At 38.6% G+C, this 144,179-nt stretch overlaps 2 protein-coding genes across 8 annotated transcripts in view; one reads left to right on the forward strand and one right to left on the reverse strand.

Annotated features, from left to right (window-relative positions):
- The window catches only part of LRBA (LPS responsive beige-like anchor protein), a 368,959-nt gene extending 360,096 nt beyond the window's left edge, over window positions 1-8,863 (forward strand). For both annotated transcript variants that reach the window (XM_036381985.2, XM_036381986.2), the window contains 2 exons: window positions 5,178-5,329; window positions 7,332-8,863. In XM_036381985.2, coding sequence (XP_036237878.1) covers window positions 5,178-5,329; window positions 7,332-7,422 — 243 coding nt within the window. In that variant the 3' untranslated portion in view covers window positions 7,423-8,863. The remainder of the gene's footprint in view (window positions 1-5,177; window positions 5,330-7,331) is intronic.
- Window positions 8,864-14,751: 5,888 nt separating this feature from the next.
- Window positions 14,752-94,187, reverse strand: DCLK2 (doublecortin like kinase 2). 6 transcript variants are annotated; one of them, XM_036381725.2, is made up of 18 exons: window positions 93,251-94,185; window positions 80,458-80,792; window positions 50,071-50,173; window positions 47,658-47,756; window positions 46,353-46,400; window positions 42,723-42,817; window positions 36,252-36,324; window positions 35,180-35,288; window positions 31,585-31,642; window positions 28,332-28,451; window positions 26,473-26,619; window positions 24,121-24,254; window positions 22,764-22,841; window positions 21,553-21,649; window positions 20,014-20,094; window positions 19,138-19,254; window positions 17,423-17,435; window positions 15,469-15,598 (listed from the first exon to the last, which is right to left on the reverse strand). In XM_036381725.2, the coding sequence occupies exons 1-18, from the start codon at window positions 93,663-93,665 to the stop codon at window positions 15,582-15,584; spliced, it is 2,139 nt and encodes a 712-aa protein (XP_036237618.1). In that variant the 5' UTR covers window positions 93,666-94,185; the 3' UTR covers window positions 15,469-15,581. The 6 variants fall into 6 exon arrangements, 4 of the variants coding, with proteins under 4 accessions (XP_036237616.1, XP_036237617.1, XP_036237618.1 ...); XR_004980071.2 differs by lacking the exon at window positions 17,423-17,435 and adding an exon at window positions 18,254-18,336 and having other exon boundaries at window positions 15,488-15,598; XM_036381723.2 differs by lacking the exon at window positions 17,423-17,435 and having other exon boundaries at window positions 14,752-15,598.
- Between the last annotated feature and the right edge of the window lie 49,992 nt (window positions 94,188-144,179).

Genomic DNA, 144,179 nt, shown 5'->3' on the forward strand with positions numbered 1-144,179 from the left:
CAGGGTCTAATCAATGCCTTCCACCTGTTTTTGTTTTAAATACTGTATTGCTCAGTGAAGCTTAGGCATATCACAGTACATATACCATGAAATGTTTAGATATCTTAATGAATACCTTTAACTCTAAATAGTCTGCTTGTTCTAAGAGGTAAAGTTATTTTATCCTAAACCAAGACTGTATGCTGTTTCACCCAGAGGAACCAATTTATTTTCCTTCCTGAGTCTGTTTTGAAATGTGGAAGTACCCACAAGACTTCTGCTGCTGTAAGCCAGGGCTGTCACAGTGTCAGCTCTGCCTTTTTACAAAGCACTGCCTTTCAAAAACCTGAAACGTTAAAAGGATTTCTGAAAAGTTTTGAGACTTTCCAGGGAAATACAAGTCAGAAATGCAGCTTTTAGAACATTGCTGAAATTGTGCACTTTGGGGATTATTTGAGAGTCTGAAGCTCGTGTTGTGAGAAAGATTAGTTGCAGGGTTGTTTCAGTTTCATACCTAGCAGAATTGCAGATAAACTACACTGGGGAAAAGCAGAACAGTAAAATTGATTCATGTCACCTTCCATACCAGCTGGAGTATTTGGAAGTAAAAGCATCCTTTCGTTTGTTAAATCTTGAAGGGCATATCATGAAACTGAAGTGTTGACAGGGTCACCTTTTTCTTCCATTCATTCCTTCATCCCTTCATTCATTCTTTCATTCCTTCTTATATATATAGGCAAGTGACTGAGAAATGTATTTATAAAAAATAAAAATTAAATAAATCAACATCTTGTCTTCATGACAAGCCAATGACTTAGTAAAATTGCATAGGTATTAGTAAGGGTTCAAAGCTTGTACTTTATTTAATCAAAAGATCACAAAACCGACTGCATGTTGCAGGTAGTGGAAGAGTTAAAGATTAATGGCTTTAATTTGCCTTTTAATATAGCATTTCTTCAGTAAAAGCCTCAAGTATAAAATTCAAGTGAACCATGACCGTAAGGTTAATGGATTTTCATCAGCTGAATTTTATAAGTGTAGCAAATAATTATTTGTCACGGTCTTCATTGCAATTTGGAAATACCCTTAGGAGGCTGCTATTGTTATAGAGAAGAAAACTACCCCATATTGATTTTTGCTTCTAATGAATAATCTCTTTAATACTTCTGTGGTTAGTTAGATCTTGTGATCATTCACTCAGTGCACACTAGTTCTAGATAATTTTCAGTCTTACCAGTTTATTTTCTGCCCCTTTCTTACTCTACTCTTCTAAGACAGTCTCTAAATTAGAGTTTTCAAGCTCCTTTTCAAGTGCCTGTGCTTTCAAGATGCTTAGCACAGTTCTGATAGCAACAATCACAGAAGCAATTAATGGTTGGAACATTTATTTTTGTGGGGAGGGGAAGAAGCTTCAACTCCGAATACTCAATTCTAATCTTCATTAGTGTTCTGTTTTCCATACTTAGCTGTGGTTGGAAAAACTCTACAAGTTCTGCTTTATTGTGTCTAAATTTATATGTATGTCTTGTCATCTTAGTTCAAAACGCGGCTGGAATAGGTTTATCATCTTTTCTTTTTTGCTCAGTGTTATATTTTGTTTAGAGTATATGTTTGTGTTACATTTTGTTTAGAGTATATGTTTGTGTTTCAATTACACTCCTTTTTAAGTTATTGTGCGAAATAAAATTCCAGCGATGTGATCTATTCTGACTCCTTGGGAGTTGTTGCAGTAAACACTCAAAATTTACAACATAATATAGAAGCTCTGTCTTAATCTAAGTGTCGCACATCATAGAATTCTTACAGGATGTATTTGGCATCGCAGTAATAGAGTGCAGCAATACAAAAAATACAGATGTGCAATATGTCTGACTTCAGTTACTGCTGCTCACAAAGCAGTATCTTACACACACTGTATATTTTGGTTTCTAGGCTTGTCAGCAGTCTGTATAAACACTTCAGTGTTGCATGAACGCAACATCTTTGTCTTTTAGTTTCTCTGATTTTTTCGTGGTGCGTGTACTGTAAATTCTGTATGTTAAGAAAAGTCCCAAACTGGATTTCCCTGAGGTATGTAAAAAGTTTTGCATATTTGCAAACCTGTATAAGCAGAGACTGCAAATGCCAAAATAATTACAGATTTCAGTAGAGAGATGTTTGCAAAATCCTGTCTTCAGTTCTTTCTACTGTTTTTCCTAAATTTAAATCTCTGAGCTGGAATTTTGCTTGTAGACTATTATCTTGAGGCAAAGTCCTTGCCTTGACAATGTTTTAGTCAAAAAGAATCAACTTGTTTCTAGAGAGTGTGTTTATGGAATTTATAAGCCACTGCTGCGAACATCCTCCATTCTTACATCATTCTCTTGAGAAGTTGGGCCAGCTGAAATTTATCACAAATTAATCCTGATGTGAAGGGTGTGTAGTGCATTGAAAGGCTGCCCAAATTTAGCTGATTCACAAACTGTAGGTTAAATACATTTGTAGATAATACTTAGTATCTGTATTCTGTACTGAACATCTGTAGGCCATGGATGCAGTTTTTCCCTGCAACCAGTCATCCCTCACAAAGAGGTGCATGGCAAGAAAAGATCATCCCTCACAAAAGATCCACGGCAAGAAATGTGATGGTTGTGATCCTGGGCAAGGAAAGGGAAGAACTGATAAGGAAGCAGAGGAGGAAGAAGAGCAGAATGGAGGACAGGCTGTTTCTGTGCTGAGTATTGTGGATAAATCTAAAAGCAGAGAGCAGAGAAGGAAAAACAGAAGTCAAGCTGGGGAGCAAAAATCAGAAAGAGAGTGGAGAAGAGGCATCTGAAAACAGGAAAAGAGCATAGGAAAAGGCTTGGACTTACTTGGCATTAGTAGTCATGGTACAATATGTAGTTTCAAGGGTCTTGATCTTGCTGATGACTCGTGCTGATGTCATTCCACATGACAGAACCTGTTCAACTTTCTGGTTTTGTTTCTTTGGAAAATGCTTCAGTTTTCCTGGACAGTTGGAGGATGAGGCTATAAGATCAGGGCCTGATATCCTCGACTGCTTACATTTCTTTTCTTCACAACAGCAGGGCAGGAGCCTCCTTTCAGATGAAGTTTTTATCCTCCTCAGGGTTTCTGTAGTAGTAATTACTGAGACCCATATGGAAAAAATGCTCACACGCTGTGAGAAAAGTCAGTCATGGAGTCTTCCAAAGGTTGCTGTTGGGAATCAGCTTAAGTCAATGCTTTCTGAGGTGGGGAATGCTGAAAGTTTACGGAGTGATAAAGGCAATGCCTGAGATAAATAGAGAACTCTTATTCAGGAAACTCCACAATATGAGAATGTGGTGTATTCACTGAAACTGGTAGGATCATCTCCAAACATGGAATAAACCTGTAATACTGTAATTACCTGTAATTGCTTCTGCCAATTTCTTGCCACCCTCAGAAGGCATCAGCAGGTGTAGGAGTCGTAATGAGGGATGTGGGACTCCAGACAGCTCTTCAAAATGCAGTTTATTACATCTAAGAGGTTGCAGCAGTCCAGGGTCATTGGTGACAGAGCTGTCAGCTCCAGCTGCAGGCAGGCCTGGAGACCCTTTGGTTTTGGTTACAGTGCATTATATACTTTCCTTTGCTGAGCATCTTAATGCAGTAGAACCAATCTATACCTTAACTATTATCTATAACCTATCATAACTACTATAATTACCATATTCATGTTACTATTCTCCCATCACTAAAAGTTTGTACATTACAATTTAAGCTAGAACAGCTTTCTTGCAGTGGAAAATTCTGAGACTTTTTTTCTACTTGCAACATTGTCAGACTTGTTTGCCTGTGCTTTCTGCTTGGTAAAAACATCTTGTTTGAGGTGGGTTTATTCTTTGCTCTAAGTCATAAAAATCCCTTCTAGCTAACACACCCTTTGCCTTCTTAGTTATCCAGTAAGACTGGTTCAGCAATTCTTTTCTGTATCAAAACTTGCTTCCATCTCTATTTCATTCTCAGGTTCTATATTCAAAAATCTTTCTGCCAAGCATACATATCTGTGAGACTTGTCAAACTTTCATCCTTCCCAACAAGCAGGCTCAAAAAAAGATTAAGAAAATTCATGGGCACATTTCCATAAATAGACACTAGAGGGAACTTTCTGATCTTCCTAATCCAGTGATTTTGGGTGCTGTGGTGCATGGGGGGTGAGGGCTGTGTGCTGACCAGGCTGGCAGCATTTCCTGCTGCCATTTTTGGAGATAGACCTTTGGGCTAGATGGATCATGGTCTCTCACCCCATAAATTGGCACTTGCTCTGATAAAATTTCAAGTTCAATTCTCTTAAGACCCATTTTGGCCTATTTACACTGGGAAAATCTTTCTTTTAAGAAAGATTTCTCCTGAATCCTGTCAATTTAATATCTGGTAGTATCATCTGGTATAGTCTTCAGGTAAAAAAGGAAAATTATTCTTTTCGGCATTCAGTATGTATCTTGATTTTTTCCCAATAGCACACAAAAAATACTAAAATAGATTGAAGAATCCTGTTTGAAGAAGTCTTGACTCAGTAAACCAGTGATATCCCATCTTTCATCATGATTTGGTTCCCAAATAATGATTTCAAATACAGATTTGCCATCAGTCCCCATGATGCATACAAAACAGGGTATATGACATTGAATTTTTCAGAGGCAGTTTCAGGATGGATGATAAAAGTGAGCACAATCTCTCTTAAGAGAGGTGGATCATTATTTTATTAATCCAGTGCAGGAATCTAAAGTGCAGGTCTAAATTAATTTTAGTGATTCGTATACCAGTTCAGTTCCTGTCAACATTCAGCTTCTGCTAGGCTGGTATTAAAGACCCTTGGGGGAATGTCAGGTGCTATATTTTAATGCCAGTGCTGCTGCATCTTGTAAATCTAGCTAATTAGAAGAGTAAATTTCTTTAGCTGACCTCATATTGGATCTTTGGAACATGGAATAAATCACAGGTCAGGTGAGACTTAACTAGTGACATCTAATGTATAGGAGATTTGTGCATAAGAGCATTAATTCTCTTGCTGGGTAAAATAACATAATAATGTTGCTTCCCAAAAGCTTGTGTTGACATCAAAGTCTCCCTGGACATTCAGCTATCAATAGGAAACCTTTTATTGAAAGGAAAAGTTGGGAAGTACAAGACACACACATTTATCTGACCAATCTCCCTGTGCTTTGCCCCAGGCCATTCAGCTGAGTCGGGATGGACAGTATCTGCTCACAGGTGGAGACAACGGCGTTGTCATGGTCTGGCAGGTGTGGGACCTCAAGCGGCTCTTTGCTTACCCAGGCTGCGATGCTGGAATCCGATCCATGGCCCTGTCCTATGACCAAAGGTGAGACCAAGTCTGGTCTAGAGTATTGGGGAATACATATTTACAATTAAATCGTGCTTTTGTCGTTGTTCTAATTGTGATTTTCTGTGGGTTACAGATCCCAGTGATTATCTTGAGAATTCTGTGCTGGCAAAAGTTTTTTTATTAACATGTTATATTTAGGGCAGATAATCTTTTTCAGGATTTCAGCTCTTTAGGGAGTGAAGAGAGATCCAAGAAATCTTTCTTTGGCAGACTTTCAAGATAGGCTGAGTTATTGATTTGCACCAATGTACAGTGTGGGTCACATGGAGGTGGAAGGTTACATGTGTGCTTTCATCTCTCTTCTTTCCCTTACAAGACGAATCACATTCCTCATTCCAGACTTTAGTGTTAAAAATAGAACAGTTGGAATAGGTGCACAAGAAGGTTCCCTCCACACATCCATATATTTGCCAAGGCAAAGTGTCCTTCTCAGTTCTAGAACAGTTATTTTATCTATATACAGTGTGACCCTTTCTGAACAATCCTCCTGCTGAAGGTGACCAGTTAAAATTTTTACTGCAGTTTCACACTGCACTTTCCAATGCAGCTGTACTTGACAATACTTCAGTGCTTTTATCACAAAAATATTCTTTGTTTATAAGATGGATGTTTCCCATTTCATCTGTACACCTTTAGCTTTCAGGCTAGGATTTTATTTGCTGTGGTGTATTTACTAAATGGTGTTTCTGTGTACTTTTCAAGCAGATTTGTCTCCTAAATCCCTTACGGATGTCTACATTATGCAGTAAAGCATGTTGTTGAGGCTCTTAGCCTTCCACTTACTGAAATCCATACTGAATGTTTTAAAAATTTTATCTGTGTTTCTAAAACTTACACAAAATGAACTTTAAAAAATCCAAACCAGTAAAACCTGTGAACTTCAATGAAACACTGAACAGCTTCTTGAGAAGCATAATTAGAGAATATTGGCATTTCGGATAAGGTGGCTTTCCATTAAAAAGAAGCCCTTGCTGTTCAATGTATTACATTGTTAAATGTAATCAAAAACTGTTTTTTAGTAATGTAATCAAAATGTAAATGTAAATGTAATAAAAAAATTTTAGACCTTGTAAATTTTGCATTTAGAGAAACTTTAGTTAATGACATGTTAATGAACTGAAATTTATTATGGACATAGAGAAATTTATCCATTGCCTCAAGTTAAGAACCTATGCACTGTGGGTTGGAAGACAAGGAAGAGATTTACTCAGAGTATTTTACTGAGTAATTATTGATTAATTACAGGTAATTACTCAGAGTTATTTAAAAGACATTTTAATGTAATAGAAAAACAATCAAAATTGTACTGTTGGCATGAAATAGGTGATCCTACCAAAATGCAATGTTTTGATGATCTCATACTTATTCTTCATTTTGAAGAAAAGATTTGCAGCCTTTTACTCTGAATTTTTAATTCTAAGGCTTTATTCCCCCAAAATGCCAGGATTTTATACATCCTTATAGCTCTGATTTTTGTAATACTTCAATGAGACTGTAGAGAAAATGATCCAGAGACTGATTGTGTACTGTGTGAGGGCCATGGCTTTTCAAAGACATCTAAATGATCTCCAGTAGCAGGCCAAGGGTAAGGAATTCAGAAAGAAAGAGTGTCTCAGTGGGAAAGCCTGGGATTGCTTTCAGGAGCTTCCAAAACAATCAAAGACTTCAGTTTTAGTATTTCCAACTGAAGGCTTGTGCCCACACCCAATTCCTTCATGCAGGTGTGCTGAAACTGGGGGAGTTGAAACTGAAATGAACACTACTCCTGGCCTTCCTTCCCTTTGCTGCTACACCAGGGCTTCATACCCTCTCCAATACCCCCCCAAAAACAAGCCAAGAAGTAATTCTGGGGCATCCCAAGTGGCCTTGCAGGACAGGAATGCTGGGGAGCAGTTCTGTTGTCCAGCTCTCAGGAGCAGCTTTAGGCTGACCACACGTGCATTGTGTGTTTTCTGACCAGTGAATCTGCTTCCCTCAGGTGTATAATGACTGGAATGGCGTCCGGGAGCATCGTGGTTTTTTACAATGATTTCAATCGCTGGCACCACGAGTACCAAACCAGGTACTGACCATCCCAGAGGCCGGGACAAGCACTGACAGGAGCAGCTGTGGCCAGGGGGGAGCTGCACACAGCACTGCCTCCCTCGGGGTCGGGCCGCCACACGGCTCCTTATAAATACTTCTATTACATCTGAATGTAACTTCAATTTGCTGGAAGAAGCAACCTATTTTTTAAAGTTAATTGCTATTTTTGTAGACCTCGCTTGACTTTTTTGGGGGAAGGGCAAAGAAGCAGAAAACCAGCTGCTGGGTTCTGTAGTTAAAAAAAAATCTATATTTTTAGTCACAATGAGAAGTCTATTTTGATCCCTGTATGTAAACAAAACCTAAAGTAAACATGGTTAAAACTCACATTCTAGCTATATTACGAAGAAACAAATGTTCCATCTGAAGCTTTATCTACAACCTTGAGGAAAATATGATTTTAACATAACGGAAATTAATTATGGTATTGGGGGAATTTTAATCTGTGCTATCTGTACCACACTTTGTCTCGTACTTTTCCAAATGATTGTACTACATCAGCACTGAAGTTTCTGGGAATCAAGGGGTAATATTTAAATTATGGTTAATGTAATTTTAAACTTTGCAAATCATTTCCATCAATGTTACTCTTCAAGCATGTTTCTAGGCCTAGACAATTAGTTCTTTTTTAGTTGTATGTTTAGTGCGGTTACGAGAGAAATCTGCAACGGAGTTTGTGTTACATCAAGTGTGAATCCTTTTTAGTTCCTACCTGGCATCTCCTTCAAAGCACACCAAAATGTGGATTGTTCCTCCAAATCAGAAAGGCTCGTTTTAAGGCTTCAAACCAGAAGCCCACAGAGGCAGGTGTTCTTTAGCAGGGGCAAGTTCCAAAGCACATTGCTGCTGGTTGACTGTGAAAGCAGGGAGGCAGCAGGAGCTTGCTGGTGCACAGCCCCTATACAGCAGCAGAAGCACAAGATTTGCAGGCCACTTTTTCTTTCTTTTTTGTCAGAATGTGCCCCTGCAATACTGTAGCACGTCATATTCCTTTTCTGCCTAGAGCAACAATGTCTTTCGTATTTTGCTACCACCAAATCCAGTCAGATCCTGCCTAGTCATATTAAATTACCTCTTTCTTTTAGGAAATGAAAAATAATTTATACTAAGGAACAATAAGTTATTTTGGTGTTGCATAAATCTACTTTTCTACAAGATTGCTGTGCAGAACTCTGTGAAAATATTTGTGAAAAGAACTGTTATTGTTTTGTAAGTCTGTATTGCATAAAATCTCCTTTGTATGTTGTGATCTCTGAGTTGAAATTTACATTCCATATCTGTATTGATGCATACATTTCTCTAGCTGCCTACTAGAGCAGTTCTTGGTTTTTCTAAGCATTTAACTACTCTCTCTTTCAGTAAAGATTTGGAATGAGAAAATTCAGTTTGAGTGAATAAATGAAATAAAATCACATTTGTAATTGAGACCTTCAGTGGAGTACTGGATTCTTGTGATTCAGGGTATGTTCCTAACAGAGGAAAGGGGTGCTGTGGCTGATGTATTTAATGTACTTTTGGGGTGTATGAAATGGTGTTTTCTGTGCTTTCTGCATTTTCATACCAGAGTGATTGTGGTGTATCAGTAGTTACATTTTCATGTTTTGTGTAGCACAAAGATGATGGGATTAAGGAAAGGCTGTAGTGGGTCGTGTCTGTTGGAAGTGCCTGGTATACTGAATATTTGTTATGCAAAACTGGTATCTCACATTTCCTGAAGTTCAACAACATTCACAGCCTTGCATCAGCAGAGTTTGAGGGGAAATTGGAATGGTCTTGAACTTAAATTTGAGTTTGTCTCAAGCCAGGGGTGGTTTTTCCTAGACTGGGTTGGAGGGAAAACAAATAAGAAAAAGGGTGTATTTTGCCAAATGGAAATCCTGAAAGTCTTCTCTTTATGAGGAAACATTAACTGATAGAAATAATAGCTCCTGATCTTGGAGCCAAAATATTTCACGGGGAGTTGATTTGGTAGGTTGCTTGTTTGAGAAGGGGCTCTACTGGATCAGGAATTGCTTTCCCAGACTGGAAGCACAGCTGTACCTGTGTGTGCTGTCCTGAGTTGCACCTGACCCTCCTTGGGAAGCAGCAGCAGCTGCTGCAGTGTGGTGTTTTGCCTTTGGAGTGCTGCAGCCTTTCTGTGGGAAAGGACACCTTCACCTTCTCCTCCGTGAGCAGGCCTGCCAAGACACCTCTATTCTGGACGTCTCGGGTGAGTAGGACATCCCCTCCTTCCACAGGTGAACCCAAACACCTTGGACACCACCCTGGGGCCCAGGTGTGCACCTGGGATCTCAGCTTTGGCTGAGTAGTCCCACCTCATGCTGTTTGTGATGAGATGAAAACAGGGCTAAATTTCCAACTACTCAGATACTTGTTACTCTCTTCAGGGCAGCGCCTGTGTCCCATGGATCACCTGAAAGCTGTCAGCAGGTGCCAGCAGCTGGGCCTCATTTGGCTGGTGTTGGCAGAATATTCCTCAAGAGAGGGACAGACCTCTCTCCCCCAATGCATTTATGCAGAATATTTTTTATGTGACAGTCTGGCCTTTCTTTTGCCCTGGTGGTCAAACAGAGCTGCTGCCAGCTGTGGTTATGGGAAGTGCTCTGCAGCAGTGCTGCTTGGTTGGGATGTGCAGTACTTGGCAAATGTAGCTTGAAATCCCTTGTATTTTCTATCAGTAAATTGCTGATGGAAATGCTGTAGGATCTGGCAAGAGAAGATGGGGTGGTCAGAGTGGGGGTTTCTCTGCAGGAAGTTTGTGCTGTGGTGCTACTGCAGGCAGAGCTAAATGAATGCTCAGACTTGAGAATATTTCTGCAGTTGTTGGCTCTGTTGTGCTGTCTACACCTGAAGGCAAGCTGGGTACATATCTGTTGTTTCTTGCCCTGACATCCCCTTGGTAGGCCCTCACTTCTCTGCAGCACTTTGTTCCTGTTAAACATCCCAAAGAGCTGATCTGATACCAAGGTAATGGGAAGTGAATTTTATTGCAGCTTTAGTCAGGACATAATTGTTTTTAGTTATATTGAATAAGAATGGCTAGGTAAGGTGACTATCTAGATTGTAGTTTTTCCACTCTATGTCCTAAATTTCATATTCATAGAGATTTCAGTGTGCTTATGGTATGTATGGCATACTTCTTTTTTCTTTCTCCCAGAAGTAATTCAAGGGGAATAACAGATCACTATATTGTTGTTGAGAAACTGGGTTTATCCTTATTAAATAGAACCAGAGATGGGCCATTCTGAGAGTGCTGCTCTAAGCCAGTGAGACCTCTCCCATACAGGGTTAGGATGTTTGTGTAACACTTGAAATGAGTCACTTGCATGGATTTACCATATGATACATCATTAGAAGAAATCCAAAGTAGTTTAATTTTATGCAGAACCAACCTAAGATCTTCAGTAAACTAATGCAGTTAACGATGCATCACAATTTAAAGCTGCTCTTTAAAAGCTCTGGACAAAAAAAAAAGGTAATAAATGGTTTTAGATTTTGTTTATATGTACTGAAATTCAACTATGTTTAACCTAAAGCTCCTCAATTCAAATATAGCCATTGTCAAGAAGTAAAAAAATTAAAACATACAAAGTTTGAAAGAATAAATTCTAACTTGTACGTGTACTTTCAGTTGAGACTTATTATAGAGAAGCATATTGTTAGAAAAGGAATGTAAAAAAATTCACAGCTATTTATATATTGTAGGAAATACAGCTTTTTTTTTTTAATTAATTGAGATAATAGTGGAAAGTGTAGTCTTGAAAGCAATGAGATGTGTGTATTTAGTAAAATCTGAAATTGCACACAACTTTGCCCCTGGATCAGACATTGTGGTGTGTGCTTTGGAAATGATGTTGCATTGTGTGGGAATAGACAAAAAGGGGTTCCCAAAATGTGGTACTTGCTGTTTGCTAAAAGGACACATTTGAGAAATGATAATTTATTATTTTATTTTTTTCTTCAAGTTATTCTAGTATTTTTCTTGCTGCTGTGTGAGCTCTGAGCTGCAAAATGTTGCAGGCACAGCTCAGTCTGGTTGTGTGGTGACTTTGGTGCTATCAGCAATAGCAATGTCCAGTAACAGAAATGACTTTGTACCTTGCTCTCCCATTTTGCCTTGCTTATTCTGCGTGCAAGGGATGCTTTTTTCAAGCCTCTGTAGCTACAAAAACCAAAATCTGACCATTTGAAACAAAACAAGTAGTGTAATTCAAGCAGTGTTTAAACATTCAGCATTTAAATGCTCTTGACATCAATATTTCCTCTTAATTGGCAATTATCTCACCTACTATTCTGGGAAAGAGGGAACAGTTTTTGGTACTTCTTTGAAACCTGCACTTTGCATGATTCACACTCATGGCTTCCTGTTTCCAAAGGAAACAAAGGCACTTAAAAGTCAAATTCTCTTTGAAAAAAAACGAAAAGAAAACCCACCTCAAAAACAAGAAAAGAAGTAACACCTTCCTAGTGGATAGTTGCATGGCTGCTTGCTACCACTACCTGCCCTGGAATTTCTTTTCATAATACGAATTTAATTTAAAAAGAAAACAAAAATCCTGCTAGAGTGAATTCCCCTGACAGAAAAGCTCAACTAGATACCTACTTCTGTGCTTTAGACATTGAAGCTGACTGCAAGTAGGAGGGTTTGATTTTCTTGTCTTTTTTGTCATTTTAAAACCATCAGTTTTACCTTACAAGCATTTTGGGTCGGTTGCTAGTTTTGTGCTTTTCTGCTGCTTTCCAATTGCTGTTTGGATGTAGCTTGAAAGAAAGAATGAGTAAATGAAAATATAGTTTCCCATTTAAGAGCTGATAAAGCCAAAGACGATTGAGAGATAAATACATATATTTATGTTAAAGTGAAGGATTCAGTATCAGTATAGATATCAAGCTATAGTAATTAGACCAGTGACTACTGGGAGGAAGAAAGATGTGAAAAACAGGGTTAAATGGGATTTACTGACCTGTGTAAATATTCTTGACAATTAGCTACTGAGTAAAATATTCTTGACAATTAGCTACTTGGTAAAACTAGCACCATAAAACAGCATCTTCATTAATGTATTTTGAGACTTATTTTAATTTTTTTTTTGTTTTGTTCCAGAAGGGTGTAATAGTCTGCAAGGGTAAATATTGATGGGAATCAATCAGTGGATGTACTCTTGGGCTGATTTATGGCAGGAGAGGATTCAGTCCTGGGACTTTAAATCTGCAGGAATGGCTCATTGAACTTTTGTGAACAACTACTCACTTTCAAAGGACCTAGAAAGATTAGGATATTTAAAAAGATTTTTTTTTTTTTTAATGTAGGCATGGTAGCAGTAGAGCTGTCACTATGGAGTGTTTGTAACAGTTCTTTCTAAAAAATGTGTAACTTGTTTTCAATTTCTATAATGGTTTCTTTCCCTTTATAACAGGAAAAAAATTCTGAACCAGAACTATTTTTGCCTTCTTCCAGCAGCAACTGGTGGTTCTACAACAAGAGAAGGAGTAAATTAAAGTGCAGCAGGTAAAACAAATGTGATACTTAGGGACCTTCATTAAGTGTTTTAGTGTTAACCAACACATCTTTATTTTATTTTCATGTTAAAGTGTGGTATCTCCTGCACCTATGCACAGACTGACCTTATGTGGAAGTATTTTAAGGCACGGAGTAGTGCTATAGTTTTGCTAAGGTTACACAAAGAGTTGGGGGACTTTCCCAGCTATCCTGTTTTTGTCTGATTGTTGGCCATATGATGATATTTTCCAGCTGTCATCACTATTTTTAAATAGGCATTTTGGAACCTGCCTCTGCTCTGTGAGTCAAAATACTTGTCTAAGACTGTTTAGATATTGATCAGTCATGAAGTCAGGGACATGAATTCAAGGTATGTCTCTTTACTTTCTTCTTCCGTGAGACAAGGTAGTAGTTTAGACCTGGCAGCTGTTGACCAGGCAAGTGCTGATCCCTTCTGTTACAGGTGCATAATTATTTGTGCAACACAACTCGTTGGAAATCCTTGCCAATCCATTGCAGTTTTTTTTCTTCATAGCTGAATTCATCCTCTTAGGAAAAACAGAACTTAACCCAGCATTCATTATTTGCTTGTTGCTCCCTCTCTGCTGATCTCTCTGTTCTGCTCTTTTGGAGGTTCCCTGTCTTTGCTGGGGGGGGCTCATTAGCCTGCTCCACCTGAAATTCCACATCCTTTCTTTGGCTGAGTCTGAGACTTGTTGCAGAAATCACCAACCACACAGGCAGCCAGCTACAGACTCTCACCAGAATCTGAATCAGAAGTTTCTCTTCTGATTAAGGTTGGAATGATAGCTTCATCTTTTTGCACTGTATCAAAAACCAAATTATTTTACAGAAAGACTATTCCCATACTCTTCAAGTATATTGAACTTACTCCAGGGAACCCACAAAGAAGTTAATTAGCAAGGATTGGTTGTAGCCCAACCTTTTTATCATAGTTTAAGACATGCTATGTTTCCCTACCTTTAATACCATTTTCTTGCCAGGATGTTGCACATCTTTCAGCTGCCATGGCCTTAAGTTATCACTTGGCACTTTCTGATCTTTAAGTGCTCTTCAAAAGGTAAAGCAACCATGTTTAATCAAGGCTTTCATAGGAAGCAATGAACTTTAAAACAATGAAGTTTATGGGAATCCCTCAAATTAATTCTATTAAATTGTTTTGGTAGGCATCTAATTGTTCAGTCTCTCCAGGGAGAATAAGACAAGTGTCACTGACAAAATAACTGAGCTCTCAAAGAAAGGAATGACTTTTTGTGTTCTGTTTTTTTTTTTTTAATGAAGAAAGTTTATTGCAGGTCTTTCTTTTACAATTCTAGTAGAAAGTATAGCTAAGAGAAAAAATGAACTATGACCAATTCATAAGAACGAGCAAAGGAAAAGGATTAAGCTGAATACATACTCTATTGAACTAAGCATTATGGTAAAGAGAAAACCTTGTCTATTTTGTGACTGCAGATTAAGGAGAGCTGCTTCCCAATCCTGGTTTCCAGTGCCTGCACCAGGTGAATAGGGGGATAGCACTGACAAACCTCTGATGGCTATTGATGGCAGCTCCTCTATCAGCATGTCCTAGAATTAGGAGCTGCTCAGCTCATCATAGCTTGGATAACATGCAGCAGGCTTTCCCTTCACAGGCCCAAAGTAATTTTATTTTATTTTTTTTTAATCTAACAGGTAGTCTGACCCTGGAGAAAGGTGTGGATGGGACACTTGTGGTTAGGATAGAAAATGGCAAAGCAAAAAGGCTTCCTTCACTCCAGTCTTCGTAACAAATAAACATCCACTGCTCATGTTTACATCCCAAGTTACTTTATTTAAATTCATATTATCTAAACACTACCCTGCCTGCAAGTCAGATAACAAACTTGATGGAAAACAACCATCCTTCCCTTTCTATCTTCAAATGTTTGTCTCATGATATTTTACAGTTAGTCCACTAAAAAATTCTTTGTGAAAATTTGCCTCTTCAAGTTTAGTAGAAACTTGGCTAAAAATAGAGGCATTGGAATAGAAGGCAAATAGAAATTTTCTTCCCTTGTCTGCCTCTCCCACTTTTCTGAAAATTCCCATCAGAAGAACAGAACAGGGCCTGCTGGTGGACGTGAGGCCAGGTAACTGTTCCCCACCTCACTGCTCATATAAAAATATGGTTAGCTACACCATAAGTTAGTCTATCTAGAGCCCAAGGCTGTGTGAAATGGAGTTAATTATTGACACAGAGAACTTAAAAAACCACCTAACATTCCTGGGGTCTTTCCCCTACTGCTGTTCCCAAGATGTGGTTCGTTCACCCCCTGTGAGAGAGAGGATCAGACCTGGCTGGGGCTTGCTATGAGAGGTGCTCACAAACTGAAAACAGTCATGGGAAATGAAGAAAACTGTGGCCAGGGAGTGGGGGGCTTCAGTTGGATTTGTTTTCCCCAGTGCTACGCACCAGGCTGATCCCCAGCAGGCTCGGGAGAAGGCAGCGTGGGGGACCGGAGTGGCTCAGGAGCAGCAGGGAGGAGGGGCTCAGACCCAGCCACACGAGGATCAGCAGCTGCAGCAGCAATTGCAGAAATTTTCTCCATTCCAGCTCTACCAGAGTCCTGACAGCGCTTGCTGCAGAAAATCTGACTCTCTTTATCTAGAGCTGTGTTCTACAAACAAACAGAACAAACCCAAGGCAAAACATGAAACAACACTTAAATACAGCCCTGTCTTAAGGGTTAAAACAATCTACAAGACATGAACTGCATGCAATACAGCCAGGATAAAAAAGGAGAAATAACATTAGAATAACATAACATAGAAATAACATTTTATATAATGAATTGTATAATTTTTGTGATGCTGACTTTAGGAAATGTAAGGAAAACTTCTCTTCCAGATGTATGCTTGCCATGACGTTGCAGGTTTAAAATTTTTGTCTTGCAAGTCTGATGTGGAAAAAAAGATGGCACGAGTGGTTGTGATAGAGAAGGAACTCATCACAGTAACTATTAGCAAAATTTATGTACCTGTGTTTTTGCAGACACAAGGAATCAGGTGATGCTTACTGAGGACTCAGTGCTACAATTCCTGTAACAAACCACACGGTACAGAGGGGAAGCCCCTGGGGAAGGTGACAGAACATTTTTTTCTTTTTTCAAGAAAAGGGCCTGCTTTTCTGCTTAGTGGTGAGAGTAGGAAAATGACCTCTCATGGTTGCAAAAAGGCATAATTTCTGAATTCTGTACTTAAAAATGAGTTTACAGGAGAAGGGAGCAACAGGCTGGAATGAAAACAGAATTCTGTAGTGAATAGGTCGATTATCTGGAGTATGTGGTACATCTGCTGAAGACAACAATTTCCTTACCCTCAAAGATATGTGCAAATTGTAAAGGTCAGGTGCTTTGCCTTTTCCTCAAAACTTTATTCTTTTGATTGGACTTACTTTACTAATGTGAAAATTTATGTGTTTTTAGTTGGGTTTGACTAATACACTATTCACTGAAGTATTTAATACTTAAATAATTTTCTGACACAAGTCAAATTTTGCAGGGTTCATTTTTTTTCAGATGTGGTTATTGTACCAAAGTCATCAAGGACAGCAGATACAAGGTACTTACCCTCTTTTTTTTTGTTGTTGTTTTGTTGGTTTTTTTTTTTTAACTCAAGTTACATCACTAGCCTCCCTGCATAGCGAGGTACAAGGAGAAAATTCCATAGTCCACAACTGAGTTTCTGCTACTGACAATCAACACTGCAAAGGGAGCATGCAAGAAAAGGAGCAGCTGAATTGGATCTGAGTTTTGAGGTTAGTGATGGTCTAAAGGAATTTTATCATTATCAAGACACCATTGCATTGCCTTTTTTCTTGCTGGAAAAAGTTGTAAATAGGGGTTTCAGCTATTTCAGTGGCAGGTGAAGTTATATAAAAGGGGAAGGACATGCTTTCAGTTCATGCTGACAGTGATTTTCTCCTGTGCTGTCCTCATAGCAGCAATACAGTTCTGTGTAGAGCAGTTTGGGGTTTTCTTTTTAATTTTACTGTTGCTAAGCAAGAATGTTTTTTTATTTATCTAGGACTGATTATCACTTGTCTGGCTCTAAAAGAAGTGTCAATTTTAAATAGAAACAATGTTTAGTTCAGTGGTTTAGTTCTTTGCTTCTGTCTTCAAAGGGTTCTCATCTTTTCTAGCTGTTTTTAGCGACAAGATAGATATAGACATGCACAAAATGACTGCCAGGAGAATAAACCAAGACATGTCTGAGGAAGTAAAAAATTGTTGTATTGGTGTTTGCTTAGCCTATTTCAGATATGCATCACTCAAGACAGAACTATTTTTTCCTAAGGGTTTAAAAGGTATTCCTTTGCTGGTTTGGTGTGGCTGTACCGCTTTTTCCACTTCAGACTGGCTTAGTTATTTCTCCTTTCTTGTTACAAATGGAGACCATGTACTTTTTGTGCAGCAGAACAAAGCATCGCCGTTAGTACGTACCATTGCCTTGGACCTACTCAGAGGAAAGCAATGCAGGCATTGGGAAAGGAGGAAAAAAGGAAGAAAGCAAGGGACAGAAACTAGACTTACTTTAAGCAGAACTAACACAATTGCAACAAATTTAGATTTACAGAACATTTCTTAATTGATCAAAAAAAAAATCAGTAATGAATTAAGAGCAACATGCTTTTGGGGGCAGCAGGAGCCTCCTGTGCAAGGACACTGAACTGGGGATGTGCAGTTTTACTTATCTGCCACAGGATGGTATTATCTGCATGGGCCAGGTGACAGTGTTGGAATGAGGTGATGCTAAAGGGGCTCCAGTGAATGTGCAGGTGGACTGAGAGAGCAATGCACTGCAATACACAGTGAGAGTTACAAAGTGGGCTTGTCTGAAGCTGAATGTTGGTAAGCAATGAGTGCTGGAGCAAGTGAAGAACTTCTCAACACAAAGGTAACTAAATTTCAATGCTCAAGGTAAACCAGGGCAAGAATAACAAATTGGGGGCTTAATCCTCATTAGATCACAGTGTTTTGAGCAAGATTTTACTTTTCCTTTCAGCATTAACTGGGAGCTGCATTCAGCAATTAATAATTATGCATTTACATCCTTCCATACCTGTTAGAAGGAAATAAAGCAGGAAAAGGTAAAATGAGGTGAACTTTCCTGGCTGAAGGAGTGTCAGTAGCTAACAGAAAAAACTCACACCAATAGGAAGCCAAAGCTACGCTGTGTCAGAGATCTGAGACAGGCTTAAGTGGCATGCAAGTTGGAGAGGGGCTGAGAGTTAGAATTAAAATTGCTCTTATTACATATAGTGCATTTTATACCAGTTTTCAGCTTCAGGCTTATCCATAGTCTCAACAGTATAAAGAATGAAGCTCTGAAGTCCCCCTCAAACTGTCAAGTCAAACTGTCAAATGAAATGTAGACAAGAGCATGAACCTGAAATTCATTTCCTGACTTATTTTTATGTTATCACTTTTCCTACATTTAAATTGTTTGCCTATTTAACTCACATAAATCTATTTGCAAAGACAGAGATGTAGGCAGAAACATTTTATTTAAATTTATCGGTTCTCAGACGATTAAAACAATTATTCTTGTTAACATTAGTGGTCTGGCCTTTGAAAGTAATTAATACTAATGGGAGGGTGAGGTTGGAAGTCCCTGTTATGGTATCATGATGGTTTTACTTTCTTTAAGTTACTGAAGATACATTTTGTGTGCAGTGTCCATCCTTGCATCAGACGAGGATGGGCCCTGGTAAGATCAGGAAGAAAGGAAGTTTCTGGAATGGAGCCTGGTTTCCTGGCACAGGTAGTGTTGAACAACACTATGCTCAAGATGAAGCAATACTTGGTCAGGCACAGAGGTAGACCCTACTTAACTAGGTGGGCAGTATGATAAAAAACTCTTGCTTTTTAAAATGAAATATTTCAAATTGTTAATAAACTTCATTTTAACATACACCTACTTAGTGTTCACATGGTTCTGTTGAAAGCTCATTTTTATCTCTTGGCCGCACACTGTGATAGACTTGGTTGCTCTCAAGCAATGATGAGACAATCCACATTATACAGCAATAAAGGCTAGAATTAGAGACTCTTCTAGTTTTGGGTTTGCTATTCTTGCACCACACGTGCTCATAGAGCACTGTCAGGAAATTATGCAGAGTATACTATCAATGTATAGAAATGTTCATTTCTCTTACCATGATGACAGAAACCCCAGCAGATGTGTTATTTTGCTTGGGTAGGGTGTTATTAAAGTGCTGCTTCAGTTTACCTGTTACTTCAGCTTGCATATTATTCTCCTGGGAAGCATCATCCTGCATAAGAAAGAACACAATATTCAAGTTAGGGAAAAACCAAGAAGTTTTTTATCATCAGGCACTTTCTGCTTTTTAATGAATAGTAAATATTCAGACAGGCAGTCCAAAAGTAAACACACTCTACTACATGAGAGACAATTCCAGAGGAAAGAACAGAGCAATCACTCACTGCTTTTTGAATGAACTTCCATTTCTTAAAATGACATGTGACACTTCCAGTGCATTGTTTTGTCCCACAATTATAAGCTGCAGGTTTGATTCAAGCAAGTTAAAAATAACATGCTTGAAATAATCTTAAAAATGAAAAGCATCTTTTTCACTTGGATTTCTTTCAAATCACCACTTTAAATGGCCCATCATGTCCTAAGTCTGGAGGTGTTATCAAGTATCATAAATATGCTTGAGAGGAGCTGTTATCCATTGATACACTTGTTAATAGTTGTCTTCCCTTGTGTCAGGGAACTCCACAGATTGTATTCAGTCCCTCTTTTAGAACATGTCTGAAAAAAAGCATTGACTGTCTCCATGTAAACCTAGTGCTTATTAATAATTAATTGATTTTAAATCAATAAGCAATGCACTCTGGTGTTCCCCTTTGCTGCTGCCTGAGAAGATGAAGGACCTGGCAGGCATCAGCTTAGTGTCTGTAGGTGTTATATTTGCTGATTGTACTGCTGCTTCTGAACAGTGCAGGTTAATGGTTAGATTTACAGGTTTAATGTCAAATTAGAGACAAGTGAAATGTGATTTACTCACTGACACCCAGGGATGGCTTAGGATCTGTGCTGCTGTGTACCGGGCTTCAGCATTCACATGTAGCATCAGGCTGATTAACTCCTTCATGGAAAAAGAAAAAAAAGAGAGTTTGAAGGGCATGGGGAAGGATATTAAAACTGAAAATAATGTTGCACCAAGTTCTTCTCAGTGCAATCTTCTTGATACCTGGATGGAAAAAAACCAACCCCAGCTGATACCAGAAGCAGTGATACCAGTGTGACTTAAATGGAACTTAAATTTGCCCTTTAGGATTAAGAGGCTGCAAGGCAGCGTGTTTGATATCAGCTTCTTCACTGTACTCATGTTTCACTGAGTCTATTGAAAACAAATGAAAAAGAAATGTTAAAAAAATCAGCTCTAATGTACCACTTTGTTCTCTATATATTCATGCACATGACCAGAACAAAAACAAACGTGGGAGACATGAGATCCTCTCTGGGAAGTGCACATACACTCAGTAATATTACATAAAAAAACACAAATCAGAGACAAGAATCTGCACCTGAAAGTCAAGAAACTGATGAAATTATTTGAAAATGTTCTCTTCTGTGTTGCTGCAGAAGAATAAAAGACATTGAGCTAAGTTCCTCCCTCAAAAAACCTTTTATAGCCTCCAAATTATCAGTCTTCATATTTTTATCAAGATTATTTCAAAATTATTTCAAGGGCACTGTCCATTGCTTCAGTTTTGGGAAATGGTTTCTTGAAGCAGATGATAACAACACACCTAACTGAGAGCTTTCCCAACCAGCTAAGTTCTTTAGTCTGTGGAAGTTTGAAGTGAGACATCACCTTGAATACCAAGATTGAGGACCCTGTTTGTTCAGAATGCATGTCTGGAAATGTGTGAGATGACTGGGACTTGGGAAATGTTGGTAAATGGATAGACACGCATTGGGAAATGCATAAAAAATGCAGAAAAAAATTCAACTTCTCATTGCCAGATAAAAAACCACCTCCACTTGTTACAGACATTATTCAAAACACTTTAGTGAATTAACCTGAGAAGTGGGGCTCACAACTCGAATCTTTGTCCTACAGACACAATCAATTTAAACAAAACTGCAATGATCACAGAGGAACTGCTGGCAGTGGCAATTAGCCATGGCTGCACCTCTTGAAAACTCTAATAAATGCCTCAAGTAAAAATAGGAAGAAATGCCTACTGCAACCAATCCACAGAGCAATAATTATTTTTTTTTAAAGAGTGACAAGAGGGAAAAATTCAGGGACACATTTATTTTGCAGCTGAAGCACCGAAGCTGCTGTAAAGTGCATCATGAAGTGAGCTGGGCGTCGTGTGACGTTCCCTGAATGCAGCTGGCATTCTGCCACCCTTGCTCAGGCAGAGCCTGAAACACCTGAGCTTTCACCAAGCCCTGTTCAGCCAAACCCACTGAAAAGGCACAGCTGGGGCACTGGGCTGCTCTGCATCTTCCAGGCTGCCTTCCCAGCTGAGCACAGGCTGCACAGGGGCTTGTCAGAAATGTTGTTTCAGGTGGGAAAAAATATCAGTACCTTTGCTGAATCGGTGATGTTATCCCAGTAGGGAGAGGGAAATTCCAGCTTCCCCACAAGTATCTGATCAAAGAGGTCTTCCTGAAGGTTGTTTTCACTGTAAAACAGCAGTAATGAAAAACATTATGAGAGAAAAAGCCAATTTGTCATAGGGATTTTAACTTGATTTGGGGATGGAACAGAAATTATGTTAATAACTACTAGAAATGCATATTTTACAAGTTTATACAGTAATAGCTTTTCTGAGCCAATACATTGAGGTAACTTTTCCCCTGAAATAGGGGCTGCATAGTTAACACACATTTATCAATCTCACTCATAACCTGGTTCTACTAGCATGATATGGACATTCTCCGTGCCCTGACCCAAAACTCTCATCAAAGAATACAGTTTCTTGCACAATGTATCTTTCAAAACACAGTTTCAGCTTTGAACAAGAAATAACAACATGAAAAACCCAAATACGTGAAACTAATATTTTTTCCATCAACAATATATATATAAAATAAAGAAAGATATATAAAATAAATATATATATAAAATAAATATAGATATAAATAAATATATAAAATAAAAATATATATAAAATTTATTGTTGGCAAGATATTTTTGTTCAGTGAGATGTTTTAGTTAAACCTATTTTGTTAAGTATTTTGCCGTAAAACTGAACAAACAGGCCCTGCATTGGTAATTTATATGTTAAGAGCAGAATTCCCTGTTAAAATGTGCCAACTCCTTCTCATTCTCTGTCAAAAAAAAAAAAAAAAAGGAAAAAAAAAAAGCGCCCATTTGATTTTCAGTAGAAAAACCCCTCGGCCCGTTGGACACTTCCCAAAAGGACGAGCAAGGTTAAAAAGGCGGGATGAGCACATTTTCCCCTCGCCTGTGTCGACGGCAGAGGGCAGCGCGTGGCCGCGGATGGCGGAGCCGGGATCCGCTTGGAGACAAAAGGAAAAGCGGCTCTGCCCTCGCACCCCCCCCGTAGCACTAAAACACCTGCCCCCGTAGGAAAACATATTTAAAAAATTGATCCCAGCCCTAAAATGAGGGACAAGTGAAAACCACGCAAAGAAATGAACAAATCCGTGAGGAAAACACATCAATCTGATCCACCTTTTTTCCTCCCCCAAGGATGCCTCCTTCAGGGAGAAAGGTCAGACTTGCTCTGAAAGAACTTGATTGCTTTTGCTGGTTCTCCCTTTGGCACTCACCTGCGAAAAGGTGGAAATCCACATAACAGGATGTAAGTGATCACACCTGCAGCCCAAATGTCCACCTTTAAGCCATACCTGAGAAAATAAGTCTGTGTTACTGGTGCTAAATTAACAACCACAACAAAAAAGAGTCATTCCAATCAAAAATAAATTATGCTGACAGGATTACATGAGAATCTGTTCTGAGTTATTTGCTGCCGATGGGGTGATGAATTTTAGGCTTGAGCACCTTTTTCTTCACACCTTTACAACCTTTAAGAAACCATGATTCTATGATGGGTTTTTTTTCTACCTCAGGGCTCTCCAGGGTCTTCTGAATATACTCAAATCCAAGTCAGTATCCAGGTTTTCCCCATCCAGAGCCTCTAATGGTTAAAGACAAGGATGTGCATTCTCAGTCCCCACAGTGAAGTAACTCTCTCAAAGGTTATCATGTGTTGCTAAGCAACAAGACACACCAATTCTCCAGCCTCTCCAGTGAGCAACACGGGCAAGAAGAGCTGCACTTTTCTTTTAAAGCACAGAAATTAAAACACTGGAGGTCAAAAAGAGGCCTTTTCTCCTATTCAGTAGATTCAGTTTGTCAAACCCTCAAGCAGGCAGAGGAGGTGCCCTCTGACACCGGAGCTGACTGCAGCTGTGAAATGTTTCTCAATGCAACAAATGCACTGAAACAACACAAACAAAACCTCCCTCCATCAGGAAATTCAGAGTGGTTACAGCTATGGCAAGAGTCAGCCAAAGCATGGAATGGAGATCTCGTAGGTCTAAAAGGAGAGAGGACTTGTGAAAATCTGCCATTGGTGAAAATTTACCATTTTACAAAATTTATTTCTGTATTTATGCAATGACCTGTTAAATACAGAATAATGGGGTTGCTCAGTTGTTATCAAACAGGATGTGTCACCCAAAATGGTCACTTGAATCAACATATTCTAATTAGAACCGTCCTGAGAACAGGTTTGGACTAGGTGACCTCTGCAGCCTATTCCAGTATAAATTATTCCATTTCTAATGCAAACACTGTGTTTTGCCTGTTTTTCCCCATACAGCTGCCATGGGTGGTACAGTGGGCTCTGGATGCTGAGGTGAGGCAGGGAGCACAAACAAATGGACTCCACTGCACCAGAGCTGGTCCTGGGAAGGTGGGAGAGGAGAGGCAAAGGCAAATTCTGGGAGCAGGCAGAGCAAGGACACTGGTGGCCTCTTGGAGGAACTGGGAGTGGTGCCCTTGGGTGGTTTGGTTACAAAACAATGGAAGGACAGCCTGTTGGAGCATTTGGATCTTACAAGATCTTACAACCTGCCAAAAATGAGTGGTTACCAGGCCTGTGTGGTAGGCAGTCACGCTCACCCTGTCTCTGCAATGATTTCTGGAGCCACATAGGTGGGTGTCCCACACACAGTGTACAAAGGGCCTTCCACCACCGTCGCCAGTCCAAAGTCTCCAAGCTTCAAAGACTTGGTTCCATCTGAATATTCACATACCTAAAATCAGAGAAATTAACACAGAATAAGGAGGAGAACATCTGCATTTTTATATCCTTTAATTTCTTTGGGAAAACATCATCACCGTACCAAGAAGATGGGAAAAAAGGTAATTTCCACAATCCTGTAGGGCAAGAAGAGAAAAAAAAATGATATTCCCATTGATTGCAGCTGGAGCAAATTTTCAATGGAGCTGTCTGCCAGCTATGTAGGTCAGACCATGACACAGCCTCGAGCAGCTAGAGGTGGAAAAGAAAACTCAGTCCTTGAATGTTGAGAAGTTTTAAATATATTCAGGAAAATATAATACTCTACTTTCATTTGACTGGGACCTAGAGTTTAAAATGGGACTGGCAGCTGCAATCAGATTTGTTTAACATCTTGTTATCTTAGCATAAATCTAGCCAACATTCTAGACAATTTCATCAGCAAATGTCTTCCCTGTGCTTGGTCTGGGCAAATTCAGTTTAGATTTTTGTGCAGACCCAACTGCACCTTACCAAAAGGCCCATAAACAATCTAGCACTGAGTCATTTTATTGCTGAAAGAAGCTGAATTTAATTAAAAAGTGCTATACAACAGCGATGGCAGGAAAAAACCAAACCAGACCAACACAAAGGAAACATCCCCCTAATAAATTCATCTCAGTTTTGCTCCTACAGTAAAATGTTTATATTAATATGATTTCAAAGGCATCTAGAATAGAGGGCCCCAGGATCTCCAGAATGGCTGAATTTATTTGCCTTCCTCAAACATCTGAGCACTGCAATATCTTTCTTCATTCATTCATATGTGTAATTCATATCAGTAATGGAAACACTTGTTCTCCTTTATATAACACCTTCATACCAGCTATTACTCTTAGGGTTTGCATTTTTTAAATGCATGACTAGCACAGGGAATGTAATTCCCATCCAGACAGGCTGGATGACCCTGTGCAAAAAAACTAACTATGTGCAATTACAGGTAGCCGTTAATGGGAATTATTTGCATTTATATTCAATACCAGGATGTTATCTGAACATTCTGCTGCTGTCAATCACAGTGAGTAAGATTTGCATTTGTTGAGTAATCTCTTTAGGCTTTCTAGGCAGAAAGGGCATTTGTGCCTATTTATAACTGATTCAATCTCTAATGAGAGCTTAAAATTTCTTTGGACTGTCTGTGTTTGGAGATACACTAATAGTACGTGAGACTTCTACCTTCATTTTCTCTCTCAGGTGCCATGTTGCTGTGACTACATTTTCCAGGAGAAGCTTTCCCCCATGCTTCTTTTTGCTAAACAATCTAATTTATTTGAGGGTTTATTTAAATTGCTAAACACTGTCAGTGGAATTACTGGGGAAAGAACTGACTATTAATTAGGAAATATTTTCAGTTTGTAGCCCTGTCCTTGTTATAGTTCAAAATCCAGTCTGGGATAAGCTGTGACTCCTACTCTCGGTTCGAACTCATTAAACAGGACTGACAAACACCACAAAAGACTTTCAAGAAATGTCTCAAGCAGGGGAGATTATGGCCCTGTTTGTGCAGTGCATGACACTTAATATCCAATATGTAATGCTGAAGTGTAACCTCTGTGGGTAAGTGAGACAGCACACACTGATCCCATTCTGTGGACAGAAGGGGAATGATGCCCTCTGTGGACTGGGGGATAAGGAGTTCCCTAAGCAGACTTCATGGTAATTCTTGTCAGCACAGTTATTTTATGTCTCTGCTGAAAACAAAAGTAGCCAGTTGCCCAGGAAAAGAATAAACAAATGTAAAGGGTTAATTTCCAGCCAGAATTCTGGTAAAGCATCAGAGAGATGATCCTACAATGACAATGAAAGGAAAAAAACCACTGGATTCAGCTGATAACCATAGGATTGTTCAAGAAATGAAGAAATGGCTCTCAGCCCACCTTTCTCCCACTTGCAAACTGATAAATAATTCATTGGCATAGCTTTAAAATTCACTGTTTTGTGAGACAATACTCCTGCTTATCCAAAAGGCAGCCAATCAAATTGTAAATAAAGATAGGTCTAAGGACAGGTTTGAGCACAGCTCTCCTGCATTACAGTGATTGCTACCTCATGGCAAAAGATTTACTTCATACATACTTATTCTAAATTAATATGCCTGCTGTTCTCTGCTGTGCTCCTTGACATTTCCACACAAGCATTTGCATTAATGAGAACAAAGTAAGAGAAAATACTGGAAAACAACTGGGACATACCAGAAGATTTTCTGGTTTGATGTCTCTGTGCACAATGTTGAGACCATGCAGGTATTTGAGAGCACTGGCTAAATTGTAGACCATGGCACTCCCATCTCTCTCTGTGTATTTTGTAGATGAAGTGATGGCATCAAACAGGTCTCCTCCCTATGGAAAGAAAAAATATAATTGTTTAAAAAATAATTAAGACTGTATTTGGTTTAAAAAAAACCAAATCCTAAGCATGTAAAATGTTCCCAAAAGACATGCTCAAATTCCTGTTAAACAGAAAAAAAAAAAAGTTTTGCAGAAAAATTATCTTGTCACCAAGGTACTAGACTAGGATTTCAGTCATCTACATTAAATTCTTAACTGTTCTCCAGGCTTCTAGTGTCTGAGCTTGGCTAAATCACAGATTTTTTTTTCTATTGATCTTCCTACCTTTGATCACTCATTTATATTACCTACAGGTACAGGCATACAGCATCCCTTTTCTTCATCTTATCAGTATATTGAACATATTGAAAAACAGCTCTGATTTTGAGTAAAGCCTAAAATAAATTAGCCTAATAATAATAATAAAAAACCCCTAACTAACAAATAGTCAGCAAATTCAAATTTCTGCAGATATTGCAAGAAATACCAAATAAATATAGTTGAGGAGGAAAAAAAAGATAAACACATATCAACATAAATGAATCCACGGATTGAGATACATCTAAGTGCAGAACCTCCAGGTGATTTCTGAATGTGTCAAGCTCTGTTTATGGATGCCCTATTCCTCTGGGAATACACTGCAACATGTGAGTGAGTTACTGATGGGGCATTTTCAGTCATGACAACAAATGTCATGTGGGTGTCTCCATGATGGTTTCCCTGGATACATCAGTGTAGGAGTGATCTGTCTGAGCTGTGGGTGGCATTCCAAGCATTTCAATGCACACCGAAGAGAAGCAGCAATTCAGGAAATATAGACCAAAATGGTGGTGAATTAAAACATTAAAAAAATAGTCTTGAAACCCCAAAAAGCCTATAGGGTATAAAAAGAGCTTCTAGAAAGGAGGAAAAATGAGTGGGCTACAGAAATTATGTATTCAACAACTACACACTTTAGAGGTTTCCCAGTCTGGCAACCATTCTAGAGTCCTGAATGTAACAGTGCCTCAGTCAGAAATAGTGTTCCTCAAAAAATGAGCAGTGCTCCTACTGCTTTTGCTGTATGTTATTTGTATCTGACATGCCAGTCAAGCTGATGTGCAGTGTGGCTGTGCATGTACAGAACTCAGACAAGAGAATGCATGACTGGAACCTGATGCTACTCGTGTATTTGGCTCACAAGGTGACAGCAAAAAGAATATTTGTGTTTTCTCTGTACATGTAGGAAAGCAACATCTGTTCTCTGGTGAACTTTTTGATACAAGCAAAATGGGTGAGATCTTTTGAGTTTTGGTTTTCCAGGATAAAAATCACTTGAGTTTAATCTATTTGTCTTATCTATTAAGATAAATTCATTACAGAGAGTTCATTTCTTTAAATCAATTTATTAACTAATGAGAATAGTGAAATCTGTTAGTAAATCCATTTCACTATCATCCCTGTATATTGTAGGCATGATATAAAACCCACTATCCACTTCTCTCTAGACTGCACATTGCAAAATTACCTCAAATCTGTGTTAATAGTCAAATTACAACTAAAGAGAGAGAAATCCCATTCATATAATTGTGTGACAGGTGTATTTTTATGATTTAAAAATGCAGGTTGCCACTGAAACCTTATTTGATTATGTCTCCCAAGATCTTAGCATTCCTAGATACTGCTCAGATTTCACACCAACACAGAGAATTCAAAGAAGACAAATAAAGGCCCCTGAGCCTTACCTTGACCAGCTCCATCACCAGGTAGAGCTCTGTGGGGGTGTCCATCTCCTCTATGAGCATGATGATGTTGGGGTGCTTCACTCGGCGCAGAATAGACACTTCATTTTCAATCAGGTGCTCCTGTTCGGAAGAGGATGGAAGTTTATCTGAAACATGAATTTGCCAATTCACTTGTCCTTTGATCAGGCAGTCACTTGATCAGTGAGCACCCTTTTTGCTGATTAATTTATATAGCAGATGGTTATTTTCAGTTGCTGGATCTTAGCTTGTATTTCATCACTGACCACATTTAATTAAAAATATATTTCGCACAGATAACAAATGCGGCATCTCCAAAAACGACCCCAGAACATGACAGCAATTCAGGAAGTGCAGGTTATGTTCTTATGTGGGTATTATGAGGTGAAATTAAGTTCAGAACCTTTCTGCCCCCCAGCTGGATCACTGGAAGCTGTCACCCCTCATCAACAGTTAACATGTTCTTGATCCTCTCCAGCCTTCACCTCTCATTTGGTGGAGGTTACTCAAGGACAGATTACCTAGGATTTGTATCCAAGGACTTTATTTTTTTAAAAAGTTATGGAGCATATACAAGAAAAAAAATATTCTAAGTGTTTTGGCTATGGATTTTGGTTCATTTTATATGCCTGCTTAGATTTACAATCTGCAAAATGTGTAGTAGCTCAGTTAAATTGTTGTGACTCCAACAGCTTAACAGCATACAGACTGAGTTCAATTTCCCCTTCCCTGTTCTTCTGAGGAAGTAATGGCCTTTGAGAACTAATTAGTTTCAAAAGCCTTGTTTTCTAGAACATTTTAACACTGGAGAGCAAAAAAAATTATGTGTCCCTTCCACGTGAAGAATTATTTTAGTTTTCCTTTATAGATGTTGGAATATGGATATTGTATTTAGGTTCTCTGCAAAATAAGAAACAATGCTTGCATTAGACAGGAGTATCCTTCCACCCTGGCAGGGAACAAATCATATCACTGGACTGGGAACTTATCCATGTTGAATGCACTGATAAGGAGCATGCACTTCATGCATTTGTGAGCAGAGCATCAGGAGGAGATGTGATCCACTGTGCACAGGCAGTGCCTGGAGATCTTACACCACTTCACCTTCTTTTTCTGGGGTTATTTACAGATGCATTGTGCTTTTGCCAAAGCTTTCTGTGGCTGCATAGCTCAGAAACCACATGCCACGTGTGCATCTCGATTGGTGAGAGAGCAGTGCAGCACACACAGGTTAAACACCACACCTTGGACATTCACTTTGAAAGAGCAGCAATTGTCACTCTGAACAAACATATGCCTGCTCCAAGCAAAGTGCTCTGGAGAGAAAACAAAACAGACAAACAGGAAGCAATTCTGTTAAACACAATGCTGAATCTCATCACCAGACAGATGTGAACAGCCACAGCACACTAAGCCTCAGGAATGGAAGCCTGGAAGTTCAAAACTAACATTAAGAGTCCAAGCAAAACTAGAATGTTATTACAGCTTTCTCAACCTAAAGAACAGGCAACATATTAAATTTATTACACCCACTAATTACAACTAAGGCACAAAGGCTTTATCTGTGCTTTCTTGACCAAACTGCTCAGGCATAATTAATACTTAAAATAAACAGTATTTTTTAAAAGGCTCCAGAATATTGTTGAGCTACTCTTTAAAAAACTGTCCTCAAAAAATGTTGACTAATATGTAGCTAGTTATTTTCAACCACCCCACTGTTTGCTATGTTTTGCCATGAAAAAAATAGTAATTCCAAAAGTTGTTATGGTGTTCTCCTGGATAGTGCAATATATGTTTCAGTCTACATTACTAAGATTTATTTAGAGACACTATTGTGTAATGAGCATTTGAGCCCCTTGTGGAAAACAGTCAATTGGATTCAAATTTCTGAACATCCAAGATCAAGGAACAGTGAGCAACACTTAAATCATCCAAATTTGGGCTGGATGGGATGGGTGCTTTTAAGGAAGGGCTGTGGAACTGAGCGAGGAAGGAAAAAGCTGTAGCAAAATTTAATTATTTCCTTTCTTGGAATTCTTCCAGGATGATTCTACCTAAGAGGTATAAATATCTTCCAACAGTCTCTAGCTCTACAGATATAGGTCCTTTCAAAATGGGCAGCTGTGCATCCATAGGGTTGATTTCTCTTTTTATAGATGTTTTGAAGAAAGGAGAATGATAAATAGAAAATTCCTCTCAACTGTACTGTTTAAAATAGAATATCTATCTCCAGACCATTCCAATTTATGATACCTAAGCAGCTGACTCAGACAAGTAAAAAAACCATCTAAAGTTGCAAGCTGTACACATCATCCAAAAATTTTGTTTGCAGTGGAACACAGTGGATCACCCTTTCCACAGCTAAAGAAATTGCAACATTTTAATCTCAGAAAGGCAATCCTAGCACTTTTTCTTGTGGCTGCACATTTTTATGATTCCTTTCTAAATTTTCTAAATAAACCTGGAGAATATGAGGTAAAATGAAAACCTCATCTCCTAGCATCTAAAACATGGTTTAAAACCTGCACAGATAAAATGTTTCTGTTTAAGGACCTCTCCTAATAGGAAGTCATCACAGCATCACACAGCTCCTTACCACACAAAGAGGGGAGGCAGTTTTCTTCTTTTAAAAATATCTATACTCAAGAAGTATGAAGGGAAAGAAGAGGTCTGACACTCTCAGATTTTTGCTTGCATTATATGAGATACTGTTCTCCTGAAGAAACAATTTTGGATTTTCTGTTTTAAGTCTGAATTAAAAGAAAGTTTTCAGAACACAAGAGATCTTTGTTGAAACAGGAAGGTGGCACCACATAAACAGAAAGAAAAGGTTCTGAAAATTTTTTTCAAATCCATGTTCTGCTTATAAAAGGAGCATGTTGAGCTATACAGAGAGAAAAAGAAGAGGCAGAGTGGGATGGGAATTGCATAAATAAACATATAGCTGCAAATTTCCTCTCTCATATTTCACACATTAAATAGTCCAATAAATTTTGGGTGCATATTAGCATTTTTTTTTGCCAGCTCAACAAAATAGACAACAATTAGTTTGTTTTTTCTCTATTATGTAGTAGACTAACAGTCACTGCTTTTATTATTTGGTTCTTGGATACATTATCATCTTGTTAAAGAGATGCTCTGAAAATAGTCAGAAAACCCAAACACACCCACCATTTATGACTAATGAGCAGCTGCTAGTGCTGCTTCTGTACACATGCAAATGGTTGTACACTACCTTCCCACAGCACTTGGCCTTGTCTATGATCTTCAGGGCAAACTCCTTTCCTGTGGATCTAAGCAAGAAAAACACGACAGCCAATAATTAGAAAAATTGTGGCATTTTCTGTAAATACACCATCAGAACAACATGCTGGGGCCCGTGGAGGTTGCTGGCAGGAAATTCACAGAGCAGACCTGGGTTTGGTTTTTGTTTCCTCAGCAGCATTCATGCCTGCTGTTTCCCTGACCACCACAACCCAGCTCTCTTGGTGTATGAATCCCAGGATTCAGCTGCAATTTCTCCTTTGTGACCTGGCACAACTCTGTCACTCCTTTAAGGCAGCATGCAAAATTTGCCTTCAGCCTTCCACTTAGCTTTGTTTGACTGGTAGGCTTTGAAGATAAAATCATACATGTGTGAAGATTGATACCCTAATAAAAAAATTCAGTAGGATTCTACAGAGCTAAAATGCCATAGTCCATTACAGATAGTCTAAAATCCTGTAGAATTTATTGGGCACTGATTTTGAGCTTCTGATACTGCAAATTTTTTTTAAAAAAATATTTTGTGGAATTCTGCAGCAGTCATCTAAAGTCCCATGACATTTAACAGGGTGGGTCATATACAAAGTAAAAAAGGATTACTGTTTGCAGCAAATACTCTCACAGAAAGGAGCTCTTGTTTGTCTTTCACCCCTTTAAGCAATAAAAATCTCCATTTCTCCGGATGGGGGGAAAATGAGTAGAAAAAAAAGCAATGCAATTAAATCTTTTTTTTAAAAATATGATGAAATTATAACATATATTATTGATAAATTAAAAATCATATGAAATTGCTGTAAGACCAAGTTGCTGCTATTTTGTACTGTGCCAGTGCCTACAGCCTCCAGTGTGCATCAGAACACCTCTAGAAAACAGGAGATGGTAACAAAAGCAAAAGGCATCTTTTCAAACATCCAGGGTGCTTTTCACTGCATTTGGCATTAGATATAGCTGGTCAAAATCAGCACCTTACAGGAAAAGGAACTGAATTAACACCTAACATTCCATTTATGCGTTATTGAAAAACTGCAGGCGAGAATCCCTGCCCTGGAAGTGCAGCTGTATCTGCGAGGTTGTCATAGTTACAACCTGATCTGGTCCTTAGATAGAAGCCCTTATCTAAATGGTGTCTGTGAAATGCCACCCTCTGATGTTACAGACCCGATGGAAGATCTGCTACAAGTACAGCGTGGAAATCACAATCACAATTTGTACTTTACGCCATTCTATCAGAAATCCTGGGAACAACTGATCAGCAACATCCACTTGGGGAACCTTCCCGACCATGCTGAGAGCAGGAGGAGTTAACATTCACAAAGCCAATTCATCCAACAACTTCAAATCCCTCATGCAAATATCCTCTGCTGCAGCACCCATGGAATAAAGGTGGATATAACCCACACAGTTTGTGTGCTGACATCCCTGTACATTGTGCACCAGCATTGTCTGACAGGTTTTGGGGATTCTTCTCAAGCTGTCAGTGCCCATCTGTTGACTCACGTCTTTATATACATGTATACAGACACACAGGCACAAAAGAGACCATCTTATTTTTTCTTGTTCTTTTTGTAGAACATCCCAGCTGGTAGCTGTGTACTAGGATCCTGGCTCCACAGCTAAGGCTTCTTAGCACAACACTATCAGAAATTATGTATGATTAATAGAAATTAAAAGAGAAGCATTTACAGTTGGTATTTCCCCTTTCATCATTATTATTAACAATTGGTTTTGTATACTTATTTTACATAAAATTAATTTAATAATGTTGCATTAAAGATTTGATCACATAGAAAACTAGACATTGAAGTGGAATTGTGCCTTTTTAAAATTTTTATAATTGGAGGGTTGTTTTTCTAGTCCACTTTCCTCATTCTAAAAAGCACAGATGACATTCAGAGACTTAGCAGCCCTTGTCCCATTTCCAGTGGGATTTAAGTGATTTCCAAAATGCACAGCTTATATTTCTGATAATAAATATGTTATCTTGTGCTTTAACCTGCTATCCTTCATGAAAACCTCTGGGTGAGGATAAGGGCAGTGGAAAACAAAGGAGATGGTGTCTGGGATCACCTGGTTGGGATGTAAGCACTGATGAGTTACTCTGTGGGTAATGATGAGAGATCACTGGCTCTTGCTGTTGTGGGAGATTGCAATTTTCCCAAACACTGAGTGGCAGAGAACCAGCTTGGCTGAGCAGGGAACTCCTTGTGGTGCTCAAGAGGACCTTTGGAAGCAAGGTGGAGTTTGCAGCAAGATTTCAGATCTGTGGTTGGTTCATGCAGGGAGAGGAGAGGAAATACCAAAGGCCCATTAGGGCTGAAACTGGCCAGTGTTGAGTCACTTAAGCCTTTCTTAAGTGTGTCAATAGCAAAGGGAGTTGGAAAGAAAACACTGGAACTTGCTGAAGACTGTCACCTGACTAACATTAAGATAAAGCAAAGGCATGGAATGCTTCTTTTGTTTGCCTCATTCTTTGGTGCCACTGATAGAAGTTGGGCTGCCCAGTCTCCTGAGCCAGAGGATTACAAGGGTGGGAGCAGTGACCTTCCATTTGCTGACACTGAATTTCCAAGGGCATGACAGAAGAGCCAGGGAACTACAGACCTGTTAGTCTAACCCCAGTTCTGGAATGAGATGTTTCCATTCCGAATTCTTTTTTTTTTCCAATTTAACTAAAACCAGCAGGTGAGGATCAAATAATAGGATTTTTCTCTAACATTTATGTTTCTCACAGTCATTTGCTGAGTTTTCCCAGTATTTGCGTACAAATTGGAGATTCCTCATAATATTTAAGAAACTGAGATAACTCTCAGGTTGATGAAAATAGCAGAAAGTGGTTCTAAAAAAATACACTGAGAAAGTGACAGTCAGATCATCTGCTATGTTTGCACTGGCAGCAAATGTGACACAAAGCTTGCAGAGGAAGAGCAGCAGCACTCCACAGGTCTGTAAAGGTGTCCTGCCTACCCCACAGGGAATCAGGCACAAGGATATTTCAGGAATATTGGAGGGTTCATTTGAAGTGTCTGGCTTCCCCCACACCCCCAAACACAAGGAGCAAGCCCAAGGGAGCCACCAGCACAGGCTGATAGCCAACAAGTGCACGTCTTTAAGAGTCCTCTACCCACAGAATGCTGAAAGCTGTGAAAAATCACATCAGCAGCAGGCACTGGGGACACCACAGCAGCAGAATTGCTGAGGCAGAAGGGCTGGGGGGGTCTCTCAAGCGCTGTTTAGATGCCACATAGAATTTCCTGTCATCCACAACCATCTGTAGTGTGAGAGACTTCTTGAAGAGCTGTGGGGTTTCCTGAGGAGGCACCAAGAGAAGGTGATGGCTCCTTTATTTTTGGGATAAAATCCATGGCTCTCTGCTCTCGTATCCCTTTGCTAGAAGAAAACACAGGAAGCTCTGCATGTTTTGCTATGCCTATTTCTCCTGAAGTGTGTGCATATTTTTGTAACTGCTCTTTGCTTTCATCTCATTACATTAGTCGAGGAAATTATGTTAATGCACAGGGCTTTTTCCAGTACAATAAACAGCAGGACTGAACAGTTTCCTTGCTCACCGTTCCACACACTCCTTTACAACAGCGAAATTGCCATCACCAATCACCTTCCCCACTTTATACTTCTCAAGAATGGTAGATGACCCTGAGAACTTGTTTCCATTCAAGCCTGTAAAAAAATAGAGAAGTCAATAATGCAAGCTGAAGAGAAGTGTCAGCAGGATGCAATGTATTCCCAATTGGCTCCACAGATAAAAAACAGTCACAAATGCAAAACAAAACTTAAAAGTAAGCTGTTTTCTCTGCTGCAATTCCCTTGGTTTTATCTCAAGTGTAAAGAAGAACAAGATGAACCCAAAGATATTTGACCTTTGAACACACAAATAAGCCTCTTGCTATGTTTTTGTATAGGCATATTCTAAAAGTAATGAATGCAGTTAGAAGTTCTTAATCTAAAATTTTCTGACCTAAAATTACTTTTTTGACTTCTTTTGTTTGCAAATTCAAAGCAAAAATGCAAATAAGATACAGCTACATGCATATGAAAGACCCAAAAAGTTTTGTCTGCTGAATGCCTTTAAGTTCTTTTAGGTACTCCTAAAACATCCAAAATGCAAGTAATCTTGATAGATGCTTATTTCAGTTTTTTTTAAATGAAAAACATTACTCCAACATGAAATTTAAAAATATTTTAAAATAATTAATTTTGCTGTAAAGAAATGAGGAATGAAAGGTTTAATTTAGCTAAGGTCAGTTGATTGGCCAGTGGTTCCACCTGAAGCACAATGAGCTCTTTTGAGGAGGGTTCTTCTTTCAATCCAGCCACAAACACATTTCTAGTGATAAAGTAGGTCATGTTCAAAATCAGCCAAATTCCTGACAGCAACTATTGAAGAGCAAGGTCCAGCAATATGCTACCAATGGACAAAATAAATTAACAAATTTATCTCCTTACTTTACTGCCTTGATGCATGAATTAGGCCAAAATTTTTCCAAGGTGAATCAACAAGGTAACAAACCTCTCCAAACAGAAAATTATTTGGAGTCATCAGAAACCCCCAGATAGTGCTAATGCAAGTGTCACCCACAGCCAAATTGGGGCAGGGATTGCCAGCAGTTATTGGTGTCCTACCTTCGGGACTCTGGCAACGGAGTGACTCAGATACACCATTCACATTGGAAGAAGATCCACCATGTGGGGAGATCTGTGGAAGGACCAAAGAACTTCTAATTTCTGATGGTAATCACAAAGAATAGCCGTACAAAATAGCAGCAAAGTTGAAAAAGAACCCCACTAAAAACACTGATACAGATTCAGTTTACTTTTCTACTCCCATCTTAGTTTCACTCTTGTTTTCTCACAGTTCATCATCATTGTCACTTGTACCAATTTAAGATTCAGTCACAATATTTCTATTTAGATAAGCAGTTGAAGAGATTTCAGTAAATAGCAAAGAAAAGTCCTTTCAGCAACACCTGCAGTTTTGGCCTAGGTAGCCAGGTACATCCATGATAATCAGATTTATTTAGCCACCTATCAGGCTATATTTTAGGCTATTATAAATGTGAAGATTTTGACACCTAAAAACATTTCAATTTAGATGTATCAGATATGTATCCAGACAGATCCAGTTTTAGTAGCTGTGACACTGTAAATAAACAAATATCTAAATAATTTTCATGCATGACAGCTGAAGAAAACTGATTTTCCTGCACTAACAGCTTAATTGATACTGGATTTGAATCTTCATGATTCTACTTTAAGTCATCCTGTCATACTGCCCAGGGATGTAAACGATGCTAAGTTTTTATTTTGAAAAGGGGTGGAGGCATAGGAATGAATGCCATAAATAGTAAAATATACTGGATGTGTTCTGTGCACCATTTTTATAAGCTCTCCTATTACAGTTATGTATAGGGATGCTGCATGAAATTAAAGTTTAGATCATTCCCCCTCCTCTATGCAACATTTCTTGCTGTTCTGTGAAGTTCCAGATCTTGTTTTCTTCGTGGGCCATTATGGTGGTTTTCAGCACTCACCACAGGAAGGATTAAAATGCTTCTCTGCCTTAAGCTCAGTGTCTGTTGAAATGGCTTTTCGAGACACCGGGAATGCAAATGCAGCATTTTGCCTTTTAGCTGACATTGTCTGGTTACACTGCTGAATATTTTAAATCATTAACACTATTGTCAGGGAAAGAACTGAACTGACAGATAGGGATATTGTCTAAAGGCTCATGAAATGCTAATGAATGCTTAAGTTTCTAGTGGCAGCTGAGCTGCCAAATCAGCTAAAGGTACAGTAACTAGAAGCTGTACAACTTAATTTTGCAGAGCCCCCAAAACAACAACCTTTACCAGCATTTGGCACAGAAGTAGCACCAAACAGCAAGCAGGCAGCTACTACTCTGCTCCTTGCTAATAACTTAAACCCAGGCTATGTTAAGGCTGCTGTCTTTCTGAGTTCTCTGTCTATTTAACAGGGATTAGGAACAAGGACATTTGGGTTAAATGACATTTATATAAAATCATGAGTCAGTCTCTTAACCAGTCAGCCACATTTTCTTCAAGCATGAAGCAGAGATAGCAGAACAGACCATGGCCAAGTATTAGTCATCAGCCTAGAATATTAGTACTCTATTTTGGGTTTTCAGTGAGTGACAATACATGGGAACATCTAGCCCACATTTCCAACTTCCTTCAGTCTTGTAATCAGGGCAGAGCATGACTGGGCACATTCCTTCTTACCACAAGAAGGAAGCAAACATTAACAGGAAAAAAAGCTAAAATGAATACAAAAATAAAAGAAAATTAATGCTGCCATTGTGGCTGAGGTGTTAGATGAGAATCTGAAATGGCAGGTTTAACCCTTGCTCTGCCACAACTCCACAGCTGGTAGGATTCTATTTATTGAGGATCCACAGATCCTTATAAATAAACCCATATTCTCTTGCAGTAGAATGGTACCTTGGCTGGCAAACCTCTGCAGTCAGGATTAAGAGTGCCCATGACACAAACGTTTGTGGAAACATTTGGGGATTATTTTCATATTGAAAAAAATACCTAACTCCTTGGCAGCTACATGGAATGGTGGTGAACCTAACTGTGGAGTATCAGTATTTTAGTGGGACTGTGGATTAATTTTGCAGAAGTATTCTCTGAAATCTGGGGACACTTTGGTTATGTCATTGTAATTCTTCCTGAAAGGCTGCAGTAAGAAGGGACTAAAAGATAATCTGAACATAAATAAAATGCTATTTATATAATCAGTGTTTCATAGAGATATTGTGAGTATTTACTATTATAACACTTTAATGGTAACATAATGTGTAAGACAGAAACTTAGTATTTTTTTTTTAATCCTTACACATGAATTGTAAACTCACCAAATGCATACCTGAAAGAATCCCTCTATGAACTGCTGTGGCCCCTGTGTCACTAGGCTGGATAATCACATGTAAATGATCTTTACATATAACTACACACAAAGCACATGTGTACAACACTGAGGAGATCAAAAACCTTGATGAAGATAGGCACTAATCCTTCAAATCACTTAAGCACATGTTTAACTTTAAGTACATTAACATCCTCATTGAACTAAAAGGAACTACTCAATTGCTGAAAGTTAAGCAAGTACTTAAGTTATTTGTTGGATCAGGTTCTAATGCCCTTTCACTTCAGCCGTGTGGTCCATCAATTGCAAAAGTAACACCCAAACAAATTCAAACACAAAACTATTTGGCATAATTCTGAGTCTATGAAAGGCTTCAACTGTAACACCTCTTTATTTGGATGATTTTACTTTCTTTTTAAAAAGATTGCAAGGCCTTGTGGTCCTTAATTTCAAGATGGGACAATAAGGCAATCCAAGTAAGCATAAGGAAGTTATGACACCATATTGTATTTGCAGGGTCCCCCGTGGCAGGAGGGAATGATGAATCTGACTCCATGTTCTCAGAAGGCTGATTTATTACTTTATTCTACTATATTATATTAAATACTATACTATACTAAAGAATACAGAGAGGATATTTACTGAATGCTAAAAGGATAATAATAAAAACTCGTGACTCTTTCCAGAGTCTCGACACAACTTGGCCCTGATTGGCCAAAGAGTCAAAACAACTCACATCAGAATCCAATGAAACAATCACCTGTGGGTAAACAATCTCCAAGCACATTCCATATGTGAGCACAACACAGAAGAAGCAAATGAGATAAGAATTGTTTTCCTTTTTCTCTGAGGCTTCTCAGCTTCCCAGGAGAAAAATCCTGGGCAAAGGGTACTTCTCCAGAGAACGTGAATGCCACAACACCACTTTCCAAAGTTACACCAATTTCCAAATTTAATTTAGTTTCTGGATGTTTTTTATGGTACAATGTCTGCAGAACAACAGATGGAAGAGCTAAGAGTCAAATCACCCATAACTGCTTTGCATGGAAATGTACACTTAGAACCAAAGCAAAATGTTAAACCTTCCCACTGCCTACAGAACAGCAAAAGGACTTCTCTTGGTCAGCTGTCCTGTGACACCAAATGCACCATTACCATAACCCATGCACCAGATTTTATCTCCATTACAATGGTAATGCACCATTACCATTACCATAACCCATGCACCAGATTTTATCTCCATTGGAATTCAAAAGAAAAATAAGCAACTCAGCACATTTGATCAAAAGAGAACACTGCACAGAGTAGTCATTTACTTCATACCCTGACTTGTTAACTTTTAGATCTAAATTTTCACCTTGGAACAAAGCCTCTGCTAAGTGAAATGCTGAGTTACAGAGTAATTCTGGGCTGTTAAAAATAAACAGCCTGAATAAGACTATATAGGGTATTGAGTGCATAGTATCCACATCTGTCACTTACCAGAATAAAGGCTTTTATTTGGGTTTATGGGGAAATTCAATAATGTTTACTATTATTAAGACATAGCTTTAATTCCTGACTTCAATATAACCTCAGAGTCCACTATTTAAAACACTTCTTCAAGGTTGGGATGCTGGACTTACTGTATATACTGAACAATTAATAGCACAAGGGCACTCTGCTTGGAAGAGCTAGAAAGGAGAGAGAGACAGCCCTTCCCTTTAAAGATAAACTGTTCACAAGGAGTCTTTCCTGTGAGGAATTTTCTGTGCCTGAACATACCACTCCTAACAAAAGAGTTGTGAAGCAGAAGGAATCCTTGGGGACTGAAGAGACTTCTCTTTAAAGGAGTAGTGGCATTCAGAGAATATGCTATAAGATTCAGTGTCTGAGACTGAGAAGAAATTACTGCTGCAGTCAGTATTTTTGCAAGCTGGCTGCCTTGATGACTAGCACTATCACTTATACTCTACATTGATTGTCAAACTACAAAAAGCTTAGCAAGGTTTTAATCGATAGTAAAATATCTTACTTTGCTCTGGCTTTTCAAATAAAACAGCTTTTAAAGTGCAGTTCAAGTGCAGCTGCTCTGATGTTCTGCTCTTTGCAGGAAACAGAAACATCAACCCTGATTTTTTTCCCCTTTTTTATGCTGCTTCAAGCTTGTACAAAACCATTATTCAGTCCTGCTGTTTCAGCCTTTACAAAAACAAATATATATGATTTGTGCACAATAAATCACTCAAAATATTGAACTCCCAAAGACAGAAAACTCTAAAATGCACCTTATTCTGTCAATGAAATAGTATTTATATCTAAATTTTCACTCAGCTGTAGTCATGGCACCTTCTTTATACAAGTGCAGGAAGCCAGACTGCCTGTCTGTGCAGCAGTGCAGTCTTAGAAAGAAGGAGCTATTAAACAATAGGGAAAAGCAATGATCTCCAAATAATAAAATTGTTCCCTCTTCCCCCTTTTCTCTCATCAGAGTAACCAAAAAAAGCCCCAATTTCACAAAAGGGTGTATGAATTTCTTAAAAGAATCTGGTTTTGCATAAAACTGTGCCTCAGTGTTACTGGTTTTATGCTTCCCCAAAACAAACCTTATTTCTACAACATAATTGAGAAAGAAGTGTGACTGAACAGCACACTTGATCCCTTTGGAATTCCCCTGATAACTTTCCCTATCTTTTGTCTCAGGAGCACAGCTGGGACTCTACTGCTAAACAGATCCATCCTAAAGGATAAAACAAGAGGTGCTCACTACCCCAGTAACACACCAGGTCTGAGGGGCTTAATTTGGTTTTGCTGTTGTCTTTGACTGTATGGGAGTGGATAATTTGACACAAAAACCAATTAGTACCCAGCACCAATTAAATTCCAAATTGAAAATGTACAGCAGCCTACTTGAGTGAAAGTGAATGGGAAAGGGGACATGTCCAGTTTGGTGAGAATTGCTTGCTGCTATCAGAATTATCTCTGCCTTAATGGAGCTTTAATCAGTTAAAAGCAGACAGGGCAGCAGTGGAAAAAACCAAGGCAAATGATCTCATTTCTAAACTTGTAATTTCATTAAAGAAAGACCAAAGAGCATTTGTTAAATATAGTGCAAAGCAGCTGAGAGCCTCAAGCCCAGTGATTCTGGTGTCCTCTACTATAAACTCCATAGAGGAGCTGTCCAGACAGATTTTAAGACACACAGTTCTAATCTTCCATGTCAGAACTATTATTGCTCTTGAAAATTATTGAACCAAACAGCCACCGATATAATTTAAAATTATTTTAGAAATTGAACAATTAGACAATAAATTAAACAAATAAATTAAAATAATCAAAATTCTTTGTCAGAATTATCACAAGCAGTCTGGCAAAAACCAGTGCCAATACTCCCTGCAAAACAAGACTTGATAACAATTAGCATGTCAAAACCCAAATCTGAGCACTATTCAAATCACGTCCTTTAGCCTGACTCTCAATGGAGAAAACAGTTTTCCACAGAATTATGCAGCCTCTTCACAAATGCTGTGTTCACCAATAGGAGCTATTACTTGATCAGAATAATCAGTGCAAACCATCCAGTCTGCTTCCAGAAAGGCTGCAATTTATGATTCCATAAGAAAATTCCCCTTGAAAGGACAGCTGCACAAATGCAGCAATGAGATGCTCTACTGTAACCCAGAATGTTCCTTTTATTTCACTGAGCCAAAGGCACAGAGCAGCCTCCAAGAACTGCAAATGCAGCCAGTTCTGAAGTGGGAGTGGAAGAGAAATCTCTTGGTGCAGCACAGAAAAATCTGCCAGACATCAGGCTGCTCCCAAAGGAAGCCCTCAAACCCTTTCTGGCAGGAGACTGGACTGAGGGGTGAAATTGGTGCCAGGGAGAAATAAGTCTGCTTTAGATGAAACTTGGGCAATGCTACAGACTATAAAACAATACTATATTTCTATAGGCTGAAGGGATACAAATTGCTTGGAGGATTGGATGGAAAATTGGGAGGACAAAGTGGCATATTCGAGCCAGCATCACACTCTGCCTTTCCTAAACTGAGCATTCAACCCAGACAAAACACAAAATTCTTACTTCAGATCTATTCTCCACATTAGCAAAAATCATACATGCAAGGCTACCCTCCAAAATTATAGCTTTTTATTTTTCCTTCAGCACCAGTGTCACACAGTCACAAAATAATGAAATTTAGGGGGTTTAATGGTTCTTACACTTACCTTGAGTCCGCGAAAGCTGCCTGGGCTTGTTGGTGATGAGCTGGAGGACTTTGTAGATTTTGGGGTGGATAACTGACTGCTTGGGGTTCCATTAACTGGCCAAAGCAATGAAAGTGAACAAATGAAAGAAAAGATGAATAAAATCAAAAGTTACTACTGAATACTACTGAAGCCTGCAAACATAGACCAAAACAGAGTCCTCAGTATTTAGGAATAACATATATTTGCATGTCATAAAACTGCACCCTGAAAATTCATGTGGCTGGATATGGCATCAAGGAGACATGCAAATATTGCATTGTCATTCCAGAGATTAAAAAGACCCATTCTGTCCTTTGCCAGGGAGAGAGTTTTGGGCACAGAAACAAAGGGAAAAAAAAAAAAAAGCCACAGCCTTCAAAAATTGCACAATAAATTGTGGTATCACACAATAAAATTTATAAAAAGAAAATATTTCTGAGGATATTTGACCCTCCTCCTCTTCAGTTTGGATCAAGGCCTTACTTTCTAGGTAGCATTTTTCACAGAACTGGAGTTCTAACAAGAAGAATTAACTGTTTGCATAGCAGAAAACTTCAGCAGTAGTTCAGAAAATGTTGATTTAGGGGAAAAAAAACCTCAACAAGAGAAAAGATAGTATGTTGTTTTTGAGCTTCCAGTAAGTACAAGTGTCTTTGAAAATATCCAATATCCTCCCTCTTGTATTAAAGAGTTCATTCATTTTAAGTCCAGATTTTTAGACAGACCTCATACAACATTTGTTATCTCTCCGGTGTATTGAATGTTACTTAGGTCAGTCCTTGTATTTTTCTGAAAAGGTCAAACTGACAAATTTCATTATGCAGAGAGAATAGTACACTGTCCATCAGACACAAATATGATGCAATGTTATATGATGAGACATCATTTCTTTTCAGCTGATCCTTACTTTTCATGGGAGAAAAGAATACTAGGCAGAAATGTAAGAGCTAAAAATGCTTCATAGCATGGTGATGAATTATTTTTCCAGAAAGAAAAGACAACCCTGGTAAACAGAAACTGAGCTTCAAATTAAATAACCTGCACAATTCCTTTACATATTCAGGTCTGTCATGGGTTATATATCACTTAAACTACTGGATTTATTTTACAGGACCCAGCACACTAACATTATCTGAGTATGGGAGATGCCTTGCAAGGGCTATTTTTACAACCTGGGCAGCCCATCTGCCACTAGACCAGGCTGACTGCACTGCAACTTCCACAAATCCCTGGTTTTCACAAAAATCTCCTTCTCTGGTGTATGATGTTAAGATATAATTAATTGGTGGTTAGCTATTCTATAAATCTACCTTGAAGTCTGATAACTTGGATTTATATTCCCAGTTCTTTTACAGTACCAAGACCTTAGTATTTTCTTTAAAAAGTATTCAGTGTATTTAGGACATTTTCATCTTGATTTTAACAATGTTTGCCTGTCAGAAAAATAGGTGATTTTAAGGTTTGGTTTGTTTTTTTTTTTTTTTGAGAAGTTGAAAGCATCTAAGAGTACACCACCCTCCTGCAGACTTCAACAGTTCGTTTTGGATAACCAATGCATCCTTGTTTTAGAAAGAATTTGCAAGTGGGACAATGGCAAGAGCTAGTGACTGCTATCTTACTGTTTTCTGCTTCTTGCATGACCAAAAATGAGATAATTAGATAATTCGGTAGAAACGTCTCAGAGTTTGCTTCCAAATAACAAACTAGTACCACAGGAGGAAAAATATTTTTTGTTTGTTCAAAGATTCTTTTATATAGCTCACAGAAAAGTCACTGCTTCCAGGACAGGACCACTGTAAGGCATCCTTGTCCAAGTCACTACCATCCTCTCTAAGCACTGGCAGAACCACTAGGTTGTTCCAGTGAAACTGGCTGGTTAACATAACGTGCTTCCCTCCCAAAACTGTCCAAGGAAGAAGAGCCCAGATTACACTGACAGTACTGTAGCTCTTTGCTAATATCTCAGCTATTCTTGGTGGAGAAGGGTGGTGTTCTGAGCCAGGGGTGTGACTAAATGACACCCAGAGGTGCCTTCCAACTTCTGTGCCTCTATAGAACACACAGTTCATTCTGCTGAGGATCCTGCTGGAAAGTGCTGTCTGCAGATTCCTCTCTGCCAGTGCCTCTGGAGAGCCACTGCACGTCAGCTGCTAAGCAACTGCAACAACAGGGAAAGCTGCAACTGGCCCTGGGCAGATGTAAAGATTTTGCATCTATAGGGAGTCAGCCAACTGCTTCTGCTGGTTCTGGCTGGGGTGCAGTTAATTTTCTTCCCAGCAGCTAGCACAGGGTTTGGATTTGTGCTGGGAAGTGCTGCTGATCCAGGGATGTCCCTGTGATTGCTGAGCATCCGCAGCATCAAGGTCTTTTCTGCTCCTTATGAGCTGAGGGGACACAGGTAGAAGAGCTGGCCCCAGTTAATCCAAGGAATAGTGCAGACCATACAGCATCATGCTCAGCAGTAAAATGAGAGGGAATGCTGGCAGAGGGGACACTGCTCTGGGACAAGGTGGCATCAGTCAGCTGCTCATTCACATCGCTTGTCATTCTTGGGTTTTATTTCTCTCTCTTCGTTATTTTCACTGGGGCATTATTGTTGCTAATACTATTGTTACTTCAGTTACTAAACAATCCATATCTCAACCCATGAATTTTCTCACTTTCACCCTTCCAATTCACTTCCAGAAGTCAGGAAGTGCCTAAAGTGGCTGTGTGGTGCTTAGTTGCTGGCTGAGGTTGAACCATGACACTGCTGTTTCAGGCAGCAGCATTTTTTCCTTCCCTCACTCAATAACCCAGCAATCTGCATTGGCACAAATCTGCTGCTATGGATTTGCTGGTTATTGCCTATGTATGCCAAACTTACCTTTTTAATCTATTTTCTAAGCATAAATTATATTGAGGTTTCATTCCACATGCATACCAGTGAATACACAGAAAAAAGAGAAACCAAAACTTTTCTGTCATTCTGAAGTAGTGCATGTTAGGCTGCATGTTTGGCATACTGGAATGTTTGAAACTTTAAAATCATTAATAACTTCTACATTGTTTACTTCTAGTATGACCAAAAGACTCCATTTATTTTCTAATTAATTTGTATGTTACTTGTTTCACAAATGCTTTGACTTTCAACTGAAAGTTCAGCGATTCCTCAGTTTTTTTAGAATTTAGGCTGAAGTGATACAAGAAAAATAAGAAAAATAAGAAATTGCACATAACATTGAAACATATGAGATGGCTTTGCACTGCTTTTTTCAGTAATTCTCACACCTGTCTTTTTGCTGGCTGAAATTTTCTATTTTAATATGCTTTAGAATAAACATACAAATGTATTGCTTCTTAGAATGCTCTCTACTTGTAGTCAAATTATACCTTTAAAAATTTAACTTTGACACCATTAGCGGATGTCCAACAAGTGAAAAGCATTATTTCACTGAAATTATCTACTTCAACAAAAAAAAACATCCAACACCCATTACATCTCTGTTTCATCCAATGCAAAATGTGTTTCAAACTTGAACCCATTCCCAAATACAGCACCAAAAATAAAGGTAAATGGAGAGGGAGGAGACACACTAGTGATATACAGCCATAATAGTAATGGCTCACCTGGGGATTTTGCTGAAGAATGAGCACTGGAGTGGCCACCCCTCTTTACTGTACTCATGTATTTGACACAAAGGAAAAAGACATTAAGGAAAGAAGTTATTAAACAGCTCTCAACATGCATGGAAGGAAGAAAGGTAAATAAAAGATAAGTAAAGACCACATGTAAAAAAAAAAAAAGGCAAGTAAATAGAAGGATAAATACCACACACTTTGCATACATTTTTCAAATTAACCAAACTAAAGAGGGTCTAAGTAGAAATAAGCATGGGAATGACAGCACTGATATCTAAATACTTTGCATAAAATTCACTGCTGATAGATATTCTACATCATATCTCTGGAGGTAAAAGAACTGCATGAAATGTAGATCAGTTGCAAAACTTGCCCTTCATGAGACATTTTTTTGCAATCCTCCTTTGAAGCTTTCCAGTTAAACATTCAACCTTTATAAACAGATTATTAATGTTCCACTTTGAAAAAACCCAACGATAAAATGACTTTAACCAGCACCAATTAAGCAAAACAAATGTGGAGATGAGAATATGGAACATGTCACAGTTTTGAATACACACAGAAGCTTACATTTATAGTTACATTCAAAAAAGAGCATAGTATATTTACATATTCAATAGTTTGATTTCAGGGCGAAAAGAAGTATTTAGAAATTAAATGCAGTGGTTTAATTTTTTTAAAAAAAAAGAAGTTTCTCCCTTTATTTACATAAAATTGTTGGAACATATGGTGTTCAGCCAAACTGGTGGCAAAATCACAGTGTGAACACCTCTCCCTGAAATTACAAGAAGCACAGGAAGAAAAATTCTCTTTTAATGGGCAATCACACTACAGTACATCTCCTAAAATTACTTGAACCAGCAAAGGCCTGTATTTCTGATAGTATTTGGCTTATATAGGAGAAACCTTTCTAATTCAAAATTTAAGGGTATACTCTGGTTCAATGAACATGAATTTAACCACATATATAACCCTGCAGTTAAATCGAGTGCCATGCTGAAAACATATCCCAAGAGCACAATTAGCACAAATTACTCCAATGTTCATAAACTGAAACTACATGTGCCTGTAATTAAAAAATAGAAACCATGTTTCTTCCTAGGATTTAAAAAAAATAAATTGCAAATTTCTTTTCGATTACTATCAAATCTGTGAGAGGCAAAATGAAAAAAGGGGTTTTTCCCCCTCTGGAAACACTTGTATTACAGACAGGGTCAACAGGTTTTTCACCCCATTAGAAAAATATTCATTTTTGTGTATTTGATGTGTTCAGCTCTTTGCTAGCAGTAGTACCTGAGGCAGGGGATTTGCTCCGACGTGAAGGTCCTGGACTTTTGGATGCAGTGTGCCTCATGGCAGAGGAGCGGGAGTACGACTTCATGACACGACATTCTACAAAGCAAGCAAACTCTGTCAAGGGTTTGGCAACAGCTCAATGCACAGGCTCCCTCCACACTGCACCATGGCTGTTTGTCATCCAGAAAATGACCAGCACTTTCTAAACATCTCTGCCCAGCTGAGTCAAACAGATTTGTAAGAGCATCTCACAACTCTCACCTAGTCACCATCAAAACCCAGTCTGAGCTACACAGTGTGACATTCTGCAGACAGTATTTCTTCATGTCTTGAGGCTGGATTATTTCTACAATTCAAGTTTGCACATATGCTGATGCCAAGGTTCTTGCTGTAATGGCACTTCCACACTGGGCAACTGCCCAGCCAGCACTATTTCCCTTCTTTTTCAAGAAACTGATGCTGTGACCAGTTTTTGAACAGGTGAAAAATGTCTATTGTTTCCAGAAGGCTGAAAGAACAGACTACTGTCATTTACCATCAGCTACATATCATTAAATAACCACCTCAATGGGAAAGGAATCAATGAGCACACATGCATTGCCATTTTGGTAACATTTTAATTCCTATGGTTAGTATCATTAGCAAATCACTCCAAATGGGACCATCAATTTCTCTCCTTATTTTGTCCCTGATGCCAATGCCATCATCAGGATGCCATGTCATCATGAAAAAATTAAGTTGAGCTGCATGTCCTGCCAGTCATGTACACAACCTGCTTTTATCCATAAAGACCCCTAGAGCTATTAGAGGAAGCAAGGACCACCAAAGCTGAAGAGATAAAGGAAAGAAAGAGGAAAAGGCAAGGAAATGAGATCAATTAGTCTGTGCCTTGTGTAATGGGAAAAGCAAATTTACAGCCTTAAAGTCTGCTAGGGAAATTAGGATTATGCCCAGACTGGGATTTACATTGCGATTCAATACAACCATGCTCTTCTATTCCTTCATAAGAATAAAGTAATTTTTTAGCTGTTAACTATGTTAAAAAACACCATTTTAGTCACCCCCTCACTAAGTGACTCAACATAATCAAGCAGTTCTGGAAAAGCAGCACCCTAGCAAGAACAGCAGAATGGGAGGCAGTTGAATCCTCCATCCATCCAAATGTACAGCCAGTGGGTAGATACACATCTGTACTTTCTGCTGCAACTGAGCATTTTGTAATGAAATAATGATGTGTGTAAAAATTACAGGAACAGAAGGTGCTGTTGTTTTTATTTTTAAAAAATTTAAATCCTTCATTCACAATGTGAAGCTCTTCTGGAATAATCTGACTATTCTTGCCAGGACAAGTTTTCTTTACACGAAATTAACTTTTTTTCACAAAAGAAAATCAGGGTGTTTCTACAGCTTGAACAATTAAGACAGAAAAAACTATGTCTAGTAGGACTGGTAGTGATAGAACAAGAAGAGTGGTTTTAAAGCAAAAAAACTGTAGATTCAGGCTAAATATAGGACATTTTTTATTGAGCAAGAGGTAAAACACTAGAATAAGGTCCTCAGAGAGGAGATATATGTCTCACCCTAGGAAACATTCAATGGAACTCTGAGCAACCTGAACTTCTTTTTTTTGAAGGTGTCCCTGGTCTTGCCAGGGGTTGGACTACATAGGCCCTTTAAAGGTCCTTTCCAGCTTAACCAATTCTACAGTTCCATGAACATGGGGGAAAAAGTCCCAAGATCTTTATGATTTGATATTTCAAGACAATTCCAAAACTCTCTAGTAGAGTACTGCCTTTTCCTTGAACTTACATTACAAAGTTTTTCTTTATGGAAAAACAGCTTTCATAAACAAGCTCAATTCATGATCTGCCCAAGACAGACAGGAGGGCACAAAATCCCAGATTGTCTCACCTCCTTCCCTACCCAACAACCCCTATCACCTCAAAATATACACAGGGCCAACACTTGGTCTGTAGCAGACAACACTGGAGTGTGTGAATTGTCTGGCAGGGTAATTCAAGACTGGAAATGAGCATGGCTACATATGAGGTTTTTCAAAAAAATCTCATGAAGAAAGCAGTATGGAAATTATCTTACAGTCACAGATGCCAAAAGTGAACATTGTTAACAGATTTTAGATTCATTGATCCATGACAGAACATTTTATAATTCAATTCTGCTTTCCATGTAACTTTAGGGACAGTGTCTCTTCTGGAAGAATTTGGATCAGGTTTGTTGGCACATTTTAAAAGGCCTACAGAATCCAGATGATGGTTTGAAAAAACTTTTTTATCCATTGGAAAACATCCTCCCATGTATATTTTCCTGAATCACACCATTCTTGAGGGCTGAACAGGGGAATGGGATGGAGAATTTCCTATTTGAGTGGGTTCAGGATGTGCAGTCTTACCACTGTGATCCAACACGAAGTCATCCTGAGCATAGCGGTACTTCTCCGGCCCGCACGCGATGAAGACATCGTCATCGCCAAAGAAGTCCTGCAAGCACGTTACCTGCACAGCAAAATAAACACATGCAGTACTTTCAAAACTAAATCTTGAGTTAGACAGCAGCAATTAATAAGTTTTTCTTTACCTTCTCACAGTGATACCTTAACATTCATTTGTAATGACACAAGCACTTCAGTTCCTCAGTACGTCAGATCTCTAGCAGTGCAGGAAACACCAGGGCCAGGAATGTGAACTATGACTGCCCCTTACCTCCAAAAACTCTTACATTTAGCACCTGTATTTTTGCTTATAGTTACATAAGCATGCTGATGACTTCTGCCTATAACTACACACACATTGCTTTGACAGGAAAATCTGAAAACACTATTCAAATATCAAAGATTCACGTATTAAGAATATATTAATAGCTTGTGGGAAGATCTATTGAATTAAAGTGATTGCATCTGCAAATTTTTTTTTTTTAATGTTCTGAGGCATTTAATTTCCATGTTTTAATGTCCTGCTAAAATAAAATCATGAAGTAATTCTCTTTTTATTAAAAGGATTTCATATTCAAGAAAATAAAGAAATAGAGTCCCTTCCATGCTCTTTGCAGTTGTCTGTTCTTAATTATATGGGTAATGATTCTACTTGGATAATGATGTTATCCAAGTAATGTATGTCAAGAAGGATTGGGATATCAGAAAGAAAAGATGGTTTAGACATTCTCTAAAAGCACTAAACCAAATACCTTGAAAAAATCTCCAACCTCAAAAGTCGATAAAAATCACCTTGTGAAGGAGCAAGTGTCTGCTTTCAAAACAGTTAAAACCAAAAAGCCATAACAAGAAATTCCACTCATTCTAATTCCCTTGTGAGGGAAACAAGTGTTTGCAGGAAGCAAGCTATTTTTTTAGATGTAAACAGATTAAAATTTTAATGTATAGTTGTTTCTCTTTTTTTTTAACATTGCATGCCCACATTAAATTCAGTAGTAGAAGTTAAAATCATTTGGTAAAGCCATGAAATCAAAGAACTAATACAAAAATCTGCTTTTAGAGAAACCAGCCTTTTTCTTTCCCAGATACCTGAGAAGACCATTTGCATATTTTACCCACTGTGATCATAAAGGAGAGGAAAGGCTCTCTGGTGCCTGCAATATTCCAGAGCCACTCGGAATGCCAGCGACCCCGAGCTCTCCGCAGGAACTCCACGCAGGGCATTCCCCACCAGCAGTGGGGTTGTCATGGCAGCTCCCCCAGGAGAGCAGCCAGATCCTCAGCCCAGAGCCACTCACAGCATCCAGCATTTGTGTCACTGTGTCACGCAGCCAAAGGGCCACAGCCAGCACCAAAATCCTTTTATTGCCACCTTACTGATGCAATGACACTTGCTCTCATTGATGAGAGAGATTTTCAGCTCTGCCTAGACCTGCTGCTTTTAGTTAGCCAAAGAGGCATCAACAACTGGATTCAAAAGGCTGCACAAATTTAAGAGAAGTTTTGCTAACTTGGGATTTATTCCTCTCTGCTTAATAAACAAGAGGACTCATCATCATTTCCACAGATTTCTAGAAACCAGCAACCAAGCCAACAGGAAAAGCTGTGAGAAAACTTCCAGAACACATCAGACTCACCCAGAACACAGCAGCACTGGCAGGACATGGGCAGAGGTGTTCTGTGAGTCCAAGTCCCTAAAGCTGGGAGCCATTTCCACAAGTTCTGCCTGCCCACCAATGCTCCTGATGCCCTTGCAGTGCTGTTTCGAGCAGGCTGGAGTTAAATGCTGTGGTTTAGAAGTGTCTAAAATTAATCTTTCTGTTCTGATTGAAAGCCTCACCTTACCTCACCCCTCAACCCATCCAGTCAAACATATGAACTGAGAGTAAGTGGGGAAGGAATGACAGATTTTATGTCAGAGTCTGGGAAATTCACAGGGGTATAATGCAAGCAGCAGCATCCCTTTGTTGTCTGCAGAGCAATTCTACAGAGTGAGGCTCAGATCTGTGCACAAAAGATGACAGGAACACCCTTAGAAATGCTCCAGAAAATCTGCTGAAAATGGCTACTAGGAGTGGGAATGAATAAGGAATTTTAAGAAACGTGTAATTCCCACCTATCCTTCCTCACATGTTCATGTACATAGAGCTTCCCCAGGCAAAAATACACAGGAGTAATCCTGAGTGCCAGTGATGAGATAAGCTGCTGAAGGTGGAGACACAGCACCTCTGTCCTGGAGTTCAGGCTGAGGCCAGCCTCTGCCTGCTCCCACACAGTGTGCCTGAGCCGTGTGACTCCCACCTGGCCCTCACACACCGAGACAGATTACTGTAAAAAGGGGTTAAATGCAATTATAACTGAAAGCCAGATAAACACAGCTATGAGAAAGCTTTACTCAGATGCTTGCTGTATTCCAACAGGGAATACTCAAAGTTTCCCTTCTCCCCACAAATAATCCAGACAGGCTACATCTAAAATACACAAGAATGAGAAAAGCATTGAACAAGTGTATGCAACATAGAATAAAGACCTGCTAAAATTTACCAATCCCAAATCACCCCACATTATGAGGTGAGGAAAGCATTTTCAAAATTAAATTAATGGAAATGCATTTTTCTAGAAGCACAACCTAATCGTTATTTTTCTAGGCTTTTATTGTAATAAAGTCAAGTGAGGATTTCTCCAGGTGCAAACTGATGTTAAAATGAAGTCTTCATCTCCTACAGAAATTAAATAAATGTATCACAGCAAATAAATAAAAGATTTTTGCTCAGTGTTCAAAAAATTATTAAGTTGAAATTATAAACTTGTTTGCATGTGATTTTGAATGCTGCAAGTCCACCATGGTCTAACTCACAAATCACATAATTCCATTTCAAAGAATATCTGAACTTAGGTCATAGGAGAGGGGTTTTTATTACTTAATCAGGATGCAATCAGTTTAGAAATTTATAAACAAAAAATCTTGAAAAGTTTGGGGTTTTTTTAAGTTTCATTAGCTGTGGGATCTGTGCATATGAATAGGAGGTCAGGTATTCCAGAAAGTTAGGGACCAAGATTTAGTTTATCAAACTAGTGTACGATAACGCTGCTTCTCTTTCCACTATCTATCCATAGTCTTATCCATTCTTTGTTTTGTCCCACTTAGTGCTGAAAGCACTTTTCTGTTGACTTTGCATGTTTCAATTAACATGTTTAAAATGTGTTAAACCCTATTTATTTCTAAATGCATCACCCTCTCCCAGACAAACATTGCCTGTGACCTGGTAACTCCACTGCTATCCCTTCCATTAAAACAAGAAATGACTCACTCTGACAACTGGTGCTCCTCTGACAACTCAAGGCTGCTCAGGTTGTCTTGCTGCACTGCTTTTCTTCAAAATATGTCTCTACACACAGCAGAGTGGAGAATGTGTGAGTGAGACTGCACTGGTTTTGTACTCAGTCCTTTCCCCAGAATCCTTTCACTGGCATTCTCTCCACAGCTTTCTGAGACCATGTCCAATCCATTCAGGGCATCCCCATCCTTCTTGATGGGCTCAAAAAAGACCTCAACTGAAGGAATGAAATCTTGAGACACTGGATGAAGTTTCTGACAAACACAAAGACCTCTCTTAGGCACATGTGACTAAATATGCACTATGTTACAGGAGTGTCAGGCATAACAACAGCTTGTTAAGACAATTACTGGTCAAAGCACTACAAAATCTACAGCTAAAAGCACAAAAAATGTGGCTTAAAATGTGGCAGGAAAAAACTCACAAACATGGGGTATTGAAAAAGAAGGGAGAAAAAAAACCACATCACTTTGAAAAATCAGATTCCTGATCCACTGCTGTGTACTAGTGCAGTGCTTTAATGTCACATACACCCATCATAGTTACTTTCCACAATAGGCTTATGTTTCTGACACACATTTAAAATCAAAGAAGTTTGCTCTTTTCAAAGAAATACTTCTTCAGTCAGATCAAGCCACTGGATTAGAACATACAAATTGTCATCCATATGGAAATCCCTTTCCTCTTACCAGCACACATGCCTTGAAGTGTGATTTACATCAATCCCTGCTTCCACTGCATTGAACAAACAGAAGATACATTCCCTCCAGAAAAAGCATGAATAATGATCAACTGTTTATAAATAGAATTCATCATGTATTTATTGATTGCCCTTTATGATACAATGGGAAAAAAATGAAATAAATAGATGAAGGTTTATCCAGAAAATATTCTTCCTACAATCTCCAGAAGAAAAATACTTAAAAAAAAAAAAAAGAAAAAAAAAAAAAAAAGAGAGAGACGAGAGCCAAGAAGGTTTTATAAACACTTGAAAAATTCCTGGAAATTCAAATTCCCAGAAATCTGTAGCAGTCAACAGAGTTCTGTGATCACATATCAACAGCCCCCAGGCAGGAGCTTGGTGGGTAAACTGTCTCTATTCCAGCTCCACAAATGTGCTTCATTCTAAACGTAGAAGGAAGGGCTATAAAGACAAATAGTTTGGCTTAATTTAGTATGTCTGATTCTATTGAAGTAATCAGCTACAGGACTGCACAGTTTAAGCCTGAAGAGCCACACCTTCTGTCTGGGGAAAGCTTCTCTGGATGACAAATTCTCAGCACAGCTGAAAATGGATCTCAAACATCAAAACTGGAAAAAATACAAGAGATTATTTGTATTTGTTTTAACAATGGAAGAAATACTTCTATCTACTGACTTCAAGAAAACAGGATATGGTGTAAATATTTTTAAAAGGAAGCACAGAACATACAAGGCAAAAAGAAAACTAGGAAAACTAGCATGCACAGCAACAGCTGGATTTGTGAATGTATTTTCAGCTCAGCAGCTGAGCATTTGAGGCTGAAATTCTTCAAGGACTACAGTGGGTTTTTTTTTCCCCATGAATTGCTGAAAAAAAAAATGCAAGCAATCTTTTAAACATCAGCATGACAAATCTAGATACAACCTTCCTGCTACTGCCTTAATTGTGAGGGGTCTCCACGTTTTTTGTAGGAAATGCTGTTCCTCTGACTGGGACAGATTATAACTGTGCTGCCCTGGCAGTTCTGCCCTTTGCACCAACTTTTTTTCTGAGTAAGCAAAAGTAAAATATTTGTCTGCTTTACCAGTCAGGTCATATTTGCAATCACCATTTTTATTTCCTCTTTTGAAATACTTTTAGCACTGCCACTTCCTCTTCACTGCCATTCAGACTTATTAAAATTCTTGCAGTGTTTTCTGAAGCTGCCAGCCTTATATTTCCAGGGTTTATGGTGCAAAATGCAAGGAAATCACTCCTGCATGAACAGTTCAGTTGTCTGTCTGCCATTTCAGCTCCATCACCAAAAGGAGCAGGGTTAACTTTCCAAAGGAAGTTTCCTGTGGGCAGCCTCAGGAACTCAAAAAGGAAGGTGAAAAGGGCATTCCCACCCTTCCCTACTGGGTACCGTGATTTTCACACAGGAGTTTTTACCTTGGGAATTCCCCTTGGTTCTGCTCTTTCTCAGAATAACTTGACTAAGGGAAAGGGGGGTGTGTTTAACCAATATTCTCAATTACTTACTAAGCCATCAGTGACCTTCATGATTAACCAAGAGGCACACAAGAAGTTCAGCACTAAATTATGGCAGCTATTTATCCTGAGTCATGTTTTGTGACATGTCTTCAGTGAGGAAATAGCCATATGGATAGCCAGAATACACCTAGGACGGAGAAATAGCCTGAAAAAAGTCAAACCAATGAGACCATGGCATGCCCTTTCAAAAAATACCACAATTGCCAGTATTCTTTCCTTAATTAACAACCTATTCACTTCACAGAAATGACAAAGTGTCAAAGGCAAGTATGCTAAGCAATTTGGGAGCAGGCAAAAAAAAGAAAGTTTTCAAGGGCCAGAAGCCCACACTGTACACAAGAACAGCAACAAAACCCACTGCTACATCAGATCTGTAGCAAACCTGGAAAATCAGGTCAAACTGCAAAGATTCCTGCTGGTGTAATGAAGAAGCACTTGACACTTGCAAAAGCTTCTGTTCCTCACCAGCTTATGTGTGTCCCCTGTGACAGCTCTACTAGAGAATCCCTCTGGGAATTCCCCATGTACACAAAACTACACAACACCAAGAGAAGGGTAAGCAAGCTGCTAACTTCTGACTTAAAGCTTGACAGAGCTCAAATGCTGCAGAGACTGGCCAAATCTGCCCAAAACAGCTTTAGAGTGGGCTGGGGAGCCCTGAAGTCTGAGGACATAAAACTGTGAGCCTGGTAAGACTCTAGACACCCACACCTTTCCTACTGGCTATAGCCATAAGGACTATGCAAGGCACCACAATAACTCCCCCACCAGTCAACTTCCATGAGGTCATTAGCAGACAAGAAGGGACAAAACCCCCTCCTTTGTTCTCTGGAAATAATTGGAATTAGGTCAAATGCCTCTTAATTTCGGAGGCTCAAATGCACAACTATTTTGTCTGCAAAGGAAACATGAAATACGGTAACAGATCGGATCATTCTGAAAGAATACAAAAGTATCAACTCTGCTGCAAAATTTAAAATTCATTACTTGATCTTCTGTTTTATGACTGTGCATCTTGACCTGCAAAATTAGCTCAGATATTAAAGAGCATGTTGAAGGTCCTTTTTCTCTATAGTTAATTTAAGTAATTAACTTGGTTTTTTGGTCTACTCTTACTCTAAAAGTCCCTTTTAAACCCATGCCATAGGTTAATTTTAACCTTCGCAGCAGTCCCACTGCAGTCAATGAAATTATTCACATTCATGAAGCCATGCACAACCTCAGCTTGGGAAAGGTCTGAGGGCTTCCTCAGCTCTGCTGGACACTGCAATAAACTATGAAATTAATCTGATTTCTAGGTCAGAGCTTCCACAAGACATTGTCCAATTCACCACTTGAGGTTTGGCATGCTGCATCCTTTTGTTTTGTCCTTCAAGTTTAATAAATTCAATAAGCTGTGAGAGAAAAACGAAGTTTTCTGTTTCTAATAATTTGTAAATGTTGAATTTGTCTGTCTTGGATAAAGGGAGCTCATTAACCTATTTAGGAAAATAGAAAAAAGGAAAAAAAAATTGAAGCAAAGACCATAATGAGAGCAATTCTTCTAGGTCAGCTTCTTAAATGACTATTTAATCAGTGGCTGTGTCACATAATTACAGTCACCACTAGAAAATGATCCTCTTTCCACTGATATTCCATGACAAGGAACAGCAGTGAGAAAAGGAGAAGACAAGCCCTTCCATCCCACAGGGAATCTAAGGAGTAAGAAAGGAAACAGAAATGTTAAATCTTTGCCTGCTGCCTGGTAAACAGAAAAAGTCTGGCAGCAAGCCCAGGAAACGCCTATTACAGTATGACAATGCAGAAATGCTGAATAAACAGACTAGCCAGGTCACCACAACTCACACAGCCCCACAGATGTTGGAACAGATGACAGAACAGAGCACATCTCACATTTTAGTTTTTAATCTCAATTTCAGAAAGATTTTTGCATGTATTTTTTTAACATCTCAAAAATTTAATTCTGAAAATGAACACATGTGGAAATAGAAGATTGCATTTGGGTGTGTTTCAAACACATCATCTCACTGCAATGGAAATGACAGAAAGAAAAATAAGCTGTAGGAATATGCATAAGTTAAAGTGAGTTCCTACATGTATCTATTTCTTAAGGACTTCCAGTGCAGTAGGACTTCCTGGCAAGGTCTGTTCACCAGTTTTTCCAAAGGCCAAAACTGATCTGTCTGCAAAATGGCATTTCAAATATTGAAATTGAATTGCACTGATTATGTGCAGCTATTTAGATATCAGAAAATAACAGTTGAAATGCACTAAAATTCTGGAAATCTTGAATAATTTTGAATCACTCTGTACAACTAATCTGTCTCTATAACACAAAATACTCCAGAACAACCCTTACCTCAGCCTTATCCACTACTTCAACAAGAGTCGATAATTTCAGTTTATTAAACAGTGAAACTTAATGCCATGCTTCTCAATTTCATGAGTTACACAAACAATAGCCTTACTAAATATGCAGTAAGTGAAAATTGGAAACAGAAAATTAGCAAGAGCAGCTTGTGATTGTGAACATAATCCAGTTTGTCTGAAGAGAAAAACAAACAAGAGGATTTCCAGTTACAAGACAAGGATATCTTTGCCCATAGGTGCATTAATCACACCAGTTCACCAGTCAGCATAACAGATTCTCTCCTTAAGTGGCATAACTGGGAACCCTAATACAGAGCCAAAAATAGCACCTGACTTCACACAGCTAACCTTCCATCTCACCACCAAGCAGCTACGCTAAAAATAAAAGCTACTTGTATTATGAAAGAACATTAAAAGGAAAAGGGCACATATAAGGACAGAGATCTGGTTCACCCAATTTAATCAAGTTTACTGATTTAATGACACCCTGTTCCACAATACAAACGCAGTTAAATTTTAAGTTTTACTATTTTTTTTTCCCATAAAATCACCTATCCTGCACTATTATAGAAATCATGCCTTTGGCTAATCACCCTACTTGAAAAACATGGCATCCACATACTATGGAAAACTTAAAAACCCCCAAAATTGTATGGGCAAATATTCTATGTACTTTCAGGTTTTTTGGTTCTTTAGATGAGAAGAGCTTCTGTAGCATTAATCAATAACCTATTGCAATCCTAAGTTTCCAGTGTTTATGGGCAGACAGTTTCCTGGAGACATTACAAAAGCTGCAGCTCTTTAGATTAGAACTATTTTTCCACAGACAAATAAGAAATTCAAACTTAGTTTGTGGCCAGTGCAGAAAGGATAAAAGAAAAGGCATAAATCTGGAAATGTCCTTTGATGACAGGTACAAATAATTTTTCATGAATCTTTAGGCTTTAAATGAGAGATTTATAGTTTTACACTGGAACAGGTTGTCCAGCAAGACTGTGGGTTTCCTATCCCTGGGGAAAATTCAAGGTCAAGTTGGATGTGGCTTTGAGCAACCTGATCTAGTTGAAGATATCCCTGCTTATCACAGAGGGGTTGGATTAGATGACCTTTAAGGGGCCATTCAATTGATAATTCTGTGATTCTATGTTTTTCCTATGGCTTAAACTGTTCATGCAGGAGCTGTTAAATTCAGTTTTCTACTGAAATTCTATTAAAAATTAATTAATTCTAAGGCACAAAATATTAGTTGAAATGCATGATTCACTGAAATTTAATATTGTTATGTAGAGATATAAAAAATCTATTGTTCTCTGAGTTCCTGTGTCAAGGGTTTCATCTTGCAGTCATTCAAAGCTGTTTTTCATAGCACTGCAATAGGAGGGGAAAAAACTTTCAGTACCCTATTGATTCAGGTCACTCTCTCAGTCCTGTTCCCTTCACAGATACTACTTCACATAACAACAAGCCTTGATAAAATCCATAGAGCTCCTCACAGATTGAAGGATGCTTTTCACATGTATTTTAAGTTTTGGTTATTTAACATTATTTTAGCCCTTAAGACACTTCATTTACTTAGGGTTCTATCTGGTTCAGCATAGCAACAACTGTACTTCTAACTAAATTTACAATTCTATTTTTGTAATATTACCTTGCAATGCTAACAGCTTGATAAACAGCACACACAGCTTTTAATGATACTTGATTCTTGAAGTATCCTCCTCAGTTAACTGCAAACACTGGAAGAAAATTCAGCTTATGGATGTTTTCTCTATGCACCATTTCAAACAATGACATTTCACAGATGAAAGGACTGAAATTCTGTGTAAAAATACATCCATATAAAGTGTGGAGGCATTTTGTGCTCAGCAAATTAACTTCCATGCTTACTCTGCTTTGTCTGTCATGAATTATTGAGGTCTGTTGTACTTGCAGCTTTATGCAAAAACTGGAACAGCTATGCTGGGCTAGGGGCATCAAATAAGAAAAATGAGGATATAACTGATTAATAAAAGGATGAGAGGCTCAAAAATGTGAAAAAAAATTAATGTAGCACAGGAAATAGAAACTACTTTTTATCTGGCTTTCAGAGATCCAGTTGAATCTCATTAGCTCCCAACTTCAACCAATATTACTTCTAAGTCTGCTGCTGCTGCTTCTGCATCACTTTAATAAGCTGATAAACAGATGTAAAACACATTTGAAGACATGGAAATGTGTTTGATTTCATGTTCAGACAGCAAATGTATTACAAATACACTTTAGGTACTGACAAAAGAACAGATGCATCAATACTGTCAACCAGAAGAAAAGGTGTCTCCATGAGTTTCTCCTTAAAACAAAACCCAACAAAATGTCGCACACACTTCTTCTTAATATCTGAAAATCTCAGTTCTTCCTTTTAACACACTTCCACAATTTCAGGAAGAAAAGCAAAATGGATGCCTCCCCCACCCCAGAAACACAGAACTAAACCCCTGTCCAATTCTCCAGATCATTTAAGAGCACAGATAAAAGGTGCTAAACCCCAATTATCAATCAGTTGACTTCTGTGGCATCTGCTGAGGCTCGTTTTAAATTCACACCACAATATTTTCATTGCTATTAGCAGATTGGAACTCAACTTTGGTGAGTTAGGCAGAGGATTTAGGTGACTCAGTTCTTTTTCTTTCCTGAGTTAAATGCTGACTCAGTATGGGTTTTTCTTTAGTTGAAGAGTGAGTGGATCAGAAGGTAAAGATGCTTAGAGGGCCATAATTCAGCAACAGGCTGCTAAATATTAAAAGCCTCTAAAGTAGTCTGGATGACTGTTTCTGCTGAGCCAGAACATGAGAAATGCTGCTGAACACTGGAAGCATCTGGGTAGCATCACCATGTTTTATGAACTTCTGTATCAATCACATCAAAAGTGCTTTTGAAATGCATGAGGAAGTTCATTTCATTTTGAAATGATTAGCTCAGAAATCATTAATTCTATCTGGAAATAAACTTTCAGAGACCAGGAACAAGACTTCATAGATTGTTACTGAAGATCCATTTCAAAACCTTTATTATTTTTGATTTTTTAAATAAGAAACTTCAAAAATATATTCCAGGCTTCCTCCTTCTGTAAGACACTGAACTATGAAGCATAGACTGGAGCAAACACAATCATAAAACCATAACATCAGTAACAGTGAAGCTCAACACTGAAGGCTCTGCTCAGAAAGCAATGCTGGTATCCTTAAAGAATTTTCACTTCCACTTATATCTGGCAGTACTTGAATCCATACACTCTTCCAAACTCCTAGTGCTCATTGAAGAGCAAATATTCCTTGTATTTGCACAGAATTATATATTTATTCCTTGTAATACAAACCTCTTTTGACTCATAAAGCCAATTTGCATAATGGGATGCCCAGTGCAAAATTTGGGTTTGTACAATATTGAGACTCTGGCCGACCAAACCTTTTCAGTGGTTTGGCAAAAGCTATCTTTTTCCAAAATTCTATTCAAGATAACTACTGCTAAATTGACAGTCTCCCAAGTTTCTGTTTTTCCAATAATAAAGTCAGAGTTCACTAAATGTATTTTTTGTTTGAGGGCTGCTTTTTCGATTAACTCTTTTTCCTCTATCTAAAAAGGATTTAGAAGCATTAATACATTACTGAAAGGCATTTAAATACAGTAATAAATGGAATTGGGGTGCTTTTGTTATTTCAGGGGTTTTTTTTCTTGTTAAATCACTTGTCTGCAGGATGCTAAACATCCCATGTATCAGACCTCATAATTGTCACTGTATTGATTATATTTTTTTCACAGAAACCAGAGAGAACACCAGCAAATGCAGCAGTAGGATCTCTTCCAAGTCATATTGTGTGCAAAGCTGGCTAGTCTATAAATCGGTGACCACCTATTTCTGGCTAAATAAACAAACACAAACAACAAGGAAAACCTCATCTGCTCCAAGCTAAAAACTAATACCAGGCTATGGAAGTGGAAGCATAAGTTATTCATGTGATTAATGAGAAAAAGTTATATTGCTATATCAGTAAGAGTAGTTACAAAACAGTTTTGTGCCACTGCTTCACCATTGTGGGGAGTTGTTTTCTGTTTAACTAGTTCTCTTTAACATCTTTATGTATCTATCAAATCTGTTTTCAATTTTGATGAAAGAGGATTTTCAGAAACATTACCTAAACTGCAAATATAGATAAAAATGCAAACTATGTTTCAGTTTACAACAAAACTGGGAACAGATGAGGGCTGCAATGCTGCACAGCTAGTGACAGGAGATCAATGATACAGAGGGTGCTCCTTGTGTTCCTGATCCTAAGCTGGTCTGTGGCACCTAAGAACAGCAAATGCAGCCTCAGCAACTGAACTGCATTGTTATTTTGTACAGAATTAGAAGCTACTGTAGCTGCAATGCTCTCTGGTAGCTTTAATTCTGTTTCCATCACAGCTCTCAAGACATGGAATTAATCAAGGTCCAGCTCAGTGTGCCCAAATCCAAGCTGCAGCACTGATGCTTTTGCTGCATACTGCAATTTAAAGAGAATGGTATCAGGATGTTCAATCTGGATCAAAATGCACCTATGGTTGCAGTTGATGGAAATACCCATGCAAGTAACTTGTGAATGTTTGGATTACAGGTTTTTTTCATTACCATCATCAGGATAAATTTGCAAAACACAAAAAAAAATTCCAAAGTCCTTCCTCATTCTTCTAAAAAGCAGTGTCCTCACCAAAGCTAAGCACAATAAGATCATGACATAAAGAGCCTAAAGGGGTATTTAAGTAGTTTAAAATTTATTCTGTAATAAGAATACCCCATGCAGAAGGGAGGTCTGCAGCACAGCCCCTTCCACAGCCTGCACCTGGGTTTGCAGTGGCAGAGAAAGGCACATTGTGCACCAGAGTCTGCTTGCAACAACACAATAAAAGGAATATGGGCAGCCTCTTGATAGCTCAAGAACACAACTCCATGCAGCCAGCAGCAGCAGCTTCTGTTCAGCAGCACATCAGCAGCAGACACTGAATCTGCTCACAAGTACACAGGCTTTGAAGCAAACACTGCACAAGTTGTCCTTGTCACACACTTCTGACCACAAATAACAACACAGCACCATGGCATCAAACTAAACTCCTGTTTTCTGCAGTCAGGTCAAGATTTCATTGGTTTCAGCTGCATAAAGTACACAATGTCTGGAGAAGCATCATAATTTAAGCACATACAGGGATTTGTCGCTTTTTTTTTTTCCTTCCTGCTAACTTCCATTACACATATGGCTTAATACAAAGTTAGTTGTCTGATCCTGAAGAAACTGATTTAAAAAAAATACAAACCCATTTTACTAAGATTTTGTAGATACATTGTGTCAGAAACACCTGAATTCTTGTCACTCTATTTCTCCTTAGACCACAAGAATCATTCTCTCCAAAAGCAGAAAATGCTTCCTTAGGTGTGATTTCTGATATTCTCTTCAAATGCTGGAATATCACCAGCCTTCAGATAATATAGACCATAAAAGGCTAAAACAGGTTGTTAAAGATGCCAGAATATCACCTTTGAACCAGTTATACTGAAAGATTCCCTTTGCCCTGACTGCTCTTACAAATTCTTCTTACAAATCAGGAGAATTTCTGTCCACACTGGAATCCCAGTTAGAATTTAACCATTCTTATACTTGTTTACAGCAGTATTAGCCTTAATCCATTTAGCCACCATTGCTAAAGGAGGAGTAATAGTTGTGGTGACTAGTCCCTCATTACTGAGGTTATTGTTGTCCTTATTTCTACTCTCAAGGTCTAAGGCTTTTGCAGATATTCCCCAGTGCTTAAAGAGCTTCCTAAGCAGCTTCTGGGAACATATGTTGTTTTTACTAGCTCTGGGTAGAGTTTCAGTGTGTGTGCCAAGCAGACCTCCTTGGGGCCCTGTCAGTGATCAACTGATTCACTGTTCAGAATTAGAACCCAAGCCCAGCAACTCTTGGCAGATTCACTCTGTGGGAGAACCTTGATTTTTGGGTCTGTGTTCAGCACATCCAACCATAGTTATTTGATTTATTTTACTGTGACATTCTCTCCAGTGGTTTATTAAAAAGGACTGGCATTACAGAGCACTCTGTGCAGTGCCTTGAGGTGTGCTGGCAGACACCTGCCTGACTCGCAAAGCCTTCCCCAAACAACAACCTGTCTTAGTAGCTGCCTTAAAAAAATGATTAATCATTTCTATTGCTACAAATCATCTATTTGATATTAACAATAGCCTTTTTGAATTCAGTTGCAAGTGGAAAGTCTGAGGCAAAGTAAGCAATAAGGCTCATTTTTCCCCAAAATATTGTCATAATGCTAAAAGGTTTTCTAGAAAGCATATACTGAAACAATGGAATATTTTTCCTCCTTTTCCTGAGTCTCCCTAAAAAAAAAATACTTCTAGTGGAGATACAGACCCCCAGGAAGGGAATTTTAAATTACCAGCAACTACTTTTCAATTCCTAATTAGTTTTTGGAAACCATCTGTTTTCTGTGAACACCATGTTGAAACTGCTGCTTAGAACACCATATGGAAAAGTTAACTGCAGCTCCAGGAATCTATGGTTCATCCTGCTTCTAAGTATTCTATAGATGTTTCCCTGACAGGCTTTTTTTTTGTGGAAAGAAGGCTGTAACAGTATTTTTTGTTACAGAACTCTTTACTAGTCAAAAAAACCACCAAAAACCACAACAAACTTCAGTAATTTTTACGCAAATGTTTACATTCAATAGATGACAGTCAGATAATGGTGCTTTAAAAAGAGGAAGGACTGTTAATAAACACAGAGGAACTCAAGCATCATGGAAGGACTGAATGCAGCTTTCTGCAGAGCTGCATTAAAGTCTAAAACACATTTTTGTACCTCCTTTATTGCATCTAAGATCTAGATCAAACAAAACACAGCAGCTTAGAGCCGTAAGTGAGCAATAGATTCTCTGGACTCACGCTGAGTTTCCTCAACTCACTGTTTATCTGTACAGATATTCCTGAGAGCACCTGGAGAATGCTGTAAAAGATACAGCATGAAGTGCCTGTAGTACAAAAATCAAGTTCATTCAAAGTTCCTAGTCCTCCTGGGAAGACTCATTTCTCTGATTCGGTTGACTTATTTGTAATACTTAGGATAACTCTAAAACCAGCAGGCTTAAAAAATGAAAACCATTTCCAAAGCAACCCACAACAGAAGTGCAATCTCCCCCTACACACAGTTACTCATCATATGCTTCATGTTTAATTAAGTGCTGTCAACTCAAATTTAAGTTTACACACTGCCCCAAGGAATGTTCAAGTATTGCCCTGTGCCTCAGCAAGTTACTACTGTGATAAGTCTATGTAGGAAAGCAAAAAGCAGTAAGACTCAACAAGAATAGAAAAGCACAAAAATTTAAGAGTATTAGCAGTTATGAAAATAGCACTATCTCAAACATACACATTTCATCTCCCTCCAAGCTCATATTAAAGATGGCAGGAGCGTAAGTTTAAAACATTTTTATAATGAGAAGGCATTCTATGCTTTTTAACAAGTACAGAAGTTAAAAGTAAATAATAGTACTTTTTATATGCCTCCTAGGCTATATGCAAATGTATCTACCCTCAGTCTGTAACTGTGCCACCCTCTTGGTCATGCACTTTAGAAGTTATGGCCATCCTCTGCCAACTCAGATTTCCAGTAAATAGTGACTTGTTTTCTCAAAATTGGCAAATTTTATTGATATTTTAAGAATAAAATATTCTAAAATTAAGACTTTTACTTCAGTTAAGTAGACTGAAGTAAAGGCCATATCTATTGTGTGTCATTGTAAACTCCTTATATCCAAATGAATGCAGAAATCCCCTATGGGGATTTATTGTCTGCCACATGAAGTGGCAGATGCTGCATCAGCTTTTTCTAAAACTGTCTGGTGACATTCATTTAAAGAAACACCACAAAAGTGCATATCATTTACTCCTTGATGGCCCTCCAATCTCCACCATTCTGGGGAAGCACAATTACTCATCCCTTACTACCATCAAGCTTGGGACAAATTGACCCAAAGAAAAATAAAACTTTTTTTAAAATTCACTGAACTGAGTTCAAATAGAAAAAATATTCATTTGAAAGAATTACCTTTCTGTGTAGTAAGATTATAATTACCTAACATGACTGGTCAGAAGCATCAATATTTCATCAACTGAAACCCAAGAAGTATTTTTCTCCAAGTTGCTTCTCTTGGTGAAAAACACTTACTCTTCCAATACAATATTTACTCTTCCAATACAATGTTTTAAATAACTTTTACTACAGTCACAGCCAAAAGTTCCCAGTGTCTTTCCAACAGATTTGCCATTAAAATATTTTAAAATTACTCTATACTTTGCTGCAACAACAAAGGAAACCCCAAACAATAATATTATACCACTAGCTTACAAAATACACTTTTTACTACAATTCATTCCACATTGGAGGAAAGATTGCAAGAGAGGGAGGAGAAAACATAACTGAAAATTCTCAGTGAAAATTATTTATAAAAAGCTCATAGTATTATTCTGAATAAAGTCACGCCACACATTATACTATAGAGAACATGCAGATATAGGCCTGCAGTTTTAGAATTTGTTAAATATTATACTTACCTTTCAGTAGAAACTGTATGTTAGCAGCAGGAAAACCAAAAAGAATCTACACCAAATATACCAAAAAAAAAAAAAAAAAAAAAGAAAGAAAAAGGAAGAAAAAGCTATGGACACTCAATCCTTTTAAGTGGGAAAGATGGCAAAGAGTGTTGAAGCAGGTAAGTTTATTCCTCAACTCAAATGCACAACTAACACCTTGCCCAGAGACACATGCATTTAAATACCTTGCCTAGCACACACCATCAGCACAGACAGCAGGGGAAAAGGTGGAAAGGGGGTATAAAAAAGCCTGTCATATTCAGACAGAAATCACATGGGGGATTTCCAAGGCTATCTTAATACTATAATAGTGAAATAATAATGCTGCAATAGTGGAAGCAAAGCAAGCAAGACAAATGCAAATCAAATCCCATCAAAGAGGTAATGGAAAAGGGTCACTAAATTAGAGGAAAGCAGATATCAAGTTTCTGCAAAAGAGGTGATGCACAGTATGTCATTTGCAACCAGCAATTTTGTTATCACTGTTTTGCAAAAGAAAAGCTTGTCAAGTGCTCCATGTATATCCATGAACTAGTGAAAACATGCAGGTATTTTTTGAAAATTAATTTCTCAGAACCCTAATTCTGACCTGAGAATTTAATTTTTAAAATAACTGTAAGTGTTCATAAGTTCATAAATCTGAAAAATAACCTAATACATCAAATTCTAAGAACTGTCAGCCAGATTTAACCAAAGAATATAGGCTAACACAATATTAGAAGCGAATAATCTGTTTCAAATATACTTTTTATTTTAAAAAGTTCTGTTGTTTTGAGGATACAAATTCTGAAAACAATTTTATGTATTTAACAAAATACAAACCCTCAAGCATATATATAGGTATGTATATAGATGTATGCATATATTATGTATGCATACTTTTCTCACTGAAACCTGGTGATACACTATTAGAATACGAGTTCCTTTGCTAATATTCCATTTCACAGAAAGCTTGCACTCTCTATTATAGCAAATGATAATTTAAAAAAGTAACTCTATAGAGAAAGACAAAGTTATAACTTGTTCCCTGTCATCTGGGGACAGTTTACACAAACATTCTACACAAAATTACAAAGTTATACAAAATGTCTAAAATATCTACCCTTAGCTAAAAATAAAATTTTTTTGAGTGTGCTAGTCAGACTGAAAATGACTCATGGTATGAAGGAACATGAATCATCTAAAACATTTTGAGACTAATTATATATGAATATATAAAGCACTGAGAAATAAATGAGCTCAAAAAGAGCCGCTAACTTCAGACTCATCCCTAACAAAGTCAATTTACAAAAGAAATATTAATATTCATTCCTCATATCACACCTGAAAAGATTTTTTTAGTTCACTCCCAAGTTTTGAACTTCATTTAATCCTTTTTTCTATCATGAAATGAGAAAGTGTTGTAATTCTTACCAGTCTAATAGCATGGATTCACAGTGAGGTCTGCATGGGAAATCCCAGTTTTTCCCTCAATCCTTCCCCAACATTTACAGCAGCAAATAATTTCTGTTCAGAACAATGATAATTTTTGCAATGTATTGCCAGGAATCTGTATAAATTTTCAATGGCATTGAAGAGAAGGAAGAAACACAGGCACTACAGTTATGGGGAAAGGAAAAGACTCCCTGTAAAATATAGCTTCATTTCCAACTATCAGCCAAACAAACTGGAAGACCAGGAGTATTTTGCCTCTAATGCGCATGTGAGTCCAAGAGAATTTCACCACTAAACTCAGCTACAGATGAAGAAAAAAACAAACCCAAAAAAGCACATGAAAATATTTGGAAGTACCTTCAGATACAAGCTGAAAACTTGAGAAGGGTGAAACACTGAGGATTCATATTCAGAAGGAATACTCAGAGACCTACTCTCCCAGCTTTTCCATAGTCCAGGAGAACATACCTCAGTGCATGGTGCATTTGTGTCCAACCCCTGGAGAACAGCCACAGAAGGTACACATCTAATTTTTCTTTGTTTACCAGTTGACTTTTATAACTTATTTTGTGTAATCAGAAGAGTATGTACAAACTCTTTTCTACACAACAGCAGCATTCTCCATAGGATAGTACCAGGCTCCATTTCCTCTCTTCAGGGAGGCTCTTGGTAAAGAAACAATGCCCTCCACTGCCAGCCACCAAGTGAAGACCTGCTGACAGAGCTAATGCAATGAAAGCTGCTTTTATTGCTTAGTTAAGAATCCTTATTCAAGCAATATGGATAAACTGAAGTTTTCAATTTCAGGTAGGTGTTTAGAAACTTTTGGGCTTGCATCCGCCTCCAAAGAGATAAAGAAAGGAGGTTTAAGTGTTGTGATCTGGCCTTATAAATTCCATGTGACTAATCATATTTTAATAGCCTTAAAACTAGATGTGCTTTTTGCTTAAACATCAATCAGGCTGAGTTTTCAGGCATGCCCTTCCCCCATACTTAATAACTTTTGCTAGGTATTTATATCCAAATGCTCCATGTAAATCTTATTTCTTACAAAGGACTGTGACAGAGGCTTCAGAAAGCCTCAGATAAAAATAATACCAGGTTCTAAACTACCAGTCATTTTTAGAGGTACATAGTCTCTCACTACTTCTGATGATTTGATGATTTCCTATTAATTCGTTTTTGATTTGTACTGAAACAAAATATCTGGCAAGTCCTTTCCATGTCCATTACAGTAGGTGTGGTGTCATTCATACTTTGTTATATAGACCTTAAATGAAAAAATGAAGTTCCAGAATAGAAGCTCAAGGAATAGAAACCTTCATCTCCAAGTAATGTCAAAATATGTGAGCAAGCCATGAGAATTCCTTCGGAAATTGCAGACAAATGTCTATCCATAAGAAGTAATATCAAACATTTTCATTCCCTCACTAACTTTAGTACTATTCTAAAATTTGAATATTCAGGGATATACAGATAGGAAGAAAAAGAAGTTATGGAGATAAGTATCACAAATACATTTTTTAAAGTCAAATGTTTGAGAAGTAGAAGATTGGTAAAAATAATGTGTAAAGTGTGCTGTAAGAAATCAAAATGTATTCATGTGCCAAACCCAATAAAATTTGTAAAATAATTACTAGTTCCAAGAGTATTCAAAGGCCTCTCAGTCCCTAAAAACTTCTCAGAAAACACCTTTGCACCTCGGACTGAAACTTCTCTCCTGAGCTTCTTGATGTTTTGTGACAGAAGACAATGACGAGGTTTTCACACATCCGATTACCTATGTCAGCCCAAAAGCAGAAGCAAATCCCTGCCAGGTAAAGGAAGATTAGTGCTTGAACTAGGAGTGTGCTCTTAAGGAGGTGACAGACTTCCATAGCTGCAGGTAATAACACCACTCTGGTACTAAAACTCCAGGAAATTCTATGGTTTGCGTATGAAAGCGAAGGAGGAAAAAATACAGAGCTTTGCAAATTACATTTCTTCATTTGTTCATAGTTCCCTTAGATTTTACAAGCTTAGAATAGCCATTTTACAGCATTTTTAAAGTAAAAATATAAAGTAATATATTCTAAATTTTGCAAGTATATCTTAAACAAATTTTAAAAACATGCTCTAATGCAACAGATTAGTGTGGGAAAATTATGGAATAGACCTTGCATGGGTATCTGCAAACAGATTTCCCTGCTTAACCCCCCCAGGGTCCAGGGAAGTGAAAAGAATACTTTTCCCTTCAAGGCAAAAATGTCAGCTAGAAAAAGAACTGGCCAGAATAGTTGTTTGCAGAGATGGAGGGGTTTTTTGAGTCAGATGTTCAGGGCACCAGGGTGTTCTCTTTGCAAATGAAACCAGAACACTTTCCAACTTCCAAGACTTCTCCTGATGTCTGCCTGTACAGCCACATGGGCATATTCTGTGTCAGCACTATTGGGTCCCTTGCAAAATACAGGGATAATGCTTGTCTCTCACAGTTGCTCTTCTCTTCATCAATTTTACCTTGGTTAAATCAACCAGACCCTTGATTTCTTTAAAAGAGGAACAGATTTCTATATGCAAGGAAATGGCAACTTCAGAAACCACTTACAAAGAAGATTCTGGCTCTTCTGGTACTCTTTGTGGCATAAGCATCCTTATATTTTATTTTTTTTTAGCTAAGTGGCCTATTTTCCAATAATTTTATCCATAAGTCCCTAGGTACATGGCGAGTTGAAAGTAAGAGATAAGATGGGGAAAGCCAAGAAAAGCCAAATTTACTAGCCAAAAATCCAACTTCCCATTTAGCTTACAAGTTATATTTTATCCTTTCTTGCTTTCTTCTGAAATATTTTGTTTTCTTCAAGAAGCCTTTCATAAATACAGAGATATCCTGCACCATGTATGAGTAAATAAAACACCAAATAAATATAAACAAAATAAATATTTAAGAATGTGGCATAGATTGCATATTTGCACAAGAGAAAAAAAAGAAAAGATTGTTGGCTCAGTGAACAAGTGCTATAAGAACACTGACTTTTACTGCCTACACTGTAAACACTGAGTTATCACTCCCTCCTATGCAAAGCTTTCAATCTGTAAGCCATAAACAGGGTCACTGTTCCTTTTAAGTGCTGGGAAGCTCTTTGCTTTTAGGAACTGGCTTGTGTTGCTATGACTTTAATATTGCTTTTCCATCTGAGTCTTCAGGTTTCTCTGTTTAAAGGTTCACTGCAAATTAATCAGTGAGCAATATTTTAAACATTAAAGACAAATATTCCTTTCCTCTCTCCAACAAACTGTTTCATGTTTCCTGCCATTAATTTAGTATGAAACAGAACGTCATTTTTCTTAGCAACTGGTACAAATATAAAAGTTCATATTTTAAGATTTCAGGCATGCTTCAGTAAACTTAAGAAACACTAGCTGATTACAGCCAACCAAGAAGCAGCAGATCTATTAACCTGACAACCTGAAGGCCAAATCCAAAAACTAGAAATTCTGCTTATTCTAAACAGGGATGGAGAAAATTCAGCCTTGAAACCCTTTCGTACATGGTTGGTAAACAGCTTTACACTGTAAGATGTAGCAAGATTCTTAAAGAAAATTTGCATGTTAAAATGTTATAATGTAAGAACTGTTTCCTGAAGGAACACAGGGTAATTTGATTACAGGAAAAAAAATTCCAAGATCTCAAAGTAATGAGGAACCTGTGACACAAATCCTAATCTGGCATATGACAGCTGCAGAATAAATTCAAAAGATTTTTACCAGACTAATTATCTGTTAATGGGCAGGCTCAGCGGGACATAACAAATTCCCAAGGTTTAGTTTCCAAGTCATGTGACCCAATCTTTAGCATGGCAGATGGCAGACAATGACTGCATACCGCTCTTTTATTCCAAGAGCTCCACACACCATTTCTGTAACCCATCACTAAAATTATTGTAATCATACATCAACAAAGATACAACGCTACCGCTGGTGCCACCACTACTTCTGCAGTGATTGTTTCCCACACTGTGCAGCATGTCATTTTTATTAAGTGCTGTCAGCTCTGGGTGTGTGCAGACAAAAATTGAAATCCCAGTAGGATTTATCTTCTCTATAGATCCACAAAGACTTCAGCAAGTTGGATGTCACTTTTAGCAGGACACACATGCTTACTGTTAGCTAAAATATCAGCAAATTTTTCAGTTGCCACACTGTAATTTAAAAGTGCTGACTTCACACCAGGTTCTGATTTTATGTTCATTTTTAGAAATAATCTATTATTTTAACATCACACTTCACCAAGCTGCTAGTCCGATGGCAATGGATATTACTGATCACATCTCTAAACTGCACCTTGCTGAAAAAGACTAAATTCACACCCAGTGTCCCCAGCAGCCATAACACTCCCAGTAACATTACAGCACAGCCCCACAGCCAGAATTGTGCATCCCTGTGGGAAGGAAAGAGATACGTTCTCTATTCTATCTGTACTGTATTCTGGGTTATTGATCTCCAGAAAGCAAGAATAGGACACAGGGGCTCCCCTGCTGTGACAAATTCTAAAGACCTTTGTTCCAGAGAGCCAAGTTTTCCAGTGCTAGACTGTGGCTGTTTCACACAGCATGACCTTTATTTTTTGCATATGCAACAAAGATGAAGAGCTTCCTCAGCATTATTGCTCACTTCAAGTTTAACACACTCTTCTGAGACGACTCCCTAGATGTTCAAGGCTCTGTTTCTTTTTTAATCCTTTTTCTGCAGCACCTTCAGCATCACAATTTTGCTGCTTTGAAATAAAATCCTTACCATTTTCCTTTTTTTTTTCTTAAAATTATAATTGCACTAGTAATGTGATCCTCTGGCAACTGTAGATACTCTCCAGGCTAAATCATGAATCTCACATTATCTGTCTGTGTATTTTGCACCACTGCATGTAAGGAAAATGCTTTGTAAAGTGTTCCATGATGAACAAGTACAGAAAAGACATCTGTATATTTAATAAATAAAAATATTTAGAGTATTTTTCAGATTGCTGCAACTATGACAGGGCAGGGTTAATTTCAGCTTGGTTTCAGACAAACACTTCCTTCCACATATAACTAGAGATAGGAATATTTCTATGTCCATGAGCAGAGGCCAAAATTATCTCCTCTGCTCGAGTTTGCTACTTCCTCCTTCCTTCTAGCAATAAACAACCCTGGCTCCCAGCTCTGAGCACACTGATTGGAAGTCTGACCAAAAATACCATGTAGTGTGTCCATGGATGAATTCATTTCCTGCCATACAGACTTCCTGAAGATTACGGCCACTTTAATTCTTTTGTTTTCAGTAAGACTTGCAAGGTTTGTATCCCACACTGACTAGACATAGGCATCTGTCCAGAGCTGCTCTCTGAAACAATTCCAGCCTCCAGCACAAGCCCAACTTCCCTTATATCACGTTTCACATCAAACATTAGAAGAGGTTTGCTAGCATTAGGATAAAATTTACTTCTACTGTAACCTCTGCTGTTTGAATTCTGTGGGTTGCAGGTGTGTACACATGCACACTCTAATATTAACAGATATTCTAACTTTTATTTTATCTCCTGCTTAACAGCTCTTCCAAAGTGGTAGATCACCTTTAGTTACTGAAAACACTCAAACCCAATCAGTTTTCAGAAACCTTAGAGACTGCTGGACTCCAGTTATCTGCTGAAAATAGTAATAAAAAAATCACCCTTTCATTATTCTTATTTTTACAGTGACTATCTACCATCAAGTTCCACAGACCTGATCTTGACTGTAAGCCTATTATTTCTTTTTCTATACATAGAGAAGACACAGAAGTAATTTTGTTTTGCTGCTAGGTTTTTTTTGTTCATCACCCCAAAAAAACTTGATTATATTTCTGTCATCTCAGCGATCCATTTCCTTTAATCTTTCCTCAGAGAACATGTTTCCTTACATCTTTTTACTCCTTTCTGGATTTCCATAATAAAGCTGTCTCTAGCTGGCATCATTGCATTGAATAGGACAGAGCACCTGACAGATATATCAGAAACAAGATGATTGACTGTAACTTCCACATGGATGTTGGTTTTCCCCTCCCATGCACAACCAGTGACACCATGAATTCATCTTCACATCTTCAGCTGTGATCCTTTACCACTTCAGCCAGAACACTTGGCATTTCCTATCTGCATTGTTAATAACCAGCGAGGGCAAGATTACTCAACCTGCTTTGTCCTAAGCTCTTTTTGCAGTTTGTCAAGATTCTAATCTTCTGTTGTCCAGGCTTCCTGTAGCTCATCTGTATTTATTAAGCATATCCTCCATTCTATCTTCCAGGTCTTTTCCAGAGACTTGTGCAGACACACGTTCATTGACCCCTACTCGATATGAAATTCCGGTTTGGCAGTGAGTCATCAATAACCACTGGGAACAGCAATATTCCAACAGTGCATTCGGTAAGTAGTGCATTTTTTCTGGACCATGCTTCCCTAGCTGACTGATGAGAAAAGACAGCACGAAAAAAAAACTTATTTCAGATACAAAGAAGTAGCCACTATTGTTTTCTTCCCCTTGTCTTTCTCCCCAGTCAAGTAATTGATTCCTAACTATGTATTCTTAAAAAAAAAACCCAACAAACAACAAAAAAGCCTCCAAATTTCCCAAAATCCCACCTCATGCTCTCAATCGAAGCATCCTGTGTTGAGAGCTCAACCCAAACTGGCAGGCTCCCTGAACAGACAGGTGCTGTGTCAGTGCCCTTCTGGTCTGTAACACACATAAAAGTGACTGTACAAATGTGAGTTTTACCAAACTACAATTTTTCGACTTCCATGTGGTACAGGTATTCCACTGCTACGTATTAACTCAAACAAAGGGTGATAATCCAGCCAACCACAAGAAAGTGATTCATAGTACAGCTCTGTGAATTTTTTGACCTGAGAGTTAAATTTGTTTAGCTCAGCCTCAGGGACCAGCATCATATCTAATGAATATCAGCTGTAAGATCATTAGACTCATGCAGAAGTCCTCTATAATGATTTTCAGGGTTTTCCTATGCCCTGGAAAGTAATCTTCAGCTCTTCCATGTTGGTTTTGTCTCAAGTTGATCCAGTGAATGAGAAGAATGACTCTTGACATCTAGTATGAGTTTTCCTCCACTGTACTGTGTGTATATTTTCTGATTTAACTTCACAGGCCGCTTAGTTCCTACTCTCTTGGAAGATCTCTCTCTAGAAGTTCCATTCTTTTTCTCTAAAGACAATCTAAATGTATTTCCTGGGTTCATCTCCACAAAGTGTTTAACTATTTCTCACACATTATTAATTTGCGGACTTATGTCAGCTACAAAACCTCTAAACAAGCAAACAAACAAACAAACTCCAAAACAGCAATAGAAATGCCTCTTTCCACAAAATAGGCAGGTTCACTTCTTTTTTGTGTAGATATGAACCATGAATTCTAAAAAGCTTTTCTATCCAACATATCTACTCTTTGCATAGTTGTATTGGCAATCATATCCACAGTGTCAAATCCCCAGTCACTCTGCTGCAGCTTGGCAAATTGTAAATCCCTTTCTATAAACTGACTCCACTACTTGTGACCCTCAGCCTTTAGGATGGATTCAGGGACTATCATTACTATTCAAAATCTTGAAGTTAGCTGAGGAAGGACTCCTTGCCCACAAATTCTTCTGTGGGATCTGCAATGCAGAGAATCACTCTCTGCAGCTGCCACTAACATTCCACAGTAACAATATATAAGCCTTATAAAGAGTTGTGAGCTATGTGAGGGCTTAAGGATTTCTTCCCCTCATACTTGCAGATTAATGCAACATTTCAGCTTAAAATAATATTTTACATTTCAGCAGAACTAGAACTGAAAAAAAAAAAAGCTGGAGATTTCTTTTCTTGCAAAATTGCTTGTAGCAAAAATTCAAACCTGTGCCATTTCCACTACATTTGTACAGTGTCTGTATTAGGTTAGAGTCTGAGATGCAAGATAAAAACTTGATTTACTTTGGTAGCTTTCAAATAGAAATTATGCCTGTTAACTCTGAAGCAAGTTTCTATTACAGTGGTTTCTTAGCCTGCAATCAGTGATGTAGCAGCAAAATTAAATGACAAAAACACAAAAAGTACATGTCTAGAGCCTGGTTGCTTAAGGAACATCCTCCTTTAGTAGGAGAGAATTGAACTAAAGGGAAATATTTGCCAAAAAGTACTTAACTGCAATAAAATTATTTTTTTAAAAAATCATCTCATACAAGTAGGACTTTGCCAACAAAACAGAAAAACAACAGAAAAATGAAATTCATATGTTCTAAAACTTCTCTCAGCATTAAACAATAAGATCTCTACTGAGATAAAGATTGTAGCAAGAATACTGTATTAATGGAAATTTTCGAGATCTGAATGACAAAAGCCTACCAAGAATATTGGGAAAATCTGTTACGCTAATAAACAAAATCTCTCCTGCTCATCCCTTATTTTGGTTTCTGCCCTCTGTGATGGGTATGTTAACAGCAAAGCAAATACAAAATTCAGTTTTCAAAAGCTATCTTTTCTACTAAGAGTTTTCGAGTCTGTCAGTAGAGAATAAAAAAATCACTGGGAGAGAGCACAAGGAGTGATTAATACATCCACATGTAGTAACTGTTTTCTTCAATTACCAATTTACTTTTAAGGAGAAATTTATTAAAAAACTTCAATAACAGAAAATTGGAGAACTTTTGGTTCCAGAGACAGCCCCCAATACACCCATCAAAAAAGACTTTCAAAATAAGGCTAATTTTTGGTGCATTCTCACTGTTTTGACAACAAAGTATAGAAAAGGTGTCTCATCCACCTTTTCAATCCTGTTATGGACATTAATCCATGAAACTGCAACACACTGCAGGCTTAAAAAGTGTGAAGGTTTAGTTTTCTTTTGTGTGTCAAATAACACAAGCTCCAGAGTTGTGTATGGTTTTTTGTGAGTTTCTTACAGGGAATCTCTCCCCCCAACTTACCACACAGTCTCCACCCCACACTTCACAATTACTGAAGCTCAAAGCTTGTTTAGCAAGAAAGAAACCCTCCATTCTCTTCAGAGATAACAAAGGGTTAACTTCCCAACTGGAGAAGCTTCAGTCTGACTGTCCTTGCTTCACAGTAGGATAGTGACAGATTCCAGGAGAATGCAGCCAAGTAAGGAAAACACTTTGGTCAAGCAAATATATTAGGCAAACCTCAATGTCAGAAGCACAAAGACTGGAACAGCAGAAGCCTTCACTGCAAAGTTAAAGCCTAGTTACTTTTACAGAAATATTTCTCTCACTTAAAGTCTTCTCAACAATCTTGAGAGGTTAAAAAAATGGTTGCTCATAGCTTAAAAGTTAGAATTAAGGCCAGCACCAAAATAGTTCAAAAATAGATCTGTACTTCAGGCTACAAAGCACTAATATGTTAAGTTACAGCATTCATTTTGAAACTGAAGATAAAAGGAAACCTTGCAATATTATAAAATCTTACAATTAAAAACCAGATACTTGTCTGTTTTCACAAAGAATATTCAAGGAAAATATATGCAACTGAGGTATTATTCTCTGTTTTACTATTATCATCAAGATTTTGCAACAGTCAAGATTAATGAAGTCAGGAGAGCAAATAAACTCTTTTGAAAACATTCTTCTCTCTCTATTGGTCAGAAAGGTCACTGGTTTTATCACCATTTCTTCCTACACATTAAATGGTTCTACTGGAATAAAAAAAATCACACCACAGGTTAACAGAACAATGCATTCCCTAATCAAAGGATGCAAGTTTTATACATGCATGTTTTAATCATCTGAATTTCACCCCCATTCTTATATTAAACAAAATACAACCTAAGCCTATTCTCTCAGGAAAAAAAATAAAAGTATTTCCACAGAGATAAAAATATGAAGGAGCAAGGAAAAAAAATTAGAACCATGAGAAACACAAGGGCTACATTTATAGGAACATAGCCATTTACAAAATGCCTTTTTTTTAATGGTTGCCTTTCAAGCTGTGCCAACACCACAACAAACATAAAAGATCTGCCTCCCTAGCAGATTTAGAAGAATAAGCAATTACTACATTAGAGAAAATAGGCTCAGAAATTTCCACCAATTGGTAGTTGGCAGCAAAGCAACTCTTCATGTGCCAAACCCCAAAAAGCCCTTCGGCACCAACCTCTACATATACCGGCAGTGAACAAACAAATGAAAAAAACCCTACTGCCTCAAACTGGGGTCAGCCCTTCACTTTGGGGAAAGAGAGGTAAACAAAAAATAAAACAAAACAAGAACTCTCCATCCTCCTATGTAAGTAGTAGAAGGCTTTTATTTTTTGTCAGGGTGTTTGAAGTGCTAGGTCTTCTCTTTGGGGCACTCCATCTCACAAGCTCCTAAACACAGTTACACTGTGGCTGTGCAACAAAGGCTCCCTCCCAAAGTCTGTGGAAAAGCACAAGGCCTGTCTTCCTAATGGGAGGGAGGTCTCCACATTTACACACTGCTGCTGCTGCTGGAACAGTTTACACAGAGGCAGCTGCATGCAGCAACTCTCTGCAGACTGCTCACAGTCAGCATTAGGGATTTCTCAATCCCGCCTGAGAACACTCCTACAGCTGCAGTCCAAGTTCACTGACTGCCTTTACCACAGAAGGGGAGGAGGAGGTCCTGCAGAAAAAAAAAAAAATATAAAAATCCTATTTTGGAGCATTACCAATAATTGGTCATCCGTACCACAGACCGAAGACAGTCATCATCCATCATGAGTGATGGCAACATGCAAGCAATGCATATGATATTTAATGTTAACTACTTTTATTGATCCCTGATGCACTATTGCATCTTCCATATCAGTGCAGATGAGTGGGTTTCTGCTGTTTTGATAATGCAAGAAGAGGTGAACGTGAACTGACAATCCGAGCTCTTGCAGTTTCCCTTACTGACTCCCTACTTGCTTGAGAGGACCAAAATCCTGAGACAGTGTCGAAACACTCCATGGGCTAAAGAGACTCATTACTGCATAATAAATATTTTATTATGCTATTTTATTATGAATTAAATTAAACATGACAAACACTGTTTGGATGTTCCTAGGAAGGATTCTCTGTTAAGAAGCAGCATTAACAAATCTCATTTAAAATCAAACCTATTAGAAGAACTAAGGAGCACATCATTGTGCTGCCACCAAACACTGAAAATCAAGAGTTTCAGTGAAGCCTTTGCCTTGCTACATTTTCATCAAAACACAGAAGTTGCTCTTTTCACATATTTCCGTACAAGAAGTGTATCCAAGCACACAGAACATAACCAGAGACAGAGCTCATGCTGAGGCAATCTAAGTGCACTTGTTCTGTGATACATTTGCTAGAAGTTTGCACCTCAAAAAAAGGTTTTCTGGCATTAAACATTATAAAAATAGTGAAAATAAAAATGCCCACATCTCTGAACACAACTGAAACTTTTACAGCTACTTCATGCAGATGTATAGGTATGCAGGTGTATATAAATGCCTGCTGAATGAGCAAGGATATCAATGTTTAGTCAACAGTACAAGAGTTCGGGTACCTGACACCAATGTGATCTACTCTGCGCCTGTGTTGCTCTATTACTAAAGTCACAATTCTGTCAGAGTTCCACAGCAGTGTCAAATAAAAGTATCAGGTATCAAAGTCCTGCTCTATGAAGGGCTGAGTCATTAATGTGACTGATCAACACCAAGTGTGTTCCTGACACTTTAAACTGGTGCAGCAGAACATCCTGTGGGCCACTCCTTTGTATTTCTGTGCAAGAATACACACCTACCACATCAATAACCCTAGCTTTGTTTTTGCAGAGATAAAACTAAAAGCAAAAAAGCAAGTTGCAAAGATATGACCACGCTCCCAGAATAATTCATTTCAGATACAATTCTTGACCTCAGCTCATGTCAGTTACTACCTCTGGAAACAGCAATCTGTGGAAGTGCAATGGAAGGAGGCATTGATATTTTTCTTATACCACTCAGCCACTATGTGGTAGTCTGAAAACACATATTTATCTTAAGTTCAAATGTTTCAAATAAACTGTATTACTCAATAAACTTTTTTGAGCAAAGCAAAAACACTGGCATAAAAATAATTTGTTTTACTTGAATGTAAAGATCCACTTATTTTACATTATATACAATTCTAATTTTGTGTGTATTAATATTTTAATAAAGCTTTTAAAAGTTGATTTTTTTAACTGTCATTATTCAGAAGCAGATTAAAGCAAACACAGTAACAAGAATTAAACTTATGAAAACTGAGCATCTCAGATTATTAGATGGCCACAGCAGTTTATTCTCCTACCTGCTTCCCATCCAGTGTACAAAGTCTCTTGACTACACCCGAGTCTAACTTAATGGCTTCGGTGATGTCATTCAAGACCTGTTCAAAGGAGTGAGCAGTCTTCTTGTTCAGCAGAATCCTCACAGCTTTCCGTGGCTTTACCCCACTCCTGATAACAGTCACCAGTTTGGGTTTAATGAAATCTTTACTCTCCTTCACTTCGCTCCTCGTGGATGTCAAAGACGTCAAGGACCGGCTGGAGCCAGTCCTTATGTTCACGCACCAGTTCGGGTTGACGTTCTTGGTGTAATCAACTTTGCGGTACGGTTCATTGGATGCACACACATAGCTCTCACCTGAAAAGGACATGTTCACAGTTTAAGGGGGTTTGCAGCTACTTTGTCAACTTAAAAATTAGAAAAACCAAAAAAGACAATATTTCGGGAGTGATTTTCCTGTATTTTGACAAGGAGGACTGTGAATTATCAGAGCTTTCCACCCAAACGACACTCCCATGGTGCTCTCAACAGGTTTCAAAAGACCCCTGGTACAAAAAATAGTGGGTAATGAGGAGGTTCAAGATATTTCACATGTCCTTTGGATGGAGTCATTTTGCAAGTGCTTAAATTACTTGAGCTCAACACAACATTAAGAGCTTTCTCCTACAGCAAATATCCAGGTCCTCTCCTATATACCCTTCAGCCATGTATCTCAAGATATGTACACCCGTGTCAGTGCTTATTTTACAACAGCAAGTTTTAACAGAATAAATTTAAGCACCTCAAGACCCTTACCCTGAAAGGCACTTTAATCTACCAGGAGTTACTGCCTTTCTACCAAGGACACATATTTGAAATGCATCCACTTCGATATTTTTTAGACCAACGAACACCTCCTGAGGCCACAAATGAGTATTTGAGAGTATGGGAGGATAACAATACATCTACACTTCCCCATTTTTAATTTATATCCTAACTCAAAGCTGGTTTGCAGGGATCTTCTTTTGGTTTGGTTTTTTTTTTTTTTTGTTCTTTTTTGTTTTGGGGTTTTTTTTTTTTTTTTTTGGTTGTGTGGTATGGGGTTTTTTTGGGGTTTGTTTGTTTGTGTTTTTTTGATAGTTTTTGTTGGTTTGCTTGTTTGTTTTGTTTGGGTTTTTTTGTTCCTTTGTTTTGTTTTTAAGGAAAAAAAAGAGGAGGACTACTTGCAGCTTATGGCAACACTTTTGACACCTGACAGCAATATGCAAGATGTAATCCATGACAAGGAAATCTTTAACTCTGGGTTATTTGTGTAACCCACATCCCTGAGGTGTCACAAAATGACATCCCAAGACATTCTTAAAAGGGCAGAGTATTGCCAGAAGGATGAATGGTAAAGCATTCAAAACTGACAGAATACACCATTGCTCCAGACAGAAGAGCTACCTATATCTTAGAAGGCTTGACCTGTTCTAAAATTAAAGCTACACAGTCAAAGTCACTGGTGAAAGAAACCAAACTCACTTCTAACATGCACAGCAAGAGGAGTAAAGAGTAAACATGCATCTAGAGGACAGAATTGTAAGAGTTACAAAATGCATGCCTACATTTAGATGCATACTAGAAAACTTTTAAACAATACTTTTGCATTCTGAACTCCAGTTTGGAGAGCTGTTTTATCTTAGAAGTTGCAGAGCTTATTCTAAAAGCAAGATACTAAACTACTTTCATAGCCCTGAAGAATTACCGTGAGCTGAAAGATTTTGTTGTTACTTTTCAATACTAATTACACTGCTTTGTAATTTATCTTGTACTTAGACCTTCTTGAAAGTCTACTTGCTGTATTTGAAAGAACACAGATTATAATTAAGCCAAGTTAACAATGATTTTGTTTGGGAAATTCTGGCAGTCAGTTCTGCCTCCACAAACATCACTGGGGACTGTATTCCACTCAGGTACTGGGAAACTGGGGTGAAGTTCTGTGGATGCCACTGCCTTTCCTGTACTCTCTCTCTTCACTCATCCCCATCACTCCTCCTCATATTCACAGATCGAGTGGTGCAAAAACCAAAGTGATGCAGACAAAACTAGACTCCTCCTCCTTCCCCCAAAAAATTAGCTAAGAGAAAGGAGGTGTTTTCAGCACACAAACTCCTTGACAAAGAGCTGCATGCTGCACATTAGCTGCACCAACTTACAGGTAGGAGGAAAAGAACCCCAAACTCCACTCAGCTTTGTAAGGACTGTAGCATTTAGAAGCTTATGCTCCCCCAGAACTATATGCTAAATTGTAAGAAATCTCCAAGCAATCTGGTTTTATCAAACCTGAGCAAGATATTGGATGAGATGACTTCAGAAAGTCCCTTTCAGACTAAGAGATCCTATGATTTTAAAGATGTGCACAGTTCTCTTCCAACAGCTGTTTTCATCATCTATCCTGTTGTCGCAAAACAGCCTGAGATATTCAAGTTTTGTGGCAGCAGCTCAGCTACAATAGAAAGCATAGGTTTCCCCCTGCACATCCTCTAACACTAGATTCAAAGGATTATGCTTGTTGTCTGGACAATTGCCAGTAAGTCTGTCTCCAAACTCAGTGCTGCCAAAGGAGAGGCACCTCAAGAAGCTGGTAGTAGCCCTGCTCAGTGGGACAGAAGAGGCAAAATCAGAAGGGTAAAATAAAACTCATGGACTGAGATAGAGACAGTTTAATAGGGAAAGCAAAAGCCATAGGGGCAAGCCAAGATAAACAAGGAACTCATTCACCATTTCTCAAGGACAGGCAGGTGCTCAGCCTCCTCCAGGAAAGCCAGGCTCCAGCATGGTAATGGTGGCTTGGGAAGCCACATGCTTTAACTCTGAACTTTCCTCCTCTTCTTCCTTCTTCCCCCAGATTTATAAGCTGAGTATGATGTCATATGGTCTGGAATATCACTTGGGCCAGTTGGGGTCAGCTGTCTCAGCTGTGTCACCTCCCAGTGTCATTTTCCCCCAGCCCACTCACTGGTGGGATGGTGTGAGCAGCCAAAAAGGCCTTGGCTCTGTGCAAGCCCTGCTCAGCAGGAACAAAAACATACCCCTGTTATCAACAGTGTTTCAAAAACAAATACAAAACATAGCCCACACCAGCTACCATGAAGAAAATTAACTCTATCCCAGCCAAAGCTCTGGGAACCATCTATCCAGCTTTGTGCAAAAGAGCTTTAAATAATTTCTACAAAGTACCTCAAAATTCATCATCATTGAGAATGTTCAAAATTATCCCTTCTGACTCAAAACCAATGTACTTCCTAGACCATTAAAACAAACAAACAAACCCCAACAAATGCACAAAAATCAAGATAATTCAAAGTTAAATCTCGGCTTAAATTTAAATTTATAAAGTTTTTAAGAAATAAATAAAAATTAAAGCTACTCAGAAACAGTCTCAAACTTGAAGTGAATTAATTGCTTTACATAAAGTAAAGGTAGAGGACAAAAGGTCCCTTTGCTTAAGGATTTATCATAGCAAAGTTTCAACAGGCAGGCTGGCTTTGTCTTTTACAGACTCATAATCATAAATAGAGCATCTTCTTTGTACTATCATGGAATGTGATCTATTATCTGTCACAGCTGTCCTACAGTACTCTATAGGGCAGCAGAAATTGTACTTCTACAAAATTTTCAGTCAATATTAATCTAAAAGGATCTATATTTCTTTAAAATTGCAGTGTAAAACTTTCTGTCTCCTACTGCTTCCCTTGCTTGATGCATGAATAAAACAATTGCTTGATTATCTCAGAGTGTTGTGATGCAGACTTCTTCTTGTAACTTCTTCTCCTTTAAGCAGAGGCCATAGTAACAAATGTCAGGAAGTGCTTTCAAGTTCAAACAATGTAATAACTTAAAAGAAAGAATTTCAATTTATTTGTTTCAGCTGAATTTAGCCAAGCCTCAAGTTGAAGCACAAACTATTTTACCTTAAAAAAAAGAAGATAAAACCTGCCAAAATGAATTGCAAATTTCCTATAGTTGGCAGATACAAGAAAGTCTAATCACTTGAGAATATAGTATATTATAGATTGTTTAGTAAGTGCTTTAAAGTCCATGCCTGCTTTTATATACCAGACATATAAATAAAGTTAAGTAACACAAGTTTTGCATGGAAAACAGATTTTACTTCTACACCTGCAAGGCAGGCACATATGGCAAGACTAGAGCAAGGGCTGCAAGTGAGAAAACACATTCACTGAGTGATTTTCTTGTTTCATGACTTAAAGCATAAAGTTTTGAAATTATTACTTAAATCTCTAATTATTTTACCACAGCCAGGACTTCACCCACAGTTTCTAAGTTCTATTTAAAATACAAAAAACCCAAGAAGCAGTATCATTAGGAAGCCAGTTGCTTCTCTCTGGATAAAGAACGGTTTTCTAGGAACGAGTTAAACATTTATTTGTTTGACAGGGGTATACAATTCAATACTTACCAAATGAAAATATGTAAGGAAAAAAATGTCAGGGGTTACTTAAATCACACCTATAAAGTTAACTGCAGGAAACTTTCCTACAGAATGGTGTGTTAAAACAAGCAAGCATTAATAAAGGTGTGCTATTGTTTAAATTATTGTAGTTATCCTCCAAAGTAAAAAATGCCCTTATGTATATCAGTTTGGAAGAAATATCATGTCATTTGTAGAAGTATTACCTGCTTTTTACATTAATTTTTTGTAGGTAAGAACCTGAAAATATACATACCATATATATATATACACCATATTTGCTCACAGCTTTCATATATGACCTGATTTTAAATCTGTTTGGGATTAATTAATGTATAAGTACACACTTCTGATAATCTCCACAATCTTTCAGAAAACTAATATATGTAAAATATAACACACAATACTTGATTTTTGAGGGAGTCTATAAGAGTTGACCCAATCAAATTGTTTTCAAACATTGTTGAAACTAACAGATACCTTTATAGTTAAAAATCACAAACATAAATAAATTTGACAGTCCGTTTCACTGACTGTCTCGAATGAGCTTTTCCATGTGAATAACCTAAATGCATATCATCCCAAATAAAAAGGAAATACCTTATGAGACTTTAGCAGCATTTTGATCAGGCTGTAACTTTTTTCTTTTTGCATTTTTACATCTACCAGCCCAAGAAAGCTGACACATCTCCAAAACCAGGCATAAACAATAATTCAAATATTTACACTGCTGACTTCAATATGGTCAATTTTATGGTTTGAAGGCCCACTTTCCATTTATACTTTTGAAAGACTTTAAAGCTAAAGCATACTACCTTCAATTAGCACAGAGTAATAGCAATTACATTATGGAAAGTAAATACCATGTCTCTAGCTCACAACATTGGCATTACCATGAATCAGCTCCCCAGGTTTCAGACCAGAGCATGAGTTTAGTCTCTAATATTACACTGAGATTTGCAGGTAAAGAAGCACAATAAAGAGTAATGAAGCAGGAAGATCTATTTAGCAATGTTTTCTTTTTTTCCTTTAGAAGCAGAATAAAATGCAACACTTCTAGACGTAGGTGACGTCTGGGTCTCAAGCCCAGCCAAACTATTCCACAGCAGAAAGCTCAACCAGGCTGCAGAGCAGTTTTGGCAGAAGTCTGAAACCTCCTTATAAGTTCACAGCATAATTTCAACAGAGTGTATGTACAATCCATCCCATGATTCAGGACAGCACCCAGAGCAAGCTAAAAGTGCCAGCTCTTCCATGAAGAAATCCTGCTGCCATCAAAACCTCCTCAATTTGGGCATATGCTTGCTTAAAAAGAGAAATATCTCCTGATATTTTGGGTCACAATATAATCAGCAAATGGCATAAGTCTACTTCTGGTTTTCCAAGTCTTATTAACAGTAGAAAATCAGCTAGAACAGTGGAACAGTGCCTATTTACAAGGAAACACTACCTGCCTCTCAATAATTTAGCTGGACTGAATTAATAACCAGATGCACTATCCATGAACAAGCTGCTGTGTAAGTGGTTTAAGAACAATGTAAAAGGACTCCAGCTTCAGACAGCCAACAGTCTAAACACAACGCTTGCCATTCCCTCAGAGGAGGAAAATACAGATGATAAACACAGAAAATGGAAAAAGAGAAAACAAGACTACACTGGTCAATCTGACTGAAAAATAGCCATAGGTCATCAGCTGCCTAAATACTGGTTTGCTTTCTTAGAAACTCATCCACAAAGTTTTTTATTTGTCATTTATTTCTTCAACACCAATCCTCAGGAATGTGCCTAGCGCACCTTTCACAATAAAAACACATGGATTAAGGAGAATAGCGTGTACACTTAGTAGATGAGGGGAAGGCTGTGGATGTGTCTGTCCAGGGTCTATCTAGACTTCAGTAAACTGTTTGACATCATCTGCCACAGCATCCTCCTAGAAAAACTGAGTGCTTGCGGCTTGGGTGGGTGGACTCTTCAATGGGTAAAAATCTGGCTGGATGGCTGGGCCCAGAGTGCTGTGGTGGATGGAGATAAATCCATTTGGCAGTTGGTCACTAGAGGTGCTCCCCAGGGCTCCACCCAGGGCTGGTCCTGTTTAACATCTTCGTGGATGATCTGGACACAGGGATCAAGTGCACCCTCAGTAATTGTGCAGAAGACACTGAGTTGATGTGCTCAGGGCATGGAAGGCTCTGCTGGAGACCTGGACAGACTCCATCAGTGGGCTGAGGACACAGCTGCAGGAAGCTCAAGAAGGTGAAGTGTCAGGTTCTGCACCTGAGCCATGCAATGAGACAGGCTGGGTGAGGAATGGCTTGGGACAGAAAGGGACACCTGGGGTGCTGGTTGACAGCAGCTGAACCTGAGCCAGTGTGCCCATGTGGCCAGGAGGGCTGATGGCACCCTGGCCTGGATCAGCCAGCAGGACAGAGAAGTGGCTGTTCCCCTGTACTGGGCACTGGTGAGGCCACACCTCGAGTGCTGTGTCCAGTTCTGGGCCTCTCACTTTAAAAAGGACATTGAGGAGCTGCAGTGTGTCCAAAGAAGAGAAACAAGGCTCATGAAGGGTCTGTAAAACATGTCTTATGGGGAATGGCTGAGGGAGCTGGGTTTGTTTAGTCAGGAGAAGAGCAGGCTCAGGCCTCATGGCTGTCTGCAACTCCCTGAAAGAAGGTTGGATGGAGGTGGGGTCAGTCTCTTCTGCCATGCCCCCAGTAAGAAGAATACAGGAAATGGCCTCAGGCTGAGACAGGAGAAATTCAGATGAGATGTTAGAAAAAAATCTTCTCACTATCAGGGTGATGAGGCATTGGAATAGGTTCCTCAGGCAGGTGGGGCAGTCACCATCCTGCAGGTGTTTAAGAGGCATTTGGATCTGGTGATATGGTGAAATGGTTTAGGGGTTACACTGGCAGGGCTGGGTGTACGGTTGGACTGGATGATGTCAAAAGTCTCTTTCAACCCTGATTATTTCATACCCCTACATGAACTATTCTAAATTCAGCTATGCAATATTAGATGCTAACAAAAAAAGTAGGATGCATCCTGCCCTTTTTTCATCACAAGTGTGATACATGCAGTTTTGAGGGAACAAAGCTGCCTCACCATTTGGGGTTCTTCACAGCACAAGTTTTGTGAGCCAAACCTCACTGCTAAGCATTTAACAAATAGCCTAGAAATATTCAGACCTTTTGTCCTTAACAAATAGAAACTACTAAAGAAATATTTACAGATATTAACTTTTCCCTAGCAGGAGGTTAGAAACCAACTGTTTCTAACCTAATGAATGTGACATATGCACATGTTGCAAGCAACAAAAGGAATTAGTTAAGTGTGCAACACTCAGAAATCCTCAGTAGGGATATTTGAAACAAAAGTAACTGAATAAGATTTTCTGGCTTGTTTTTCGCAAGAGTAATAAGCACTGTCTCCTGAAAGTCACATAAAGGATCACTTTTTAAATGGCACTCTGCATAACAGAGAATGGTACAGCTGACAGGTAAAAACATCCCTAGGGAAGGAAAACAGTTTCTATATTTTTGAGGCATGTGTTCCCCTGTGAATCCTATAGGACAGGGCAGGTATCTACATGGATTTCACCTATTCACCTTATGTCCCTCGGCTTCTGTGGGTGCAACTCTTTAGCTTCAAAGCTTCAAAAGCTGCTTATTTAGTACAGCAAGGTAGGTATTAAGGCTACTGACCTTCTTTCTAACTTTAGGAAACACAGCAGAGTACCCTTTCCGTGTTCTGTAACACAAAGCCAAGCAGATTTCCAGAACAGTGTATTTACAGCATACATGACTGATCTAAAAATAAAATAACCCCTTTTATGAAGGATTGGGTTATTTCAATTTCTCTTTCCTTCCTTACTTTGAGCAACTTCCCTCCTCATCAGTTTCATACAATTCACTTTCATATCACCTCTAATAACCCTGTATAAGTCATGATCTTTCCTCATCTACAGCACTCAGAATTCCCCATGCAGTTTTTAAAATAGGATGACTGGGATTTTAGCAGATGACTAACTGCTATTAGTTCTCTTTTGATTTGATTTAGACATTGAAAGGTGCAGATTACTACTTCCTACAGGCTTTCACAGAACAGCTGAGATTGGAAGAGACTTCTGGAAGTTCAACCCCGTCTCAGGCAGGGTAAAAGCTCTCAGAAGACAGTCAATGCCACCTGGTATCAAACACACCTGACACCATGTGCCTTCTTCACAGAAACTAAAAAACCCTTTTCAGGTAAACTAGAATTTCCCCACCCCTGAAACTAGGAGATAGATAGTGATGGAACTATTTTATTTATTTTATTAATGAATTATTTCTTCATTTCACATCCACACCCCATCACTCCAGAACTGTGTCACTACAGTGATTTGAACATGTATTTGGAAGAATATTCTCTCAGTGTTTTTTAATCCTCTTTCATCCTCCTTTTTTACCCTTCTTTGTTCAACTTATTACATTTGCCTCTTGTTTTTTAAAGTGCTACAGCTTCTGGCTCTAGCACAGGAGGGTAATCATACCTTTTGGAATGAGCAAAAATACAAACTGCCTACTTGGTGTTGCCATCTGCTTGCCCTGACAAGAGAAAATATATTCTTGACCTAATACAACAATGCACATCAACGAAGGTCACAGGCACTTTATGCAGGATTAAAATGTAATACGCAGTAACAACTATGGTCTAAGGCAGAAAAAACTCGGATTGTTCAACACCTCATTTCAAAACACATTCTCTTACTCTGTGTTAGTGAGGCAGAGCTCTGTAAATCAGATATTGCCCTGTGCTACGTGTCCTGGCCATGCATAAGGACTGTCCTGTGCCAAACCTTCCCACCTCCTGCCCAAGGACTTCCCTACAGATGCCTGTTGATTGTGTGCACACCATGCAGACAAAAATCTTGACTTTTTATAAAGGACTGTATTAATTAAGCATTGTTGTTGAACGAACAAAGACTCAGCCATTTTTCTAGGGAACTAGAAGGATTCCCATTAGATGGAAAACAAACAGAACTTCTCTTTTCAGGAATAAAGTCTACACTTGCTTTCATCTCCCAAAATCCAACAAAAACTCCCAGCTTTGCAGCAGACCTGTACAATCGGGATTCTCCACGTCCTTCATTAACAAGGCAATGAAAACAAAGAGAGCACAACCAACATCCACATAAAACACATAGCTCAGGACTAAAGTGCTGCACAGTTCTATTACCATGGCATCATGTTTTAGGAAGCTTAGATTTTCAAGGGAAACTGAAGGAAATAGACAAACACTTAAATAGCTAACTCTGGTAGAAAATAAAAAATAATCTAAATGTTAATATTTTATATTGAAGGGCAAGTATAAAATTACACGTGGAATGGTGTATTCTAAAGTAAAAAGTAGTGTTAAGTCTGAGAGTAAAGCTGGAAGAAAGAACACCATAAGAAAGCATAATAGTCCCAGCCCCCACCTCCTCTCTGGATCTGCCTGCTCAAACAGATCTGAAGCAGACAATGAAATTCCTCCCACTTTAAGAAAACAGTGAAAACTGTCAAACTCATAATGTTTCCTAATCTACAGGGGCTGAGAATATAAATTATATTTGCCTTAGGCTGGTCCAGCAGAGCATGCTTTTTTGATTGTCATATCCAGTTAAGAAAAGCAATATGCTTCATAAAATGGAGCTTCTATTTTTGACTAATAAACATGGTCTGGTGCAATTTTTAACTGGCTCAACCCATAACAGCAATATTTAATATCTTCAGTATGTCCATGCACTAGCTCTTTTTCTCTTAAAATGACAAGCAGTAAAACAGATTGCCAAATACAGCCAAACTCCAAAAAAACATTTATCAGTGACTCAACTCAGCTCATTACAATACAGAATTTGATGTTGCCAGCTTTTATATCCCAGATAGATAAACAGCAAATAAGCCTTAAAGAGCTTGCCCTGTACTGGGACACGCCACTGTCCAAGAGCTACACACACATAGGCTGGAGCTGAGGGAGGTTTAATGCAGATCTTGCTGGCTTGGCAAGGTTTGCTGAGCACTCACCTTCTGCTCACTGCAGAGATGTGCCACTACTGAACCTGAACTGCTGTGACTCCATGTCCCAGTTCAGGAGCACTGGGAAGGTGCCAAGAGACCAGTGAGCTTGGTATTGCATCACACAGCCGTGGCCCGTCTGGTGCTCAGCCTGTGGCTGGCACACACTACAGCACTTCAATTTTATTTTCCTTTCTGAAAACATTGAAATTCAGCAAAATACCATTCAAAACTACTTCTGGTGCTTCTGCAGTTCAAGCTTTAGGTCAACACCAATGTTGGAGCATTCACTCGAGAGCAGAAATTCAAGCTTGCTGTGCTGTAACCATGAGAAATAAAGAAAATGAACCCAAATAAAATCTCTTACAGCACCTCAAGAACAAAACAGCTGGCAAAAAACACAAATAATTTCAAGGAATGATAGATTCACTACTTGTTTGCTGTCCTTTCCTTCCTCTATATACTTTTCTTTCTCTGTGTGATTAGTCTTACACTGGTGAAGTTTTTAGCATGCTAACTGGAGAACATACTAATCCAATTATGGTGCTATAGGATTTTCTTAATATTCCTGAGAGTTGTATTGGATAGATGACTAAGTACTTCGGATTCTTTTTTCCCCCCTTTTATTTCGCTGAGAAAGCATGGAAGTGGCATTTTGACTGTGACATTTATTTTGCTTTATTCTTCCAGTAAAGAGCCACATCAAAGGTTACAGTTTCAATGAGTATTTGAAGAGACAAATAGTAAGTTTTGCTTTCAATTGCTACTTTATAGTTGTAAGAGTATATATGGCTGTCCAGCAAGTAATTCTGTCTTTGTTTTAAGCCATAAAAGTCTAATATCATTCCTGCTGCAACATTTCAAAAGTCACCCCATGTTATTGTTAGTTTCATCTCCTTTCATTTCTGTGACCACTTCAGCATATCATATTTTTTAAGGTGTCTCTGAATTAACCAGCAAATCATGAAAGTTTTTTTACTTACTTCATTTATTTCATCACCACAGGGTCAGCATTTCACTCTACAACCACTTAATACTTCTTCAGTTGTCAATGTAAAACATGATCTACTCTAAGGCTGCAAGTCCTCAGCACTATGGTACCATCAGAAAGTGCCCTTCCATGCACATCTTTTTTAAGGGAGACCCATTTGGCAGAGCAAATTCTGCAGCCTCCCCTTTCTCTTCCATGTTGTGAAGCAGCTGGTCCCTAACTCCCAATGTCCTTACTGGTGGATTAGATAAAGGTCTTCAGGTTCCCTTTCTCATCCAATTCTGCAGGTGTGATTCAGCCCTGCTTTGAAAAGGAAAGCTTCCAAACCAAAGCTCAAAGGAAAGGCAGCTGAAAGCCTAGGAAGCAGGAGGCATTGGAAGGCCTACAAAAAATCCCAGTTCTTCATTAATGCAAACCAGCAAACCATGCTACACCTGGCACACAAAGTCACAGGGTGGAAGACTGTGGTGGTAGCTGATACATTGAAAACAACCATCAAATGCAAATTCCTTGCAAACCTCTCAGTGTGCACCTGTGCATTTGGGAAGCAGGCAATGCTGAGCTCAAACTGTATTTTAAGATATCAGGTGAAAAGACTGGGGAATTCTGCTCCTCGTTCCAACAATTATCACTCCCCATAAACAAGGGGCATATGTGTCATTCACAAAACAATACTTCTGGTCCCATTTTGAGACAGTCAAGCACTGCTCTGTTCAGATTTGCAAGGTCTACATAACCTCAGCAGCTAAGTCCCATTATGAAAAGCTACTTAGGAACAACTCTGAAATACATCTGATTCCATAACATGCTTTTGAAAGTCAGGCAAGGTAGATAATTCCCTCTGTTAATATGGACTCTGATCACATTGGGAACTAGGGCCTTACACCTGTTAGTTTTAATAAATGGTGGGATATAGATACCCTTTTTTCACAGCACTGGGGCTCCTTCTCTGAAGGCTGAAGCCACTGTGAGTCAACAATGACACTTGGAGAATTACAGCATTTCCCTCTATTACAAATGGAAGGTAACCAGGAACTTCACAGTTCTTGCAGATGAAAAGAGCACCTGCTGCTTAACTACCATTGGAGTCAAGCCCAGCGCATACAGATGGCAGCGCTCAAGGGATGGGAGAAGTGGATGGTCCACACGGGGAAAACGAGGCCCTACCGCCCCTCACAACCCCGGCTACTTGCCCTCATGGGTTCTGTGGCCGCCAGTTTTCACAAGGCGACTTCTCCGCTTTGATCCAGGTAGGGACTGGGAAGCTGACCCCAGGGAGAGCCCACAACCCACCACCAGGTCCCACGGCCAGCTCCAGCCGTGACACCCTCCTCACCTTCCACCAGCTCGTCCAGGCTGGTGAGCTTCTTGCTGCCATCGATGGTGTAGATGGTGCGGACCCCCTGGGGCAGGTTCACGTTGTCCGACAGGGAGCGGGTGAGCTCCACCAGGAGGGCGTCGAAGGATCGGAAGCGGTCGGGGGAGATGGCGTACACCAAGCCCTTGAAGTACCTGTCCCCGTTGCGGTAGAAGCGGGCTTTGCGCGCCTTCTTCTCGGAGCTGAGCGCCTGCAGGGTGCGGGTGCGGTAGAGGCTGCAGTGCGCGCTGTGCGCCGGGCTGGGCACCAGCCCATTGCCCCGCGGCCCCGCGCCGCCGCCGGACCCGGAGCCTCCGCGCCGCGGCCCGGAGCGCTGCTGCCGCTTGTCCCGCTCCTCGAAGTGCTCCAGCTCGATGCTCCGGCTGCTCGCCATGGGGAGCCGCCTGCCCGCCCTCCCAGCTCCGCTAAGGGCTCCTACGCCTGCCCGCCGCGCTCGCAAGGGCTCGGGCCGCCTAAAAGCGCATCGCGCCCCGCCGCTCTCGCCGGGAGGGCTGCGGCTGAGCGCGGCGCCCGACCTGCCCGGCCGGCGCAGCCCCGGCCCCGCCGCTACCCGCTGCTGCGCCCGCGGCCGCGCACAAAAGCATCCCTCACGGCCGAGAGCGGCGCCCCCCGGCTACGGGCGCTGCCGGGGGCCGGGCGAGAGGCTCGCAGGAGCCCCGCGGCCGCGCCCCCGCGCCGTGCCCATGCGGGCTCGCACAATGCGCGGGTCCCCGCTCAGCCCCTTCCCCGCTGGCTCCGTCGGGCAGCGGCGGCGGGGCCGGAGCGCCTATTCCCGCAGTGGGGGCGGCAGCACCGCCACTCGGCGCGGGCAGCGGCGCAGCCTCCGGCCCCCGGCGGGGGAAGCAGCCGCAGCGGATCCGGCGGGAGCGGCGCTGGCGGCCCGGCCGTGGAGCGCAGCGGAGCCGGAGCCGGAGCCGGAGCGGGCGGGGCTCCTGCCGGGCCGGGCGAGGGCGGCGCCAGCTCGGAGCGCGTCCGGCGCGGGGGCGGGAGCGGCCGTGGGAAGGGTGGGAGCGGGAGGGGAAAGGGGCTCTTCTAGGAAAGCAGAATTTGGAGGCGCAGTTTTCCCATTGGGTTGTGCTGCCCTTCTGGTGGTCCTCCGAGGGCCGCCCGCCCCTCAGGCGCACCCGCGGAGCTGCCCGCCAGCCCTCTCCCGGCTTTACGTGGCTCAGTCATTGCGTTAACACGCTAAAAATGCTCCTTCTGTACAGCCCTCAGCCCAAAATACATCCCAGGGGACAGAAAACTGCGCATCCCTATCATTTATTGGCAGAACTACTTTAAAGGGCATGTAGCGATAGGACATGGGGTAATGGACTCCAAGTGAGAGTAGGTGTTGGATGGATGGATGGATGGATGGATGGATGATGATAGATAGATAGATAGATAGATAGATAGATAGATAGATAGATAGATAGATAGATAGAATATTGGGACAAAATTCTTCCCTATAACGATGTTGAGGCACGAGCACAGGTTGCCCGTAGAAGCTGTGGCTGCCCCATCTCTGGAAATGTTCCAGGCCTGTTGGAACAGGGGTTTGAGCAACCTGGTGCAGCGAAAGGCATCCTTTCCCATGGCAAAGGGGTTGGAACTAGGTCATCTTTGAGGTCCCTTCCAATCCATTCTATGGTTCTATGATTTTCCTTTTGCATTTGTCACCACCTCTCCCTAGGGACTCAAATAAACCCATTCACACAGCCTAAACCTTCTAAGTGTGCTGCAACCCACGTTCCATGATTTCCCCAGGCATCTTCTCAGTGCTCTTGAGGTTGCTCAAGTCAAATTCACTTTTCATAGAAATGGCCAACAAATACACTGAAATGGATGCAATTTCAACTTTTTTTCCAACTTATTCTCAACCATTACTGAACATATTTTCTTTTCTTGGCACAATGAGAATTCAAATAAATGTAAAAGCTTTTATAAGTACATACATGTTTTTGGTTTTTTTTACATCTCTTGCATAAAAAAAGAGATGTTGCAGTTCAACATAGCAAGTTGCAGTTGTGTTGTCGTTACAGGTGTGCTCTTCTGTCCAATATTCTTTGCCACACTTTTGATGGATTTATTATTTTTCTCTTTTTATGTTTTGAAGTACCAATAAAATTGAGCACTTTCTCGCCATTATTACTGGGTTTCTTACAAAGCAGATTAGACATCTAGCTACAATATTCTAAAGACAATACATATAAAACATCAGTGAAACTCATTCTTTATTACCGACTTCTGTGATGCCTGAAAACCTCCACAAGCAAAAAGAAGAGATAAACCATGGAGCTTGATTATCTCCTCTGGTGGTAAAATCAACAAAAGGAACTGAATGAGAGGGAATTTTGTTACAGTCAGGGCATGAATGCACTTGTTAAGATTAGACATGCAGATCTTGCCTAGGAACCAGGACCTAGAAGCCACAAAACAGTATGGAACAACTTTTTCAGACTGGCTTTGATATATAGTTTCTAGGCTTGATTACAGGCAAAGTTACACAGACAAAATTCAAACTCATGTGTGTAACTTTGCTCCAAAGCAGATGGGTCTCAGCTACAAAGTTATATTTTTTTTCCAAATGGTTCCACGCTGCATGGGCATGTCTGGCCTTTGCAGAACAGGTCACATTTTAAGTTCAAACCTCAGCAGATGGCTATTTGGACTAACCTTTTTCCATTTGCTCAGAAGCAGGTCACAAAAGCCCAGGGAAGTTTAATCCTGCCCTTGTACACACTTTTTGTCTCTCTGAGCTGCTAACTATATGCATATATATATATATATGTATGTATATATGAATTTAATCTATTGTCTGTGTCTGTGTTTGAATATAGGTTGGAAAATCTGGTACCAGGGTTAGCATTTTGCCAGTTTCAAGGTGTTTTGCTGGGTGGCAGGATATGTCATGTATGGGACTTGCTCTGACTTCTGAAATCTCTAGCTAGAGATGGGATGGAGTGAAAGGATTTCAATGCAACCTCCTGTAAAGTAAAGCTAAAAGGGAATTCTCCAGCTTTCACCAGGAAAATTCTCTGTCCTCCTCAAAGGGAATTCCTGCTACAGAGAACTTTTGAAGTCTGTAGAGCAACTGTGTTTTGTAGAGTATATAAACATGAAATTGACTTCTGATCTGTAAAACTAAACTATTTCTATATTAAGAGGCTATTTACAAAGAGGTTGGGATTAGATCTGCATGTGTAACTGCTGAGAAAATTCAACACGGTCCTACAACTTGTGCTCTTTTTTTTTTTGTCCTCCTCAAATGTTATGGATATTTTTTGTAAGATCTGTAAGCCCCTGTGTGGTGGTTTGACTGTTGCACAGTGCTTCCCTTGGTGTGCTTACTTTGCCTTTTCCTTGCCACGTTGTTTCCCCTACAGAGTTATCTGTAGCCAAACAGATGTTTTAAAAGACTTTCCAAGATGAGGCCAATTTATTATAACCCCAAAACAACCCCATATGCATCCAAAGGACATTTGTTGTTAAGGTTTAGAAAATTAATGTGATTAATATGTAGTTCTGTATGGAACTGACACATGGAATCCCATTGTCTTCTTCCAAAATGGGGCTGACAAATTAGCGCTTTACAGCAAGCAAAGTCTCATGTATAAATGATACCTTGCTTATTAACCTAAATCTCCAGACACCATTAAAATGTGATTATCATTCATTCTTGTGATATTCTTGCTCTGTAAATATACATTTCCTGTTTGAATAGAAAAGAGTTTGCTGTTTGCATGTCCAGCTAACTAATCAGTTCTCTCACCTGACTTTGTTTTTTTTCCTTTCTTTTTTATGTGGTAGGTATAAAGAATTCTTGGTTAAAATCTCATCTTGCATCTAGAAGAGCTCCTATGTGGTTTTGTGGCTTGATTGTTTGTTTTAAAACAAGCAAGCCCTGTGAGAAGTTTCTAAAAGGAAACTAAGAAAAGTGTACCATCATACACAATGTCTTTTTTCCTTCTGTTACCTGAACTGTTTACTATCCTGGTTGTAATCAGTGACATTCAAGTTACTCAGAACATTTAATAGGATTGATAGGTGAGAATCAGTTCAGAATTAGAGTTTACTGTGAGTGGTATTAGGAAAAAAGTATGTATCTGGCCTTTACATTTAGCCCATTGATTTCACCTTGAAAATAATAATACATAATGTTACTAAAGAAGGAAAAAAAAATCATAAACTTGGGGTCTGTTGACTGAAGATTTTATTTACAGGAAATATTATTTGAATAATTCAATAAGGAAATGTTTACTTGCAGCACCAAGAATACCAGATTTGAGCATTTAAGCAATTAGATTATTATCTGCAATGATTTGTTTTCAACCCAAGAATGTTAAAATGCTTTTAAAATATTCATACAATAAAATAAAACCAAAAGCTTAAGCAACTTGACCAAGTAGCAGAGAAATATATCAATGTAGGCAGAATAAGGAAGATCTTCAGTCCTTAGTGAGCCAGCTGTGCCCAGGTGGCCAAGAAGGCCAATGGCATCCTGGCCTGTATCAGCAAGTGTGGCCAGAAAGACCAGGGCAGTGATCATACTTGGTACTGCTGAGCCTGCACCACAAGTCCTGTGTCCAGTTCTGGACCCCTCACTACAGGAAAGACACTGAGGTGCTGGACCCTGTCCAGAGAAGGGAAATGGGAGCTGGGAAAGGGTCTGGAGCACAAGTCCTGTGAGTGGCAGCTGAGGGAGCTTGGGGTGTTTAGCCTGGAGAAAAGGAGGCTCAGGGGAGATCTCTCTATCCCCCTGAAACGGGGTTATAGCCAAGTGAGGGTCAGTCCCTCCTCCAAGTAAACAGGGATAGGACAACAGGAAATGGCCTCAGTTGCACCAGAAAAGGTTTATACTAGATATTAGGAATAAAATTCTTCACTGAAAGGGTAGTCTAGCTTTGGAAGAGGCTGCCCAGGGAAATGGTGGAATTGCCATCCCTGTAGGTACTTAAAAGAAGTGTAAATGTGGCACTTGGGGACATGTTTTCTTGATGGACTCAGCAGGGCTGGATCAGCAGCTGGACAGGATTATTTTAAGGGTTGTTTCCAATCAAAACCATTCTATGGTTTCATAATCTCATTATGAAGCTGTTCTTACATTAACACTTCTTGATGAATGGGAATGTGAGTCTGAGTGTTGTTGAGTATTGAATTATCTCTATAGAACTTCATGGATCATAGGGAAATGATTGAGTCCAAGATCTGTGATAAGTCTGAAAATGTGTGAGCATTTTTCAGGTCTCAGAATTATTCACTGGTTTTGATAGATTAGATGAAAATGCCATAGAAGTTCAGTTACTTTTAAAATTACTTTGTACACCTCCCAAAGGACATCTTTGTATTTAAATTTGTCTTTAAGAATATTTCTGTACATCTAGTTAAGATTTTTGAAAGTAGTAAAAAACCATATGAATAAAAGCCATAAAAAACCAATGTTGAACCTGAAGCACAAAAATGTAGAGAAGAAAAGATCCTCACATTATATTTTATTTCAATTTGCTGTACCAAAGAAGACTTAACTGTATCAAAACCCTTCCCAGCAAGGTCCTGGGAAGGGACCAATAAAGCTTCCTCATGGTTGGGATTTCATATCAGCCAGTAGCTGCTCAGATGAGTATTTTTGTCTTCATATCCAGTATTTTTTTTTCCTTCCAGATTAGCATTTTTCTGCAGAACATCTCTGGCACTTTGCTAATATTCAAGAGACATTCTGTCCCATTCTCTTGTCTCTGATGTAGGAATGCTTAAGGGAATGGGACCTGTACCCAGAGCAGCATGAATTAAGTTGTAAAATATTCTCAAAATGGATAAATGCATCATGCAAGCCTAGTTTTTATGGTGTAGTAAACGTCATGGAAGAGCTAGCATACCCTCACAACAGATTCCTTTTGAAGTCAAATGAGATCTCAGCCCTTCTGCACTCCATTAAAATTCAGCTCCTGGTTATAACTGGTTGTGCAGTGACATGAGGTAATGATCCTCACCCACTCAAGTTAGATCAGAGATGACCACATTAAATAAATTGAGTATGGCTTTTTATGACATAAATAAATGCCTAACTCCATGTCCCCATACTGGTGGATTACATAAAGGTCTCCATGTTCCTTTGTCATTAAATTCTCCAGGTGTCATTCAGCATTTATTTGAAAAGGAAAGTTTCCAAATCAAAGTTCAAAGGATACACAACTGAAAGCTTAAAAAGGAGGAGGCATTAGAACACCTACAAATTGTATGTCTTTGCTAATTAATCTGCATTGCAAGATATTTGTGAACTCCCTTTTTTCCTAACAGTTCAAGGCTGTCATATTGACTTCTATGACTCATTTAGGCTTTGCATATGGCCAATTTTATCTATCATACACCTCTGTAACTGAATAAAAATAGCTTAAAATTTAGATAATTTGAAGAGAAGAAAGGCATGATTTACAGACAAAGAAATCTTTTACTTATATATTTTCTTGTAGCATATTTAGAAAGAAGTCATTAGGCTTTTTAAAACATCTCTATTACCTTTTTTTGCTACTAACGCCATCATCATTTTTGTATAAGCATTAATAATTTTAATTCCATTTGTTGCTGTTTCATTACAATACATCAAAATTCTATATTTTCAATAGAAATGGCTGTCTGAATAGTTGCTATAACTCTGGTTGGACAATCCATGATCCAGGATTAAATGGATCACTTAATCTATTGTTTTATTTAAAAAGTATGATTATTCACATGGTTTTTAAAGTAGGAGAAATGTGGGATCTTGAAAAAACCCTTAAGAACTATGTTATTTCAGATGTTAAATAACTTAAAAGGACAAGATTCCAATAAATCTTTCAAAGATCACTGCCAATAGTTATTTTAGTGAATTACCAACATAATTAAAAATGAAAAATTAATGTGTTTTCTGAGACAGGTATTTCAGCAAAGATCAAAGGTCTAAGGTAAACTGATGCCCCAAGCCTGATGCCAACTAGAGATGAAAACAACAGTGAAGCAGTACCTATTCTGAAAAAAGTAAACTAGTAAAGGAAAAAATTTAATTTTATAATATGATGGTTACTGAAGCAAAGCACAGAATTCTCTCATCTATACTCCTATTCCTTGATGGCTTTTTCCTCACCCACCTGGGGCTGCTGCCCTTATTTGAATCTGATATTTGCAAATTGGAATCTGGCAATGTTCTTGGTACAATAATAAGCCTCACCTCCAAAAATGTCATAGAGCAGGAAGCTAATATTGCATATTTAGTTTGCCTTGAGAAAAAACCCATTGTATAGTGTACCTATATACCAAGAGCATCAGCAGGCAATAGAACAACTGCAGAGAATGAAATGAATAATAATTTTCCCCCTCGCTTTCTTCCGTGTCACAGTTGACTTCACTGGCTTCAGGGGCCTTTTCATCCAAGGAATGACTTTTTGTAAAACAGGAGGAGAATGTACAAATGACTTCTATTGATAACATGAGCAAGATGCAAGAAAAGGTGAGGTACCACATTGAATCAGAGCAGTTGGTACAGCTGTCAGCAAAAGGACAGATTTTCAAGCCCACAAGCCTCTTTCACATCTAAAAAGCAGCAATATATTAGCACCATTTAAACCAATGTTGCTCTAAGAAAAATTACTTGAGCAATAAATTAATGTTAATCAAAGTCAAGATCAGAGTGCCATATTTGCAAGAGAAAAGCAGCAGATTTAGAAGCCTTGTGATGCAGAGAGTAAAATAGTGGTGATTGTGGCTTGTGGGAGGTAGAGGCAGAACAAGGAACTGCCTTGAAGAAGAACACTGGGTGTAAAAGAGACCTCCTGACTTTATATTGGCTCTGTGAATTCCAATACCTGGAAGAAATAGGAATTTTATTCCTTAGGTTTACTTTCTGGCTGGACCCTGCAATTCCCTTGAGGATTTTGAAAATCATAATTAATGCAGTATAGAATGGTGATGCTTTACAGAAATACCTTGAAGATTGGAGAAGTGGAATGACGAGTAGAAGTAAAGGTGTAAAGTCATATATATATATATATCAGGATTTTTTTCTACTCCAGCATGGAGTAGAAACTCACCACTGGGAAACAGAAGAAAAGAAGGGGGGGAATGTACTGTTGATCAGAAGTTTTGGCTAAGCTGCAAGAACAGTAAATGCAGCCTTTCACTTTCTTCTTCATCTGAAGACGATCACATGTGGTATTTAACTAAAAAAATAGTGCAGGGAGACTTTCAGAATAAGCAATTGCTGAATGTAAGTTACATTTTTTAATAGAATAATCAAATTTTATTTGTTTAAGACTAAGCAAGCTTTTTTTCTGGTCTGTTAATATGTTTAGGGTGAGCATGGCATTGTCTGTGGATGCATATCTTACTTTCAAAGCCTCTGTGTGGGCCTTAACCTTGTTGCTGCTTGACTGTGGAAGTCCTCAGCCATAGGATATTCCCAGTGATTTTATAAAGTGTCAGAGCCTCAACTTGTTTTGTACTGTTCAAATACAGTGATGGTGATGATCAGGACAGGTTGCAGAAATTGCTGATGACAATTTTATAACATTAATTAAAGATCTGTCACCTAGCCAGCTACTGAGTTAGACTGAGTCGTATCCCCTTAGAGTGTTTTCACTCTTTGTGTGCTAATATATGCTCTGTGCACATCACTAGAGTCTGATTTCAGCTTAGTGCTCTAATAACTTGTTTTAGAGAATTCTTGCATCTAAAGAAAGGTGTTGTTCCAGAGGTGATATATCAAGCCCAATCTTGGCCTTCCAGGCTTATGTGACTTCTTTAGTAATTTTGGTGTTATTATTTGCATGTGTGTTGTCAGATTTACTGGAGAATGGTGTGCTGCTGTTTTGTCCTAATTACCAGCAAAGTTTTAGTTAACTTCAGCAGAATTATTCTGTCTGTTCATCGGCACAGTACAAAATGAAGTTGAATCAATAAGGTCAGCTCCTGTACAGGAAAGAGAAAACAGCTACTTGGCTTTCATGTGATGAGAGTGTTGCTTTAGTTTTTAAAAGGAAGTCAGATGCAGTGCTGTGAAAATCCTTAATCTTGTCTTGTTCTTTCTCTATCAGTCATACTTTAGTTGGCATGTTTTTGTACTCTTTGTATCTCTGACAAGAAATCTATACATTTGACTTCTTGCTGCCAGCAAAGCCATTTGCATTAGGAGCAGAATGATGTCTCTCAACTACTACAGCCAGCATGGTCGAAGTTGTGTGGGAACTTTGCCAGACTGAACTTATGGCCTTAATAAAATAATGGAATGCTGCTTTGGGCTTAATTTTTGGCAGTAACATTGTGAATATCACATTTCTTTTCTTCAGATGACTTAGATTGAGAATATTACTGCCTTATGACTTCTTATTTTAATGTTTCCTTTAAGACTGCTGATCCTGACAGGTCTGGAAAGACGAAAATAAACTGATTCATCAATAAATAAGGAAACCATGAGAAGTAAATGGAAGAAATCTTGGTGAGCTTCTCTGATCCTGGTACCGTGTATGGTCTTGAAAGTGAACAATTTGCTGCAAAACCAGTCATGCTTCTTCCAGACAGAGTAGTAGTGTGTGTTGCTTTGTAAAGAGCTGGAAATAATATAGAATTAAAGCATTTGCATAGAGATTGTCAAGTGCAGCCAACTCTTATTCTTGAGAAGGCAGAACCTTAAGCAAAATAATTTCAAGGTCAGTTGTGACTGAATTAGGAATAATTCTTATTTAGACTTCTAGCTGAGAGGCAGAGGAGATGAGGGGAGAGCAGATGAAGGGGCACAGAAGCTGATTGCTGACAAAAGAACAACTATGGCTACAGGCACAAAGTAACCTTGGGCTGTTCCAGAGTCCCCAGTACATTTGCTGAGCCGGAATTTGGAACAAAAGTAATAATTTTGAACTTTTTTTTTTCCCTTGAAGGAAATTCAGATGCTAGAGTTTAATTGGAAATGAAGTCTTCTTGGAGAACTTAAGGTATTTTCATTATGAACTTCCTCAAACCTCAGAAATGGGAGACTTTAAATGCAGTATCACCCTTTAGTTCTCTGGAAGTAAGGGGAAGCAAACCTTTCCCAGAGTACTCAGTTTTAGCTCTTGGTTCTTTCCATAACCATAATGGATTAAGTGCCATGAGTGCACTGAAAGGACTTAGTGCTAAACCCAGAGAGGTTACACTCCCAAGAATTTGTCTGGAAGGGGTGTATCTGCAAATGGTAATTCATCAACTGATAAACCTGACCCATGCGTTTGCAGAACAGGAACATAAATACTGCTGACAAACACAAGAGTCACAATAAAGTGTCCTGGGAAAGGTTTTCTCCTTGCCATTAAATGTTTGGGTTTTCTTTTTTTTTTCCCCCCAGAATTAGAAAGTTCCTTAGTCACTCCTCTATTGTTCTCCTGCCATATACAGAAAAAAGCCTGAGTAACTGAAGCACTGGGAAAATAAAAACCATTCACAGCTACTCAGTTACAAACAGAGGTGTTCTATGTCTTTTCCCCTCAGTGATGTAAGTCACTAGATCTAGACTATTGTGTAGGAGCCAGGGGTGAATTCTAATGGTGAGAAAAATCTATGAAAAAATCTTTCCCGGAACTACTTCTCTTTTCTAGTAGAGATCTCTTAGGAAACATGATAGCTCTTACTGATCTTTATAAGAAAATGAAAGTTTTATCTCCATATATTTTTGTATCTACACACACACATATAGTGTCAGTGTATGTTCTGCTTTATAGAACAGCAACTGTAACACCTGGAAATGAGTAGTTAGCCAGAGCAGATAACAGGGAATTAGGCTATTAATCTGCTTAACAAGGACATATGCCAAAGTAGTTTAAATTGTGCTAGTTTGCAGTTCTATTCTTATATAAGAGGCATTAAAATTTAGCAAGATGTGCAGTGGTAAAAAAGAATATAAGGCTATAGTTCATTCAAAGTCTAAATGCAAGTGTAGCAACTGTCCTATTTCAGCATTTTGCCCATTAATAGACAGGCTTGTGGTCCAATATGAGCTGGTTTTACACCAGCTGGGATGGTATAGACTTGATTGATGTGCAAAGCTACATTTTTCAGCAGATATTCCATCTGTTCTCTAGTCTGATCCTGTACTGGCAAATTAGTCATGAGAGTCTGCTGTTATCGTACTATGGAAATATTTCTAGTTTGATTTTCTAAAATTTTAATTCTATTTTAGTTGGGCAGTTGTGTCTCCCACTGACACTTTTATTTTGAATGGCAAGAAAACAACTTTGCTGTGAGCATAGTGGAACTTTTGTCACCCTGCTGCTCATTTACTGTAGGGCAGGTAACTCTCACAGAGACTTAGTGACCTCTGAAATTGCAGGTCAGTATTCTTTGGCCTGGGAACATCTATTACATGTTGTGGAAATGTTGTGGATTGAACAAGGAAAATAGAGAGAGGATTAATATTTAGTTTGTGAAATATTTCATACGTGAAAACCTTAAGAGATAAAAGATAATTTTTTTTTTTTACTTGGTTTGATTTTTTTTTTTTTAATTTAATCCTTCCTCCCCTCTGGAAGATCTTTAGGTGTGGGGAGAAAAGGTGACGCCGACTTTGCAACATCTGTTTTTATAGATGATACATGGGTTAAATACTGCTCGGCCAGTTGCTGGATGGTGGTGGTTTTGTCAGGATCTGAGGAAAAACCATCTTATGAGAGCCGTGTTTGTAGTCAGGGGAGGACTGGTTGTACCGGTATCGGGTTTGGTCAGATTGCTCTGCCATCTTGTGGGTAATTCGAGGATGTGGAGGATTTTTTCTTATTTACACTAGAAATACAAGTTTATATCTCTGTAGGTTAATATTTGCAGGAAGAAAATTTTGGTGTTGTTATAAGAGAGGATCAAAGGTGAAAAGAACACAATTTCCAAATGTATCAAGTTCTTTGAGCTAATTGCATGTTTGTATCCTATTATGCAGCTTAGTTATTTCATCTCTTTTTCATCTCTTTTCTTATATTAAGGAATGCTTTTGCTACTTATGACATTTAACAGCGATAAAAAGGCAAATTTAAATCATATTTTCTGGAGTACAGTTTTTTATCTATTAGGAAAAAAAAATCGACAAACACCCCCCCAGGAAAATAGAACAAACAAACAAACAAACCATCTCTTGCTTTTTTGTCTTAAATATTCATGTCCTGCTCTTCTTCAGTCCTCTGGTGTGTTGAGTTGTTTCACAGCAAATTATTGGACATTTCTCTACTGAGAGCTAGGAAGAGCTGCAAGAAGAGCTTATACATAACCACAGAATTTTGTAGCTCACAAATTGGGTCTAGCTTGCCGTATCTCAGTCTATGTGCTGTTATCTACTGAAAATAAACAGGTGATTTGTGTTGTGTATGTTTCTGATGGTAAAGAAAAATAAAATAAAGGCATGGGGAAAGGCTACTCGATGTTGTAGACATCAACACAGCTCATTAAACTTGATGAATCAAGACCCATCTCTTTGTGCAATTCAGAAAATAACATTTGGAAGGCACTGTGTGAATTCTTGTTGCCTTATTGGTATTGCACAAGTGTGCAGGCTCTAGCTGAGAGTAATGAATTGTAAGAAGTGATATCCAAACATGTCATAAAACTATAGAGCAGTTTGGGTTGGAAGGGGCCTTTAAAGGTCATCCAGCCACCCAATCCAACCCCCTCTGCAATAAGCAGGGACATCTTCAACTAGATTGAATGTGTGTGTGTGTGTATACATACATACATAAATACGAAACAATTTCTAGTATCCAAAGAGTTTACCTTTAAAGTGGGCCAGGAAGAAGAAGGAAAGAGGAAAGGATATTTTATCTTAATTTTAAAACAAGGAATTACTACAGCACTATTGTGGTGAGTCTGCTAGACCTTGAACTTGTATTTCCTTTTCCCCAGACCCCTTGCATCTTTACATTTTTACGTTTTGTGAATTATTTACAATGGCAGCAGATCAACAGGAAAATAATACTGGGTAAGGGTAACAAAGCAGCTCTAAAATCCAGTTTAAAGAAAAAAATCCCAAATCTTTCTACCTTTCTCTGAAGCTAACAAACAAGCAAATTCACCCTTACAGGCTACTGCTCCTCAGGATGCTTTTTCTCTGATGGAAAACAGAGGGAAAATAAATATTAAAAAAAAAAAAAAGGATGTTCATAGTTTCTTTTGAAGGAGGCCCTAGAGGCTGTGACACAAGATACCTGCTTCTCCTAAGAAGCCAGAGTTATTTGCTGGAGAAATATCCCTGTGTGCTTTGTTCCTCTTCTCAAAGGAAACAGAGCTTATGTTTGGTTCTTATTAGAAAATAGAGAGGTTCTGATAGGTTCTGTCAGTTTTATCTCTGCTGCTTAAAGCTGACCCTTCCCCAGGTGTCTTTGTCTCTGAAAAAAGTTAATTTTCCTGTCAGCTCTTCAGCTCCCTCTGTTCCCTACCTGAGGTACTATCTGTGGTACTGTGTTAGCTGGTGAATTAATCAACTACAGCAGACCCTGGACTGTGTCATTGGAGTAGTTTTATAGGTTTTCTTTTCTTGATTTTTATGGGGGAAAAGCTTTTTGTAGAAGGGAAGACTGTAAGTGATATTACCTGTTCAATCAAGTGAACCCAGGTTCAAAAGGTTGTACATCAAAAGACCTGTAATTGATTTTTAGCTGTATATGGGGAAATACTTCACAGATCCCAGACTACTTACTAATCTCATCAGAAGTGGGTTTTGTGGTTAAATAGTTTGTTGGACTTCTAAGAGAAAACAAAACTGGAAAAAACAAGCAGTAGTGAAATAGAAGGTTAAAATAAATGAAGAACTAAAAGAACTAATGAAATCACTCTCTGCTTCTTGGGTAACAGGAATTGACATGCAAAAATGAGAATTTACATTAAATTTTCTAAAAATTAGTTTGGAAGAAAGTTAAAATTAAAATAACTGGAATAACTTTTAAGAGGTTGTAGTGGCAAAGTTTTAAAAATCTCTTACAAACAATGCAGAGAAAGCAGGAACAGGACAAAAATGTTGAAGCTTGAACATGGTCAGCAAAACTCCAGGCATCAGACAAATCAGAAGACATGTTGTCCTTGCTAAAAGGCAAATGAGATAATTATGAAAACATAGCTACATCAACAAAACCCAGAGGATTTGCGAAGTAACTGCTCAGAGTCATTGTAAAGAAAAAAAGTCATAATTTTGCAGAGCTGGAGTAAAACCCACTTACTCAGAGCAATGTGACATCAAAAAAGATACTGGTACCAGCCACCTGGTGTACTGATTTGCAAAATATTAGTTGAATTAAAAGTAACTTTATTTTTTAAGTTATATAATTCTTCTGGTCATCTAACAAGACATTAAGCTCTTTTTTCAGCTCTTTTGGTTCAGATCCCTACTACAAGGTTATCTACCTCTTTGCCTTAAAATATATCCATTCTATCCTGCTTCTCAGCTAGTATTTTCTATGCTCTCAAATACTTTTCCCAGAGTAGAGAAACCAAACTGTTTTGACAGAATGCTGACAGACCTCCAAACAAAATTGCAGCAAGAGAGATCTCACACTTCCAGTGCTAGTGGAGAAACTTTGAGTTCTTTAATGAATTTTAAAACAAAGATTTGTGATCTTTATTGCTGCACATACCTTGTTCTTTACAAATAAGATACCCTTATTTACATTTGGGTGCTTAATACTAATTGAGAACAGCTGGGTGTTCTGTTCTGCAGAGAAAGATGATGAGCTATGCGCTAGCACTTAATTAAAACTTGTAATGATACTCAATTGTCATTCTACAGATACTATGATGCTTGAATGCCAAGAAGTGGATTTTGCTATTTAAAACTCTGTGTCCTGCTAGGTTCCTGATTAAGCACAGGCTCTGTGCAGAGCCTACCAATATGTTGTATCAGGGGTTTGAAGTCTGCATAGCGATTTGTGTGTTCAGGCTGCAAAGTTGAAAGATGCAAAGGAAGCAAGAATCATAGAGCAACCACTAGATTGGAAGAGATGTCTGGAGGTCATTTTGTCCAACCTCCCATTCAAAGCAAAACCGGCTTCAAAGTCAGATCCAACTTTGTCAAGATCATGCAGCAGAGAATTATACAGACAGAATTAGAGTTCGACATTTCTTTGATGTAAAGCTGTTAAACAAGCCACCAGAATCTGTTTCACATACTCCATCTGTGAAGCAGAGATAATTCCTGCATAAATACCCCCAAAGTATTTTGATCTGTCTGGGTAAAATAAGAGCTTGAGACAGGAGCCGTTCTCTTCAGTACTAGGGTAAAATTATTTTTTTTCTCCTTTTCTTGAAGATGTGGAGGAAGTATAAAAGAAAAGTTGCATTTCCTGTCAGTATCAATGAGGATTACAAGTACTAGTAATATCCTTTCCATTGAGTAAATAGGTCAGATTCATATTTTTTTGCTATTTAGAGTTTGAATTGCCCATTTTGCTGTTCAGCCACTTAGGGGAGATGCTGTATTTGTGACTGCAAAAGTTCTGAAAGCTTCTATTTTTGTCCAGTTCATGCAACTATTCACATCAGGGAGGGTAGAAATACAATCCTATAACATTATTTATACGAACTGAAACAAAAGGTCATGTTCTAACTGTGTTGGCTTTAGTCTTCCCCCTGAACACTGATGAATAAATAAGGAGACTTGAACTGCACATGTTGGTGACAATGGTTGAGCTAAGTCCAAACAAGAATCCCCATGCTGAAAGCACAGTTGCATGTACTGACTGGGCAAGAGGTTACAGCTCTCTGGCTTTTTTACTGGTAACACTAGGTCTAAGTCTTCTACATGTAGCAATTAATTCTCAAAATCCTCTCTGAAAGCCTTCTTGCTTTACTAGCCTTCAGTCCTATTCAAAGGTGAAGAAATCTGCAGGAAGTAATTTGACTAAGATCATGTCAGTCAAAGACAAGAAGAGAGAAGTATTTTTATACCTTCTGCCTGCTAGCTTTTATTTCAGCCTTGTGGTGGAGATTGGCAGAGCAAGGCCAGGGCAAGCAGATCAACTGGCACAGAATATGGGGGCTTGGTATGAAATACAGGGATCCTGGCTGATGGGTGGGATTTTGAATAGCAGAGTTAGGGCAAGGGAAGACAGGAGGATTGATGAAGAAACATCTTTAATATCTGCTACTCACCTCTTTAGTTTCCTTAGCAACACTTTAGCCATGATTTGGCCATGAAAAACTTGAGTTCTGAAAAGTAGTTTAATTTTCTTTAGGATTTTTCCGTTTTTTCCTCCTCCCTCTGAGCTCTTTGTCTTCTGCCTTTTTATTTAGATCTTTCTGGTATTTGCAATATTTCCTAATTTATTTTCTTCTGGCATTTTTAATTGCTATGCTGTTTTACTTCTCTGCCAAGTCATTAATGGCAAGAATATGTCACATTTGTCAGGAATAAGTCAGGTTTGTACTTCCTATAACTAGGAAAATATTTAGGTGTAGATGTAATGTTTGCATTTACTGATATACTTCCTCAGCTCTATAAACACAAGCTTTTAAAATATTCTTTATTTGTTTTCATTTATTGACTTTTAAAAGGTGAAACACTTACCTCCTGCAGAAGAAATAGCTCTGTTCCATTATTTGGCCCATAATTGGAGCTGAATTTACTGACAATAATCACAAGAAATTTTTTGTATTTGTTAAAATGGTACCAGATTTGCCTTTCTTTTCTCTCATAGTTTCATATCTCTTAAGGCATGCATGTCTTGAAAAACAAATACCTCTCTCGGAAGTCCAGCAGTTTTTAGAGCATATGGTTATGTTTGAAAGTCCTCTCTTTCCTTCAGTCAGAGCAATGCAATACATACCTCTACCACTTGATGACTTGCCAGTTCTGTGCTCTACTTGCCTCACAGACAGCACATTTTTATAAATCAGTGCAATACCTCAAACATTTGATGTGCCTCATTAATTTCTGCAGCCTCCTCCTTTATTAGAAGTCCTTCGTTGCCTCCAGTTTTATTCTTTTCATGATTTGTTATAACCCATTCAATTTTCTCTTAACTGATTTGACTGCTCTAATTCATTCTGCATTTTGGCTGCCCTTCTCTTTGCTGCAATAACACACTCAGTGTATTTGTATTCTCTTGCCTGCATTGCCCAGTTTGCTTTTAGTTTTAGAGTCACTATTAGTCCCTGGTTACTTCCTATTCCTTGTATTCTTTTACTGATTTTTTTTTTCCTGTACAGCTGACTACATCCCTGCTTCAAAAGGAGTTTTTCACAAAAGGTTTCATTTAATTTTGTTGAACTTGAATGAGAAATTACAGAAATGAAAATTTTTAGACAGGTAAACGGCAGTCTGAATATTTAGCAGTCTGAATATGGGTTACTCTGGTCAGTCTAAATGGGGGTTTCTACAGACTCGGGTCTGTAGAAATTCCAATGAAACAGAAAGATAGTGGCAATTGACTGTCTAGTTGTGATGTTGCTGGTCTGTTAGTCATGGCTCTGTATTCTTTTTTCCTTGAAACGTTTTCCACTGTATTTGCCATTTCTATTGACAGTTTGATGCTTCTTTTTATACCAGCTGTTAAATTAGGTGAGTTCTACACTGCCTGATACTGAGTAGCTTTAATATTTTATGCTGCTGGAATGTGGAGGGGGTTACCAGAGCAGATGGACATCTACTCTCCTGCAAATGTTCCTCCCAAGTGAAAACAAAAGGTCAAGAATCTACTGCAGTCCTTCCATGTGCTTTGTAACTTAGGAGAGCTGTTTAAACTCCACCTGGAGTTTAATTAAAGCTCTTCAGACCAAGACCTCCTGCCTATGGGGAAAAATAATTTTCTTTTGGATGAACTGTCAATTCTGTTGTGCTAACTACTTCTAACTCATCGCTAGTTGATCATAAAATTAGCAGGAGTCATGGTCTGGCTTCTACTGAATTTGCAGAGGAGATGTTTATCATCAGGTGCCCATTGCTCAGCCTCTCTCAACAGAAACCTGTTGGACTTGCCTCTGCTAGTTCATCCACAGTGCTGTGATCAAGGAAGCAGAGATTATGTATTTCTTTTTCTGTAGGCAAAATGTAATGATTCACCCCCCAATCAAAAGCAACCCCCCCTCCCTCTGAATACAACACAGCCACCCCACTAAAATCTGATTGGACCAACAACAGACCCCCACTATTCACCGTCCCCTCATCTGCCAATAACCCTATCACACCCCCTATAACCAGCCCCACCATCTCAACCAACCCTATCCCAATACCATAACCAACAACACCCCAACTCCCCCAAGCCTCTGGATAAGGATCCGCCGCCAATGACACAGATGACTGTCTGAAAGGTCTTGGTTTGTTTATGCTTGTTCAATTTAGTTTTCAAACCAAGCAGATCAGACATTAACATTGTATCAGCCAGTGCTAAAGTCAAGCAAGTCAGGATTGGGTGATGATAGGGGAAGTGTGATAAACATTTTATATTAAAATTATAAATTTGTCATCAATGCTAGGATTACATGAAATATGGTGGAAGGGGCTAAATTATTGCAAAACTGCAACGTGAGGGACTATCGCAAAGACATGAACTAACAACTCAGGAAATCCTCTCCTAGAAAGCTGTAATGCTGAGAGGAGTGGATAGCAGAATGGGCACATCTAATGCAGTATTTTGTGGAAATACAGAAAACATTGAGATCGTTGTGAAGGTCTCCTACATAGCATTGATGTTTGCAGTTGGATAGCATTGTGAACCATTCTGCAAGATTTGTTTTGACATCTGTCTTCCTTTTTGCTTCCTGAGAAGATTGTGTTCAATGGAAGAGGAAAAAAATTTGGATGCAGAGTTTAGGAAACTGACAACAAATGGCAACATGAAAGGTGTGATAATTTTTTTTCCCCCAAGTAATGAATTCCTTGTGTGTTTGAAGAATGAAATAAATTCTATACAAATTAGCAGAAGATAAAAAAACATGTTTCTCTTTGACTCTAGCCAAATAAATATGTTTAAAACCAAGCTTTCTTTTGGTCCATTTCACAAAACTCCCAGTTAAATGGGACACTGTCAGGACCAATTTACTATTTTAAGAGAAGGTTGTTTAGCATCTCTGCCCTGTGAAAAGTCAGTTTACTCTTTCTTTATCAGGTCTTGAATTTTGAAGGCATGGTTAGGAAAGTACCTGTCAAATGCTAAACCCTTAAGTTAGGCACCAAAGTAGGATTAGTCTGGATTCTGTAGTGCCCTGTAGTGACTTCCCCTTATTTTCATCCATGAATCATAAAAAATACTGAATATTTAATATTTATGCGATAAAAAAGCCAATTGATTTGAATCAAGGTGGAAGCAATGTCACAACACAATTAATTCTATTTCCTATACCATTTATAGGAACAGATATTACGTGGTTGTTAGTAACTAAGATACAATTTTCTATAATTCTTTATACAGTTATTCATTAAAATCCCTACAGGAAATTCCTTCAAACTGTAATATTATATAAATAGACTGGGTTAATACAAATGCTATTTGAATTTCTGTGAACAATGCTGTAATTTAAAATACATTCATGCAGTTTTTATATTCTCAGTCAAATTAGTTTAATTTAATCCACTTCCTAACTTACGTATTATGTAAATCAATGTACTTCCATGGGTATTTTTGCTCTGTGAGTGGAAGACATTACCTTAGATATGCTTCTAAAACTGACTTTAACCACTCATTTAACCAAAATTTAACCCAATTCAACTAGCCCAATTTAGCTGTGGTCAAGATTCCAATGAACATCAGAAAGGTTGATGGTTTTGTTTGCAATGCACCTGCTGTGTAACAGGATAAAAATTTTGTTCAGCTGGCCCTCTTGGTACAGGAGAAGGACTCCTTCATGTAAGAGTTAAAAGGGTGAGGCAAACAAAATTAGAAGTCCCTAAAAAGAAATTGTTGCTAATGTAGATTCTAGGCATTCCATAGGGGATTGAAGCAAAGGTTACTTTGGCAATCTGAAAAAGTTGGTGAAATACAGGTAAGAGTGAGTGAACTCTTGTTTAGGTAGTGTTGAACTACCCCTTGTATAATACAATCACTGAGAAATGCCTCTGTATCAGAGACAGTGGCAGATACATTATCAGTTTTTAGAAGGACTTTGGATAAGATGTGGAAATTGCTGACTGGTGAGTCTGATGTCTCTAGAGGGAGAAGGAAGCCATCGATAAATAAAATGTACTCAGAAAGAGCTACTGTAGCTTCTGCAGGAAACAGCCATGTCTCAAGATTCTGCTGTAGTTCTCTGAAGGAATCACTGTTGTGTGTTTGACAAAGATGGTCTAATTGAGGTTGACTTTAGAAGGTCTTCCAAATCCCTCCAAAATACTTAGAGAAGCCAAACTGCCGTAGGATAAAAGGAAAGGTCTTCACATATATTAGTAACAGTTGAAAAGACAGGAAACAGAAGGTAGGAACAAATGTTCAGTTTTCTCAGTGTAGGAATTTCACCTGGCAAATTCCACTGAGATCTGCATGAAGACCATGTTACTCAGTGTAATCAGTCTAGGAACCAGAGTAGAGAGGGAGGTGGCAACATTTGCTCATGGCATTAAGTTGTGCAGAGCAGTAAAAGAGAAAACTTTCTGCAGTGAAGAAAGGTCTTGAGACACGGAGTGATAAAATGGCAGATTAAATTCACTGTAGAGAATGGTACAGCAACACAGATGAAGAAAATGATTCTTAGCTTTATATATGTGATGAAGGGTTTTGAATTGGCTGTTACCAGGCAGAAAAGAGAGTGTAGTTATGAGTATTTTAATGACAATGTAATGTAAGTGCAGTGCTCTGTGATGATTACAAAAAAAAAAAAAACAAAAAAAAAAGAAGAGAGGTGTTGGGAATGATAAATATGGAGAACAAAACAAATATCCTACTTTTTCTGATCTCAGAAGCTGATAGCAGAAAGAGGAACAAGGAAGATTGAAGTCAGCAGATGACTTTCACATGAGAAGTGACCACAGAACTAATGACTCTAAAATCTCTGGGAGTCTGCTGATGGAGATTGAAATAGGATTTATTAAATGATGAGCAACAGTGACAAAGAGACAGGCTCCAAGTGATCATTGTCTTTTCTGGACTGTGGAATAAAAGCACCAAAATGAACTCTCAAGATGTTCAAAGTAAAGAATCCAGCGTGTTCACATAGGGTACATCTGAACTGTGGAGTTTGCTGCCAAAGAATATTGTGCATGACAAAAGGTTTGTGCAGGTTCAAAATCATGAAAGATTTAGTCTAAATTTGCTAAACAGAATTATTAGACTTCTAGCTGAGGAAGTTAGCTTCCCAAGTCACAGACCATTGGAAGATGGGGGAATACTGGGATACATCACAGCATGTTTCTTCTGCCCTTGTGCACTTTTCCCTAAGCCTCGAGTAGGCTACTGTTTCTGGAGAGACTAAATGGACTATTTTTATGTTCTGAGATATTGAAGATTGCAGAATAATTTTGTAAGCTGTTAATTTGTGTTTGTACAGTATATAACTAGCTAGAACCTAAGCAAGCCCTTCTGTGTAAACTAGCATTTGGTGACATTAAGAGAGAGAAACACACAGATGCTATATTGTGGGACATGGACAAACAAGAACACGACACAATAACGTACAGAAGACTTGTCAGAATGGTGAGGCTGGGACTTACACTTGAATTCATCACTGTTCAACAAGGCCTTGTTCTCAGTTAAAGTACCTCACTTCTATCATCAGGGAATTGCTTGAGCTAAAATTAAATTCAAAGGTGTTAATGCCAGAGAGAAAGGGAAATTTTTGTCTCCTGCCCTCTGGTAAAACTACGTAATTGTGTTGCCAGTACATTTTTCTATTATAGGTGACAACATCTTTAAGCATTATGGTTTTCTGAACGGGACACATGGGACCTGCTGGTAATCAGAGCTGGGGAGCAGAAAATTAGTAAGAAACCTGCTCCTGTATTACAGCTCATAAAACAACAGCACACAAACTACACCTAATCCCTGCAAACACCTAGATTGTCTAGAAGATGTGCAGGCTTTAATATTTCTGTCTGATACAAACCTGCAAACAGTTCTTCCAGATATGGGAACAATTTCTTCTACAGTGAGGATAACTGTTTGACCTTTTTGGAGAAGATTGTTTTGCTGTGGAATTGATATGGTATTAGCCATAATATTGACAACATTGCACTATAGTGCTTTTAATGTCCTGGGTGTGAAAGTTGTCTTGGATAGCAGGGGTTTTTTAAACTCTACACATAGGACAAAGCTGGCTGAAGCTGCCCTAGGTGATAATGGAAGCATCTGCTTTGAGTGAAGTGTTTTGTTCTGTCAGTTTTCCTGTTCTGGGTAGATAGCGTGACAGACAACTCACCCTATTAAAAGTGCCCACTTTTTTTTCCCCCCACTTTGTCTATACCCTGGGAATCATAAAGGTTACTTTGAGAGGACTTGGATAGCTGTCTTTTCTTTCCCTGCACGAATGTTTGTTTCCCCTGGGAAATATTCACTCCTTCCCTTAGGTGTCACTGTTTATCGTTGCTAGGCTTGCACAGGCTCCACAGGCATTCAGTTTGGCTGAATGGTGGTTTTGCTCCATCCCTCAGGAGTCTTGGCAAGTGTAATGTGTGTAGCCTGCTCTGCCAGTCTGTGCTGCCTCACATACTTGTCTCCCTCCTACATCAGAGAATAGCAGTGACAGCCTGTGTAAGGCTGTTACCAGAGATCTATATTAGTGCAATGTTATAAAAGATACCTTGCCAGTAATTTCTCATGTGGGATATGTCTTAAAATGGGCTTGATGGTTGTATGTACTTATTTTCTTTAAAAAAGGGTGATATTGCTAGTAAGCATGAAATTTCTCAGAAATTTAAGCTGTGAGCCCTTTAAGTTTTTTTTAAAAAAAATAGTTTTGCTTCAGAAAGATGTCAATTCTGGCAAATTTTTCCCTTTCTAGGTCAACTATTTTTTCATATCATCATTTTATTAAAAAAAATTAAATCAGTGTTTATGTATATAAGTGATGGGGAAAAAAATATTGCTGTCAACACTTGCCATTTACCCAAGAATTAATTCTTATCTCAAACCATCTATCTGATGGCTTGGGTCATTATACTGACTTCTAACCAAGCACTTTAATTTCTTCCTGCTTCATGCAACTGTAGCATACAACTTTGAAACTTGTAAAATTGCCAGGGAGAGCTATTTCACCTGCCATCATCTATTCCTACAATGAATATCTAACACTGTTACACCCAGGACCTTGAGATATTTAGTTATATTCACTAGATCTCCCTCATTACCACTGAAATTGGGACTCCTTTGCAAAATCCTCACTCTGTGTGCAACAAAGGAGGCAAGCTGTGCCTACCACCACCTCCTCAGGAGATTGCTTGCTTTGGTAGACAGGAGTTTTAAGCAATTTTTATGTTTGCAGAAACCGCAATTGTTTTTACAGGAAGCCTAAAAACCTAATAATTGCAAAAGTTGAACTACCATGCATAAGATGTTTAAGTATAGAATGTTTGCAACATCATATAAAAATGTAACTAGAAAAAAGCTAATGAGTTGTGAAGGTCTAGGTGATTGATTTTTATTTTTCTTAATTTGTTTTGTGTTGTGAAGGTACTACAAAAAAATTCTCTAAGGGTGGAGACTCTTGTTTTTAATCCAAGAATGACCTAGCATTATGGGGGGAAAAAGTAGATCAGACTGGCTAGCGGATTACCCAGGGAAAACTCTGGTATTTTTAACCATGCAAATAGCTAGTCATCTGTTTTGAAATAAAGAGGATTACTTTTGCTTGATAGCTCTGTGTTGTGTTTTTGCTGTGCCCGCAGTATGAACCCTGCAGCCTCCAAATAAGGGGAAAATGGCCGTAGATCACATCATAGCTTTAGCTCCAAGAAGAAAATGCTGTGGTCATTTACAATGTTTAATCTAGGATTGTACAGTTGTGTGCATGCTAGCTCATTGATGGCTACACAAGCAAGAAATGCAGCAGGGATTGCTACATTCCTCATACGGGAGATTTCATTCTCAGTGAATAGAAAACAAAAAACAAAACCCACTTTTCTGTCCACAGGCAGAATTCCTTTTTATTTCATCAATAAGTAAATCAAGGAGCCATCTGTATCTCCTGCGGGGTTCAAATCTCACAGCCAGTTTCTCTGTGAGCTGGCAACAATATACATACATGAGAAAGAGTGCAGAAGCAGAATGAGAAGCACCACTTCTTTTAAATTACAAAGGGAACTTTTCCCCTGCTGCTAAGCTATATGTCTCTTGTTACAACTCTCCTAACAATGCTGGTTTAGGAGACTTGTTGATTTGGCAAATTAATGATTCTAAGTTACATATGGAAAAGGGTGAATTTTGCTCCTGTTGAACAGTCTGAAAGGCTTGCAAATACAACAGGAGAGCTATCTGCAAAGAGAGTGTCCCTGGGGATTTTCATACTACTGGCCAACCTGCTTTTTGTATCACAAATATGTTATTGACATTTAAATGTTATTTTATGAGGCTATAGTCAGCAGGAAGAATATTTTGTTATTTCAGCTGAAAGGAAGTCAAAGCTCAATGTCATTTCTGGTATGTGTATCTTAAAACTGAACACTAGAATAGTGTTCACTGATGGTTTTTGTGTCTTATGCTTACCTGATACCTTTCAAGTATAATACTAACACAGTCTTGTTTTAGCAGAGCAGAGGCCATTGGATAAGACCTTTCTAACTGCAAATGGCAGCCAGGTCTGTTAAAAGCAGAGCTGGTCATCTCGCATGAAATGTGAGTGGAACTAATAACATCACTGCTTGCCTTTTGTTATGTTTTGTCTTGTCTTGTTTTGGTTTTTTTTTCTTTTTACAATCAAGGACCACAGATACTTTTGCAACTTTTTCTCTTTTTCCTGTCTTTGTCATTAATTTTATCCTACATCTGAATACCCATGACTTTGAAAGGGCATGTTTTTTCCAAGTAAATATTACCAAGATACATGGGTAGAAAGTTTATTTTGAAATTGTTTCTAGCTGGTTTGTTGAGTATACTCAATTAGAAAAGAAGTCTGGCCAATTTTTCTCTTCTGTGTTGTTTGGCTTCTGTTGAATCTTGGATTTTAAGGTGTTCTGAGAAAAGCATGAACAGAAGAAGATTATATGCATTGGCTACAGAAATACAATGCTATAAAGAAGCAGTCTGAAGATAAGTGATGTCTCTTCTAAACATTTCCATGAGTTAACTAATTATAGATATTATCATCTGCCACTAATTTTAAAATATGCTTAGAGAAATCTTTCTTAAGAAAAATTGGAACAATGCACTGTCAAGGGTGAATAACAAGAACAACTCCCTGCCCTGCACACTCCCTGCCTACTTATGCAGTATGCTGCTTGGTTTGGTTATTTTTTTTTTCAATTCTGTTTCTATGAAGTCATTATTTTTACTTTAGAGAGGCCTAGTTTATGATTATTTTTTAAAGCTTGGGTTTAACATTACTACAATGGCAGGAAGGGAAGGAATCAAGATGTGTGTGGGAATGGAGCATAAGTTATGCCCTCACCCTTCCTTACCTGTTTGGAAATTTCTGTTTTGATGACTCTGACAAATCTATGAACACATCTATTTGATGTAATAGAAGCACTAAGACCAGACTGGTCAAGTGATACTTTCTGATATCAGATATGCACAGCAAAGCGGAGTCTGGTCTTGTGGCAATGAGTTTCTTGACTTATCCCAGGGACATGGCTTTAATATCTTAAGAAACTATTTTATTTCAACAACAAAGTCTGTGTCTTCCTTGTGGGGATAATCCAATGATACAACTTTGACACGTTTTACTTACACGTTTGTAAGTTCAGTTACGAGTTTTGTATCAGGACTGGTAATCTGCTCTGTGTGGCGTTTTCATGTTGTGAATTAGGTTGTTCACAATTACTTGCCTGCTTTAATTAAAATAATATTGCAAACTGTCTGCCTTGGTAACCTCTTTGCCAAAAGGTGTTCTCCAGAGGTAGAATTCTCCAGGGTTTCAACTACGCTTTCTTGGTTTTTGATGTGGAGTCTGTTCAATCTCACGTGATGCTACATGCTGCCCCTTGGATCCAACTATTCTGTGTTCCCATGAGGCTGTTTCTGATGGCAGACTGGACAGTCTGGCAAGGAAGGAACGGAAGGAGTTCTTTTGTGTTGGCAGAAGTCAGAAACTTCTCTTCGGAGTCAGATTTTTGAAGATAGACTCTGCGTTCTATTGCTCCTCCTGCTGCACCAGGTACTCTGCATGGGACAGGTATACCCCACTGTGGTGTGCTTGCTGGTCTGCAGAAGCTGAAATAGCTTGAGAGAAACCAAGAGGAAGTGGAGGAGTGATTCTCCCTGGGGACTAGAGTTTGAATACCTCGGTGAGCCATTGTTCACTGAACTTGGCCAAATAGGGTAGATAAGAGCAGGTTGTCATTCCAGTTTCTGGCAGTTATCATTTTGGAATATCTACTGAGCAGAGTGAGGTGAGTCAAGTCACCCAAGTATGTCTGACCTCTTGCACAACAAAATGAGAATGACTTTCTCAAAGGTTTCTTGTGAACCTAATGAGTACTGTGACTGGTATGAAAACAAAGCAGGTTAGAAAATGTTAGGTACAATTCTAAATAATTCTTTGCAGTACAACTTTTGTCAGTTCCGATTACTTGTTCTCTACTTGTTCCCTCAGCTTTTAGATCTTAGGATAAGGTTTGAATTTCCTGAATTCCTGCTCACAATCTGTTTCTACTGTCTAGAGGAAAAAGAAGACCAGGAAAATTATCTCCTTGTTTCAGGCCTCTCAAGCCCTGCATAGCATGCAATTTTGTTTATAGAGACAGAAAGGTCAGATGAAGCAGGCTTCCATACGCTATGCTCAGCAGCTGGTTTGATAATATTATTTATTCTCAGGAGCATATCTCCTTCCAAACCAGTTCTCATAGAGGTAATGCCATAATCTTATCAATACTTTAAGAACTTTAATATTCTCTTTGTGATTGTCTCTCCTAAGAGTTTTCAATGAAAGATAGTTTATTCAGTGACCCTACTGCTTTTCCTTTCTTCAGAAAAGTATTTGAAGAAAATTTGAAGCCTTTTACTACCTAATGTAGCAATGCAATTCATTATCTTCTGTCTCTTGTAGTGTCTCAGGAAGACACTTCCAATTTCTTCCCTTGTTCTTCACTGCCAAGAAGTAGAGGATCACAACAGCCTAGCTGCCCACAAATCACAGCAGGAAGTTATAAGCTCTAGCAGTAGTATAGTTTATAGAAACCTCTTTGAATGGTAATGAAGAAATAAAAAGAGAGGGAAGAAAGGAAAGGAAAGGAAAGGAAAGGAAAGGAAAGGAAAGGAAAGGAAAGGAAAGGAAAGGAAAGGAAAGGAAAGGAAAGGAAAGGAAAGGAAAGGAAAGGAAAGGAAAGGAAAGGAAAGGAAAGGAAAGGAAAGGAAAGGAAAGGAAAGGAAAGGAAAGGAAAGGAAAGGAAAGGAAAGGAAAGGAAAGGAAAGGAAAGGAAAGGAAAGGAAAGGAAAGGAAAGGAAAGGAAAGGAAAGGAAAGGAAAGGAAAGGAAAGGAAAGGAAAGGAAAGGAAAGGAAAGGAAAGAAAGAAAGAAAGAAAGAAACCACAAAGTGGTTCAACAGTTTCACAAGCAGCAGACAATTATGGTGCACTTTTTTCCTTCTCCTAAAACACCCTGTGGAAAATGTCATTCATCTTCCAGAAATCATGCCCTTTACTGTTGAGTCAATTTTTCTTTACAAGTCTCTTCAGACCTGGCACCATAGCTAAGCAAGCTGCTCCTCGCAGTAGCTTTAACCCTTGCAAGCTGGGCCGCAAGTAACTTTTGCAACACCTCCATCCTAAGTCCCTCAATCCTTTTCCATTCCTCTCACACACATGCATCTGGAAGTTAGGAGGCAATTCCAGTGTGGCTAATTTAGACATTAGCAATAAGGAATAACTTCCTCAACAGTGGAGAAAGTCCTAGTGACATAATTTACCCTGCCTGTAAATCCACCTTTCAAAGATTCTATTACCAGGAATCTTCCAGGATGATATTCATGGGCCTGTACCTCATTAAAGAAGGAGCTGGACTCTGATCACTTCCAACACCTCTTCATTTTATGTGAGGGGTAATGACTGTTTTACTCTAAACACGGAATGACTAATGACTATATCTGGGACCTGATGACATTGATTGTCTCCTTGAAGGTTGGCCACAGTATATTACACCCCTTTCCCATCCCTCATGTCTGCTTTTCTTCCCGTGGGATGTAGGGAATGGGAAAAAGTGGTGGGGGGAGTCAGAAAGTTTGTCAACGCCTGTCTTGACGTAGTGGCAGGATGCAGAGACTGCAGTGAGACCAAATGGCTGGGAAGGACTCCCTGATTGTACAGTTAAGGTATAGAAAACATTTAATATTATGAGAAAAAATTTAAATAAGGTGCTACTAGAAGCATGTACAAGGAATTCAACAGTCTGGAGACCTTTCTAACAGATGCAAAACTTGAGTTTTTCAGTACAAATAGTAGAAGTCACTTGTTTAGCTAGTCCATGACTTATCATTTTAAATTTCCCAGTAACTTGAGGTTGTTTAGGGGATGCCTTCTTTAGATCCTCTCAGTGCAGGGATATAGTAATAGATCCCTTATGGAAATTGGGATTTGACAGAAAATGAGAGGGTGATTTAAGAAGAGAAGGTCTAATGATGAGAAGTAGCAGCTGTGAAAAAGTTCTGAAGGAGGCACTGAAAAGCAGCAAAGTTATTAAAAAAAGCAAAAGAAATTTTCTTTGTCATCAAAGAAATTATGGAACTGGACTGATTTTCAAGCCACACTGACACAGCTTCTCTGTATTTTTTGGGATGGTAAATTATTCATTTTAGTAAATATCCACTTTTTGGAAATCTATGTCATATCAGACATGGAGCAGCATGAGATTCTTTATTAATCACCTATATCCTATCATATACTCTCTTCCATTACGATAACAAGAAAGATAAAACCTTTAGACAGAGATCTATTTTTTCTGGTAGATACATTAAACAATTCTGCAGTAATCAGGTGTAGTATTCAGAAGCAAAACTATTATGATTTCAGAGTTTTACTTTCAATTTAGTCTAGCACTAAATTCCATCCCAAAAAAACTCATTTGTCCTTTTTCTAGGCATGCCTGACTTTTCACTAAGAACAACCAGACATTTCTGAGTAAGTTGCAACACTTGGAAGCTATGAAGAACCATTTCTACCCTTCTGCCTCATTTCTCCCTCCTTTGTTTCATTGTTCTCCTCCCTGATGCCTGACCAGAGTAAATGCCTGAATGTCTCATGTTTATTCACCAAGGCTGCTGATGATAATCACAATGAAATCTCAGTAGCTTTCAGCTAGGGCAAGTGTTATTTTTTTAGAAAGCATTTCTATTCCAAGTTATTGCATATGATATCTTAGGCCTTGATCTTATGAAAATCATACTTGATGCCAGGAGTAGTCAGGCTGGTAAAGCCAAGCACATACATAAATGTTGGCAGGATTTGTTCATTCCTAAGTGTAAGAGTGAAATAATTTAACAAATTGTGTCATACATGTAAAGAGTATTTATCAGGCCCACATGGAACATCTGTTAATATTTTGGAATTGTAATCCATGTATCCATGTCAATATATGTGGATGTACATCCCAGGTGACGGTTTTTGAAACAGCCATCATGTGGTGTGTTGTAAAATAAGCTGGAATATACTGTTTGTGTGTTTGGGTGTGGTTAAAATGTGGGATTTTAGGACTGCATCTTTTCACAGTTACAGAAATAAAAATTCTTCCAGGTTTGTTACAGGAGCTCCTGTCTGCCACCTTGTGTGACAACATCTAAAGTACAGAATTGGATATTTAGAGGAAAACTAGTAGTAACAGTTGCCAGATTTTAGAAAGAAGTGCTGTACCTTCAGATCACGGAGGTATGGACTCCCTTGGAAAAATACTCACCTGAGTGCTAGAAAAGGTCTTTGGGAAAGAAGGACCTGCACACACATTGCAAATATGTAATAATTAGAGAGACCAAACTGGAATATTTCTATGCAGGAAAGTAATAAATGAAATGCAGGTACCTGTAGTGCTAACAGATCACTGTCCTGATGTTAAATGAGGGGAACTAGAAAACTCTCATTGCCTCCAAAAAAGCATAAGGGGATCCTAACCTTTATCTCTAAATCAATTGGCAGCATTATTTTATTTTATTTTCATGCTGCTCTCTGGGCTATTTCTCTTAAGCCTGTGGTGATTAAGCATTGGTAATGTTTTGCCTGTCATAAATGCTCCTTTTTTTTCCTGTGTGGCATAGACTTTAATTTGTAATTTCTAATTCCATCCTTCCATAATAAGCTTGTGCTGATCTGCTCTTTATATCATGTTTTCAAAGTATTCCAGATGATATCAGCTGGATCTATTTTCCTACCCCAAGATACATTTCCTGCTCTCAATGTTGTAGTCCAAATGGGCTCTACACCTCTTTACTTAGCTGTGTTCCCAACTGTTAGTCCTTAGAGCTACTGCCAGACTTTAATGGAGGTTTTATCCAGGCAGATAAATGAGAGGTGCAGAGTTAACTTGGCACTGAGATCAGTAGAAGAGTAAATGCAGCATGCTAAGAACATTGAAACCCTGATGCATGTATTTAATTATCCAGACTTAAACTTCTGAGTCCGCATAGATTTCAGTGGTGAGTTATCCCTCCAATTAAGAGTTGTGGCAGATAACTTCTGCTCATTTTACTTGCCTAATTAATCTAGTAAAGGCAGTGGCACTTCTGGACTAAATGAGGTGAAATGTTTGGACACACTACAAAGCAGGTCAAGGGAGGTGATCCTGCCCCTCTGCTCAGCCCTGGTGAAACCACCTCTGGAGTGCTGTGTCCAGATCTAGGCTCTCCAGTACAAGAGAGACCTGGAGATCCTGGAGCAGGTCCAGCCAAGGGCAGCAGAGATGATGAAGGGAGCACCTTTCTTACAAGGAAAGGCTGAGGGTGCTCTGCCTGTTCAGCCTTGAGAAGGGACCTCGTCAGCGTCTGTCAGTATCTGAAGGAGGGATGCCAGAAGGATGGAGCAGGCTCTGCTCAGTGGTGCTGGGCAACAGGGCAAGAGGAACGGGCGGAAATGGATGTACAGGAAGTTCCACCTGAACATGAGGAAGAACTTGTTTGCTGTGCAGTTACCACACACTGGAACAAATTGCCCAGAGAGGTTGTAGAGACATCTCGGAGATATTTAAGGACTGTCTGAACACAATCCTGTGCTAGGCACTCAGGGGTGACCCTGCTTGATTAGGGAGATTGGACGAGATGACCCACTGTAGTCTCTCCCAGTCTTACCCATTCTCTGATTCTGTAAAAGAAACAAGTTGTTTAAGTTACTTAGCTAATGACCTTTGTTCATTATCTAAACCACTTACCAATACTTATAAATGCAATTAAACAAATGTGGAATCAAAACCAAGATATACAAATCTAAAATTAGAAAACTAATTTGTTCTGAGCTTCTTGGTTTTGAAAGGGAAACATTTTTCACCAGACTGAAAAACTGTGAAAACTTTCTCATTGAATTGATAAAGTATTTAAAGATAATCTTGATAATTAATGTACTTAAAGCTCATCTTCAAAGACTTGAAACAATGTTGATATGAAAGTACATTTCTTATGCAATGTTATATGGATATTTGTGCATGTATGCAGTGATAGATGCAAGAACCTTTTCTAGGGTGGACTTCACATCACACTCCAACTTTAAAAGTTTATCTCTCTAAAGTTAGACATTTACTTCGATCTGCTGCTCTAGATTGCGTCACCAGTCAATGGAGAGAAATAAGGGACTCTAAACAAAGAATTCTAAGGGATCTAATAGCTCTTACCATCTTATGAAAGACGGGACAAAACACAAATTGAGAGTTCTCTTTCAGAATGGAGGGGAATCTGTTCAGCTTGCCTGCTGCTTTGATGTCTAGCTATCCAGCAGCTGACATTTGAAGAAAGACCACCATTTTCTATGACAATAAATCACTTTTCACCAAAGAACTCATACCAGTGGAATGAAACAGTGAGTTATTAAAACTCTAGGAAATCCTCACCATCCTTTCAATCCGAGAATTTGGAAAGCACCATAGGAGATTTAAAGTGGTGTGGGAGTAGGGTGCTTTTATGGTGTGGGAAGGGTAGTTTCTGATCAAAGACTGGAAAATGTGTCCAACAGTTTGTTCATCCTCTGACTGTAGGAGTTAGAATTCCTGCTTGGATACAAAATCCTTGCTGTGACTTCTGAGGAATGCTAGAAGATGAGAAAGTGGAGAAGAACATTTCATTTGCTCAAAAAATATTGGTGTGGCTACAAGATGAACAGCACCTCGTAGAATCAATCCCCACATCACCAACCAACTTAATGAAGATTATTCCCGAAGCAATATATTCATTACTGCTGATCAAAATCTTGTGCCTGCTGAATGTATACTGCCAGACATTCTACTCCCCCAGAATCACCCCATGCTATCATCCTACACTGAAAGTTTACACTTCCTCGGTCTGCTCCAGTTTATATCAAATGGAGATTATTAAGTTATACACAGGGGAACAGGTGGGTGGAGCAGCTGGCATGAGAAGTGAGCAGCCTGACAACAGAAAAAAAATCAGGGTAGATTGCAGCACAAAAATTTTTCCTAGGAAATTGCAAATTTCACAATCTGTTCATGAGAACTGATGGTATAGCTCGTGTGCCAGGTAACAAGTCTGGGAGACTCTAGACTTCACTGGAAGCAGACTATTCAAGACCTTCAAAGATCTTGTTAGTTTTGGCTTCAGTCTATTACACTATATCAAGCAATCCTACTCATTCTGGAAAGCAACTCTTTATGAATTTCTAAAGTAGATTGAAAAGGTCACAGTGGTTTTTCAGTCTTAATTGACTGGCTGACTGACTGACTGGTTTACTTGTATTTTTTATTGTAGATGAAACTTTTAAGATAGCTCTGTGAACTCTCAAAGTCATGCAGAACTTGAGGGGTTTACCTTTAGTTTAATTCATTGACATGAAGAAAATGCTGTCTTGAACCGTTTCAAAAAAAGACCAGTTAAAGAAAGCAACTAAAGAGGCTCCCCTGAATTTGGGTACATCGTGGAGGGTGACCTAATGAAATGAAGTATTACACATTCAGAAGTACTCAAAATTTAGATTCTAGTGAACTGGGATATCAAAGGAAGATGCAGTAAGTCAGCACAACGTAATAAGGCTAAAGTGGCAAAGTTTCCACCATAAGTAAGAGCTTAGATGGCTATGGAGAAAGTAGGTGACAAGATCAGATGTGGAAGAAGAGATAAGCTGTCAGTAAATGTCTAATACTGTGGCAGTTTATCGTTTATCATTTACAGGGCTCCCAGAGTGAGTCTCAGGTCACTGTCTCAGGACACAGCAGAACAATGTTTCATCTTTGTGAGCTCAGTGTTGCCATGCTTCATCTCTGGTTGTCCCTGGTTTTGATTTAAGAAATTTTTCTCATTAAAGTTGCATTAAAACACATACATTTCTGCAGAAAGTTGCACTTCTAACAAATCAGCATTTTTCAAATGAAAAGTGTTTAAACAAAAAGTTTCTAGCCAAGTCTAATTATAGCATTCTTTTTAAATGTTTCAGGGTTTCAGACAGCACTTCAAAAAGAAACACAGTGAGACATTCTTTATTACTGGTCTTTCATATTACTCAAATTACAAGAAACAATTAAATATGTGATAAAGATATCTTGATAAGCATTTGACATGCCACTGAATAACACTTGGTGTCTCGAGTTTCTAATTTCTCTCCTTTAAAAATCAAACTTCCTTCTACTTATCTGAATTACTGTTGAACACAAGCCAAAGTTCACTTGGACTTCCTTTCTACATAAATTCAATTAAGAAATGTAAACATTTGGAGTCTCTCTTGTGAGGGGAGGCAGTGAAAAAAAAAAGAAAAAGGAAAGGAAGACTGTCAGTGGGAAAGATGCATGTAGGCCAAAAGGAGAGAGAACTATTTTTATGTGGAGAAAAGAATCATTAGCAGCTTTTGACAGGGACAAAGTAATCTGTTACTAAAGGCAGCTTATGGCATAGGTCAGTCAGACAGCTGTGCATGAGACAAAGGTAACCCAGTACAGTCACAGGGAACAAAATGCTGCTAGTGACAGGAGAAAGTGTTTCGCTTTTGAAAATATTTTTATTGTTGTGGAGCGTGCAGTGAGTGCTGGTTTGAAACCAGTATATTTTGTTTTTGTTGACATGCCACTTCTCATAGGCCTTTGTCCAACAACTTGCAAGCTCCTGGTGTAATCTAAAAGACTGTGATAAAATTTACAAAACTAATGGTAAAGAGAAATATGACAACAATAGCAGGAGAGAGAATATAGGGTAAAAGGCTCAGTATGGAATCTTGTCTCTGAATTATTTTAAGGCATGCTTAATCCAGTAACATGGGAATTGTCAATGCAGGTTTGAGACCACTGTGCTGGCAAAAGCTGGATAATACATGCAAAGGCCAACACACTTCTGACTCATTGTCTAGAGTCTGGTAGAGGAAGTGACAGCTGGTGGTGTTCTTAATATCAGCATCCAGTCCAAGGAAACCAGCTGAAGCATGTAGCTGTGAAAATTCATTACCCGTTTAAAAAGTTCAAAGGGTATGTGAGGAAAGTTAGAAAAAGACCTTGGCTTTTGAACACTCAGCTCTTTCACAGGAGCTCCAGGAGTTATAAAAACTTGTTTAAGAATGCATGCTGAGAATATTTCAGCTAAATGACTCTTAAAAACCGGGCTTACACAAGGTATGAATTCCAAGCAAGTCGACAAAATCCTTTAGCTGAGAGAGACAAAGCAAAGGAAATTCCCGAACCAACCCACCACCAACACCACCCCCCTCAAATTCCTAAAACTCCACTACCAGTGGGTGCTTAATATATATATTTGCTTTTCTTTGATATTCTTTAAACATGTTTGTTGAGAAAGCATTTCTGGAAATTTTCTACAGAACCCAGCCTGAGATAAGCATGTAAACCATGGGATCTCAACATCCTGGTTAGGAGTAGACACAGATTTGGGTTATACCACGGCAAAACAAAAACGGAATGCAGCCCTTTCTGATCAGAGGAGGCTTATTCCATGAAAGGATTGGAAATGACACCTCCCTTGAAATCATGTTGCTAGTGTTCCTCAAGAATACAGAGGGTCTATTGGAAAGGCTGACCCTGGGGCCCTGCAAAACCTGACTGCTCTTGGGTGCCCAGCTGGAAGACAGCAGAAAACTCAAGAGGTTGGGGTTGAGACAACCATAATTAGTTATTTGGGGATGGAAATGCAGCTCTCTGTGCTGGAAATGGCCAGGGAGAAGTATTTGACAGCATCTTGGTTTAAAAACAGCAGTGGGCAGCTATTCATAAAAGCAAGGTGGATATTATTACTCAAGCGTCAGATGGATTTATAAGATATTGATCAATTATAGCTATCTATTTTGTGGCATTAATGTTGCCTTAGCTGACAGAATTTTTAGAATCTGCTTTAAATACAGCTTAAGCAGGAAAAATATTAACCTGAATCTAGATGCTTCAGGACTTGTCTAACATTAGAATTGTACAGGAACAGCTGGACCAAATTTTTGATACTGTTTAATTATTAGCTCTCAAAAAGGAAATTATTGCAGAGTTGCTCACATGGCTTCTGACTGTTAAACTCCTGTTCTTCTATATGAGCTCTTAGCAGATCACCCTAAGTTTCATCGTTTTTTGGTAGTTCATTTCCATGCAGCAAAAATTTGAGTCTTCTCTGAATCAAGGCCTTTCCTCTTGTTGATGGGCAAAGTGAGTCAATTATTTTAGTGACCTTTTTCTCTTGCACTTCCTCTGTGTTTTCCAGAAGAGGGTCTTCATTTATTGCAAATTGACCAAATGTTATCTCAGCATAGTTATACTTTCTATGCTTTACACGTGAGAAAGTGAAACACTGACAGAAGAAATGTTGTCTGTGGTGACAAAAAGGTTTTGGTCATCCATGGAAATAGAAATTGGCCTGACATCTGGCCTGAAATTATTGTGTGCTAAAAGAAAAGGCACTGAGCTTTGTGTGTGCTGTGTACCTCGTATGGTAAAGGCAGGAGCCCCCTTGCTCTTTAACAATTCTATTTTCAGAGTATGCAACTGTCCCCAGTGATTACAGCTCTCAGACCCAGATTACTGCAGTCTTTGGTCTTTCCTTTTGGCCATGATATTGTGGCTGAATTTACTATCCTGTGCATCTTTTAGATATATATTTTGCTTTTTTAGGTTTTCAGTGTTGGAAACAGACATAGTATGGATGAAAATTGGCAGAAAAACGTGAAAAGCTTCAGGATTTTGAGTCAGGTGGCAGAACATTCGGGAAGCTTCTGGCACACCACAGATGGTCGGTATAAACTGTTGTGGCAGAGCAGCTCTGCCAGGAACCCCATGGAGTTTATTTCTAAAGTAAACTTTTAAAAATACAAAGGATAAAAAATTAATATAACTTGAGATCACTGGTAATATGTTAGTTTGTTGAAATGAAGTTCAATATCACCCCATCCTTTCCCTCCCTCTCCCAGTTACATAAAATTAGTACCCCCATTTTCCTAATTTATACCTTCTGTGATCTTTGTACCCTTTCAAACAAATCAGGTAGCTAGACTGGGGCTACAACATAGTATTAAACTGTATAAGAATATTGTATTAGGCAAGGTAACAAGTTGTATTATATTAAACCATATTCTTATTTGAATTATGGATTATGAAATGTGAAAATTTTGGCAGGATTGGATGACTCTAATACTAAAACACAGACAAGATTTTTTTTTCCTCTTGTTGATGGTTTTTTGGGGGCTTGGCTTCTTTTTTTTTGACAAAGGAGAAAATGTTCTTAGAGAAGAATAATTTTCAGTTGAAAAATTCCCAGGCACACAGAACAAATAGGATTAACACAAAGTTTGGGAATTTGATTGCATTTTTTTCTGAGAATATTGGCTGTATTTCAGAATTTCTTGCAATAGTGATCCATGGTGCTTGGCAAATCTTAGCTACCAATTGATATTTCAAGCAGAAACTTATCTTCATAAAGCTACTGTTAACTTCTTAATAATTTCTTTTACTTCCCTTATGAGTTAGCGAAGTCAGCATTTAGAAATGTCAATCAAAATATATAAAGGGATTCCAAGATAGGACACTATCCTAGTAGTGATTCCATTGTACACTACTGCAATAATGTAAATACTACTTTAGCAAATTGAGATACCAGCCAAGACTTTCTATCTCTAAGCAGGTCTTAATTTCAAGTTCAAAATTTATTAGCTGAAAAAATAAGAAAATATTCATCTTGTATACCAGTAAGATATATCTTCTAAGATAAGCTCAACCTCTCTGCCTCAAAGTCTCAAACATTGAATACACTTGTGTTTGTTCTGTGACATTTTGATGTGAAATTTTACTCAAGATTTCATTAAACTAGGTCATAGAGGAGGACAAACTGAGGTTGTCTGGGTGAATTTGATTGTTTCTAAAAGTGATGCATCTGTTGAATTTTCAATGAGTATTTTTGCCTCTGTACCTCAGCCTTTCAATCTGGTGAAAGAACTTACTTCTTTCAGGTGGAATCACTGTGAAGTTAATAGCAAAAGTCCATGGGATGGAGGCTAGACTTTTTGGGTCACTGAATATGGATCTGTCCTGGGAATTAAATTATGGGCTGAACAGAATACTTTGAGTTTGAACTATGCTCTGTTCAAGCAACTCTGTTGCTTTTTTCTAAGTTTTTTCTCCCTGTCCCATGTTGAAAGGAAGGAAGTAAAACCCTTTCTAGGCTAAGTCAGAGAATAGAACCTGCAATTGCTTTATGAATAGACACAAAGAAGGCAGGTAAAAAGCTTGGAAGATACATTGGTGAGATATGAGGAGTTCAGCTTGAGGGAAAACTGGACTCGTTACTAATAACATACAGTCAGCAGTAGTCTCGTGTCTTTTACCTGGGATATGAATGTTGTCATGTATACAGTGCCATTTTTGTCTTTTCCATTTCGCAGAACGGAACTGAGTCAGGGGAACACACAAACAGGGCTGTATATCTGCAATAACCTATTCTTGTTATGGAATTAGGTGTAATCATTCTATTATTTACTATAATGTTCCATTTCTGGTGAATCTGAAGCCATATTTTAACGTTTCAGCCTTGGGACTGTTAGTCTGGTGGATTATTTGGTTCTTGCACCTTTCCTCTTCCATAGCAACAATTTAGCTTTTCTCAGCACATAATAATTGTGAGAAAATCAAATTGCTTCTGCTTTTGCCGAAGGAAGTCTGAATAAACATTCACTGGTTAAACATCACTTATTTCCACTCATTGTCTGGTTAAGCAAAGTCTTTATGAGTTGGTGTTGCTCAAAGTAAACTGACTGTAATGCAACTCTTCAGGCCCTCTTCAAGTACCCTCATGGTCTGAGGGGTTTTTTCTTCTTCCTGGACAAGTTCTTCAGCAACTTTTTGGTGTTTTATTTCCTTGAGACTGTTAGAGAGTCACACAGATTTTTGGTAGGGAAAGACCTCTAAGATCATTGAGTCCAACCATTGAGCCAACAGTGCCACATCCAGCACTAAACCATGACCCCAAGTGCCACATCTACATGTCTTGCAAATACCTCCAAGGATGGAGACACAACCACTTCCCTGGGCAGCCTATTCAATACTTGATAATCCCTTTGGGGAAGAAATTTTTCCTAATATTCAACCTTAACTACCCATAGTGGAACTTGAGGCTATTTAATCTTGTCCTATCACTTGTTACTTGAGATACTCTAGTATTTTCACTCACCTTTCCACTATTATCCCAGCACTGGGATCCAAAATTAAAAATTCTCTTCCTCACACATCTTTAGAAATCTACCACAGAATTCAGTGAGACCTCTCAAAACAGGGATCCCCAAGACCTGGACATTGCAAGGATTTCAGACAGGGAATTCTCCAGGCTCCTTGTTTCACTGAAAATTTAGGGTGATTCTGCTCATCTGTATTTTGCTAAGTGTACTTCTATATACACCCTCTCTGTCAATGACAAGAATGGAAAATCAAAATTAACCACTACCTCCCATGGCCATTTCAGCCAGTCCATCAGAATTCCTACAGCTGCTCTCTGCTCAGGGCTCATCAAACATCTCTCCCATCGCAGATTATCAAACGCCTCCACCTCAGCATTTCAAGTAACTCAAGCTGCTTCCTTTTCTTGCTTATTCTCCTGCCAAAACCAGAAAGCCTTTATTAAGGGCTTCCCCATCAATCATCCCAAAAGCCCCTTTGGAGATCTGATTAGTGTTTCAGCCTACATTCAGGAGCAGGCTGAATCTGCCTGGTGCAATTCATACAAAGGGATACAGAGGAAGGGAGTGATTTAACTAAAGTGTGAAGCCTTGTTTCTGTGCTGCAAGATATGTTATCATCTCTGTGAGCAGTGAGATATTTTCAGGCTGTATGGAGTTTTGCATGCAGGGATTTAGGATCTGCCATGTCTTTTGGGATTGTTAGTGTTTGACTTTACTTCAGAGCCCAAGAAACTGAGTAAATTAGGCTGTGCTGGAGCTTGAGACTGCCATGCTCAAACTGCTACTGTGGTGTCGGTAGCTTGCAGTTGGCTTATATGTACTTACATTCTGTGCTATCATATCAGAGCAGACATTCCCTTCATTTTCCTAAGCCCATAGGGACTGGGAAAAGCATTTTGAAGTCTTCTGTTACTGGTGCTCTGTATCCTACGTCTTAGGATTTCACACACAAAAAAATTTATACATTAAACTCTGTCCACCTAGAAGAATGAAAAATGGGCTGAATTTCACTTTTTCAGGCAGCACTGGAAGAAGTTCTGGGGCTGGGCTGGCTGTGCACAGTTCATGGGGAGACCACCAAGAACTCCCCATTTGCATAGACTGCAGGTTCCAGCCTTCTCTGCTGAGCTCTGTTGAACAAGAAGTGAACAAAGCACTTGATTCAAAAAGAAAAAAAGGTGAAAGGAACAAGTGATTTATTTGTGATGCCAAAGCAACCACCTTGCATGTTGAAGGATGAGATTTTATCTAAATAAATTACTTTATTCATGCAGTTCTGGTTAATCTAATAATCTTACTAAAACTGCACTTAAGTTCTGTTGCTGTTGTGAATTTTGCACAGAAATCAAGCTGCAGAAAGTTGATTTTACATGATTTAATTATAAAATAGCTCTCAGAGCAAAGTAAAGAGACTTACTGCTGCCTGCCAGCTCCAGGTGCTGTGGAGTGAAGTCCACAGAGCCAGAGCAGCAGTGCTGTACCTCGTCACAACCTCCCAGGAAAGAAACTGGATGTTGCCTGGTAACAGGAACTGTTGCTTTTCTTTTTCCAGAGGTTTAGCAAACAGCTGAAGCAACCAATTTGGGGAGCAGCATAAGGTTTGAAAAGAACAAATAACTGTTGAGGAAAAAAACAGTCAAAGAGTGAGATCAGAGATTGTTACTTGGATACAGCAAAAGCCAACACAACAGAAGGGCTGAGAGGAGAGGCAAAGGCGAAATAACAGTAGACTTATTTGAGCTCTGGGGGTATTTTTTAAATTTTTTTTTTTCTGCGCTTGTACATCTAGCATCAAAGCAGCTCTTCTACTCTTCTATGCCCGGTGATCCAAAAATGTCTTTAGAAAACTTTTGGTGCAAGTCTTCTCTTCTTTACGTTCCAATTACTCATCCTGGGTTAGATTTTCATGTTTATCATCCACTGTATTTTTTATTCTTCATTTGCTCTTTTTTTATACCTCATATGAAGTAAGGGTGGTACTGGTTTCAAAATTCGCAATTTCATTGAGACAACAGGGCTGCTTGACACACCTGGGTTACTGCTCCTGTGTGCCTGGTGCCTTGCTACCTGCAGTTTGAGACAGAAGGCACTATATCATTAACACTAAATAATAATTTTCCTTCATAATCAAAAAGGTTGCAGAAATAGATGGCAAATTTTGCTCATGTGAGCATAAGGAAGATTGGAAGTCCATTCTTGATCAGAGAACACAGAAATAATGGTGCTGTCTTGGAGACCTCTTCCTTTAGAAGTGCTGGTTTGAGTTCTGTTTCACAGGTGAGGAAGATGCACTGGACTGCTCAGCTCAAATTTTCCCTGTGGCTCCTTTCCATCCATGTGGCAAATGTACATTGCTGAAGTCCCCTGCACATCAGGTCACAGAGACAAATTTTCAATGAATGCAGAGCAAAAAAGTTTATTTTTGCCATAAATAATACAGGTAAATACACAAGTTACAGGTGTGAGTTATCCTAGAGAAGACATCCTGGCTCTTGGTTGCTGGTAGTACCTTTATAGAATACAGTATATATGATATTATATAGATTAGAATTACTTCAAACATTTTTACCTTCATTGTATTTACATTTCATAACATGTTCCAGCTTTATCTTACAACTCAACAACAGGTTGTGCAACTTCCTCTTTGGTTCCATACAGCATTTCTAACGGAGATCTCCCAAAATATCTTGCTGGAAAGGAAACGCAGCATAAGGAGGTAGGTATGAATACATTTCACAGTACAGCAGGCTTTTTGAGGTAACTTCATTTTGGTGCTACCTTGTGATTACCATGCTATAATGATCAGATATTTACAAAGATACTCCACTGAGTTTCCTTTCTGTGAGATGTCACTGATCATCATAGGGAGAGCTCATAACCTGCACTCAAGATCTGACACCACCATTGTTGTGATAGAATATGGATTTTCACTCCTTGCCTTGCTGTCTCTGTTTATGTTAGTTTCCTCCTCTTTCAGATTTTTAGATTGCACACCATTTTTTCCCCCTCATATAGAAAATCCCATTTCTGTACAATTATTTTTCTCTTTCCATATTGTTAGATATGAAAAGATAAATCAAATGTGTAAGGCTTGGAAAACTCTAACCCCTTTTCTAAAGAAACAATATTTAGGTTCACTGCCTAGCTGTCAGATTTATTCATCCCTCTCCTAAATCTATTTCGGTCTACTGTAATTCTTTTGGAAATTGCTATCTTTTATTTAAAGAAAAAAAAAGCTGTGAAGAATGTGTCCTCCAGAAAAAAAAAGTAAATTCTTAGAGGACACAATAATAATTTCATCATTTAAATATTATTAAAGAAATTAATATGAATAAACATATTTTCCATTGGGCTGTGTAACCTTATATAGTATTACAGCTCATTATTTTTGGGTATTATTGTACAATCCAACTGTAGTTATTATATTTGATCATTAAAAGCATTTACCTTCAAAGAATAATGCAAGTGAAAGTGCCAAAAATACTGACATAACATTAAAAATCTTTTGTTAAGAACATGTGAGGTATTTGTTCTCAAGAATGAAAGTTGCAGCTTTTGTCTTTTTGGCTTTCCTTCACTTGACACATTTTGGACTTAATTCAGTAGTCATTGACATGGCTGGAACAGGTTTTTTTTTTACTTTCCATAGCATTCAATGGGCATACTGTATATACCTTGCTTTTTTTTTTTTAACACACTACTGTCCCCTCAAGATGAGAGATTTGCTTTTCTTCTTTATTTTCTCAGGAACTGTTTTAATAATTTCTATTCTATTCTATTCTATTCTATTCTATTCTATTCTATTTGTGACTGAATACCTTTATTTGGGAGTATTACACTTATTTCTCTGAAGCTCTTTAAAGTGAAAGGCTTTACTAAAGGGTGGAATCTACCCTTTGTAAATAACCTTTGAATGTGTGGAAAAAAAGAGTTTGAAGAGTAATTTAAGTTCCCAGAGTAAAGTTATGCTATTGGCTATTATGCAGACACTTCAGAACACTTCTGTGAAAACTTCTCTTTAAAATTCTTGGAAATTTCTAAAAGGAATATTACTAATCTTGGAAATTTATTACAGTGTAAACATTTCTAGCAGCTGACTCTGCACCTGCATTCTCTATCAGAGAAATTTTGGCTATGCAGCAAACATAGGTTTGCACTTACATTCTATCTTAAAATGACCAAAAAAATCTATAGATCTTTTATTTTTCATTTCACAATATGATGAGCCAGCTGGCAGAACTGACAGGTTGTTCACGTGGATTTGTGGCTCTTCCAGAAGATTTCCTGTAAAAATCATCAGTGTGTATTGAGATGTACTCAACTAAGAGATTTCCGTGTCTCAAACCATTTTCAGTATATGATATTAAAAGCTTACCTGGTATTTTCAACTTGCTAAACTTTGAGATTTTATTTTAATGACATACAACCTAGGAATTTTGGCTCTGGTGAATAATCAACTGTGAGAGTAACCTCTTTTTCTAGATGTCTTGTAAAGCACTTAAAAGCCAATGGAGTGCACTGTTCTATTGGCTTGTTAAAATAATTCACCAAAATAGCAGACGTTCAAGAAGCTACAGGCAATCCTGTTGTGCATCATAGCTGCATATGCAAACCTACAGACATGTGGGCCCCGTTAAACTGCTGAGCCCCGGTGAACACAATCTCAACGTAAAAATGAAACAAAATGGAAAGAACTAAGCTAAAAGGAATTCCTTCCAGCAGTCTGCCCTTTGGTGCTGTGCCATTAGGAAGGGCTAAGCTGCTCCTGAGTGTGCAAATGGTTCATAAGGGCTTTCTCTGTACTGCACTGCCTCGTGTCATAGGCATGACAGTTTTGCTACTGTTAAATTTGGAACCTTAATCCAAGACCTAGCTGCAAGAATAAACTGGCTAATCCTGGGACTGCCTAGATTTCTGTCAATACAGTCCACATGCCAAGTACAGTTTTACTTATGACTATGCCTAGAAATGTCAAATTCTGAAAAAGACTTGGGATTTTGTTACTTGAATCTTACCACCATTCATGAAGTGAGAGTTCCTCTGCCTTTTTCCCTTGGAGGCTGATGCTGACCCTCAACACAGTGGAGCACATGGGCATCCTGTTTAACCAATGGTTTAGTGATCAGGCCATCTGCCTGGGGTATGAGAGTCTGTGCTTTAAAATATCTGTCTGCTCTGGAGTCAGATCAGAGCAGTTCCACTTTGCATTAAATATTTATTAGGCCCCTGAGTGAAAAAGAGGGAGAGAATGACTGATTCTATTTCAGTAGACAAGAGGCTGGGACGTTAAACTGCAGTATATGAAAGTTCTGTATAGGTTCTTATTCCAGTGAAGGGGTTTAGGGTAAGACCATCTCACAGCATCCTTTTCATGGTCTGTGCTCTTTGCTAAGCTTGAAATTTGTGCTTGCTGTACATGAACTTGGACTGTTCTTGGATCAGATGCTGTGACGCACATTGGCTGTGAATTTTGCATTCATGCTTTCAGTGGAGGCATCACTTTTAACACAAATAGTAATAATAATAATATCTAGATTGTTTTTTCAATTTCTAATAAAATATTGCTATTCTGTTTACTATCCATGAATTGTACCCATTTATGTTGGGTAGGATTAAGTGTTCCATGAAACTGATTTCTGGAGTTCTATTGAATTGTGAGTCAATGTTTTTTGGTTTTGTTTTGGGTTTGTTTTTTTTAATATAAATATCAGTATAAAAATTTTTAATATAAACATTTTTCCCCCAAACTGATGTCAATGCCTGTGATTTTATTAAATGAAGTGAGTTCTGCTGAAACTCTTAAAGGGTATGAAAGCATATTAAACTGGCAGCTTTCCTAGTGAGGAGAGTTCAGTTCAAGGCTGTAGGTCAGTATTTAACATCCTCCAAGAGAATGATTCCATCTTTATTGTCTTTCTCTAGGTCGCCTTGAGAGCTAGAACAGTTAGACAGTTGGCTAAACCAAAAAGGCTCAATAAGAGTTTAGACATGCCTAGGAGCTTAGAAAAGGAAACTATGTTATGGCACAGGAACAGTATAAAGAGGGGCTAAAACTCACAGACCCAGTGAGTTTCCATGGTAAGTTGTCCAGGAGAGAGGGCAAAATGTCAGAAAAAGCAGTTTCCAGCAACTTCCAGAAGTTCTGAGGACCTGGGAACATGGACAATTCAGAACCAGACCAGTGAACAAACTCTAGCATCATAGCTTAAGTCTCACAAACATCTGCTGTGTTACAAATTTCCATCCTTCAAATCCCTGCTTCCATCCATGTGTAAAACTCCACCGAAGTGGGTGCAATAGGGGCGGGATGAGAGGGCTCTCCTGAGCCTGAGGGCCATAAAGAATTGCAGTGAGGGATTTGTCCACAGCGCTGTAACCTAAGAACTGGGTTTGAGGTGCTTGGTGAAGCTGCTGAGCATCAGAAGGTGGCAGCATTGACGAGGGAAATGAGTAGAAAAGATGAATTAAAATAAATATTGATATACATTCTGGCTTTTTTCACTTTGCACAAAGTAGTATTGTAGCAAGAAAATGCTAGTAAAAAAATTGACTGCAAAATAGATCTTATTGTGTCTCTCTGGATAGGCAGACCACTGAGTTAAACAATATGTTATTGTTAATTAAGGTGGCCATCTAAATACCCTGTGCATTTATTACTGGTGAACACAGTTATTAAAGTGACAAGTGTGTGGCAAACAGACTTTTTGCCTGTATTAAAATTTTAGATCTTGATGTCAACATCTCCCTAATGAAGGCTAAGTTGGGATCTACTGGTCCAACAGGAAGCTCAGTGGGATGTGGTTTTGCTCAGACCATTGGCTCTTAGACTCTCAGAAGGCAGGAAGATCTGTGTTTGCCATTACTGGCACTGCTCTGGACTGTGATATGTTCGGCCTTATTGATGCACAACTCGTCAATAGCAAATGTGTGCTGAGACTGTGGAAGGGACCCCTTGCACATTTGCTCTGGAGTTCAGCCTAAGGCTCCTCACCGTGGATTTGTATGTGAATAACACGAGAGCAAATGGAGCTTATGCTCTTCTCCTGGGGAAGTGTGGTGTTTGTCTGATTCTCAGTGCAGCATCTTGAAACAACAAAGCCCTGGCATTTATGGCTGAGGTAAATGGTTGGTGAGCATGGGCTTAAGGGCATATGTATGTAGAACATAACCTTCCTCTTAAAGACACAAACTGCAATTTAACTTCTATTGGTTTAAAAGGAACTTCCTAATTGGGAGCCAGCTGTAACAGGCAATTGTGACAACCCCACAGAGTATCTCTTGAAGAAAAGGGTTTTTCCATGTTTCCTTTTTTTTTTTTCCTCCTTTTAAACATTTTTCCCCCTACTTTCAATTTCACCCCTTTTACCCTTTTCTCACCTTTTCTTTTCCCCCTATTTTTCCATTTGTTTTTGTCCTTTCTGTCAAAAGAAAAATAACCAGACTTCATTTTTCCATTTCAGCTTTCTCCTGCTTTCTTTTCTCTCTCTGCAGACTTTCAGCCTTGGGTATCACAGACCACAGAATACATTCTTTACCAGTTTCATTTTTGCAACAGCACAGGTCTATGGTGGGGAAATTGAAAGGAAAATCCGACTTCATGTCTGTGTAACAGCTACTTCCTCAGCTTCTTACCTACTTCCTCATAGCTTTGGTGGATTTATTGCAGCATGTTCATTGCTTGTTCCTGACTTGGTTATTCCTGTTTTTAATAGTCTCCCCCAAAAATCTTCTTAAACTTGAGGAATACCGTGGCAAGATTTTGTATGTATAATCCACCCCTTTCACTGAATCTTTTCTTGTTTGAAACCTTCTTCAGCACTACACTCTGAGCTATCAGCCTCTGCAGAAAGCTGAGCTTCACCTTTTTTCTTGTTTCTATTTTCTGCTCAGGTTTTGTCATTCTCTATTGAGACTTCATTTCTTCACATTTTTTCTTCTTATCAGGATATGTGTGTATATATAGATATCTCCTGTTTCTGTGTTTATAAATATACATATAAATTCATATCTGTATTTGTGTATTTTGGATGTCTTGATGTTTACCAAAAAGAACAAAGAACTGGATTCCTTCCACTTGTGTCCTGTTGAGAATTTAGCACTCAATCATCTTGTCAATGAAAATCTTGTCACTAACTAAGAGTTTTGACTCCATAGAACTCAAGGTTAAAAACTTAACAAACTTGCCTCTTGGCAAGGTATTTATTTTCCTTCATATATGCTTGTTGTTGATGGGAAGGAGAAGAGTATCCAAAAATATTTTTCATATCATCCCTATAGGATTTTAGGTCATTGTACTGTTCTCTAGTTTACTCCTGTAGCAGCTGAACAGATGAAGACACACAGGGATGATCTGCCTGTTGAAAAGTATATTTAATGATCTGTGTCCTGCCTTATGTTTAGCTTGCCACCCAGACACTTTGCCATTACTCATGTGAGGCCATGGTCATGATAGAGAAGTGAAAATCCTCTATCATGTTACTGGCTTGACTTAGAAAAAAATTATGCATCAGGTCCAAACAGGTGATTGTGGCAATCTGGACAGAGTGTGTGGGTTTTGTGGTTATGTTGGCTGGATGAGTTCATTCTGTTACTCCTTTCTGCAGCTGTGACTGTGCACTGCTTTTTATGCTTCCCTGCTCCCAGCTTTTCAAAGGTGGTATTTGAAATGCCTCTTCTGCATTGCAACACCTCAGACTGACTTAGAGAGTTTGTTACAGGTAACTTACGATCACTGAGCTCTTAGACATCTGATTTCCCTATATCCAGGAAAGCTGAGCTGGGTTTGTATCCAAATTCCTGTATTAATTTAAAAGAAATACTAAAAGCTTGCTGGCCTTGAAGCTATTCTGATCATCATCTAGTAGTAAAACTTTAAAATTAAATTTCTGTAGGAATTAAGTCCACCAGTAGTGTTATGTTTAAAATTAATACTAACTTCAAACCTTTTGTCCAAGTGCCTCAGCAAGCTTTTCATGCTGTACCTTTTGTGTGCATAATTAGATTTTTATGGATTTTCTTCTGATATTGTGTTTATAATCTTATCAGAGCAATATATTGTGTCATTGTAAGTACTTATGATGTACTAGAAGCCATGAACAACGCCTCTTTGTAATAGCCTACTTGTCTGCTAGTCAATGTGTATTGTATTCTGCACACAGCAAAAGGATTCAGCTTTTAGATTATAAAATTAGCATTCTTAAAAGATGGATTGCAGAATATGAAGGACTTCTTGAAGATTCCTGGAACATCAAATTATTTTTGAATTAACATTTTGTCGTAGATTAATCTCTTCACGATGCCTGTCATTTTGCAAGTGTTGTTATGGTAGACAAATTGGAGTATTTAATAGCAAGAGTCTTGCAATTTCCAGATTATTGGTGCATGTTCATCTATGGAAACTAAAGGCTCAAGACTTGGCTGTTAGGAGAGGTAATTGCCAGGGTGCTAAATATGCCCATTTCCAGTCAGAGCCAGTGGGGCAATACTTGCTGCAATAGTGTTGGAACAATAATGATAATACCTCTTTATGAAGTAGAGGTTGCAGTTGCTCAAGTATAAGAAATAACCTTGCTTGTAACATAGTATAGAGATAAAGTGTTTTTAATGTGGTAGAATCTGGGCATTTTTCTGCTTTACAACTGGCATGTGAATATGGAAATTATTTTTGGGAATAGGTAAATCACAGTTCACTGTTAGTGCTCAGCTCCTTTGTGATTTCAATTCTTTTTCTGAGTTAAAGGGCAAAGAGGATGGTATGTTTCTGCTTTTTCTGGTCAGCTAAGTCACAGGTACAATATTCAGTTTTTAAATTATGACATCCTTATCTCTCAACACATTTTGATTTTGAAACAGTCAATCATAGCTCTCTTCATGTTGGTTCAAGAGCAACTATCTCGTTTACTTAATTCAATTTAACATGAAATTTTAAATTGTTGTTTGCTTGGGAATTGTTTTAATCCCACTGGTGCATGTTAGCTGTCCTTTTTAAAGAGGGACAGGTGAATTTTCTCTTGTGATTGTCTCCCATATGATGCTGTTGAGCTAGGGATCAAATCAGCCTGTAGAGTGCCAGGATCTCAGTGTAGAACTAGCTTTGTGAGACTCAAGGAATTTATCGGTTTGTTTTAGAGGTGGAAATGCTAGAAGGGAGTATGTTTCTAAGTGTGTTTTATTATTTCCATGCACTGATTTGCAAGCATTCCTGTATTCATCTGCTCTATTTCCAGGTGCCAGGTCAACAGGGTCTCTCTCTGGGTTACTCTGCTCCAGATGTTGATTGGGGTTCCCTTTGTGTAGCTTTGCCTCATTTCTCCACCTTCACTTTAACTAATATTATTTATTTTCTCTTTTTTCTTCCTGGATGATTAATTCATTATCAGGGTGCCATCATATTAAACTGTTGAGAGAATGGCTGATGATGAAATTGTCAGCAGGTGCCATCAGCCAGATCATTGCTCAATGGCTTGACTACACATCTGCTTGGTGACAATAGCTCTGCTAGCCAGGTGTTTCTGTATCTCCCATTCCCCTCTCCCATTTTTCCATTGTTTTCTTTCAAAATCTGTGGGGTTTTTTCAGGTAACATTTTGGGGTTGAATGGATGGGGTGTTTGGGTAAGAGTACAACAAAGTTTATGCCACTGTGGCAAGTGCAGGGACTCATTGTGCTGAGGGGTTTGTGATAATTGTGGGTCAGAGGCTCAGTGGTAGCAACTTTGTCTAATTTGGGCAGCTTTGGCTGGAAGTGAAGTACCTTAAAGTGCCCTAGCATCTCAACAGACATGAGTTCTGAGCTTGGGGCCATCTGAAGAAATAAATGATGCCAACCAAATGAAACAGCCACTAATTTATTCTATAATTTGATATCAGAAGCAGAAATAACCATTATGTTACTGAGATTTGCAAGGTGAGCTTTTCCTAATGCTGGCCCTCAATACCAGCAAACTGGGTAGCATCCAGTTAATATCTAGTTAATAAATGGTTATTCTGTCCAATTTTGCCAAGTACAAATGCAAATGTTAGAAACAAATATTAGGGTTTGGTTTTTTGGGTTTTTTTTTGGGGGGGGGTGTTAAAGTTTTTTTGACCTTTCTTCCATTTCTGCTTGTCTCACAGTGGTTGTTTGAGCTGCCAATTGATTTTGTTTTACTAGCAGCTCATTCTTCCACAGTGAAGTGTGAGGGATGCAATGCCCAGGTTGCTGCACTGCTCTTCTTTTAGAAAAGGGGCTGCTGCCTGAAGTTGAACAGGTTAGCATAATAGCTAGACCTTAACATCTTACAGCCTATAGATATTTTGTGGTTTTATTAGAGTAAATACATTCAAAACTTATATTTGTGTTTTATTTATTTACTCTTTAACCATGATTTTAGTCTCAAAGACCAGACAGCAAATAATAGGATCCCTCAGATTGTTCTCTAAAGCTCGGGACATTGGACTGTGACTCACAATTCTGAGTTCTTGAGATAGACTCAATACTGTCAGTCTCACTTCTCTCAGCTGTTAGCTGCTTTGCAGCAGATAGGACAAACAAGAGAGCTCAATGGTGTGAATCACTTAAGTTTTTCCTAGCAGAGGAAGGTCTGCAGACAGTGAACACAATCCTGAAAAGAATAGTGGAACATTAATTGACACAGTCATGTTTTCAAGGAGTATTCATGGAATACTGATATCCTGCCAAACAGTATTACTGTGACTATAAATTGCAGTGAGTTGTGGTAAACACACTTTATTTTGCCTCTGATTTGCTCCTTTATGCCTTTAAAATCTACTCAGAAAGTGCTTTGCTTTTTCTTAGGACACTTAGCAGTAGTAAACCGAGACCACAATCACTAATTCCCCTTTTATTTAAATAAAAGAAGCTTCTATTTAGCATAAAATATGGCATATAAATGAATAAAACTGTATTGTAAAGATTCTCATTGAATTTCATTCTACAAGATTGTATGCAAAGTCTTTTGAAACTTAATATATAAAGAGAAAATGATACTGATTTTGGTCATTGAGTGTCTGGGTGGCATTTTTGTGGGTTCGGGTCATTCTTGAAGAAAGGATGGCCTGTTATTTGAAGTCAGGGCAAAATAGTAGA

This window comes from Molothrus ater, chromosome 4, assembly GCF_012460135.2.
Source record: "Molothrus ater isolate BHLD 08-10-18 breed brown headed cowbird chromosome 4, BPBGC_Mater_1.1, whole genome shotgun sequence".
NCBI classification, from domain to species: domain Eukaryota; kingdom Metazoa; phylum Chordata; class Aves; order Passeriformes; family Icteridae; genus Molothrus; species Molothrus ater.

What these genes read in the sequence shown, in the direction of transcription:
- DCLK2 (XM_036381723.2), bottom strand. Translation starts at nt 93,665, where the DNA reads ATGGCGAGCAGCCGGAGCATCGAGCTGGAGCACTTCGAGGAGCGGGAC. An exon ending in CTTCGTGTTGGATCACAGTG is followed by an intron (nt 47,757 to 50,070) that starts GTAAGACTGCAC and finishes CTTGCTTTGTAG; the next exon opens with AATGTCGTGTCATGAAGTCG. An exon ending in GAGCAAATCCCCTGCCTCAG is followed by an intron (nt 46,401 to 47,657) that starts GTACTACTGCTA and finishes ACATGAGTACAG; the next exon opens with TAAAGAGGGGTGGCCACTCC.